The following is a 144,179-nucleotide window of genomic DNA, read 5'->3' as shown; positions in this document are numbered from 1 at the left end:
TGATTGATTGATTGATTGATTGATAATATTAATCAGTCCATTAATTTGTAAGCAGAAAAGTTCCTAATAGAAGTAAATATCACTAGAAATGTTCATGGTAAATTCACAGCAACTTACTGGTTATTAATTGCATTCATTTGACTGTACCATTTACAGCAATGTACTGTAAGTACAATAAAGTTGCAACTAATTGCTGTAACGCTACAAGTGTATTAAAGTACTCTCGTTATAACCACATATTTGGTCACTGATTATACAACGGGGGTTTTCTACTGAACCCCTTTCAGACAAATTAGTTAGAATTTACTGTCATTTGTTGTGATTATAATTACAGTATTTTACTGTGAAATAAGTCAATTGCTGGGAAATTCATGTAGATGATAATTGTAATGTTACAGTACTTTTTGGTCATCATTTTTTACGGCTTTATCGTATTGTTCACACAAGTTTCTTGAGCCTTTTCAGTCCCTTAACATTAGTTGCTCTTGCACGGTTGAAGATAACATCAAACTGAAGGCTGGGGGTGATATGGTAATGTTTGGGCCAGTGGAGAAGCTAACAGGCTGGGTTGTCCCTGCAGAGAGAGAAAGAACAAGAGCATTGTTGTGATGCATGAGGTCCATCCTCTATAGGAGCCAATAGGAGGAAGGGAAGCATCCTTCCAAGTGAGGATGCCCTCAGTTGACCACAGCACTCATTCAGTCTGAGGCTGGCCAAGATCCTGACGACAGCGTGTTGCTGAAGATGTGACTGCCAACTTCACCCTCAAACATCTCCCCTTCGCACAAGGTAAACATAATTTTGTTTTTGACTTTCCAAAAGTTTCAGAGTTCATTTGAAGGTCTTTGTGTGTGTAAATGAAGAAGTTGACCCCTGCTCTCAGTCAGTGTCATGACCCTGGTTTGTATTTCTTTGTGCTGCTGACAGCTAATTGCTTCCTAAAACACACACATTGATTCATGAGTCTTTATTATGGCTAAAATCATGCCCCAAAAAAAATGTTTTCAAAAAAAAAAAGTTTTAATGTGCATTTTTAGTCAACACTTTCATACTTTTCATCCCGTCCATGTTCCATCCTCACTATTGTTTGCCACAAGTTGTTTACTAAAACAAAGAAAATGCAATTGTTCTTATTTAAAGCATGTGTTTTGCGTGTTTTTTTAATTTTTCATAAAATCTCATGTTGCTGACCTTTTTTGCCCCAAAAATGTACATTTCATTGTGCATTTTAAAAAATATATATTTTCTCTAATTTCATTACATATTTTGGCTCTTTTTTTTTTTTACCAATATTACGGTAATTTAGTTAAATCTCATCTAGAGTACTCCATCTCTGCCATGTTGCTAACCTATTTTTTCCCCAAAAAACTACATTTTGCTATGTATTTTTACTAAACAAATGTCATTTTCTTCATTTCAGTATACATATATATATATATATATATATATATATATATATATATATATATATATATATATGTATATATAAGCACACACATACATATACACATTATATATATATATATATATATATATATATATATATATATATATATACGCACACACATACATACATATACACATTATATATATATATATATATATATATACACACATTATATATATTTATACATTATATATGTATATATCATGTATGTGTGTGTGTTTTAAATGTATAATTACATACTTTAATGATGCTATATATTCAAAAGTATATACATAGAATATCGCTCATAAAGAAATGAAATATACAGTGTATATATGTATATTTGTATATATATATACGTATACACATTATATATATATGTGTATATATAATGTATGCGTAAATGTATTTATTATCACATATTTTAGTGCTGCTGTATATTCAAAAGTCCATACATAGAATATCATTCATGTAAAAATATAATATATAGTGTGTGTATATATGTATATATATATATATATATATATATATATATATATATATATATATATATATATATGAAATTTCATCTATCCATGTTGCCCATCCTCGTTTTTTCTTGATAAAATACTTTTTTTTTTTTTTTAATTATATATATATATATATATATATGTATGTTTGTTTTTTATGGGACTAAATGATGCCTACTTTCGTTTTTTCCCAACATTTTTATTTCGCAATAATTGGTGTCGGTTTTTTTCTTGAATAAATGACTCTTTAGTTAAAAAAAAAATATATATATATTAAAAAGCCTAATTTCCTCCATCCACGTTGACCCTCTCCAGCCTTCCTTCAGCCCCCAAAACAGGAGTCTCCACCCGGACATGTTGAAGACAAGTCCCCCCCGGGGCTTCTACCCTGGTCCTCACCACCACCACCACAATCCTTACATGGAGCTCTTACCTCGGACTCAGAACCTGCTGAAGTCCACCTCCTCTCTGGCTCTCCACCCCTTTCTCAACCACCTCCAGCAACCCCTGCCTCACCACAACCACATGCTGCCGGCTCCGGGGCTCCCCTACCTGGGCCACCTGGTGCAGGGACACCCGCTGCGTTCGTCGCAGCCGGAGGAGCTGGCGGAACACGCCGCGGGTCCTCTGTCCTCGGACTTCAGCAGCCCGGCCAGCGGGAGGTCCTGCTGCGCGTCCACGTCGCCCCCGAAGACGACGCGCGGCCAGGCGTCCCCGCCGGGGAAAGGCCGCTTCAACTTCAGCGAGGATGATTTGTTCACGGTGTTGTATGGATACTCCGCAGGCCGGGAGAGGCACGCCATATCCGGCCTCAAGCTGCCCGATAAATCAGGTACGTAATGGCGTTCATTTACTAGACGTGGGAAAGTATTCATATTTATTTTTATTCGCTTAAAAGTATCCATATCTATTTCATTTCTGCATGCTTTTACTCACCATATTTACTTTTCATTAATGTGTTATTTTACTAAATAAAAATTTAAAAATATCCATATTTACTTCATTTATGTGTGCTTTTATTGAATAGAAATCTAAAGTCCTTTAAATTGGATGCAGTTTCATGGACTAAAAGTTTAAAATTCCCTAAATTGAGTTTATCAGTGAAAAGTAAAATCCTCCAGATTTTTTTGCTTGTTTTTTTACATTTAATAAATTTGTCTCTGCTTTTACTTGTTATAAAAGTTAATAACATCTAATTTGAGGATATTCTACTTGTGTTCATGTAGAAGTCTTCCAACATATTCTAAATTGAGTAAGTTTCTGCAAAAAAAATCCCCCAATCTGAGTATACATTTCTTACATTCTTTTATTTACGAAAAATTGGAAATTTTTCAAACTAAGTAAATTTGTTTTCTTTTAAGTCCCGATGTCGTGCATTTTGCTTTTATTTAGTACAAAGCTATAATTAATTAAATTCTATCTATCGGTTGTCTATCTTTATTACAGACTCCAATGACCAAGTAGACATATAATCACATATAATACATAAAACAATTAAAATACAGTATAAAAGGCATTATCATATAAATATATACATAAATAAATAAAAGCAATTAAATTTTAAAAAAAATAAATAAAAAATAAATAAATAAATAAATATATGTATATCCATCCATCCATCCATTTTCTACCGCTTATTCCCTTTTGGGGTGGCGGGGGGCGCTGGCGCCTATCTCAGCTACAATCGGGCGGAAGGCGGGGTACACCCTGGACAAGTCGCCACCTTATCGCAGGGCCAAACCAGATAGACAGACAACATTCACACTCACATTCACACACTAGGGCCAATTTAGTGTTGCCAATCAACCTATCCCCAGGTGCATGTCTTTGGAACTGGGATATATATATATATATATATATATATATATATATATATATATATATATACTTTAAAAAAAGTAAGTTTTTGCAAAAAACTTTCCAATTCGAGTATACATTTCTTACATGCTTTTATTTACAAAATAATTTGAAATTTTTCTAATTAACTCAATTTTTTTTCTTTTAAGTCCAAATGACGTGTATTTTGCTTTTATTTAGTACAAAACTAAAATTAATTAAATTATATCTATCACTTATGTATCTTTATTACAGACTCCAATGTCCAAGTAGACATACAATAACATATAATACATAAAACAATTAAAATACAGTATAAAAGGCATTATCACATAAATATAAACATAAAAAAATAAAAGCAATTAAATATATATATATATATATATATATATATATATATATATATATATATATACTTTAAAAGTGCTTCTACACATTCTATAAAAGAAAGTGTGTTTCCATATATAGGATTGGTACCTAACAGAACTACACCTATAGTCTGCATAATAAGATCGATTGGAGTACATTTCTGCATTTTCTTACTGAGTAAAATGTAAACTTCTCATAACCTGAGCTCATTTCTGTTTGCCTTTAATAACCAAAACCCCAGAATTCTCTAAATTGAGTTCATTGCTCACTTTAAATCTCCAAATGAAGTTAATTCCTTCATTTTTACTCTAACAGTATTCCCCTTTTCCAGACTCCCACATGCTGCTGCTTGACAAAGGCACTCTAGATCTTCCTCAGGGTAAAAATACCAACACTGAAACTTGATGGGTTTTATGATTGTGAAATTGATTCAACTTCTCTGCCATGCAGGTCTGAGCGTCATGCAGGCGGTGTGGGGGGACGTCTCACACTGTGGCGTCTTCACAGACAAAATCATGGCCAAAGGGACACGTTTTGGTCCTTTTCAAGGCAAGCTGGTGAACACCAGCGAGATGAAAACATACGACGACAACACTCTCATGTGGGAGGTGTGGAGAGGACACCAAAGTTCACCTTGAAGTGATTGAAGGCTGGTTTTTTCATATTAATGTTGTCCTGCAGGTGTTTGAGAATGGACGCTTGAGTCATTTTGTGGACGGAAGAGGAGGGACGGGCAACTGGATGTCCTTAGTGAAGTGTGCCAGGTTCCCAGAGGAGCAGAACCTCATTGCAGTGCAGATCCAGGGTCAGATCTTCTATGAAGCCTGCAAGGAGATTAAAGCCAAGCAAGAGCTTCTGGTTTGGTATGGAGATTCTTACCTGCAGTTTCTGGGCATCCCGCTCACACTCAGGGACTGTGGACAAGACCACAGCTCGCTTCCTTCCACTGAAGGTGAGAGCATCTCCCTTTTCTACGTCATTCTCCTCATTAAAAGTGGATTTGTGTCGTTTCAAAAGATTCTGGCGAAGGCTTCAAGTGTGACAGGTGCGGGAAAGTGTTTGCCTACAAATACTACAGAGACAAACACCTCAAGTACACTCGCTGTGTGGACCAAGGAGACCGGAAGTTCCCTTGTCACCTCTGCAGCAGGTCCTTCGAGAAGCGAGACAGGCTGAGGATTCACATCTTGCACGTCCACGAGAAACACAGACCTCACAAGGTACAGGAAAACAGAGTTAATAAGAGACAGTGTGGTGCTGAAGGAACAGCTCCATTATGAAAACTCTTAATATGAACTAAGAATTTGCTGAATTGTTATGTAAAATATAGTCTTGACCCAAGTACATATGAATAATAAATGAAATATATATAATAAAACAAAATATACATATTATAAATAAGGAATATGCAATAAATAAACAACAATGGTGGAGGGTAAAGATCCTTTTTCGTATCCATCCATCCATTTCCTATCGCTTATTCCCTTTGGAGTTGCGGGGGGCGCTGGTGCCTATCTCAGCTACATTCGGGCGGAAGGCGGGGTACACCCTGGACAAGTCTCGACCTCATCGCAGGGCCAACACAGATAGACAGACAACATTCACACTCACATTCACACACTAGGGCCAATTTGGTGTTGCCAATCAACCTATCCCCAGGTGCATGTCTTTGGAAGTGGGAGGAAGCCGGAGTACCCGGAGGGAACCCACACATTCACGGGGAGAACATGCAAACTCCACACAGAAAGATCCCGAGCCCGGGATTGAAATCGGGACTACTCAGGACCTTCATATTGTGAGGCAGACGCACTAACCCCTCTTCCACCGTGCTTCCCCCTTTTTTCGTATCCATACATTAAAATGTTACACAAATCTACAAAAACAATGTTAACATATTAGATCTAATTGTAGCTTTAAATGGGGTTTGCAGGAGTTATGCAGTTCTATACGTAAATATAATTCTGAACATTAATATAGTTTGTTAAAAATGTATCAAAACATTTGCAATAAAACTCAAATCAAGAAAAATGGTTGGTGGAAGTATGACTTACTATATTGTGAACTTTTGTGCTTTTAAAAATCCTATTTTTCAATGAAAATTGGACCCCTAAAAAAATCACATATATATTTTTTTTAAATATAAAAGTAGTCTTCAGTAAAGCACTGAAAATATTTGCTGAAAAAAAAAAAAAAAGGCCCTCTTTCACAATGTGAATAGTGTCAGTTGCTTCAAAAAGGCCCAAAACATCATAAGGGACCCATTTCACCCTGGAAATAAACATTTTGAACTGCTGCCCTCAGGCAGGAGATACAGGACAATAAAATGCCGGACAAACAGATTTAAGAACACTTTTTACCCGAGAGCAATAGTGTCGCTGAACACAAGACAATAATGACTGTGCATGTGACCTGTGTGCTTGGTATTTTTATCTATTTATCTATGTTTCTATGTGTTATGATGAATTTGCACTAAATTGGTTTGTGCTTACAATTTCGTTGTACCATGTACAATGACAATAAAGATCTATTCAATTATATTCTATTCTAGGAAAGGAGAAATCACTTTCGGCCTTTTCGTCTTTCATATGCCTGAAATATTGTCCTTGAAATGCGCCTTATATTCACTTAGAAATGTGCAAATACTGTACGACAAATTATTATATTTTACTTTTTATTATTCTGTACTATTTTATATTTTAATACCTATATTCAAAATGGTTAATGGGTTTAAAAAAATCAATTTTTACCAAATACTGAGTTGGGTGTGTAATATCCTGCACTCTATATCCAAACATGAGATGTAAAACGTTGCAGATAATTATTAATAATTATTTTGTCAACATTGTGTGTTATTGCAGTGCACGGTTTGTGGAAAGAGTTTTTCTCAGTCTTCCAGCCTCAACAAACACATGCGAGTTCACTCTGGGGAACGTCCATATAAGTGTGTCTACTGCAACAAGGTAAGTAAATATAAATATTAATTTGTTTGTTTTAATTCGAAATGTGTTATATATATATATATATATATATATATATATATATATATATATATATATATATAAATATATATATATATATATATATATATATACATATATATACATATATACATATATATATATATATATATATATATATATATATATATATATATATATATATATATATATATATATATATATATATATATATTAGATTATCCAGAGAATAGTGCTCAATACCGTGGTAGAGCGCAATATATGTACGTGTGGGAAAGATCACAAGACTACTTCATCTCTACAGAACTGGGAACCCCTCATGAAACATTTCTGTAGAGATTAAGTAGTCTTATGATTTTTCCCACACACACACGTATATATATATATATATATATATATATATATATATATATATATATATATGACTAGACGTTAAAATAAATATTCATTTTCTTAACTCAACATTAAAAAAAAAAAAAAGATTTAAAGTGGAGAAGTGAAATGAAAATCCGCCATCTTTGTACGGTATCATTGCTGTCCGCCCTCCTCCGCCCCACTTAGTCACTTCCATGTTTCATGGCGTATTTGTCCCTATTGTGTCCCTCCGCGGACACGCTCCACCTTAGACACTTACATGCTAATTATTGCCAGATGTACACCCACCCTTTTGTCTGACCACGTTATTCTTTTACTTTATGAGCAGGAGCCTTTTTTTCTTCTGTCTTCTTTTCATCCTCCCCTTTTTAAAACACTCTGGGAATGTTTTGTTGAACGTAATCCTTATTCCCCCCCTCCCCCCCACTTGCGCATGAATTAAACCCTTAGATAATTTATCTTCCCATCTTTATTAGCCTACTAATTATTATACCATGGTTTGAAAGTAATTCTAAAATAATTGTAATCATAAATAACACGAATAAATTGTTTATTAATGTATTGCTTGTGTATTTTTAGTAATAGTTTTTTTTTTAAACCATCAAAAAAGACAGATGAGAGATCTGAAAAGTGGAACTATTTTATTGCCTGATTAAAAATCTAATAATTCCTACTAATGAGTCATTTATTGTTGTATTGCCTCATTGCACATGTTAATGACAAAATTCAGGCATATTTGATATATGTTTGATCAAAATGTTTTTATTTGGCAGTTTTCGAAAAAACTGCAGTATTGTATAAAATAGGCTGACCATATTCTGAAATCCCAAAGAGGACACATATATGCTGCCAAGGCGGGCAGCACGCCAAGGCTGGGAGTAGGTGAAAATTTGCCAATGATACTCGAACTTGCTTTATAAATAATATATTTATTTAAATAAAGCATTTTTTCTCCTCTGTTGACTGCTGTGTTGGCGCTAGGGATTTTTAAAATGGGGTCCCAGGGACCCCATCAAGTCATAAAAATGGGGTCCCACAGTAAATTTTTGGGGTCCCACTTTTTTGTAAGCGTTTTGAAAACAATTGATAAAAGTATTCATTATCCTGTTGTATATCTCACATTCTACATCGTGTTTTGAAAAAAGGTTGTCATAAATTGTTCTTTATTCATAAAGGAAAAAAAAAGAAAACAGATGTGTATAAATATGTAAATGTATTCAATTAGAAACATTCATTCACTTTCTTCTTTCCTTCATGGATCTTAACTTTACCGCTGCTGGTAGTTTTTTCTATGTTTTTATTCAATAAGTTGTAGGTGTATTTATTTCAGTATAAGAGTGTAAAAAGTGTTTTGCTTGGGTCATGAAATGATGATGGTGTGCCAGGGCATACATACATTTTATATTTAACGCTTAAATATCTGGAGTCAACTTCACATCCATCCCTCATTTCAAAATGTTTTTGTTTTTTTATGTTGTTTTTTGTTTGTTTGTTTTCTGCCCTTTTTTGTCAAACAAAACTATGTTTTTAATGGCAAACACACAAAATATGCAGAATCTTCCACCAAAAATATTTTTCTTGGTGGAATATTTTATGTGAAGTAATGGGAACCCTGGATAGGTCAATAATTCTTAATAACATTGATTTTGATTCAATATTATGTTTCGAGCAATGACAGTTTGAAAGAAAAAAAACCCATCTTTGTTTTATTAGTCAACATTGCAACTTTTTCTGAATTACATTTCACCTTTAAGCTTTTTTATTTCACTTTTTTTATGTTTTATTTTATTTTAATAGTATTTTTAGAATGTGGCGTGGGCCTTTAAAACATAAGCTGTGGGGCCACAAAAGGCCTCTATGGCACACTTTTGACACCCCTGCTATAGATAATAAAAAATGTAATCTGATAAGTCTATCGCGTTTATCATAACACACAGTCACCATCTCTGCTTCAGTAACTAATAATTAAATTGTTTGCCTCATTTTGTAAATATTACAGTAAAAAATAAAATAAAAATATTATTTTTAATGACATAATTATGTATAGTAGCCACAACTAAATGTTCATATATCCTAACATTGCATGCAAATAAAAAAATAAGATGTCAGTAAAAATAGAATTATGTTGAGGTCTGTGTGGTCATCTTTTTACTTTTCTCTGTGAATAATTGACACATTGTACCATAAAACCCAAGCATTTATAAGATAAAGTTGTTTTTTCATATAACAAGTAAGTATGATTTTTTTAGTTCGTCAAATTTGAGCTAACTTTAATGGTATACTAATTCCTGAATTAATATAGTCGTAAATAACTTAAAGGAAAAAAGTATTTGAAAGAAAAAAAAGTATTTTGAATCATCCAAAAAGAAACCGTTGTGATACGTGGAAATACTTAATTGCCTGATTAAAAGTACAACCAACTTGAAAAACAAACTTATTTTAAAAACAGCAGTCATACTACTATTATATATTATTTAAACCCTACTGTCATTTGTTTTTCCTCAAAGATGAAGTTGTAGAACAAATGTATTTTAAATCATCCAAAAAGGCAAACGAGTTGTAATACATGGAACTATACTTATCACCTGATTTAAAATACAACAAAGCTTAAAAAAAATAATAAATAATAAAAAACACTTTGAAAATCGATCTAAAACATTTTTTTATTATGGTAAATTATTTATATTATATTGTATTTTTTTCATTAAAGACGAACTTGTAGAAAGGACGTATTTTGAATAATCTAGAACAGTGGTTCTCAAATGGGGATACTTGTACCCCTGGGGGTACTTGAAGGTATGCCAAGGGGTACGTGATATATTTTTTTAAATATTCTAAAAATAGCAACAATTCAAAAATCCTTTATAAATATATTTATTGAATAATACTTCAACAAAATATGAATATAAGTTCATAAACTGTGAAAAGAAATGCAACAATGCAATATTCAGTGTTGACAGCTAGATTTTTTGTTGACGTGTTCCATAAATATTGATGTTAAAGATTACTTCTATGTGCAGAAATCTTTATTTATAATTGAATCATCTGTTTATTTTTCAACAAGTTTTTAGTTATTTGTATATCTTTTTTTCCAAATAGTTCAAGAAAGACCACTACAAATGGACAATATTTTGCACTTTTATACAATTTAATAAATCAGAAACTGATGACATAGTGCTGTATTTTACTTCTTTATCTCTTTTTTTTTTTTCAACCAAAAATGCTTTGCTCTGATTAGGGGTACTTGAATTAAGAACAAGTTCTCAGGGGGTACATCACTGAAAAAAGGTTGACAACCACTGATCTAAAAAGACGAATGAGAACTACTTTTTCGCCTGATTAATAAAAACAACGTAGCTGAAAAACAAACATCCTTCAAGTCAACATCGATCACAATAACCATCATACAATATTTCAAGCATCGTGTCATTGTTCTCCTTCCAGGCCTTCACGGCCTCCAGTATTTTGCGCACGCATATCCGACAGCATTCCGGAGAGCGGCCATTCAAGTGCAAGCACTGCGGGAAGGCCTTCGCCTCCCACGCCGCCCACGACAGTCACGTGCGGCGGACCCACGCCAAGGACAAGCCGTTCCTGTGCGACCTGTGCGGGGCTTTCTTCCAGGAGGAGCAGCAGCTCCGGCAGCACGCCCGAACTCACACAAGTCAGTCAACCTTCATATCCAATACAACCAGGGGTCACCAACCTTTTTGAAACCAAGAGCTACGTCTTGGGTTCTGATTAATGCGAAGGGCTACCAGTTTGATACACATACATTGCCAGAAATAGCCAATTTTCTCAATTGATAAAAAAAAAATCACTTAATTGAATGGTTTAAAAGAGGAGAAAACACGAAAAAATGAAAATAAAATTTTGAAACATATTTTATCTTCAATTTCGACTCTTTAAAATTCAAAATTAATCCGAAAAATATGAATAGAAAAACTAGCTCATTTGAATCTTTTTGAAAAAAATAAAATAATTTATGGAACATCATTAGTCATTTTTCCTGATTAAGATTAATTTTAAAATTTTGAGGGAATAAGCGGTAGAAAATGGATGGATGGATGTTTTAAATAGGTTAAATCCAATCTGCACTTTGTTAGAATATATAACAAATTGGACCAAGCCATATTTCTAACAAAGACAAATCATTATTTCTTATACATTTTCCAGAACAAAAAATTTAAAAGAAATTCAAAAGACTTTGAAATAAGATTTAAATTTGATTCTACAGATTTTCTAGATTTGCCAGAATAATTTTTTAAAATTTTAATCATAGTACGTTTGAAGAAATATTTCACAAATATTCTTTGTCGAAAAAACAGAAGCTAAATTGAAGAATTAAATCAAAATATATTTATTATTCTTTACAATAATAATACAAAAACAATACTTGAACATTGATTTTAAATTGTCAGGAAAGAAGAGAAAGGAATTTAAAAGGTAAAAAGGTATATGTGTTTAAAAATCCTAAAATCATTTTTAAAGTTGTATTTTTTCTCCAAAAAATTGTCTTTCTGAAAGTTATAAGAAGCAAAGTAAAAAAATAAATGAATTTATTTAAACAAGTGAAGACCAAGTCTATGAAATATTTTCTTGGATTTTCAAATTCTATTTGAGTGTTGTCTCTCTTAGAATTAAAAATGTCGAGCAAAGCGAGACCAACTTGCTAGTAAATAAATAACATTTAAAAAATAGAGGCAGCTCACTGGTAAGTGCTGCTATTTGAGCTATTTATAGAACAGGCCAGAGGGCTACTCATCTGGTCCTTACGGGCTACCTGGTGCCCGCGGGCACTGCGTTGGTGACCCCTGCTATACGCTATATTATATTGTAATGTAAATGGGATTTTTTTGATAGCACATGTGTTAAATAATGTAAAATTTTTAAAGGTGTTTTTTTTTTTTTTTTTTAAATATACTTGTTGTTTGTCTTCAAAAGAGGGGCAACTGTTGGACTCAACAATTCTTTCTCCAAGAACTGGATCTGTTGAAGAATCCGTTTTGGACAACAATAAGAGTCAAAGAGACTTCCCTTACTCTGGATTGACTGTTTCAAGTGCGGAGTATCGACCCTGGAACTAAAAAAAAAAAATCTAATTAAAATGTTAATTTATGAATATTTTCTTGTACAGGCCTTTTTAGTCAGGCAAAATCATGAGTGTCTATTTATATACATGTGCTATGTGTTGTGCTTGCCTATATATTATTATTATAATTGTCATTATGACTATTTGGGTTTTGCAATAAATAACCAAAGCTATTTTTGTGTCTGAAATGTTTTAATTTACACATTAATCAGCATATGTTTTGTTTTTTTGGACAAAGTGAAATAAAAAATGCAAGCATGAATTGTGTTGTTGTGGTTTTAGTTGCACACATACTTGCCAACTTTGAGACCTCCGATTTCGGGTTGTGGGGGGCGTGGTCGGTGGTGGGGCGGAGGCGTGGTTTGGGGGAGTGGTTGGGGCGGGGGCGTGGTTAAGAGAAGAGTATTTTTACAGCCAATTCCCCAACTTGAGTATTTCATATATATATATATATATATATATATATATATATATATATATATAATGTATATATGTATATATGTGTATGTATGAAATACTTAACTTTCAGTTAATTCTAGCTATATGTATATTTCTTTTATTATATATATAAATGAAAGAAATAGTTGATTTTCAGATGGCCCCTATCAAATACACAGTAATAAAAACACAGTTGTTCTACTAACTGTACTGTGCTTGCTGGTTACTAAAAAAATAACAACAACACTTACCTTTCACTATTTCAGTAACGTCACTTCCGAGTTTTTAGAAGATGGCGCCAGTATGTGCTTTGCCCTGCCGTCTCTCGCTGTCAGCTCTGTTCATTTTTGTGTTGTTTGCGTCTATTTTCGTCTCTGTCAGCTCACTGCTTGCGTATGAGCGCCAAACCCTGTTGGATCTTTGCCCCTCTCCCACTGATATGATCAACTCCGACGTTAGTTTTTCGACGTCCCAGTCAGCTTTTTCACATGGCAGGATTTCTGCCTTCCTTTCCCGCCTCGTGGCTCCTCTCCCCCGCCACCTGCTGGTTGTGTGTCGGGCCCCACCTGGATTAGCTGCGCCCTTGGATGTGCTGGCCCCCGCCAGGTTCGGTCTTGTGAACGCAAGATCTTTGACAAACAAAACGTTTATCCTGAAGGATTTCTTCACTTCCCGCGGACTTGACTTCCTCTGTGTGACGGAAACATGGCTAAGAGCAGGTGAGTCCGCCCCTCTTCATGAACTTCTGCCTCCGGAGTGTTCTTACTTTAATTCTCCGCGGTCGTCGAGTCGAAAAGGAGGAGGATTAGCAGTTGTTTTTAAAAACGACTTTAAAGGCCCACTGAAACCCACTACTACCCACCTGATAGTTTATATAACAATGATGAAATTTTAACATAGTAACACATGCCAATACGGCCTTTTTAGTTTACTAAATTGCAATTTTAAATTTCCCGGGAGTTTTTTCTTGAAAACGTCGCGTAATGATGACGTGTATGCTTGACATCACGGGCTGTTAGGAATATGAGCACTGCGCACACACACAGCTAAAAGTCGTCTGCTTTAACGGCATAATTACACAGTATTTTGGAAATCTGTGTTGCTGAATCTTTTGCAATTTGTTCAATTAATATTGGAGAAGTCAAAGTAGAAAGATGGAGTTGGGAAGCTTTAGCCTTTAGCCACACAAACACACTGTGATTCCTTGTTTAAAATTCACGGAGGTGAAACTTTACTATGGATCAGAGCGGACATGGATCCCAACCGAATGTCAACCAGCAGGTTTCGGTGAGAAAATTGTGGTTAAAAAGTCGCTTCTTACCGGATATCAGCTGAGCTTGTGCCGCCCATAGCTGCCGTTGACATCCCTGAGACACTGCGCATCAACACCCGGCCGTGGACGTACACTTCCGACTATCAGGTACTGTTAAACTCACTAAAACACTCGCAACACAATAGAAAGATAAGGGATTTCCCAGAAATATCCTAGTAAATTTGTCTAAAAACATATGAATCCGTCTCAATGCAATCCTGCTGAATTTCGGGAGATTTTCAGGAGAAAATTTCTTCCGGGAGGTTTTCGGGAGAGGCGCTGAATTTCGGGAGTCTCCTGGAAAATCCGGGAGGGTTGGCAAGTATGCCTCACACACACATTGTCACTCCGTGAGATTTATAAAAGATAGATTAAAAATGGATATAATTATTACACAAAAAAGACGGGTATAGAAAGAGCAATAGATGGGTGGATGGATGGAATGATCATCACATAGTTGGTTGAATGATTGGAAAGATTGTTTGATGAATAAATTAATAATAACACAATGATTGGATGGATGGAAAGATGGATGATATATAGATGATTAATTTTATGGATCAATGGATATATTGATGGATGCTCAATTGATAAATGGAAGGAAAGATTGATGGATAGAAAGATGATTGGACATTAAGATGATAATGAATGGATGATAAATGATTAGATAGTTTTTTAGATGATTGGAAAGAGGATTAGATGGATGGATGACGGAAAGATGATGGATAGAAAGACGATCAGTTGGATGGATGGATAGAGAGATAGATGAATGGATAATAGATGATTGAATTGAGGGATGGGTGGATGGATGGATAGAGAGATGCTTGGACATTAAGATGATAATGGATGGATGATAGAAAGATGATTACATAGTTTGTTATATGATTGGAAAGATGGATGAGGGAAAGAGGATTAGATGGATGGATGACGGAAAGATGATGCGAGAAAGACAAGTAGTTGAATGGATGGATAGATGAATGGATAATAGATGATTGAATAGATGGATGGATAGAAAGATGATTAGATAGTTGGTTGGGTGATTGGAAATATGGATGGTTGGAAGAGGATTAGATAGTTGGATGGATGAAGGAAAATTGATGGATGTAAAGATGTTTAGTTGAATGGATAGAAAAATGGTTGGATGGACGATGGATACAAAAATTATGATTGGATGTAAATATAGATGGATAGAAAGATGATTGAATGTAAAGATGAATGGGTGGATGGATTGAAAGTTGATTCGATGTACAGATGGATAGATGGATAAGAGTATGATTGGATGTAAAGATGATTGGTTGTAAAAATAGATGGATGGATAGAAAGATGATTGAATGTAAAGATGGATGGATGGACAGCAGTCTTGTTAGAGGTCAGAGGTCACCACCTTTCAGCCTGTTTAACAGCCTGACCCGTCCTTCAAATATGGACGCTCAGACAGGAACATCATCATTCTTGCACAAGCTCCTCCCACTTATATGACACCCTATAGGGCTCCTCTGAGAAAAAGAAGCTCCTCCCCTTGGAGGAAAGGACAAAGGAAAGACAGAAGGAGAAGAAGAAAGAATGACTTAACAGGATATCAGGAAGTTTGTTAGGAACCGCTTTTATTCTGCAACTCCGCCCTGATTGGTTACTTTGGACTCTATAGCCCCGCCCCCGATTGGCTGAAAAGTAAACATGGCCTCCTGAGAGCTATATAGTCTTCAGTCTATTCATAAATGATGTTAATCATGATAACATTTCAAAAGTTGATCCATCACAAGTTTGTTACAAGCTGAGTGTAGCTCGCGTGTGTTAGTGCCTATTGATGGACTAAATGCATGTGTGTGTGTGTGTGTGTGTGTGTGTGTGTGTGTGTGTGTGTGTGTGTGTGTGTGTGTGTGTGTGTGCGTGACCCATGTAGCTAGCAGACAGGACTGAAGCTGAGTGGACTCATAAAAGAGTGACCACCTTTTCACCGACTCTCCATCTGTGCCCTTGATTCCCAACAGGAAAAAAAAAAAACACATAAAAAAGTCAGCAAATCATGGTAATAATGAAAAATTCCAATAAGTAACATTTTTGTAATGACTTTACGTTTTTGAGGAATTTTTAAAAGACTTAGGGGTACAACAGCAAGAGAACTTCAAAATGAAATACATTTATTGAATCTCAAAGGCAAAAGCCCTATTTACAGAAATTACTATTGTTTTGTGGAAAAGAAAACCATGTGAGAAATACAGTATATGTATTTTTTGTTTAAATTTTTTCATTGTATGTATTGTAGTGTTATATTCATTTAGTTTGTGTGTATTCTTTCTGGCTCTGGTTCTGTAAAAATATGACACTAACTTTGATAGTGTGAATATAATACTGTCTCACAGTGATGGGTACATCCCACCTCAATGAATGTGTGGCACACTCACTCATGGAGTGACACTGTTGACACGCTGAGTGTCAAGACAAAAAACACATGAAATCATCATCAGAATTCTGAAAAACTATAGTGGTTGCTTTTTAGATTATGGCTTTATGCTTTTAAGGACTTTTTTGACTGTATCTAACTGGTGGACATCAACACGATAAACATGATAAGAGATTCATTTGATTAAAAAAATATATGTGTGTGTATATATATATACATATATATATGTATATATATATATATATATGTGTGTGTATATATATATATATATATATATATATATATATATATAATTATACATGTATATATGTGTGTATATATGTAAATGTCTATATATATATGCATATGTGTGTATATATATATATATATACACACGTATATGCATACTTATAAATGTGACGTATATATACCTACAGTATATATATATATATACATATATATATATATGTCTATGTATATATATATACCAATATATATATATATATATATATATATGTATATACTGTACATGTATATATGTATATGTATATATATACCAATATATATGTATATATACCTATATATGTATATACTGTACATGTATATATGTATATGTATATATATACCAATATATATGTATATATACCTATAGGTATATACATATATATATATATATATACATATATATATATATATACATATATATATATATATATACATATATATATATACACCTATAGGTATATATATACATGTTGTCAGGATGGGGGGGTCGCAGCTTGCTGCGGGGTCGTTCTCCCAGGAAGGCAGACAGACTACTCAAAACATGGCGTTCAGGTAAAAACATGATTTAATTTTAACTAAAAAAAGGTACAAACAAAAAGCACTCGCTGCGGAGGCACAACTTGGGAAAAGAGTCAAAACTAACACTTTAACAAACTATGAACATAATGCAAATAACACTTACTATGGCTGGACAAGAGTAGCAAGGACTTTGGCATGAAAAAACTGGCATGGACAAAGCATGAACAGAAACACAATGACGCCAGGACGACCAACATAAAATGACAAGCTTAAATAGAGATGTGGTGATTGAAAGCAGGTGTGAGACATGACAGGTGAACTGATTGGTCGTCATGGTGACAAAACAGAGTGAGAAAAAAAAAGGAACTTAAAGAGTCCAAAGGTCAAACAGCACCTGGTATTCCTAGGCAGTCTCCCATCCAAGTACTAACCAGGCCAGACACTGCTTAGCTTCAAGAACCAACGAGATCGGGGATGCTCAGGGCAGCACGGTCACACAAAAGCATGATCAGACATGACAGAGCCCCCACATTAAGGACAGATACTAGATGTCCAAAAAACCCCCCAAAAAACAAAACTATGATCGAGAGTCATGGGAGGGCGGGAGGGGGGATGGCGGTGGATCACCAAACCACGTGTCCCCGTATCCAACGGGGCAGAGTCAGGTGGCGGCGACGCGTGGAGGACCGAGGTGGGCGACCCGGGAACGGCCATATCCGTGGCCGACCCCCTTGGCGTGGCGGACGACCATGTAGAGACCACAACTGTGGCCGACGAGGATGTCGGAATCCCTGGCGTGGTGGACGCCCACGTAGCTGCCACATCCGTGGCCGACAAGGAGGCGGACGCGTCGTCATCGTGGCAGGCGATGAAGCTCGGTGTGGCGACAGCGTTGGCGGTCGGCGTGGGCTTGGGCTTGGCGGTCGGTGTGGGCTTGGCGGTCGACTTGGACTTTGGCTTGGCAGTCGACTTGGGCTTGGGCTTGGCGGTCGACTTGGGCTTGGGCTTGGCGGTCGACTTGGGCTTGGGCTTGGCGGTCGACGTGGAGCTGCCACTGGCGGCGCTTGGCGACGTGGAGCAGGGCGTGGACTTGGTCTTGGAGCAGGGCGTGGACTTGGTCTTGGAGCAGGGCGTGGACTTGGTCTTGGAGCATGGCGTGGACTTGGTCTTGGAGCAGGGCGTGGACTTGGTCTTGGAGCAGGGCGTGGACTTGGTCTTGGAGCAGGGCGTGGACTTGGTCTTGGAGCAGGGCGTGCACTAGGTCTTGGAGCTGGGCGTGGACTCGGTCTTGGAGCTGGGCGTGGACTCGGTCTTGGAGCTGGGCGTGGACTCGGTCTTGGAGGTAGGCGTGGACTTGGTCTTGGAGCTGGGCGTGGACTTGGTCTTGGAGCTGGGCGTGGAGTTGGTCTTGGAGCTGAGCGTGGACTTGGTCTTGGAGCTGGGCGTGGACTTGGTCTTGGAGCTGGGCGTGCACTAGGTCTTGGAGCTGGGCGTGGACTTGGTCTTGGAGCTGGGCGCGGACTTGGTCTTGGAGCTGGGCGTGGACTTGGTCTTGGAGCTGGGCGTGGACTTGGTCTTGGAGCTGGGCGTGGACTTGGTCTTGGAGCTGGGCGTGGACCTGGTCTTGGAGCTGGACATGGACTTGGTCTTGGAGCTGGACGAGGTGGCCTCGCTGGAAGCTGCGGCTTAACCGGCCGAAAAACTGGAGGTGGGGGACGTGCTGGTCGCTGTGGCTTACATATGTATATATATATATATATATATATATATATATATATATATATATATATATATATATATATATATATATATATATATATATATATACATATATATATATATATATATATATATATATATATATATATATATGTATGTATGTATGTATAAATCCCTGCAGGAGGAGGAATAGCTAAACATGCTTCTCTACACATCGTAGGAGGATACAATCGCTCAATGTAAACAGAAAGCTAGCGGTCTGCTTGTCCCTCATATTTTACACAAAATACTACGATGGGAAATGACACAAAATGTTGCTGCAGAAATTAGGAGCCTTTGTTTGCTTACTTACTACTAAGAGATAGGGTGTCTAGTTGCTCACTAACTTATTAAAAGTAAACATTCATCTTTGATTGCATTAGGACCCACATGTTTAATGTATCACAAGATTTTCACTCTCTCTGGTTCAATCCCCACCTAGTACCAACCTCGTCACGTCCGTTGTGTCCTGAGCAAGACACTTCACCCTTGCTCCTGATGGGTGCTGGTTGGCGCCTTGCATGGCAGCTCCCTCCATCAGTGTGTGAATGTGTGTGTGAATGGGTAAATGTGGAAGTAGTGTCGAAGCGCTTTGAGTACTTTGAAGGTAGAAAAGCGCTATACAAATAAAACCCATTCATTCATTAATTTTTTTGTTGTTAAAATAAAGCCAACACTGCCTTTTTTTGTGGTCCCCTTTATTTAGAAAAGTATGAAATTACATTTTGCTACCAGTACCAAAACATTAATATGGGGAGTCATTTAAATACAGTGAATGTGTTGGCATCAGGCATCATAAATCACCATATTTTTGTCATTTGGAGGGCCCCAATGACTAGTTTTGGCTTGGGGCTCCCACATGACTAAATGCACCGCTGAACTGAGATTATAGGGATGGAGTTAGGTTCGAATCTGCTGTATCTAATTCTACATCTTCCTCTGTCATTGTGTCATGAACAGGGCATAAAACTCACTCTGATCTTGTCTTGAAGACGCAGCCTTCTTAAGTGTCAATGGATCTGATTTCCAGTGAGACAGTAGAGTGTGCGCGCACACACACACACACACACACACACACACACACACACACACACACACACACACACACACACACACACACACACACACACACACATTGTGGGGCGCAGGCAGATCAAACAGTGAGTGTAAAGCCTCTCCATGTTGCTCATGTGTGCGTCTTCTAGGTGGGATTGATGCTGAAGACGGGGCAGATGGCCTCATCCTGCTCTGTGGGGGCTGCTTTCAGGATCCACTGTGCTCCCGTGGGGCAACATATTTTGGCCTAAACCCCCCCCTTCCCTCACCCCATCTCCCTTTGGTCATCCATCCATCCTTACATCCATCCATACCCCCAGCCAAGCACTCAGCATACTGCAGCATCCGTCATCAGAAGACAACTAGAGTCCGTGAGAGTGTTTCAAGCAACCATCAGTGCTGTGCTGAAAGAGGTGGAGTGTGTCTTGTGTGTCGTCTTTTGTCATTCGCCACCTTGCAAAGTGTGACTGTGCTCCTCTCCCCACGTGCTGACGCCTTACAATTGTCCCCTGCCATGTTTGCACTGTGTCTTCATGCGCAAACGTGCCTGTCGACCTCCTCTCTGCTCCCTACTGGGCCACTACTGCTAGTACAAACCCCGTTTCCATATGAGTTGGGAAATTGTGTTAGATGTAAATATAAACGGAATACAATGATTTGCACATGATTTTCAACCCATATTCAGTTGAATATGCTACAAAGACAACATATTTGATGTTCAAACTGATGAACATTTTTTTTGTGTGCAAATAATCATTAACTTTAGAATTTGATGCCAGCAACACGTGACAAAGAAGTTGGGAAAGGTGGCAATAAATACTGATAAAGTTTAGGAATGCTCATCAAACACTTATTAGGAACATCCCACAGGTGTGCAGACTATTTGGGAACAGGTGGGTGCCATGATTGGGTATAAAAGCAGCTGTACTTGCTAAGTAATTCACAAACAAGGATGGGATGAGGATCACCACGTTGTAAGCAAATTGTCAAACACTTTTGGAACAAAATCTCTCAACGAGCTATTGCAAGGAATTTAGGGATTTTACCATCTTGGGTCCGTAAAATCATAAAAAAGTTTAGAGAATCTGGAGAAATCCCTGCACATAAGCCATGATATTACGGACTTTTGATACCTCAGGCGGTACTGCATCAAAAAAAGACATCAGTGTGTAAAGGATGTCACCCCATGGGCTCAGGAACACTTCATAAAACCACTGTCAGTAACTACAGCTGGTCGCTACATCTGTAAGTGCAAGTTAAAACTCTACTATGCAAAGCCAAACCCATTTATCAACAATATCCTGAAACGCTGCCGGCTTGGCTGGGCCCGAGCTCACCTAAGATGGACTGATGCAAAGTGAAAAAGTGTTCTGTGGTCTGACGAGTCCACATTTCAAATTATATTTGGAAACAGAGGACGTGGTGTCCTCCAGAACAAAGAGGAAAATAACCATTCGGATTGTTATAGGCGCAAAGTTCAAAAGCCAGCATCTGTGATGGTATGGGGATGTATTAGTGCCCAATACATGGGTAACTTGCACATCTGTGAAGGCACCAATAATGCTGAAAGGTCCATACAGCTTTTGGAGCAACATATGTTGTCATCCAAGCGACGTTATCATGGACGCCCCTGCTTATTCCAGCAAGACAAGTGTTACAACAGCGTGGCTTCAGAAAAAAAGAGCGCGGGTACTTTCCTGGCCCGCCTGCAGTCCAGACCGGTCTCCCATCGAAAATGTGTGGCGCATTATGAAGCGTAAAATACGACAGCGGAGACCCCGGACTGTTAAACGACTGAAGCTCTGCATAAAACAAGAATGGGAATTCCACTTTCAAAGCTTCAACAATTAGTTTCCTCAGTTCCCAAACGTTTATTCAGTGTTGTTAAAAGAAAAGGTGATTAAACAGAGTGGTGAACATGCCCTTTCCCAACTACTTTGGCATGTGTTGCAGCCATGAAATTGTAAGTTAATTATTATTTGCAAAAATAGATAAAGTTTATGAGTTTGAACACCAAATATCTTGTCTTTGTAGTGCATTCAATTGAATATGGGTTGAAAAGGATTTGCAAATCATTGTATTCCGTTTATATTTACATCTAACACAATTTCCCAACTCATATGGAAACGGGGTTTGTAAAAGGAGGACATGTTGGATTTCTTCCTTTCCACGGGGCCACAGTTTGACGATGGAGGGAGGCCGTGCACGTGTCGGCCCCGAGGGAAGGACTTCCGACATATGGACACTGTACTCCCAGCACATGCACGCGCTCCCTGTTTGCCGTCAGTTAGTCCCAACTAATCCCGAGTAAGCTGTCCATTTAGACCGCCACTTGACAGGATGGCACGTATGCTGTCCAGTAGACATTCTCCCTATGGCTTGCCAAATAGTGAGCTTGCATTTAAATGGATTGCTACATATACCCGTTTATCCTTTAAAATAATGAATTAAATTTTAGTTTTCTTTTTGTTGACAAAATTATCTTTTAACTTTTGTCCAGAATGTCATTAATCCGTGGTCCGGATCATGTTTCGTTTAGTGTTCAGCACGTTCACCTGCTGTTGAGCTGCTGGGACAGAGGATGCAAAACAATAACAATGCAATACTTTTTCATAACATGGTCACTTCTGCCTAGTTTCTCTTCTTATATTCTTATTTTACTGTTATATTTGTATTCCCATTGTTGCTTTTTATTTTTATTCTTATTGTAATATTTTTCTATTTTTTTACCATTCATACCACCATTATTTACTTTTTACTTTTTAAATTGACCTCAACTCTGTACACTGCTGCTGGAATTTTAATTTTCCTGAAGGAACTCTCCTGAAGGAATCAATAAAGTAATATCTATCTATCTATCTATCTATCTATCTATCTATCTATCTATCCATCTATCCATCTATCTATCTATCTATCTATCTATCTATCTATCTATCTATCTATCTATCTATCTATCTATCTATCTATCTATCTATCTATCTATCTATCTATCCATCCGTCCGTCCGTCCGTCCGTCCGTCCGTCCGTCCGTCCGTCCGTCCGTCCGTCCGTCCGTCCGTCCGTCCGTCCGTCCGTCCGTCCGTCCGTCCGTCCGTCCGTCCGTCCGTCCGTCCGTCCGTCCGTCCGTCCGTCCGTCCGTCCGTCTGTCTGTCTGTCTGTCTGTCTGTCTGTCTATCTACCTATCTACGTTGCTCGCCACACTATATCTGGCTTCATTGTTTGCGGATTGCATCAAGTTAAGTTGGTTTATTCCTGTTCTCGATTCTTGATTCCAGTGTTAAGTTATTGCCTTAGTTTTTTGTGCGATCAGCACACTTTTCTTTTGTTTGTTTCCTGTCTTTTGGTATTGTGTATGATTTATGGATTAAATCATGCTCCTACCTTCACGCATTCGTCCGGAGTCATCCGTTCTTCATTCCTGGGAGAACGACCCAGCAGTAAGCTGCGACCCAAATCGTGACACAGAAAAATTTCTAAAATATCCTCCATAAGTGCATAAATGGTTGAAATGCATGGCCTACATGGTATCCGATGAAAAACAGGTAGCTCCAGTTTTTTGTTGTCATTTTTGTGTCGTGTTTGCAGGGAAAGAAGGCAGGAAAGACAGCAGGGACGTCGTTTAGCTCCTTATTTAGTATTTAGCACTATATATAAACAAGGGAATGGAGTGTGACTAATCCAGAATATGTGTGGTGTGCGACTATGTGTGGAAATTAACTGTAGTGTGTTACCAGTAATGTTGAGCTAGAGGCAGAAGTCCAAGAGGGGCAAGGCTGGCTCGGAGGTCCGTGAGTAGGCAGGGGCAATAAAGAGGCATCCAAGTCTATGTCCTGGCGGGAGATCGAGATCCACAAGGGGCAGCCAGACAACCAGGGGGGAACACAGGGAGACGAGAAACACAGCTCGTAACGCGGGAACGGAGGAATGCTCCTGGAAGACGACAAGAGAGTATTCATATAGCTTGGAGAATTTTGGCTTACTGTACAGGAACAGTTTGTTACGTTCTGGCCCAGGATGGAAGGTTGCGCTGGCTTAGGAAGGCACGGACGCTCTCAGCGACAGGTGTGTAGATTGCTGATTGGCGATTGAAGGTAGCTACTTACTGCAGCAGGAGTTTTGGAGGTGCGCACAGATGAATGCGCACTGGTGTGCGCTCGGGCCGTGACAGTTTTTTGTTGATTAAAATAAGCAACTTTTTTGGGGGGGGGCTAAATATACGTCCACTTGTCTGTTACTTTTTGTGCACACTTCCACTAAATTGTGAAGAATATTTTGCTCAAGTGTAATGATAGCAAAATATTAATTTATGTCCGGTTATCTGCTACTTTTTTGTTAATTATTCAATTAAATTCCCTCCGTAAGTGAAACTATCGGAAAAAGTAAGCATGTATCTCCACTTTTGATGTACAAAGAGACAATTTTTCCCTGTGTTTCCCCAAAATATGTCACTTTTTGTACATTAGTCTACTCAATAATTGTGGAATAGGCTCGTTAAGTGCATTGATAAGAATACATGACATTTCTTCCGTCTAATGAGAAGCAGTTTTGTTAATGCTTTTTATTTAAAAACGTACTTCTCTTTGTTAACCTAAAATATGTTACTTTTTGTTCACTATTCTACTAAATAATGTAGTATATGTTACTTTAAGTACCAGTAGAGTAGAGAAACAAGTCGCCTCTATGTTAATGCTATTATCATACATTTCTGATTTATGACACCTAGTGTGTGAATGTGAGTGTGAAGGTTGTCTGTCTATCTGTGTTGGCCCTGCGATGAGGTGGCGACTTGTCCAGGGTGTAAACCCGCCTCCTGCCCAATTGTAGCTGAGATAGGCTATAGCACTCCACGCCACCCCGAAAGGGATAAGCGGTAGAAAATGGATGGATGGATGGATGGATGGATGGATGGATGGATGGGACACCAAAAGACTTCCAAAGTTTATAATATCCATCCATCCATCCATTTTCTACCGCTTATTCCCTTTCGGGTTCACGGGGGGCGCTGGCGCCTATCTCAGCTACAATCGGGCGGAAGGCGGGGTACACCCTGGACAAGTCGCCACCTTATCGCAGGGCCAACACAGATAGACAGACAACATTCACACTCACATTCACACACTAGGGCCAATTTAGTGTTGCCAATCAACCTATCCCCAGGTGCATGTCTTTGGAAGTGGGAGGAAGCCGGAGTACCCGGAGGGAACCCACGCATTCACGGGGAGAACATGCAAACTCCACACAGAAAGATCCCGAGCCTGGATTTGAACCTTTGAAAGTTTATAATAGATATGATCAAAATAGTATCAATCTGACTGGGTTTCCTGAGCCATTTTGGGAGTTAATTAGCTAGCCAGTCATGTGATCGTGTGACGTAGCGTTAGGAACTACAGATCCCTTCCCCATCGACAACCATGCTAATCAAGCAGAGCCAACAGTGATTACTCTTGGAAAAAATATGATATAGAAGCCTATATTTTTGAGCCTGAACACAGAGAGGATGAGTGTGGAGGGGGGGCCTGGCCTGCGGACATGCAGCGAAGCGGAGTGTGCCAGGACCGGATTCGAGATCAGGCCCCCCTGGGCCTGCTTGTCTAATCACCTGTCGTTCTGTTAGAAGGAACAGCCAAGGAGGAGAGGGAAGTTGGAGTTGGAGTTGGAGCACGAGCGAGACAGATGAACACAAACCAAAATGCCTAAAAGCAAGACAATATATTGAAAAATCAAGCAGTCTCGTTTAGGTTTAAAATACTGCTTTTTTTTTCAATATATTTTCTTACTTTTCAGCGAATTGTTTGTGTTTGTCGCTCATGCTCCAACTCCAACTTCCCTCTCCTCCTCGGCTGCTCCTTCTAACAGAGATGGATGGATGGATGGATGGATGACAGCAAACAATAAAATGAGTGCTGTCCATTAAAAGCATGTCTCTCCAATTCTATGTTTTTATCCCCCCAATTTTTTTTTCTGTAAACCCCAAGATATGTTCCATTGTCTGTTACCTTTTGTTCACAATTCAGCTAAAATTTGTAGAATATGTTACTTTAAGTGTAATGATAGCAATAAATTAAATGACAACTGTCCGAATACAGACAAGTACCTCTAATTGTATATTTATTATAAAAACTACATTCTTTTTGTTAACCCCCATAATATGTCCTGTTGTATGTATGTTACTTTTTGTACATTATTCCACTAAATTATTGTGGATTAGGCTGGTATCTCCAGTTTTGTTATTGCTTTTATTTATTTTCTATGTTAACCTAAACATATGTCACTTTATGTACACAATTGTTGTAAATTGTGTAGAATATGTAGCCTAAGTTGAATGATGTCCAGTTAAAAAACATATCTCCAAATGAATGTTTTTTAATAAAAAAAAAGTTATTTCTTTTTCCAGTATTTGTTACTTTTTGTGCATTATTCAACTAAATTCCATCCATAATTAAAAAATAAAAACTAATAATATATGTAAAATATACAATTTCTATATAACGAAAGCATGTATCTACATTTTAAAATACCTTTCTTTTCGATAAACACATTTTTACGGTTATCTGTGACTTTTTGTACATTATTCCACAGCATTCTTGTGAAATATGCTCTTTAATGGCAATATATGACAAAAAGTCTGTCCAACTTTGTGCAAAACAAACAAAAAAAAACACATTTATTTTTGTATACCAAAAATAATTCCAGTTGTCTATTGCTTTATGTATGTTATTCTACTCAATTGCACCCATGAGATACTTGTACTGTATCTCCACTTTCTTTGGTACAAAAAACAGTAATTTTCTTAATGTTATCCTTTAAATGTGCCCACTCGTCTATCAGTTTTTGCACAGAATTCTTGAATAGGCTCCATCAAGCCTTCAAAGCAGGAAGACAGGAAAAACCCATTGAAAACTGCTGTAGTACTCTGAGTCGCCACACTGTAAGTCATCATGAAAAGGGGGCGTCCAAGAGCGAGCAGGTGCTTGTTACTACCTTGTCCTTTCAGAGAAGAAGTTTATTTTCATTTAACAGCAGTGCTAATGAAAATCTTAGCTAGTCAGAAACATTTTGTGTGCAGAAAATATATTTTAATATTCTTCTAAATGATGGTGGACTATATATCCTCAACAACGTCTTTAAACCAAACAGAGGGTGATCAAGCCTTTAACCTGAAGAAGGAAAGGTGGATGTTCTTCAGATTTAAAAATAAAGGTAAGACCACAACAGTTTTTGATTTGATGAAAGCATGTGCCTCCATTTTTGTTATTTTCATAGCTAAACAACAACCTTTCTTTTTGTTACCCTAAACAGGGGGTCAGCAACCCTAGTGGCTCCCTGGAGAATGGGAGAGAATATTTTTTTTTGTTTTAGTATGTTTTTGTTTGAGGACAAACATGAAAAAACATTCCCAGTTGTTAGGAAGCCCACTGTTTAACATGTTTGTGTGTATGCTTCACTGATGACAATATTCTGTGAACATTGTGTTGTCCTACTAATTTCGGTGGTTCTTGAACTCTCTGTAGTGTGTACTGCGACACAACAGTTTGTTTACATGTAAAATCTTCCATTCCTTCAATGTCTCATTTTGTCCACCAAAATTTGTATACTGTGCGTTAGGGCTGTGAATCTTTGGGTGTCCCACGATTTGATTCAATATAGATTCCTGGGGTCACGATTCGATAATATATCGATTTTTTCAATTCAACGCGATTCACGATTCAAAAACGATATTTTTCAGAATCAAAACGATTCTGTATTCATTCAATACATAGGATTTCAGCAGGATCTACCCCAGTCTGCTGACATGCTAGCAGAGTAGTAGATTTTTTTTTAGAAAAGCTTTTATGATTGTAAAGGACAATGTTTTATCAACTGACTGCAATAATGTAAATTTGTTTGAACTAATAAACGAACCAAAAATATGACTTATTTTATATTTGTGAATACATTGGACACAGTGTGTTGTCAAGCTTATGAGATGCGATGCAAGTGTAAGCCACTGTGACACTGTTGTTCTTTTTTGTTTAGTTTTTTATAAATGTCTAATGATAATGTAAATGAGGGGTTTTTAATCCCTGCTATGCTGAAATTATAACTAATATTGATGCTGTTGTTGATAATATTCATTTTTGTTTCACTACTTTTGGTTTGTTCTGTGTCGTGTTTGTGTCTCCTCAATTGCTCTGTTTATTGCAGTTCTGAGTGTTGCTGGGTCAGGTTTGGTTTTGGAATTGGATTGCATTGTTATGGTATTGTTGTGTAGTAGTTTGTTGGATTGATTAAAAAAAATAAAACATAAAAAAAAACAAAAAAACTCGATTAAAAAAAAAAGAGAATCGATTCTGAATCGCAGAACGTATTCGATTCGATCCGTATTCGAATAGATTTTTTTCCCACGCCCCTGCTGTGGGTGAATGCACAAAGGTGCTCTTTGTTGATGTTGTTGACTTGTTGGAGTGCTAATCAAGCAAATTTGGTCACTGCATGACTGCAAGCTAATCATTGCTAACATCCTATTTAGGCTAGCTTCATGTACATATTGCATCATTATGCCTCATTTGCTGCAACGAGGTGGCGACTTGTCAAGGGTGTACGCCGTCTTCCGCCTGAATGCAGCTGAGATAGGCCCCCGCGACCCCGAATGGGACAAGCGGTAGAAAATAAATGGATGGATGGATATGCCTCATTTGTAGGTATATTTGAGCTCATTTAAAATCCTTTACTTTTATCCTCTTTGTATATAATTTAGTTTTGCATGTCTCATGACACATTATCTGTATGTAACATTGGCTGCATTTCAGATGGTTGTTTGTGTGCCATGTTGTTCCAGTCCACAGCAAACACTACCTAGCATGCCAAAGATTGTAATAAATCTATTATAAGAAGACAGCCCGCCATTTCCTTTAACTTGGACACACACATTTATACCTTGGACAATTAAAAGCCAGTAATTTCCAGGAGTTATCTCACCTTCTGATTAGCCTCTGATTTACTAATGGTTTTTAATGTAAGAATGTGTAGAATAAATATTACATTTCAACATTTCTGACAAGGAAGATTTGTTTCAGCCTGCAACAAATAGTCATTTTGATAGTAGGCTAATATAGACACTTACATCATGTGTTGCCTTCATTTTAAGACTTATATACGGCTTTTCATTTGATGTGGCTACAGACAGATTTGTTTTTTGTTTATTTGGTCCAATATGGCTCTTCCAAAGTTTTGGGTTGTCGACCCCTGCCCTAAACATATGTCTAATTGTCTCATTTTATGTACATAATTAGATTAAATTCTCTCCGAAAATCAGTGTAATTACATGATGAAAAGTTATGGTGAAAAGTGTGTATCTCCAATATTTTCATTTAAATACTTGTTGTACAGTATTATAGTAAATTCTGTACAACATTTCCAAATGACCCTGTATGACCCCTACCCACCTTATTCGAGATGTTGAGTTTATGATGACACGCGAGGTCAAACTTCCACCTATGTGATCCACCTCTGTTGCCGGGCAGATAATTGACCCTGACCTCATTGTGGACCCTCCCAAGGGTTTAAGGCTCAAAGGTGAGGTGCGTCTGTGTTGTGTGTGAATGAAGCATTTGATGCGTGCTGTGTTATTTTCCAATGAAAAATTATTTTGGACATTACAGTTGGAAGGAAGACTTGTGCATGTGACCCCCCCACCCCCTCCCTCCCCATCTCCTGCTGAAACATTGATGAAGTTTGAAGCCCCTCAGGCCCACCTAATGTACCCTAACAGCTTCTTTATGGCTGCTCTCTCACAGCCCAGCACCACCTTGGTTATTAGTGCTGCTTCCACGCGTCTAACTCCTCAACAGCCCTAAAGCTTGGGTAGAAAAGACGCAGGACATTTTTTGGGGGTGATTTTTAGTAAAGAAACCGAGCCAACATTGTTGTACAAACCCCTTTTCCATATGAGTTGGGAAACTGTGTTAGATGTAAATATAAACGGAATACAATGATTTCCAAATCATTTTCAACCCATATTCAGTTGAATATGCTACAAAGACAACATATTTGATGTACAAACTGATGAACATTTTTTTTTTTTTTTTTGCAAATAATCATTAACTTTAGAATTTGATGCCAGCAACACGTGACAAAGAAGTTGGGAAAGGTGGCAATAAATACCGATAAAGTTGAGGAATGCGGGTTGTACATATATATATATATATATATATATATATATATATATATATATATATATATATATATATATATATATATATATATATATATATATATATATATATGCGCGTAAATCCTTTGATGTGGCACAACTTTTTGACATCCCTTATTTATTGCGGCAGACAATTTTTTGACCTCCCGCTATTACTTTTGGGACACTTTTTACTATTTCCTTGTATGGTGTTCGGGTCTGTGGGACTTGTTTGGATTTTTTATTAAAAGAAAAATGATAAAATTAATTAATTTTTCAAACTGAGACTCACTGTCTTTCGCTCATTTTCTGTGAGGAACATATATCAGAATACATATTTATTGACCACACACACCATACACCCCCCTCTACACATTTCTATTACATATATGATGTCCGCCCGATTGTAGCTGAGCTAGGCGCCAGCGCCCCCCGCGACCCCAAAAGGGAATAAGCGGTACAAAATGGATGGATGGATGGATGTCCGGGTCCACTGGACACGGGCTAATAGAAGTGTAGAAATTGATGTTCTGTGTAACACACACACACACACACACACACACACACACACACACACACACACACACACACACACACACAGCAGGCCTAGACAGGAGGAGGACAGAGTGTCGGTACACAGAACATCAGAGGGTCGAATGTGCGAGAAAATGAGAGCAGACAGTGTTGACAAACAATGTTGCAACCTTGTGTGGGAACCGCAGGTGCAGCGACGCAAAAGAAGAATCCCTGTGGGATGCAGAAACTGGCAGAGAAATTTTCCATGCAATGTTCATATTGTTGTTACTCAGCCAGTGTTTGTGGGTCTGATGGACGCGTTGCATTTTGTAGCTTTTAATGCCTCACAATCAAACACTTTTATGTTAAAATACTGTTCATATTTTTATTGGAATAAGGTAAGCATCTGTTCAGTATTTTAACATAAAAGTGTTTGATTGTGAAGCATTAAAAGACACAAAATGCAACGGGTCCATCAGATCCACAAGCGCTGGCTTAGTAACAACAATATCAATCAATCAATCAATGTTTACTTATATAGCCCTAAATCACTAGTGTCTCAAAGGGCTGCACAAACCACTACGACATCCTCGGTAGGCCCACATAAGGGCAAGGAAAACTCACACCCAGTGGGACATCGGTGACAATAATGACCCAGTGGGACGTCGGTGACAATGATGACTATGAGAACCTTGGAGAGGAGGAAAGCAATGGATGTCGAGCGGGTCTAACATGATACTGTGAAAGTTCAATCCATAATGGATCCAACACAGTCGCGAGAGTCCAGTCCAAAGCGGATCCAACACAGCAGCGAGAGTCCCGTTCACAGCGGAGCCAGCAGGAAACCATCCCAAGCGGAGGGGGATCAGCAGCGCAGAGATGTTCCCAGCCGATACACAGGCGAGCAGTACATGGCCACCGGATCGGACCGGACTCCCTCCACAAAGGAGAGTGGGACATAGAAGAAAAAGAAAAGAAACGGCAGATCAACTGGTCTAAAAAGGGAGTCTATTTAAAGGCTAGAGTATACAAATGAGTTTTAAGGTGAGACTTAAATGCTTCTACTGAGGTGGCATCTCGAACTGTTACCGGGAGGGCATTCCAGAGTACTGGAGCCCGAAATGAAAAAGCTCTACAGCCCGCAGACTTTTTTTGGGCTTTGGGAATCACTAATAAGCCGGAGTCCTTTGAACGCAGATTTCTTGCCGGGACATATGGTACAATACATTCGGCAAGATAGGATGGAGCTAGACCGTGTAGTATTTTATACGTAAGTAGTAAAACCTTAAAGTCACATCTTAAGTGCACAGGAAGCCAGTGCAGGTGAGCCAGTACAGGCGTAATGTGATCAAACTTTCTTGTTCTTGTCAAAAGTCTAGCAGCCGCATTTTGTACCAACTGTAATCTTTTAATGCTAGACATGGGGAGACCCGAAAATAATACGTTACAGTAATCGAGACGAGACGTAACAAACGCATGGATAATGATCTCAGCGTCTTTAGTGGACAGAATGGAGCGAATTTTAGCGATATTGCGGAGATGAAAGAAGGCCGTTTTAGTAACGCTTTTAATGTGTGCCTCAAGGGAGAGAGTTGGGTCGAAGATAATACCCAGATTCTTTACCGTGTCGCCTTGTTTAATTGTTTGGTTGTCAAATGTTAGAGTTGTATTATTAAATAGAGTTCGGTGTCTAGCAGGACTGATAATCAGCATTTCCGTTTTTTTGGCGTTGAGTTGCAAAAAGTTAGCGGACATCCATTGTTTAATTTCATTAAGACACGCCTCCAGCTGACTACAATCCGGCATGTTGGTCAGCTTTAGGGGCATGTAGAGTTGGGTGTCATCAGCATAACAGTGAAAGCTTACACCGTATTTGCGTATGATGTCACCTAGCGGCAGCATGTAGATGCTGAAGAGTGCAGGGCCAAGGACCGAACCCTGGGGAACTCCACACGTTACCTTAACGTAGTCCGAGGTCACATTGTTATGGGAGACACACTGCATCCTATCAGTAAGATAAGAGTTAAACCAAGACAGGGCTAAGTCGGACATACCAATTCGTGTTTTGATCCGTTCTAATAAAATATTATGATCGACAGTATCGAAAGCAGCGCTAAGATCGAGGAGCAGCAACATAGATGACGCATCAGAATCCATCGTTAGCAATAGATCATTGGTCATTTTTGCGAGGGCTGTCTCCGTGGAGTGATTTGCCCTGAAACCGGATTGAAAGGTTTCACATAGATTGTTAGACGCTAAGTGTTCATTTAACTGCTCCGCAACAATTTTTTCGAGGATTTTTGAAATAAAGGGAAGGTGAGACACCGGTCGGTAGTTTACCATGAGGTCAGGATCGAGGTTATGTCTTTTAAGAAGAGGATGAATAACCGCTTTTTTGAATGCTAGGGGAACAGTGCCCGAGGAAAGTGATAAGTTTATAATATTTAGCACTGATGGACCTAATAATACAAAGAGCTCCTTGATTAGTTTCCCAGGAAGAGGGTCAAGTAAACATGTTGTTTGTTTTATTCCATTTACACGTTGTAACAATTCCTCTAATGTTATTTCCTCAAAATGAGAGAAACTATTTTGGAGGGCAGTATCCGCCGTATATACAATCGTGTCAGTGTTAATAGAACCCCGTTGTAGCTGGGACGCATTGTCTTTAATCTCCTTTCTAATGACTTAAATTTTCTTACTAAAGAATTGCATAAAGTCATCAGCTGAGTGGGTGGAGCTACTGGAAGGAGTCCCTTGTTGGGTTAGCGATGCTACCGTACTAAACAAAAATTTAAGATCGTTTTTATTACGGTGGATGAGATTTGAGTAATATTTAGCTTTAGCTAAGGTAAGCATGCGTTTATAAGTTATTAAACCATCACTCCATGCTTGATGGTGCACCTCAAGTTTAGTCGTGCGCCATTTGCGTTCCAGCTTTCTGCATAATAATTTCTGAGCTCTAGTTTCTTCTGTAAACCACGGGTTCGCTTTTTTGGAGCCTTTTTTAGCTTTAGCGGTGCTATGTTATCAATGGTTTCGCGCAGGGCGTCGTTAAAGTTGTTAGTGAGGTTATCAATAGAGCCCACATACTTTGGGAATGGTGCCATTACCGAGGGCAGTAGGTCAGCAAGAGTTGTCGTTGTGGCCGTATTAATGTTGCGGCTGCTATAGCAGTTATTATTATTATTAGTTTGACGAACATGCGTCTGAACCTCGAATTTTATAAGGTAATGATCGGACAATACTTTAGTGTACGGGAGTATCGTAACTTTGGAAACGGTGATACCCCTGACAAGCACTAGGTCTATCGTATTACCGTTGCGATGCGTGGGTTCATTTGTTATTTGTGTGAGACCACAGCTATCAATTATAGTCTGGAGCGCAACGCACGGTGGGTCCGATGGGGTATTCATATGGATATTAAAGTCCCCCATTATGATTATATTATCGGCGTGTGTCACTAGATCAGCAACGAACTCTGAGAATTCATTGATAAAGTCCGAATAGGACCCTGGGGGGCGGTAGATAACAGCCAGGTGTAGAGGGAGCGGTGTGACAGACTTCATAGTAAGCACCTCAAACGATTTATATTTATTATTTATGTTAGGACTAAGGTTAAAGTTTTCGTTGTATATTAGTGCGACCCCCCCATCCCTTTTAAGCGGACGGGCAATATGCGCATGTGTAAAGTTAGGAGGACATGCCTCATTTAGCACAAAAAAGTCGTTTGGTTTAAGCCAGGTTTCGCTGAGACCGATGACGTTAAGATTGTTGTCTCTGATAATATAATTAACTAACAACGTTTTGGGAGACAATGATCTTATGTTTAAAAAACCTATATTATAGGTAGTCGGCTGTTTTAGGGAATTTTTGATCAAATTATCCGTAGTAGCAATATTAATAATGTTGTGTTTATTATGCCCAGTGCATTCAGTATAATTACGACCGTATCTAGGAATTGATACGACGGGAATGTTCCGATTGTTTGATTGTTGCTTTGATAAACTGCACGCATCATGGTTAGCCACCTCAGTAACGGAGATTTTCCGATTGTTTGTTTGTTGCTTTGATAAACTGCACGCATCATAGTTAGCCACCTCAAAGCAGAAAAAACTTGTTCTAATTTAACTGACTCCTTACCCAGACCAGTAGTCTCGCATTTTCCATTTAAATCCGTCTTCAGGATTCCTTACCCAGACCAGTAGTCTCGCATTTTCCATTTAAATCCGTCTTCAGGATGGAGGGAAGTGGTGTTCTGTGGGGATTAGCCTTCTGCTTTGTTTTAAGCCCCGCTCGGCATCCGCGTTTCCGATCACACCGCTGGCGTCTGCTCCGTAGACGGCCCCCGCTGCTTCAAGACTCCCCTGCTTCACAGGCCGCTGGATGTAGCCGCCGACGTATTCCCATGCTAGTTAGCACGTCGAACAAGCACGCGTCTATCAGTCCAAAACGGCCCGATATGTCCATATCCAGAAGTGTCTGGCGGTCGTACGTGATCACGGAGTGACCACGATGCGAGCCAGCCATGAAGTCTGCAGAACTGTCCGGCATTTCCGCCAAATGTTCCATCTTTAGCAAGAGCTCCGCAGTGTCGCAGCCCGTCCGGGCGCCGCCATCTTGCTATATCTTGCTATACCTTTGAACAAGGGTTAACCAGGTCCAAAAAACTATTTGAGATTAGAATCTATTTTGCCAGAGTGACCCGGCCAAGAGGGCTGCAATAACAGGTTTTTATAAAAAAAAAAAAAAAAAATAGAACAACAAAAAACACAGTCACAGACAATAGTTAAAAGTACAAATTACAACATAAACATAAAAACATGCAATAGGTAAAAACTAAAATGTTTCAATAAAAACATCTTAAAAACAAGTATAGTATGCAATAGAATAGAAGCTTCTCGATCCTTTAAAATGGTCAGAAATTCAGGTAGCCCCAGTTCCTTTTGTAATTCATTATATGATAATGGAGCAGCAAATCTGAAGGCTTTTTTTTACGGAGACTTGTGTTGGCTCCAGGAACCAACACGCCAAGGATGTCCTGTGACATTAAAACCGGAGCGACTGGAGTCTCTATGCATAAAAGAACATAAATACGGGGTAACCAGACTGCAGGAGCTCAAAGGTTTGCGCTACAGCAGGGGATGAACAATATGTGACCGCATCCTCTGCATAAAAATGGAAGGCAGCATCTGACAAATTACCACAGAGATTATTTACATAGATGGGAAACAACTACGGACCTAATAGGAAACCCTGAGGTACACCCCTTTATTTAATACAGGGACGAAGGACGAGGAAGACTCAGCAACCTAGACGCATTGGGTTCTATTGGACAGGTCATTAGGGAAAAAAATGCAATTTGTCTTTGAAAATACATTTTTGCCTGGCCCACATAGGAAAATGTGCCTATGTATGAGTCTTTCTGTCTTTGCGTGACACAACTTTTGATGTGCCGCCTTCATCGTGGGACCCTTTGTAAAAACGTGAGAATACTGTCTACTTTTACTGATCTGCGCATGTTAGATCTTGTGTTTCTATTGTAATGTGCAGCCGTTTTGACATATCACCTATTTTGGAAAAAAAATCCTGTGTGTCTGTGGACATGCCTTTCTTTTTATTTTTCACCATTGGCCACTGAGTCTTTGTAAGAAAATTTCCCTTTCAAAAATGATCTTGTCATTGTGTGTGTGTGTATGTGTGTGTGTGTATGTGTGTGTGTGTGTGTGTGTGTGTGTGTGTGTGTGTGTGCGTGCGTGCGTGCGTGTGTGTGTGTGTGTGTCCACAGGGAGTCACATAGTAAGGCGTGTGTTTGACTATTCTGTCGGCCTCCCCACTGTGTTTACCTCTCCAATGGTAAAGATGCCATATGTTAAATGAGCTTGTGTTACATCTCTGGTTGCAAGGTGGCCACACACACACACACACACACACACACACACACACACACACACACACACGCACACGCACACGCACACGCACACGCACACACACACACACAGCACGAAGGGTTATGTCAACCAAAAACATTGATCTGTTTATGCTTTTTTTAACACATGAGATTCATCTGTGCCGTACTGTCATTGATTCATGTGCTAACAGCACGCCAATTCATTAGCATTGTTGTGACACTCGCAGATAAAAGTCCATCAGTGCTCTCATTTTTAATTAAAACCAAGTAGAAGACTGCGGACTTAATAGAAACTATACATTCGGGAGTGTTATTGACAGTGTGCTTATTGACTGGTGAGCATATACGGGAAGGGGGCTTCCATATTTCTCATAATGCAGCAGAGAAGAAAAAAAAGAAGAAGAAAAACTGCCGAGCTCGGCATTAATTTTCTGCACTTCAGACAAGTTTCTCTTGTGGGGATTTAATGTAGCCACTAAGTGTGCAGCCTATAGTATATGGCTTTAAAACATCTCTCTAAGTTGCTTTTTTTAATGGATTTTATGACATAAATCCTTTTCATGGCCAAGCTGAAAGCAGACTAATCGCCTTTGCTCAACAGTTTAGTTGTCATAAGTTCAGTCAAGTTCTTTTTTGTTTGCGTATGTTGTAATATAGTGGGTTTTTTTGTAAAATATAGTTCAAATGGTGCTCATATAGTTGGAATTTATACATAGCTTGTCCCTTTTTTTGTACATTTTCCTATTAAATTGGAATTGTTGCTCAAATACAAATATTCCCAATTAGATTGTGTAGAAGAGGTCTTTAAACTGAAAAGCGAGTATGAAAGTAGAGTGAGTGTATGGAATATGATGTATATTTTTGTAATTTTTTTTATTTTATTTTCATTTATCTGTCATTTTTGTATTTTTAAATTGATTATTTAAATTCTTATTTTTTTACTTTTCATTTCACATATTTTAGTTGGTAGAATGTGTGGCAGTTTTTAAATGATAGTTAATGTGGCATTGTTGTGGCATGTTTCATTTGGGAAGCACAACATATCTATTTATTAAATAATAGTATATTATATCTTATTACATGATCCAAAAGTAAATGTGTTTAATTAATGAAATATATATAAAATAAAAGAATCACAGTTGTACTACCATGATTAATAAGATTTTAATATATAAATATTTCATTGGATATTTCTAAACATCTTATTTTGGAATATACTGTACACATTTCAGGGTTTACCCTAAACTGCCAAGATACCAGTGGGGGTGTGGTTTCCATGACGTCATTGAGTAATTTGCATAATTTGCTGTAATGATATGATTTTCTTTAAAATGGTTAAAAAAATGTATACTGCATTTCAAACAAATCTGTTATTATTAATTAGTATTAACATGTATGTATATTTTTAATCGTTTTATTGAACAAGGTAGTGTGTTTAGAATTTTTCAAGTGTTTACAGACTTTTAATTACTTTAAAAAAAATTAAAGACAGAGACTACTTCTGTCCTTAGATGTCCCTGACGAAAGAAAAGAGCCGCAGCGAGCAAGACGTCAATCTTGCTTCGTGCTGTTGCTATAGTTTCTTTTCTTACAAATATACAAATCACGTCCACATTGCAGACATTCTCGCAACGCTCCAGACAATGGTGTGCGTTTTGTTTACATCCAGTTTCGGTAGTGCGGTTTTCGGTGACCAAACTCTTTTTTCGGTTGTCAAGTTTTCGGTACATCACTTTTCAGTAACGCGCAAATACAAACCCCAAAACCAATTAAGTTTGCACGTTGTGTAAATCATAAATAATAAAAAAATACAATGATTTGAATATCCTTTTCAACCTATATTCAATTGAATAGACTGCAAAGACAAGATACTTAACATTTGAACTGAAAAACTTTTTTATATTTTGCAAATATTTGCTCTTTTGCAATTTGATGCCTGGAACACACTTCAAGAAAGCTGGCACAAGTGGCGAGAAAGACTGAGAAACTGAGGAATGCTCATCAAACACTTATTTGGAACATCCCAGTGGTGAACAGGCTAATTGGGAACAGGTGGGTGCCATGATTTGGTATAAAAAGCAGTTTCCGTGAATTGTTCAGTCATTCACAAACAAGGATGGGGCGAGGGTCACCACTTTGTGAACAAATGCGTGAGCAAATTGTCAAACAGTTTAAGTACAACATTTCTCAAAGAGCTATTGCAAAGTATTCAGGGATTTCACCATCTACGGTCCGTAATATCATCAAAAGGTTCAGAGAATCTGAAGAAATCACTGCACGTGAGCGATAATATTACTGACCTTCGATCCCTAAGGCAGTATTGCGTCAAAAAGCGACATATGTGTGTAAAGGATATCACCACATGGGCTCAGGAACACTTCATAAAACCACTGTCAGTAACTACAGTTTGCCGCTACTCTGTAAGTGCAAGTTAAAACTCTACTATGCAAAGCGAAAGCCATTTATCAACAACACCCATGTAAGGTGGACTGATGCAATGTGGAAAAGTGTTCTGTGGTCTGATGAGTCCACATTTCAAATTGTTTTTGGAAACTGTGCACGTTGTGTCCTCCAGACCAACGAGGAAAAAAAACATCCAGCTTGTTCAAGGCGCAAAGTTCAAAAGCCAGCATCTGTGATGGTATGGGCGTGTATTAGTGCCCAAGGCATGAGTAACTTGCACATCTGTGAAGGCAGCATTAATGCTGAAAGGTACATACATCCAACGTTATCATGGACGCCCCTGCTTATTTCAGCAAGACAATGCCAAGGCACGTGTTACAACAGCGTGGCTTCATAGTAAAAGAGTGCGGGTACTAGACTGGCTTTCCTGTCGTCCAGACCTGTCTCCCATTGAAAATGTGTGGCACAATATGAAACCTAAAATACCACAACGGAGACCCCGGACTGTTAAACAAGTTAAGCTGTACGTCAAGCAAGAATGGGAAATAATTCCACCTGAAAAGCTTCAAAAAATGGTCTCCTCAGTTCCCAAACGTTTACTGAGTGCTGTTAAATGGAAAGGCCATGTAACACATTGGTAAAAATGCCCCTGTGCCAACTTTTTTGCAATGTGTTGCTGCCATTAAATTCTAAGTTAATGATTATTTGCAAAAACAATTAAATTCCTCAGTGCGAACATTAAATATTTTGTCTTTCCAGTCCATTCAATTGAATATAAGTTGAAAAGGATTTGCAAATCATTGTATTCCGTTTTTATTTATGAATTACACAACGTGCCAACTTTGCTGGTTTTGCGTTTTGTAATAGGCTATATACATAAATTCATACAGCAACGACCTGCTTATGTTAATGTTTTTTGTTCGTGTGGTTTGGATTCTATGTGAGTTTTTCACATGTCTAAAATGGTTGATTATAAATACACTAAATACATAAAACAAACGCTATAAAGAATAATAATCTTAATACATTTGGATGGATGCACTTTACATTTGTACAACAGATCTCAAAGTGCAAAATGTGTTCACTATATATGTATTGTACACACAGTACATACACTATATATGCGCTATACAAGTATAACCCATATACTGTATGTACGTATTGTACTATGTGTGTGTGTATCAATCATAAAATTTGAAAAATATTTAAATATTGTCAGTTGTTTTTACGACATAAATGATTTATTCAAAATATCACAAAAAAAACTTAATTATTGGTCATTTTTATAATGGTTTACAATTATATTTATTTGGTTTATTTATTCCGAATATGTAGTTTATATCCAATTTGTAAATGTAGATATAAATCACATATATTATTATAAAAATACACCAACACATTTTTTTTTTAAACACAGTTGGTTTGGACTTGCGGAAAATAATGTAATTATGGGAATGCATTATTTAATAAATAATACGTTTTATTTTGTATTTATTTCGGTTTTTATGTATGGATGGATGCATCGGAGATTGAATGTTTTCCTTATCCCAGTGAGATAGGTGGATGTATAAAAACAGTGATTAGTTGTAGCATCCCAGTAAGAACAGTTGTTGTCCTGCAGGTCCAGTAGATCAATGCCTCTGAAATGGAGCCCATGTGCAGTCCGTCACATTAATGGTGCGCAACGTCTTAAAGGGCTCTTTTTCTCCTGGTGTTAAGTGAAGGAGAAATATTACCTGTTGTATTCTTCAGCCTTCTATTAAATAACTCACTGGCACCTCTATGTGCCAAATATTGGTCAAAGGAGAAAAGGTATTTTTTGCTGTAATTTGCAATTGTGTGGTGTAGATGTCACCTTCAAATGCTAGAAAAGACTTCTTGCCACGCTGATCGCTTCCACTGAAGGTGAAATGAGCTTCCATGATGAGCTCTGATTCCTGAGAGGCCCCAATGGAGCGGGGAGGCATCCCCCTGGGGAATAAGGTTTTGTGACCTTTTCTTCTTCATCTGCTGTGTCTCCTGGTGGGCCAAGGAGACTACCCAAGTAAAAGGAGACGATGGATGAAATAGTCATGGTTTTCACTTAAAACAAAGTTGTCATCTTTTTTTGTCCCATTTGAAAGGGGAGGTCACAAATTCTTATATTATGTCCTAACCAATTGTGCCAAAAAGATGATTTAAAAATATATATAACACAAACAAGTTCAAATAAAATGATTACAGTTATATTATAGTGTGATTTTAAAACAATACACAGTATGTGATTTATATATACATTTATTGATCAGAGCGTGTCAAATGATAAATAAATGATAAATGGGTTGTACTTGTATATCGCTTTTCTACCTTCAAGGTACTTAAAGTGCTTTGACACTACTTCCACATTTACCCATTCACACACACATTCACACACTAATGGAGGGAGCTGCCATGCAAGGCGCTAACCAGCACCCATCAGGAGCAAGGGTGAAGTGTCTTGCTCAGGACACAACGGACGTGACGAGGTTGGTACTAGGTAGGGATTGAACCAGGGACCCTCGGGTTGCGCATGGCCACTCTCCCACTGCGACACGCCGTCCGTCAAAGACAAATGTCTGTTTTTCATGTAGAAACAAACAATAAAGCCATATTCTATTCTATTCTATTCTATTCTATTCTATTCTATTATTACAGTTTAGCTATATAATACATAGTTGTAGATAAAATGAATACAATTTTACTACCATATTCAATAAAATTATCATTATTCTATGTAATATTTTTTTCAAAATGATTTTTTTTTAAACTTACAATATTTTGATATTGTAGTAACCTTATGATATATATATATATATATATATATATATATATATATATATATATATATAAATATACACACACACAGTATATATGTATATGTTTGTGTGTGTGTGTATATGTATATATATATATGTGTGTGTGTGTATATATATATATATATATATATATATATATATGCGAGCCCGAGAGGTACAAACAGTAGAAAATAGAGGGATGGATGAAAGAAAACACTTTTCTACAAAGTAATGCATTAAAAACAACCGCTCTATGAAAAGTTCTACCGCAATATTAGTATTATTTTTGTTGCAGTTTTAGCAGTTATTTTTCTACTTTCCAAGCCAAAACCACAAAAGCGAGGAGTGTAACAGTGCTAGGTATCATTGAGCAGGAAAAGGGAAGCTTTTAAGCTGTAACTGAGACTAATCCATAAGAATCAATACACCTGAACTCCTCTTTCCATATTGGCTACACAGGCTAATCATGTGTATTCCCTTCACGAGCATCCAAGATGGCGGCACAGTCATCAGGCCTCTTCTTCGCCTTGCTCCGTCCTTTACCTCTTCGCCATGTTTTTTTTCTAGACCTGGCGCCTTATTGATCGCTGCGAGTAAGTTAATAAGCTTTGGAGTCATTCATCAGCAGGGTAGAGACTGGAACTGCCAGCGACAGCCTTAATCAAGTCATTGGCGGCCATGAAGCATGAAGACGGTAATTAAAAGCAAGAGGGAACATGGCCATCACGAAGATGAGGGAGCCGCCCAGGAAGAGATAGAGAACTTCAATTTATAAAGCCGGGATTGATGACGGAACGCATGTTGCAACGTGAAATACTATTATTCCGGTCATCCCATCAGTGAGCGTTCATCCTTCCTGAACTGTAAAGTTTACATCATCCTTCCTTTTCCTCTCAATGACACACACAAACATCACCAAGCAGACAGTTTTCACACAAGCCAAAAAGGAGGAGCTCATTTGTGGGCCAGAAATGTGAACCACAACAGTACCAGTAGCCAATGTAGCTAAGTACACCGTGCACTTGGTTTCTGTTTGGTTGGGAATGGGGTGTTGAATGTTCTGCTGAATGGAAACTGGTCGCTCAGCAGTTGTATGACAGTCATCTATACAAACCACCAGACAAACAACAGCTAGGTGGACTGTACCCTGTACAGTCTAGAATTCTAAGCTATGTGAACCGCTACACTCGTGATGGCAAAGAAAGACTACCCACCTTCGACTGTTTTGAGGTTGAATTGGAACTGAACCTGCGTTGGCTCTAAAAAGGCAGCTATGTGGACCTCTACCGTACCAATACCCAAGTTCTTCTCAGTCAATCGCAGAGTGTGTCTGAATGGGGTTTTGAATGAGAACTGGTCTTATACAATTTTTGTAAAAGTCAAATATGAGAACCACTACACTACTGGTGGCAAAATCAGTCTACTCCCACCCTGTACTGTTTTTTTTTTTTTTAGGTTTGTTAGGAATAGGGTGTTGAATGGGAACCGGTCTCACAGCAGTCAGCCATGGGAACCACTACACCACCAATGGCCAAACTAAACTATACCCTTCACAGTAAATAATCCTAGTATGATTGTGTATGCGATTTTCAATAGGGAATTAACCTGCGTTAGCTACGCAAAAGTCAGCTTTATGAACCGCTACATTACCAATGTCCAAGACAGACTACACCCACTTGTTTCCACTCATTATTAGGGTTGGGTATCGTTTGAATTCGAACGATTCCGATTCCGATTCTTTGTTTCGATTCCGATTCCTGACGATTCTCGATTCAGATTCTTTCTTTAAAAAAAAAAAAAAGGCAGGGTCAAAAAAAAGTTTTGGATATTTTAATTGAGCTAGCTAACCTACAGTCTTTCTGAATGAAATAGTCAGACATTCCCCATCAATTTTAGTTCTATTAACTTTTTATGAACTTTACTATAAATTCCTCACAGGGCTGTTTTCAACTGGAATATAAATATCAAGTCTATGAACTTGATTATAAATATTATAAATTATGAATACATTTTCACAGGGGTACACTTTCATCAAGAGAGCTTTATTTTTGAATACCTCATGAAAACACATTTACACATAAGTGTATGATGCTGCAGGAAACCTCATGAAAACACATTTACACAAACAAGTGTATAATGCTGCAGGTACTTAAACATGTTACCGTGCTCCCACTGATGGGCTAACCTGGGGCAGAAAACCAAATAAACAATAAGAAACAACTTACAAAACCCAGTCCAGATTAGCAGCAGGTACAGTATAAAATCAGAGACAGTTCTTGTTTAGGAAAATGACCATATCCGCCTTCTCAGGCAGGATGCGTGAGCGTTCTGGACAGATAGTGTCTCCTGTCGAAGACGGGACACGTATGAACTCGGCGGTGCCTCATCATGTTCGACGTGCACCCTCCTAAGCACGAAACAGTCCTGTCGCACGTGTTACATTTCGCCGATATTTAATTTTTTTTTGTAAAATTAAGCCACACTTTCGACTGTCGACGCCCGCTATCCATGCTTGACTGACTCGCTGGGCTACATAGGCTCGACTATGCTAACACTTCCGGTGGTGGGCGCTTCTTCGTTGGTGTTCAGCGGCTTCTTTTTCCGGGTCGGCGGACTTATTATTTTTTTCCGGTCGGCGGACTGGGTATCGAAACTAGGAATCGAAATTTAAACTTTTGAACGATTCCGGGAGAATCGGAAAGTTAATCCTGGTTCCAATCGATACTCGATACCCAACCCTACTCATTATCAGAGTGATTGTAAACAGAACTCTGTGAGTTGCTGCGTTATTGATGGTTTAACCCACAGTGGATTGGCCGTCAATAATCGCAGCGAGATTGTGAATGGGGTTTTGAATGGGTACTGACCCTGTGCCCCATGTATGTGAACTACTACACCAATGACCGAGACAGACATCCCAAGTTAATTGTGAATGGACGTTTTGAATGGGAACTGGTTTGGCTTTGGGAACAAATCACTTTAAATGGCAAAGTTTTACTATACTCTGGACTGTTTCCAGGTTTAGATTGTGAAAGTGATTCCACTCTAACTGTATGAAGGTTAGCCATGGGAACCACTACATTTCCAATAGCTTAAATTTTCCCATAATAGAAACAATAGATTTTGTAAGCATTATTTGAATATCAGACTGATCTATTAAGATAATAAAGAGTATGCTAATGTATCGCCAGCATATTCATTGAATCACACCTCTCCCCCTCCTCCTTCTTGTCTTCCTTGTCTCTGATGAGAAAGGACAGAGGTGGACACCGATCCCCCTCTGGGAAACAAACCAACAACCAGAATCCCAACCTTCTAAACTTCACAGGTCATAATGAGCACTGGCAGGAATAACAAAAAAAAAAAAAAAGACCAACACTGGTGTGTGTGCGTGTGTAATCCTTTACAATTTTGTCACATCTGTGTGTGTGCGAGTGTGTGTATGTGTGTGTCTGTCAACACTAACTCCCAAAGAACAACTCAATTACAGCGCGAAGCCTCCATAGATCCGATCCGTTAGCTGGTGTGTGATCGCCAGATCAGCGGGTCGATGGAGGATAACCGCAGTGGGTTTATTTAAGCCTTACCAATCATTAATGCGTGAACCTGTTGTCATGTCGGCCACAGCTCGGTTGTGAGACCCGGAAAGGAGAGTTTGTTTACACATATAAGGTATTTTACACCCTTGAAAAGTAAATATACACAAGATGTGTGCTTAATAGATCCAGTGAAACACATTCAAGAACACTACTCCACTGATTTCCCAAAACAATAACAATGCGTAAGGAAGAGCATTGAAAGTCTAATAAAGAATGCTAACTTTTAGAATTAGCAAAAAGTAAGTAATCATTTTACACTAAATTTATACACATAAACTTAATATGAATTATTGCGTAACTATGTTGATTTTTACGTAAAAAATTCTCGAGTATACCAAAAACATTAACAGAACTAGAAACGTTCAAGGTTTCACTTTATAAACAAAACGACAGCATTTCGTGGTGGTCGGCCATTTTTGTTGTTTATGTTCAACTGGAGCACTTCAAGGCTGGAATTCATGAACACAAAGTGGGATATTACTACCTCAAAGATCAATATATGGTTGTTAAAGAGATATTTTATTAGACTACGCCTATTGTAAAAATTAACCACCCAAATAAAACAACAGCAAACATGGGGGGTTGAGGCAACACGGCAAAATACAGGGAGAAAAGGTTAAAATGTTTTACTTTAACTAAAAACAATAAAATATTATTTATATAGCCCTTAATCACAAATGTCTCAAAGGGCTGCACAAACCACAGCAACATACTCAGATCTGATCACACATCAGGGCAAGAAAGAACTCAACCCAATGGGAACAATGTGAAACCTTGGAAGGGACCTCATGGTGACCCGCATTTTTTGACTAAAATATAAAAACAGTCCTTGCATCCTTGGATTTTTTTTAGTATAAATATTCAGACACCTGTGTGATAAACATAAAAATGGCAACATTATCAGAGTAGTGCTCCAATTGATTGATTGATTGATTGAGACTTTTATTAGTAGATTTGCACAGTACAGTACATATTCTGTACAATTGACCACTAAATGGTAACACCCGAATAAGTTTTTCAACTTGTTTAAGTCGGGGTCCACGTTAATCAATTCATGGTAAAGTATACTCAAAATAATGCGATGTACATGCTTGTCCAGTGGTGTCACTTTGTAAATAAAACAAAACCTGTAATGTCAGGTATGATGTACATACGTTATTATATGGTTGAAACTTTTTTAAATCGCCTGTAAAATCACAACAGTGAAGTTACAGCATGCACTGTAGTAATAATTATTGATGTACTTAACTGTAGAATCACAGCTCTTAGGTTACAATAAATAGTTGTAAATATATTGCACAATAAATTACTGTAAATTAAAGTAATGCAATTATTAGCCAGTAATTTATTGTGACTTTACAATGAATATTTTTTGCGTAATTTTCACAGAATTTATACTTTTCCGACATGGATTTCAAAGTTTCCTAGCAGTCTTGGAGGCATACCTTCTAGAACACAGATGTCATACTCAAGTCCACGATGTCATTTTAAGTTGCCTCCTACATTTCTTTATGTAGTTTAGCACCTTGTTATTAGTGACCTGCCACATCATTTTATGTGGTCCACCACATGATTTTTATGTTGTCTGCCACTTTACCTTATATGGTTTGGCACATTACTTTACGTTGCCTGACACATCATTTATTGTGGTTCGCCCCATTATTTTATGTTAGTCCCCCCCCCCCCCCCACCCCCCCACACATTATTTTACGTTGTCTGCCACATTATTTTATGTGGTCCTCCATATTATTTATACCTTGACTTATGATTTCAAAGCGAGTTATCTGTAAATGTTAGTAAAAAATATAACAGTATCCTATGCACACTGTGTAATGAGAATATAAAATGTTTATATTCATATATATGTATACACAGTGTACTGTTACAAGCAGCCCTTTAGGACAGCCATATGTGATGTTGCCCTGAATCAAAACAAGTTTGACACCCTAGTTCTAGAGCAACCTTTACAATCAAACCTGCCCTTTTACCCCAAAATAGTGTGACGCTGAACATTATAATAGTTCATAATAAGTTTCCTTTGGTTTTTATTTTACAGGCAAAGGGTTCTGTCCATGCAAAATTAAGCAATTTTTTCCTTTTTGCAATGTTTATTTATTATTTAGCTTACTGCAGGGGTTGCACCCTCAAGAAGCCGACATACAGTATATCTCACAACACACACACTTAGCTCCCCCACTTGCCTTCCTTGCTCTCATCCAAACACCATTCAGGACACATTCACTGCCTCGCATACAGTCAGAAATTATAAAACTATTTATAAAAATGCACTTTTCAAAAATCTCTCTGAAAACAGCAACAACATGAGGCTAAGAGTCACATGTGGTTCCGGAGTAGTGGGTTGCAGAGCTCTGAGTGACCTCCGAGTACGATCCTTGTGCAGAGTCCCACAAGGATCGGTTCTTGGCCCTGTACTCTTCAGCAGCTATGCTGCCGCTAGGTGACATCATACTCAATACAGTGTTAGCTTTCACTGTTATGTTGATGACAGACAACTTTACATGCCCTTAAAGCTGACCAACACGCCATGTTGTGGTCATCTGGAGGCACTTCTTAATGATTGTAAAAAATGGATGTCCAGCAACTTTTTGTGTCTTAACGCTAGGAAAACAAAAAATGTTTATTGGCCCTTCTAGAAACAGGTTCCTGTTTAAGAATACCACTTTAAAAGTCAACAATAAAACATTTGTCGAAAGCAACTGCGTAAAAATAATCTTGGCATTATTCTTGAACCCAACTCTCTCGTTTGAGCTACATTCTAAGAGTGTTACTAAATCGGCCTTTTTTCATCTCTGTAATGTCGCTAAAATCCATCCCATTTCTTCTTTCAATGACGCTGAGGTCATTATACATGCTTTTGTTACGTCTCGTCTTGATAACTGGAACACATTATTTTCGGGTCTCTTTATGTCCAGTATTAAAAGATTGCAATTGGTTTGAGTTATGCTAAACTTTTGACAAGGACAAGAAAGTTTGATCATATTACACCTACTCAGTACACTTCAGGTGGAATTTTAAGGTTTTGGTGCTTACGTAAAAAATACTACACAGTCGAGCACCATCTTATCTTGCTGTATTGTACCGTATGTTCTGTCCTGAAATGTATGTCCTGAAAATGCAGGCTTCTTAGTGACCCCTAGAGCCCTAAAACAGTGTGCAGGCTCTAGAGCATTTTCCACTTGGGCTCCACTACTCTGAAATCAATCAATGTTTATTTATATAGCCCCAAATCACAAATGTCTCAAAGGACTGCACAAATCATTACAACTACAACATCCTCGGAAGAACCCACAAAAGGGCAAGGAAAACTCACACCCAGTGGGCAGGGAGAATTCACATCCAGTGGGACGCCAGTGACAATGCTGACTATGAGAAACCTTCGAGAGGACCTCAGATGTGGGCAATCCCCCCCCTCCTCTAGGGGACCGAAAGCAATGGATGTCGAGCGGGTCTAACATGATACTGTGAAAGTTCAATCCATAGTGGCTCCAACACAGCCGCTACTGGCGATAGTTAGAGACACTATCTCAGTAGAAGCATTCAAGCCCTGCCTTAAAACTCATTCATATACTCTAGCCTTTAAATAGACCCCTTTGTAGAACCAGTTGATCTGATGTTTTTCGGCTTTAGCCCACCTCTCCTGAGGATACCAGTTGGCCGTGGTTCATTTCTGCAGTGGTACCAGTCTGGAGAAAATGTTAGTTGGCCCGAATTGAGACCCGAGGTGGATCACTCGTCTGACCACTCTTTGGACCACTCTTTGGACCACTCTTCCATGCACAGCTGTAGACAACTTCTTTCTCTACTCTAATGACTCTTCATGTACTTCATGTACTTCATGTACCAATTCAATAATTGTACCCGCTCTACAGCCATTGCAGCTAGTCACTCTGGAAGGGGGTCCGTACATCTGCGATCCCTTCTTAAGGTTTTTCTTTTTCCCCATATGGGTTTTTTTGAGTTTTAGATGTTAGATCAGGGGATGTCATTGTGAGTTTGTGAAGCCCTTTGAGGCACTTGTGATCGAATTTGATTGATTGATAGAAGCCTTGCATCCAGAGCAGTGCTCCAATATGTCACATGACAGTCCCCCCCACCCCCACCCCATTGACTGTCATGTAATCATTGACAAGAGATGTGTTTGCATGCGATTCCATTTAAGGTTCAGCCTAATGATGATGTTCTCCCTCTACCGCCCCAATTAATGTTTGACTAATAAATGAAAGGCTTCTTGTAAGTGATGAGCCTATTGGTGGAGGCCCGCCTCTTCCACCCCCCTGGAGCAAATGATGCGCGAGGAGGCACACTTCACTGTTTGCTGTTTGCGTTAAAGTGTCATATAAAAGTTTGGGCCCATTGTGCAGCTTCCTGGCCTACAGCGGGGGCTTATGTCACAGGACTAATTGCACCTCTTTTTAGTGTCTTTTGTGCTGCAGCTCACTTCTCTTTTGTGCTTTTGTGTGTGTGTGTGTGTGTGTGTGTGTGTGTGTGTGTGTGTGTGTGTGTGTGTGTGTGTGTGCGTGGGTATGCGGGGTGTGTGTGTGTGCGTGTAGAGAATGTGTAAAGTTTTGGGGGAGTTTAGCTCATAATGAAGGAGCAGGCACGTATATGGCTGACAATGGATTCCCTGGATTACTGTCCACACAAAGACAGTGTTGCAGTAATTGCATTGAAAACACTGCTGCATTGTGTGCACGTGTGTGTGAGTGTGTGAAGGAAGGGGGGGGGGGGGGGGGGGCACTGGCAAAAGGCATTGCTCTGATAGCCGCTCTACCTCAAGTTACACAAGTGTGTGACTGAGGCAGGAGTTTGTGTACATGAGGACATTTTGGTCCACATTTTTTTCTGCAGATACTATTCATCAAATTATAGTTCCTGCATATAGAAACTACTGTTTATGATATGTGCAGTTTGTTGCTGTCCTAATTTGTTTTATAATAATTAAATTTGAATTCAAAGGCATTATTTAGTTTCACTTGTATGTTTGATTATATTAAAATAAATACATAATTAAATTTAGGTATGATATAATGCAGGGGTTCTTAAACTTTTTGACCTCGGGGCCTAACTTTTCCACTAGAGAGGGGTTCCAGGGCCACTCATCCATCCATCTATCCATTTTCTACCGTTTGTCCCTTTCGGGACGAGCATATGTCAGCTGCATCCTGGACAAGTCGCCACCTCATCACAGGGCCAACACAGATAGACAGACAACATTCACACTCACATTCACACACTAGGGCCAATTTAGTGTTGCCAATAAACCTATCCGCAGGTGCATGGACATGGGCCACTCAATTAAACAATGAATTAGTCATCTTGATTTTGATTTGAATCATATTTGTTAATTAATTCTAACATACTTTTCAACTACCAGGAAAAACCTTGTCAAATGATATGTAATCATGTGTTGATCACAAATTTGACAATTTCCCTTGTGAATCAATAAAGTGTGTTTAAGTCTAAAGTCTAAGTCTAAATATTATTATCAAGGCTTAGGTATGGCTGATTAGAAAAATAAATATTAATTAAATAATCTGCAAAATATGATAAAAAAATTACAAACAATTATGCAGTGTTAAAATAAATCAATTCTATGTAACATAGAAAATAAATAATATTATTATGTTTCTTAAATAATATAAGATTAAAATGCAAAAGAAAATACAACTGAACCTCATTAGTCATAATATTTAACCAACTTCTCTATGACCATAGATAGTTCCAGACTTCTTCTATTTGTTTGATATTGTAATTACTGCATGTCTTTGGAAGTGGGAGGAAGCCGGAGTACCCGGAGGGAACCCACGCATTCACGGGGATAGGTTGATTGGTAACACTAAATTGGCCCTAGTGTGTGAATGTGAGTGTGAATGTTGTCTGTCTATCTGTGTTGGCCCTGCGATAAGGTGGCGACTTGTCCAGGGTGTACCCTGCCTTCCGCCCGATTGTAGCTGAGATAGGCGCCAGCGCCCCCCGCGACCCCGAAAGGGAATAAGCGGTAGAAAATGGATGGATGGATGAAATTACTGCCACAGGTGGTGGAAAAGTGTATTACAACCCTTACAGACTGCAGCTGAGAAACAGATATTTTTGGCGCGTCAAGGTTAAGAATCACTGATATAATGTATAAAATAATATGTGTTATGTTTTATAAAATTCATGCATAATTGAATTTCTAAAATGTACTTTTTATTGAAGGTAAATATCAATAAAGCATAATCCTTCAACAAAGCCGATTAAGTTAAATAAACAAGCTAAAACAAGATAAAGTATTACATATTATTCTGGAAATAATTTTTCTAAATAAACACACTGTAATAATGGGTGCCTGTACATTATATAAAATAACGAAACTGTAAATAAATACGAATGAAATATCTTACACAATATAGAAAATTACAAATACGAAAAATACAAATATTAATTAGTGTATTTTTTTTTGTCACTATATGAAACCATTGGTCATTGGATGCACAATCGTACTAAATGTTTAAATTGGTGTACAACTTATTTGGCTATCTTAAAGCAGGGTAAATATCCAAACATTTTTTTTCAATTATATACCACATCCAAAATTATGTTAACTCATATCTTTTTGACTTTGATAGTATTTTTCAAAGAGGCCATGGCATACACTCGGTGGCCCAATTTTTTAGGTACGTCTGATTCGGCTAATGAATACAATACAAAACCTCATTAAAAAACAAACCTTTTTAAAGTGGACTGAAATTATATTGTTGTTTTCAATGGAACTTGTGCCTTGTTTTATTTGAATCATATTTGATCTGAATAGATTGCACGGGTGTACCTAATGATGTGGCTTCAGCCTGTTGTAAAGATGATGATTGCCTATTCAAGCCTCCTCCTCCGCTGTCCTTTCATCCTCTATCCATCCATGTCTTCCTGTGTCTTCGGCCTCAGGCTGATTATCAGGAGTGGCCAGTTTACAGTACAGCTAGGAGGTCATTAGCGGGATGAGCCAGGCCAGAAGGATCCTCTTCAGGGGTCAAGACGGCACAGGTTCTCAGGGGTCAGCTGATATGTAGCAGGGTGGGGTTGGGCCACCATAAAAGATACAGTGGCCCTATCTTAATGAGCGTTTTAATGCGTTACCTTGTCATTTTCCTGTATATGGCATAAAGGGGGGAGGCCCTGCAAAAAGCGCATGCACTTCCAGCTGCTATAAAGTTTAAGCCTCTGAAGAACAATTAATCCTTTCTTATGGAGGTAAATGGTCAACCATGAATACGAAATGTCTGTTTTTAACACTGTGGATGCTCCTGGAGAGAGAACAAAAGCCCCGAAGGTAGTGACCATTTCCATATGTGTGATAAAGGGAACTGAGGAGTGTGTTTACTGTAAATAGATATAAATGCAAAGTAAACTGTTACACCACCTTTTACACTCATAATAGCTGCTACTGCTGCATCCTGTTTTACTCTATTCTATTCTGAATTTGATTTAATCATTTACCCTGCAACATCATTTACAAACTAATAATACTAATAATTGAATTAATTAAATGATTACTTACTTAATTAATCAGTTATTGAAATAATTAACACAAATAATTAAACTAACTTTTATTTGTATGATAGTATTTTTAAAGCACAATTATTTCTATCTAACTAAGTCCAAAAACACTGTCCTTATCATTTTTATTTTATTTTTATTTGAGTTTATTTAGATTCATTTTTTCACTTGACAAGATTGTTGGCAAAATAGTAATACTAATAATTAAATAATTAATGAGTTAATGAATCAGTTATTGATGATTAATAATAGTTAACAGAGAAAAATTTAACTATAATAAGATATTTTTTAAAGCACAACTCAGTCCAAAAAGGCGGTTATTTAATAATCAATTTATTTTACTTTTATTATATTATTCACCCAAGAATATTGATTACAAAATATTACTACTTATAAGTGCTTTCGCCGCTGCTGCTCCCAAGGTCTGGAACGACCTGCCTCTGAGTGTTAGACAAGCCTCCTCTCTTCCTGTTTTTAAATCTCTCTTAAAAACATACTCTTATTCCATGGCTTTTAACACTGAGTGATATCCATCCTGCAATGGCGCCCCATTATACACCTGCTGTGAACCTGTTTTTATGTTTTATTTATTTTATTTTATTTTATTTTATTTTATTTTATTTTATTTTATTTTATTTTATTTTATTTTATTCATTTTTATCATGTTCTTTTTGTGTTGTGTTGTGTTTGCCCGGTTCACATTTTTAACCTGCCCATTGTACAGCACTTTGGCTACCCCTGTGGTAAATTTTAAATGTGCTGCATAAATAAAGTTGATTTGATTTGATTTATAATTAAATTTTTTGTTAGTTAATCAATTAGTGGTTATCATTATTATTATTATTATTATTATTATTATTATTAGTATTGGTATTATTATTATTATTATTATTATTATTAAGCAACACAAAACATCTGAACTAAGTGATAAATCTGATAAGGTTTTTTTTTTTTTTAATTATAATTTCTACATACCTGAATCTAAAACACGTTTCTGGCCTTAGTATTGGGTCCATCTTCAGACTACTAAAAAAACTGTAAAACTCTAAAATCGTGTCCAGTAAAAGTAAGTAACAATGATTTAACACTATATGGTTAATATGCAGTAGTAGCACTCGTTGTTTTTTTTTTTATAGCTATAAGACAAATGATTAGAAACAGGTTAGAACTACAATAATAAAGAGTTGTTAATAAAACTATATAAGCAGCATCGGTAGTATTTTACATCTTCTCATAATGAGAGGCTTGTCTTTGCTAATCAAAGCTGTGTGTTATCAGTGTTTAACATCAGTGCAGTAAATGGGTCTGCATTTCATCAATGTCCTCATGATTTATCAGGAAAGGGACATTGAGTCCCCCTTTTGTCATGGAGGGGACCTGTGTGAGTCCACTTACTTGGTCACCTGCTGATGGTCGGGTTGGGTTGGATGCAGAAGGGGACGGGGGTGGGGGAGGGGGTAGGGCGGGGGCACTTTAGCATAAGCACTGGGGGCCCAATCTGCTAGGATTGCTCCGCACAGCAAGGGGCCCTCTGCAGGCTTATGCTGGGGGTCTTTATTTTACAGCGGGCCCTTGCACTTTTTAACACAATTACTACACCACCCCTGTGTGCTCATGTGCTTGTCTAATTCACATGCAGCAGCTGCTCACTGGGCTGCAGATGCAAGAACTCATTTGCTGATAGGAATGCAACACAAAAGGCTCATTTCAAAAGAGGCCTCGACTGTAAACACTGATGGGTATACCTACTTCAAGCTAGAGTCCCACGTGTGTGTGCTGTTTGTGTAATTATTTCATGGCTGATCACAAGCTTTGACTTCCAGTTACAGATATCCACCCCTCATTTTCCCGTATCCTGCACGCCACAGCCAAGGCTATGTGCATTGTTTTAATGAACACACATGTCAGCGTGACTTTATGCATCTGCACAATTCCCTTTTAATAGCCCCAGACTGACTTTCATTAGGGATTCCTGCTCATGTCAATAAAGTTGGTATGGTTGACAGGAAGAGTGTCAGATGGATGGAGCAGGAGGAGGGGAGACAGACCACCCACCCCCACCTACTCTGCTTCTTCAAGGCCAGCAGGAATGTAGACTGCTGATGACCTCATGAGGATCACTGATTCCTGTTTGACTATTTTAGATGAATTAGAAAAATGACTATAGAACCCCATGGTTAAATAATATATATTTAATAATTGTATATTTAATCATAGTAAGCTGCATAAAAATGTATACAAATCACATTTCTAAGCATGCATCGCTCTATTGGAATTTGGTAATAAAGCACCATCTAGTGGTCATTTGTTTAAAGTGTAACCTAAAGAAACTTTTCCAACAGCAATTTACCAAATGTCCACAAGAGAGCAGTGTTGCATTACGCGCCCAAAATCTGACGTTTGATTTGTAAAACAAATCCAAAACAATGAGCAATTGTATGCACATTGAAAAATAATATGTACATGTAAACAAACAGTAATTTAAATATGATTGTTTTCATTGTAAGTATAATAGTAACACGCTGTAACGGCACTGTTTATGGGAACTTTTCAGCTATAAATGAGAGCTTTATACCCGCCCCTCAGGTACAAATGCATGCTTGTTCTGTCGGTTTTTGACAAGCTAAAAACTGCATTTGCACATCATTTTTAGTCTTCTGGGAAAGGCTTTGTTCACACTTCTTTGGCCAAAACTGTTGCAGTCCTCTGGGAGATCACGTTCTTGCAAAAGGTCACAAGCATACCCATCTGCGGTGGAAGAATAATCTGTTGTGCTCAGAAGAATGTGTTATATTTCCCATGCACCTTAAAGGCCTACTGAAACCCACTACTACCGACCACGCAGTCTGATAGTTTATATATCAATGATGAAATATTAACCTTGCAACACATGCCAGTACGGCCGGTTTAGTTTACTAAATTGCAATTTTAAATTTGCCGTGGAGTTTCTTGTTGAAAACGTCGCGGAATGATGACGCGTGCACGTGACATCACGGACTGTCAAGAAATATTAGCGCAGCACTATTTGCGGCTAAGAGTCGTCTCTTTTCATCGCGCAATTAAACAGTATTCTGGACATCTGTGTTGCTGAATCTTTTGCAATTTGTTCAATTAATAATGGAGAAGTCAAAGTAGAAATATGGAGTTGGGAGGCTTTTGCCTTTAGCCACACAAACACACGGTGATTCCTTGTTTAAAATTCCCGGAGGTGAAGCTTTTCTATGGATCAGAGCGGTCAAACAAACATGGTTCCCGACCACTTGTCAACCGGCAGGTTTCGGTGAGAAAATTGTGTTAAAAAGTCGCCTCTTACCGGAGATCTGGGGAGTTTGCGCTGTCCTTGTATGTGCCGTGACTTCCCTCAGACACTGGCCTCAGGACACCCGTGGACACACCCCTCCGACCATCAGATACTATTTAATCTCACTAAAACACTAGCAACTCAAAAGAAAGATAAAGGATTTCCCAGAATTATCCTAGTAAATGTCTCTAAAAACATCTGAATCTGTCCCAATGCAATTAATAGCCTTTTTTAAAAAACTTTATTTATTTATTTATTTATTTATTTTTTCTAGTCCTTCGCTATCAATACCATCATCCACGAATCTTTCGTCCTAGCTGAAATTAATGGGGAAATTGTTGTTTTCTCGGTCCAAATAGCTCTTGCTGCTGGAGACTCCCATTATAAACAATGTGAGGATGTGAGGAACCCTCATCCTTTTGACGTCTTCGTCTGTGACTTCCGGTAAAGGCAAGGCTTTTTTATCAGCACCAAAAGTTGCGGCCTTTATCGTCGATGTTCTCTACTAAATCCTTTCAGCAGAAATATGGCAGTATCGCGAAATGATCAAGTATGACACATAGAATGGACCTGCTATCCCCGTTTAATCAAGAAAATCTCATTTCAGTAGGCTTTTAATAACCCACGGAGTGACTTCAGTAACAGGATTAGTGTTAAATGCTTGTGATTAATTGTGATTTAACATGCCTATAAATCTAGCAGTATATAAATACAAATATGTTGTAGTTGCTGAAAATGGGTATGTGTGCTTCCATCTAGTGGTCAAAACAAGTCATTGTAGTTTCACACAACTTTTATCTCTCAAGATAATTGAATTTTTATGAAAAGTTAAGCACAAATTGAGCTCTTACATGTCACTTTAAAGTTAGGAATACATTGTTATACAGTAATGATAACAATACATATGGTACTGTTATAATTAATAATTAATTGGATATAGTCGTTTTTTATACAGTTATGTCAGTTTATTATTGTTTATGTTAGCTGCAATGAGTCAATCAAGGCATGGCTCGCAGCTGTTTTGATGACGTAGTGGGAACTTCTAAACACACCGCCATGATTGTTGAAAGGCATGCCGGTACATGTAGTCGAAAGAGAAAATGTCCCCACGTGCGTCAGTACAGAAATACCTTGCTCGTAAATTTTGCAGGCTTTAAAATATTTAACCTATTATCCTTATAAGTCCGTGTTTCTCACATGGTAATGTTGGGGTTATTTAGGAGTAATGTGTTAGTTCGTTGAAAAGGGGAAATACAATTCCCAAGATAGCTGATTTTGTAAACAATTCGTCGCTTGTGGTGGTACGTTCAGGAAACACCTCTCTTTGGGTATCCTTGTCCTACAAGACTTGTCAATGTTTCTTAGAATTAATGACACAGCATATATATAACACTGTATTAAACCAGTGAGAATAGTCTTACAATTTGAACGAGTGCAAAGTATTAACATCATTTAATGTAGTCGCTTTGTAAGAGCAACCTGAAGATGTTTTCTGATTTCCGACAGTCACTGGATGCGTCAGCAGGAGCAGCAGCCCTCACAGCAGACTGATTTCATTCAGCGAGCAGCCGCTGCGAGGAACACAACAGACTACATAATTCAGTTACTTGTAAGTACCAAGACCTTTCTCCATCTTTAAACATTTCTCCAAAACTTTTTTCCCTACATTTTCGACCAATATATCCCCCCAGTTTATTACCAATGGCACCGTTTTGTGTCTCTGTCGCTGCTTGTGATTCCTTCCAAAGTGACATAGAGTGAGACGTTCAGGGACAGCTTGCTCTTTTGTTCTCCAGCTCTGTTTCTCTCCTGACAAAGGAGAGATGTTTGTGTTTTTGTTCATCTTTTTGGCTTTGAGATAGTTTGAAAACAACACCGCTCAGTTGCACGCATTGTTCATGTTGTATTTGATGATTTTTTTTTTTTTGCGGGGGCCAACATTTGGTGATAAAAAGTGCCCCCATTGACCTACACACTGGAACAGTTTATAGGCATTGACCCAGTAAAAGTATCAGGTTTGTTGTTGTAAGAATATATTTCTGACTGTAGCACTTCTTTTTTTGGGTTATAGGCTGCTGCTCTGCCGTGCAACAAAGGAAACAAGCATCAAACAAAGAGCCATAAAAACAACACCAGGATGGGATCCTATAGATAGAAGAACGCTGCATCAAATTTAAGTTTTTAGGATATTTCTTGTCAAAAATGGCGTTTTTTTTGAGTGGCTTGCAAGGATAATTAAGCCCTTGTGTGTTGTTTCAAAAGCTTCTTACAGATGGAAACATGCACATGACCACAGGGGTCCAGTTCACCATGGTGATGCTGGTAAAGCAGTTTTTAGTCCAATCCCTTCTGCCTCTTCATCGTGTGCTCATGTTACACTAGAATCCGTGACAGCTCTCCAGGGTCCTCCTAAAGCTCTGGCCATGACGTTGTCCGACAGCGACGAGACCGGGAGCGATCTCTCCGAGTCTCTGGAGATCCTCCAGCTTCAGGACCAGTACATGGACTCTGAGAGCTGCTTTAAGTCGAAAAGTTTACCCATCCTGAATGGACCCTGTCCAACGCACTGCAAGGAAGCTGGACTGCTTCACGCTGCCCATGTGGAAGAGAGTTGCGAGCTCCAGCTTCAAACTCCTGATGAGGCGGACTTGCCTTCATCGAGGACGGACATCTCCCCTTCAGTGTCCAGCATGGTGGGACTCAGCAGCTCATTACCCCTGGAACCACACAGGGCAGCAGGGGGTAAAAAGGTGGGCTTCTCTCTCTCCCGCTTTGTTCGTATTCCGGCCAGGAAATATGTGCGCGTTATCCTCCGAGACTCTCGCTGCTTCCTGTTTTGCATGTGCTACCTGACCTTCATCCAGTCCCTGATGGTGTCAGGCTACCTGAGCAGCGTCATCACCACCATAGAGAAGCGTTACAGCCTCCGCAGCTCCGAGTCGGGCCTGCTAGTCAGCTGCTTCGACATCGGCAGCTTGCTTGTGGTTGTCTTCATCTCCTACTTTGGGGGCAGAGGTCAGAGGCCGCGCTGGTTGGCTGTAGGCGGCGTGGTCATCGCCATCGGGGCAGCACTGTTTTCCCTGCCTCATTTCATCTCGCCGCCTTACCAAATACAAGAGATGAACGCGTCGGCGGGTAATGAAGGACTCTGCCTTAGTGGCAACAACAGCGGGCGAGAGATGTTTGACCACGCGGCGTGTCCCCGAAACCAGGAGGGCAATGAACACAACCTCTACGTGGCTCTCTTCATCTGCGCCCAGATACTGGTGGGCATGGGTTCCACGCCAATCTACACCTTGGGACCAACCTACTTGGATGACAATGTGAAAAAAGAGAACGCTTCTCTGTACCTGGGTAAGTCCCTCTACTACATACACAATGCTAACATTGTCAGCGTCCCGCATCTTTATCCTGCAAAAATAAAATGCCAGGTCTTCTGATGGGGCAAGTATTCCAGCATTTCTCTTGGAAAGGTGCTAGCTAGGTGGTAGATGCTAGCATTTTGAAGAAGACAAACTTGTCAGTGGACTTGAAGGCCTACTGAAACCCACTACTACCCACCACGCAGTCTGATAGTTTATATATCAATAATGAAATATTAACATTGCAACACATGCCAATACGGCCTTTTTAGTTTACTAAATTACAATTTTAAATTTCCCGGGAGTTACGTCTTGAAAACGTTGTGTAATGATGACGTGTACACAAAACGTCACGGGTTTTTAGGAAGTATGAGCGCTGCGCACACACACAGCTAAATGTTGTCTGCTTTAACGGCATAATTATACAGTTTTTTGGACAGCTGTGTTGCTGAGTCTTTTGCAATTTGGTCAATTAATATTGGAGAAGTCACAGTAGAAAGATGGAGTTGGGAAGCTTTAGCCTTTAGCCACACAAACACACGGTGATTCCTTGTTTAAAATTCCTGGAGGTGAAACTTTCCTATGGATCAGAGCGCGGTCAAGCGAACATGGATCCTACCACATGTCAACCAGCAGGTTTCAGTGCGAAAATTGTGGTTAAAAAGTTAATTCTTACCGGAGAAAAGCTGAGCTTGTGCCGTCCATAGCTGCCGTCGACTCCCCTGAGACACTGCCCGTCAAGACACCCGTGGAGACACACCTCCAACTATCAGGTAATGTTAAACTCACTAAAACACGCTAGAAAGATAAGGGATTTCCCAGAATTAACATAGTAAATGTGTCCAAAAACATCGGAATCCGTCCCAATGCAATCGTGTTTTTTTTTTTTTTTTCTAGTCCGTCGCTATCAATATCCTCAAACACGAATCTTTCATCCTCGCTCAAATTAATGGGGAAATTGTCGTTTTCTCGGTCCAAATAGCACTTTTTGTTGGAGGCTCCCATTAAAACCAATGTGAATATGTGAGGAGCCATCAAACATGTGACGTCATCGTCTGCGACTTCCGGTAGAGGCAGGGCATTTCTCTTAGCACCGAAAGTTGCGAACTTTATCGTGGATGTTCTCTACTAAATCCTTTCAGCAAAAATATGGCAATATCGCGAAATGATCAAGTATGACACATGGAATAGATCTGCTATCCCCGTTTAAATAAGAAAATCTCATTTCAGTAGGCCTTTAAATTTGTCGCACCTTTTTTCAGAATTGAAGGATGCCATCGGGCTGCATTACAGTCCTCCCTCGCCACATCGCACTTCAAATATTGCGGCATATTCTATACAGTATATCTTTGGCCTAAATTAGGTGTTAGGTCGTGTTTATGTCCCATGTGTATTAAAAGTGCAGTATTTGTCTGAGTTTGTATTATGTTGTGGCGATCGATAAAGATATTCACTGAGCATGACTTCCGTTTCTGGATTAAGGGTGAACAATGCTAACTGTCATACTATATCTGATTGGTCCATGCATGAGCAAAGACTACGTCACTTCCTGTCATCTTATTTTACGGCAGTTATGTTTGTGCATGCCGTCAGTGTGACCAAGGTTTTCCTTTTTGTAATCTTTATTTCAATAACAATATTTTTTATAGAAGGTTACATACAAAAACAACAAATTGAAACAAATGTTTAAGAATAGTTTTATTTTGAAAGCGTACGGATCCATACAGAAACCTGAACAATCGGGTGGCATAGCACAGATTGTAGAGCAGCCGTGCCAGCAACTTGTCAGTTCCAGGTTTGAATTCAGCGTCCGTCATCCTAGTCACGGTCGTTGTGTCCTTGGACAAAATTCTTCACCTTTGCTCTTAATGTGTTGTGGTTAGCGCCTTGCGTGGCATCTTCTGTCATCACTGTGTGAATGTGGCATGTAATGTAAAGCGCTTTGGGTATCATTCCAGGTATAGTAAAGCGCTAAATAAATACAGACCATTTACTCTGGAGCCTTAAAGTACCAGTAGAGTGGAAAAACAAGTCGACTTTATATGCTTAATTTTGTTTCATTGTATCCATTAAATCATATCTAATTGTATTTACAGCCAGCAAAGTTTGTGAAAACACTGTTTTAAACATCACAAAATGCCACAAATTCAGTCAGCCTTTTTGAATATTCCGCTCCGAATACCTTCAGCTGTTGCCAGAGATTAACGTCACAATGGGAACGCTTTAGCACTTTGACGGTAGTATCAAATCAGTTATACTGGAAATAAAAATTAGACAGTTTATCATTCACAATTCCTATATAAGACATAAACACGTTTTTCTTTTTTTATGCATTATGTGTTGTAAATAAATAAAATGCATAAAAAGTCTAACAATTTAGTCAATTGGGGCTCTCTATTTGGCCGTCGAAACCCTCTAAATAACCATCTTAAACCCACCAACAACACTATGTACATATTGTGACCTGAATATTAACCAAATATTAGCAATGTTGTTTTTATAAGCGCTAACACAGACAAACAATTTCTTAGCAGCACAATGATCCAGACAGCTAACTAGCCCTCTGCTTCCTTTACTGCAAGCCGACATCGATGTCATGCTGCTCCTGCGATATCGTGTCTCGGCTCGTTGGTTATTTTAGATTATAAATCATGCCTCTCATCTGGATAATAGGATGATGTAGCCATAATGTAGAAGCTGTTCATCTGTGACATTCAATGTATACTCGGAGATGGAGACGAACACACACAACCGAAGACAGTATCTGCAGGGAAACTTTTCCTTGTTAAACCTTTTTGTGCATCATGATTGATTCTTCAACTAAATTAGAAGATATAGACATCCTATCTGTCATCATCAAAGTAATAGCTTAATGTACAATGTTTGCTATCGTTTCATTATGTTTGTTGTCCGTGTTTCTTGTTTAGCTCTTAGCAATGCTGCCACATGATGCTATAGTGTTTCACTAAAGGGGGATTTGTTTAGTAAAGCTTCTAAAACTTGTGGCTCATTCTCCTTATCAGTTACAACACAAGGTTCTGGATCATAATTTTTCCCAAAGTTCTTGTTGTTGGCTCTCACATAGTCTGCTTGAGTTGCATTGTTTTTGGTGGGGAAGGGATCTTTAGTCACTACCTCTACGTCACACAGTGACGTGTCTGGCTGCCTCATTATCTCTCAAAATGGATAGGCAATCTCCATGAGATTGATACTATTTTGATCACATTTTTTGTTCACAAACTTCGGAAGTGTTAAGGTGTCAAATCAGATATATATGATAATAGCTTCAATATAGAGGCAAATTGTTTTTCCACTCTACTGGTACTTTAAATGGCAACTGCGCTTTTTTTTGGAATTCTGCTTACTGTTCACAATAATTTTGAGAAACAAGAAGACAGATGTATTTTCCAATGCATTCTAACTTGTAAATAAAAGTCTACTTACAATGGAGTCATTGGGAGGTCTGCTATTCTGCCCATAAAGCCCTCTAAATCAATGCTTCTCAATCTTTTTTCAGTGATGTACCCTCTGTGAACATTTTTTAAATTCAAATACCCCCTAATCAGAGCAAAGCATTTTTGGTTGAAAAAAAATGGATAAAGTAGTAAAATACAGCACTATGTCATCAGTTTCTGAATTATTAAATTGTGTAACAGTGCAAAATATTGCTCATTTGTAGTGGTCTTTCTTGAACTATTTGGAAAAAAAGATATAAAAATAACAAAAAAAAACTTGTTGAAAAATAAACAAGTAATTCAATTATAAATAAAGATTTCTACACAGAAGTAATCATCAACTTAAAGTGCCCTCTTTGGGGATTATAATAGAGATCCATCTGGATTCATGAACTTAATTCTAAACATTTCTTCACAAAAATAGAAATCTTTAACATCAATATTTATGGAACATGTCCACAAAAAATCTAGCTGACAACACTGAATATTGCATTGTTGCATTTCTTTTTACAGTTTATGAACTTACATTCATATTTTGTTGAAGTATTATTCAATAAATATATTTATAAAAGATTTTTAAATTATTGATATTTTTAGAATATTTAAAAAAAATCTCACGTACCCCTTGGCATACCTTCAAGTACCCCCAGGGTTACAGGCACCCCCATTTGAAGGCCACTGCTCTAAATAACCATCTGAAAACCGTCTACTCCATTTAAAATTTGTGACCTGAATATTCACCAAGTATTTGTGAAAGTGTTATAAGCGCTTACGCAGACAACCTATTTAAAGCAGCACTGCGATCAGAAGGAGCTAACTAGCTTACACTGCTATATTGACATCATCGGCTGGTGAACTGCTCTCTCGCTTCGGTGCTTGTGAAAAAGTTTATTGTAGATTATAAATAATGCCTCTCACCTTGGTAGTAGATGGATGAGAACATAATCCAATAAATTGGTCAACTTTGGCATCCAATTAAGACACAGGAATGGCGAGAGACACAAAAAGACACTTAGTCCCCCCCTCCTCCCACTTTTATTTTCTCGAGGATTATGATTTATTTATCAATATATTTTAAATATATGAACAACCCATCCGTCGAAATCCCAGTGACAGCAGACATTGTACAGTAAGTGGTGTTTTATTATGTTTGCTGCCTCCCATGAAGTTTACAGTGAGCAATAATCAGTGTTGGGACTAACGCGTTACTGTAACGCTGTTATTTTCGGCGGTAACTAGTAGTCTAACGCATTATTTTTTTTATATTCAGTAACTCAGTTACCGTTACTACATGATGCGTTATTGCGTTATTTTTTTATGTAGTATTGGCTAGAAACAGAAGATTTGAGTGTGTTTTATTGGAGAGTTGCAGTGTCCTTCTGAATCTTCTTGTGTCACAACGGGGAGAAGAGAAGAGGCGCGCTCTGTGTGTGTCTTGTATGGGTGTGGGGAGGGGATGGGGGCGTGTCTGTGTTTACTAACAAGACGTAATTGCGAGCCGCAGTCCAGTTTCTTAACATGGAGATATTCTCACTACTTTTCTTTTGTCGAGCACAAAAAAAAGAACATTTTAGTTAAATGTCAGTTCTGTCTTGGATCACAGGTCCCATCTACTGCCCAACACAGCAATTCAAATCTGCTGAAACAGCTACAAAAGCAACATGCTTCGACAAAGCTAGTAAAGAGAGACACAGACTCCGATGCCACTTCACTTCCACTTAAGGATTTTAACGGAGGCACTGCTTGCCAGGACAACGTTGATAGAGCCATTGCAGCATATGGTAAATGGGTTGTACTTGTATAGCGCTTTTCTACCCCTTTTTAAGGAGCCCAAAGCGCTTTGACAGTATTTCCACATTCGCCCATTCACACACATATGTGCTAGAAGACATGCAGGCTATTTCTACAGTGGCGTCACCCGCTTTCAGGCAGCTAATTAACACAATACCGGCGTCAAACAGCAAATGGCACGAAAAACATTTTCACGTACCTGGACAGTGAGGACATACACATGGAAAGCCAGCTAAAGAAACACTCTGCCTCTGCTCATCATTCAGCACTGAAGGTACACAAACTGTCAATTCTCTTATATACTGTTGCTCTTTCATTCTAGACTTCTAGAGTGTTTGATTATCATGTCACTCTAAATGTGTAGACTATAAAGTTCACTAACATAAAGAGGGATCCCAGTGGGCCAGGCCAATCTTTACTTATTTCTAAACTAAACCGGGGAAATGTGTAGTGTTCTGGGCTTCAGTACAGTGTTGATCTCCTGAAGATTTTATTTCACAATTCCTTGAGAGAAAAAAATGCCTGGTTAGGCTTTGTGTATGTCATGTGTGCCTTCCTTGGGTGAAGCCAGGTTTAGAGCGATGTTGTTATGCGGTTTGTTTCTTATGTATGTTATGTTGCAGCTATTTAAAATAGTTTTGTCAATTTGTAGTGGCCTGAAATAAATTGGCCCTTTGAAACATATCTTTGTGTGTTGTATGTAGACCACATTGCTTACCAGAGTTCAGCGTTGCAAATGGATGTCAAGTTGATCAACAGATTGTATTATTCTCCAGTGCAATAACCTTAATGAAATGAGGGCTAAAAGGGCATTAATGGGAGCTTTAAAAAGAAAAAGAAAAGAAGTAACTAATTACTACTTGATGAAAGTAACTGAGTTAGTAACTGAGTTACTTTTGACATAAAGTAACTTGTAGAATAGATCAACTCTCCTGGACTCCATTGTAAGCGGACTTTTGCTCGCATTTATTTACTAGATCCATCCATCCATTTTCTACCGCTTAAGACGCACTATATCTTTTACAGTGTTTCTTAACAATAAGGACCATTGTTGGGCCGCTAGTGCCCGCTGGTTGGCCGTTAAAAATATTGTTTTTTCATCTGTGGTCGGTATGGGCTGCAAAGGTAATAAGTTGTAATATAGTTCTACCACTTGCGGCAGTAATGAGACTATCAAAAAAACAGATGAAGTCTGGAGCTAAAGTTTATTTAGCGCAAAAATTATGACTAAAGTGGTGAAGCTGTATTTTCATTTGCACTTACATTTTTTGATGGTTTAGTCAAACATGTATAGATTTATTAATAATTTAGTTGGAATTAATTCAATTTAGCAATGTGTAACTTCATCAGTTTCTATGAGTTATCCTTTTTCAGTATATTTGATAAGTATTTATTTTTGCACTTACCCTGACCTAAGCCTTAATGATAATCTTTACGATTAACTTATTGTTTCATTTCGTTTGACAAAGTTTGTTTTGTAAACTGTCAGGTAAGATATATTATCAAAAATGATTAAAACCAAGAGTAAGATTACTAATTCAGTGTTAAAATTTGAGTGGCTTCTCTGGAGGAGATACGTTAGGCCTTGAGGTCAAAGGTTAAAACCCCCTGATCTTTGACATCATCAGCTCCACATGACTTTGGTAGGCAATGGGAAATGACAACACAATGTTAACAACACTGCTAATGGCAGTAGCTGCGACTGTCATGTTGACCACATTTTGACTGAACAACACACGGCTGTGGTTTCGGCCTATGGAAGACCAGTTTTAATTACATAGTATTTCCAAGTATTGTAGTTGCCCGGGCGACAGCCATAGCAATGACACTTAAAGGGTCCTCCAGGCTACCACTACTGTGAGTACTGTATTGTACAGTAAAAAGCACTTAAGGCTACGATATTGGGTGAAACGAGTGTAGCCGTGACTCTAAACTGTAGATGCTATTTAATGTTTAGAGGGCTATAATGTATTTAATTGGTTGTAAACAGTATTTGCTTTATCTATGAAAATATTCGATTTCTTAACAATCATCCTACTTTTTGGCAGTTTGTTTACCTTGGTCAGGCCTAGTACCAATTAGCCACAATAATGGATGACTGTAAAGAAGCTAAAACCAATCCGGTACAGGTCAATATATGCAAAATTCTAGGAGCTCTGTGTTTTAGGTGACAGAGAAAATGTGTGTATCGTAATAGTTAATAATAATCCATCCATCCATTTTCTCCCGCTTGACCCTCTTTGGGTTGCGGGGGGTGCTGTAGCCTATCTCAGCTGCATTCGGGCAGAAGGCGGGGTACACGCTGGACAAGTCGCCAACACAGCTAGACGGACAACATTCACACTCATTCACACAATAGGGCCAATTTAGTGTTGCCAATCAGCCTATCCCCAGGTGCATGTCTTTGGAGGTGGGAGGAAGCCGGAGTACCCGGAGGGAACCCACGCAGTCACGGGGAGAACATACAAACGCCACACAGAAAGATCCCGAGCCCGGGATTGAACCCAGGACTACTCAGGACCTTCGTATTGTATCACCATAATAATTTATTTACAAAGTCACAAAACAAGCTTTGGGCCTAACATGGCCATGAGCCCCATTTTGGACACCCTTGATTTAGGCACTGCTACACTGCCACCGGTTCTCTAACAATACACTACCAAATAGTGGTGGTACAGCTCATGGAAAGATGGCTACTTGTGGTCTCCAACCCATTTATACATACACTTCTATTGTATGGCCACTGTTTAACATCTGCTTGCATGCCCTTGGAACCACGTATACTGCAAACTGTGCAAAGTCAACCTTCAGCACCAGATGAGGGAATGTGCGCTCACAGGCAGAACTGGGTTGCCTATGATTAATGGACCAGTACAATATAGTGTGTGTGTGTGTGTGTGTGTGTGTGTGTGTGTGTGTGTGTGTGTGTGTGTGTGTGTGTGTGTGTGTGTGTGTGTGTGTGTGTGTGTGTGTGTGTGCGTGTGTACGTGTGTATGTGTGTACGTACACAGGGAAGCAAAGTTCCGGTGGTCAGAGAGCGTCCTCTCTACTCTGGTGTCATATTTACCCCGCATGCGTGTTCTTTAATTGTAATGTGCATAACTCCTAAAGTAATCCTCCCATGTGACTGTCAGTGGGCCGTGGGGCACCCCTCAATCTGCTGAGGCTCAGTGGCCCACTGACCTTTGCATCTGATTAGAAGAGCTATTTGTCCACCGGTCATGTGATTAAACCGCTCTACGTTGGGATAGCTCACGTCCTTACACACTGGACCTGTCCTCACATTGCCTCCTCGGCTTCCCTCAAGACCGAGTATTGATTGCATCCTTGCGTCACTGCCAGTCACTGCAGCACCGCTATCGAACTGGCCACAAAAACAGCATTCTTCGTTGACGCCTTACCTCCTTTACGACTGGAAGCATCTTCTAACTGCTCCACCTTGACCTTGGTGACTATGTCCTGCTAGTTGGCCCAGCAGGGAAAGAAAGAGGAGATGTGTTCTGACATGTCTGCGAGGCACAAACACGAAAAGAAACGTCCCTGATTTGCATTCCAGATGCTCAGAAAAATAACCATGGCAACCGTGGGGTCTCTTTTGTGAGGCAGGTGTTGCAAGTGCGTGAAGATCTTTATGGCTGTTGCTGCATTCATCAGTCACAGCTGCTGCAGCAAATGGCATGCGGCTGGATAAGTGTTGCCACTTAATTCACTGACTTAGCGAGAACCACTTATTCCAGCAATCATAACCTAACCCCCGACCCCCTTATTCCTTGATTCTTTGAGATGGTGTCACTGCCATAAACCCATAAACCCCAACTCAAATTGCACCGACTCAGAGGGGAGGAGTTGCCTGCTTTTGTAGGACAATGTCGTTGACACCGTGGGGGTGAGATAGTGTGTCTTTGTGAGGATCTTTGTGGCTGTGCGTTTCCTCTGACCTATCATGCTGTAAAGCTCCGGTTTGGTCTCACGTTGCCATGGCAATACAGTGTCACACAACTATCTGAGCTTAAGCCCCATTCTTGCCCACATCACGGACAAGCTGAGGAATTTTCCATTTTAGGATTTCCCCCTCTTGTCTTGTTTTATCTGTGCTTTGATTTACAACACACCATTATTGCTGTTACTATGGTGAAGCCACTCCAGCTTGCTGTAGAGGACATTAGGTTAGGGACCCAAAATCGATCAAAGGTTAATTCATTAACATTTTTATTGGAAGGGGTTTTATTCTTGGCTACAGACTTGTATAGGGTTTCCCTACACAAGCACTATATTTCAATGACTCCTTAATTGAATTCCTAAAAATTACACAAGAAACTAAGTTGATTTATATTTGGATTATCAACAAAGGAGTCATTGAAGTTTGCTTGCTCGACTTGCCCTCATGTTCCAATGCCTTGAAGACTGGCACCTCTACTTTTGACAACCTTCAGCCCCTGTCGGACACAGGCCTCCAATAATTTGCAGCATTCTCCTCACATCAGGCCATGCAAATTCTTTCCTCAAGCTCTGACAGGTCACCAAGCGTACTGGCATACACCTTGCCGTCAATGTACAAACCCCGTTTCCATATGAGTTGGGAAATTGTGTTAGATGTAAATACAAATGGAATATAATGATTTGCAAATCATTTTCAACCCATGTTCAGTTGAATATGATATAAAGACAACATATTTGATGTTCAAACAGATAAACATTTTTTTGTGTGCAAATAATCATTAACTTTCGAATTTGATGCCAGCAACACGTGACAAAGAAGTTGGGAAAGGTGGCAATAAATACTGATAAAGTTGAGGAATGCTCATCAAACACTTATTTGGAACATCCCACAGGTGTGCAGGCTAATTGGGAACAGATGGATGCCATGATTGGGTATAAAAACAGCTTCCCACAAAATGCTCAGTCTTTCACAAGAAAGGATGGGGCGAGGTACACCCCTTTGTCCACAACTGCGTGAGCAAATAGTCAAACAGTTTAAGAACAATGTTTCTCAAAGTGCAACTGCAAGAAATATCATCAAAAGGTTCAGAGAATCTGGAGAAATCACTCCACGTAAGCGGCACGGCCGGACACCAACATTGAATGACCGTGACCTTCCATCCCTCAGACGGCACTGCATCAAAAACCGACATCAATCTCTAAAGGATATCACCACATGGGCTCAGGAACACTTCAGAAATCCACTGTCACTAAATACAGTTGGTTGCTACATCTGTAAGTGCAAGTTAAAGCTCTACTATGCAAAGCGAAAGCCATTTATCAACAACATCCAGAAACGCCGCCGGCTTCTCTGGACCCGAGATCAACTAAGGTGGACTGATGCAAAGTGGAAAAGTGTTCTGTGGTCTGACGAGTCCACATTTTACACTGTTTTAGGAAATATTCGACATTGTGTCATCCGGACCAAAGGGGAAGCGAACCATCCAGACTGTTATCGACGCAAAGTTCAAAAGCCTGTATCTGTGATGGTATGGGGGTGCATTAGTGCCCAAGGCATGGGTAACCTACACATCTGTGAAGGCACCATTAATGCTGAAAGGTACATACAGGTTTTGGAACAACATATGCAGCCATTTAAGCGCCGTCTTTTTCATTGACGCCCCTGCTTATTTCAGCCAGACAATGCCAAGCCACATTCAGCACGTGTGGCTTCGTAAAAAAAGGTTGCGGGTACTTTACTGGCCCGCCTGCAGTCCAGACCTGTCTCCCATCGAAAATGTGTGGCACATTATGAAGTGTAAAATACGACAGCAGAGATGCTGGACTGTTGAACAACTGAAGCTCTACATAAAACAAGAATGGGCAAGAATTCCACTTTCAAAGCTTCAAAAATTTGTTTCCTCAGTTTCCAAACGTTTATTGAGTGTTTTTTTTTTTTTTAAAGAAAAGTTGATGTAACGCAGTGGTGAACATGCCCTTTCCCAACTACTTTGGCACGTGTTGCAGCCATGAAATGCTAAGTTAATTATTATTTGCAAAAAAAAAATAAAGTTTATGAGTGAACATCAAATATCTTGTGTTTGTAGTACATTCAATTGAATATGGGTTGAAAAGGATTTACAAATAATTGTATTCTGTTTATATTTACATCTATGACAATTTCCCAACTCATATGGAAACGGGGTTTTTAGGCCCACAGAAAAAAAAAATCACAAGGTGTGAGCCCTTCAAACGATCTATCGTCAAGAAACTTGATGATCAGGAGATCTCCCACCATACTGTCAAGGTGAGGAGGAGCTGTGTCTTCTTGAAAGAAAGTGTTAGTGAGGTTACTCCTTGCCTGACATTATTTTAAAAGAAAAAGTCTGCCGCATCTATTGGTAATTTTACCCCTGTAAAGATAGTCATGTTATTGGATGCAACGCGGAAGAAAAATTATCCCTGTGCTAGACATTGCACACCAAACCACCAGCTTCAGAGAGTCTTGTTCTCGTTTCTGTTAGGTTTTATTTACCCCCAAATTTGATAGATGTTGGTCTACCCAACCAGATAGATTAAAAATGTACCAATAGCTGTGGGCTGTTTTGGTAATGGTAGACATAGGGCTGAGTGATGGATGATCATGATAAATTTCAGGGTCAATCACAGTGTCAAGCGATGAGCATCCATTAACTTGATTATAGATGAGGGAATCGTCCGTGACAACAGCCAATCCGTGTCCCTTTTCCTGCTTCACTTCCAGTAGAAGAAAACCGCACCATATATATGAACAGAATGACCAAACTTGGGGTTAGTCGTTGCGACTTGGAATTATCTGTGGTCATATCAATTGTAAAGTCACAAAATTGGCCAATAAAAACAGAGTTTACTATTAAACACGGAAAGTTGCCAAAATGTACGTAATTTTATTGTATAATGCTGTCATTGTGAGGAGAAGGAGCGTTTGTGTAGGGGTATCTAGCCGGCAGCCCGACACCTTTCTCAGGCCAGCTCTCTTGTCAGCCTCTGAACCATTCACTCAGATCTCAAAGCGGCCATTAATAATCTATGAACTAACTCAGGAGCCAAACAGTTTCTAAATTACATTTACATGTCAGGGTTTTGCAAATTTGATGACTTGACGTCCAAAAGCCATGTGAAAAACACTGTCCTGTCCTTTTGTTAATACTAGCCAGCTGATTGTTGCAACATTTATTTATTGTTAAATAATGATCATTTGACATATTGTAATATTACAAGTTTAACAACAATATGAAAATAACTGATGCATTCTTGTTTGTGCTTTCTTTTACTTGCAAGCTGTAAGTTAAAGCACAAATTTAGTATATTAAGTTATTGTGTAACTCTACTCAAACTCTATTCAGTTTTTAATGCGGATGTTTTAAAACTGGCAGATAAGACGATTACAATTTTTTTTATATTAATCAGGAGGATATGAAAAAATTTACTGTGACCATTTATTTTATCACATTGCCCAGCCCTGCGTGGAGAAGTGATCCATACATTTCTACGCGAGCATCATAATCTTTCTCTTAAAGCCTTAAATCAGGGGTCTAAAACATGCGGCCCCCGGGCCAAATGCGGCCCACGAGATGTTATTATGAGGCCCACACTTTGATATGACAATTTAACTATGGTGTGGCCCGCGAGTTTAATATGATTGGCGCTTGACAGCGTCATACTTGCCAACGTCCCCAATTCCCAGGAGACCCCTGAATTTCGGGGCATCAATTCTCTCGAAGCCCCTGTAGATTTTTATCAGATCAACAGTATCCAGGGAGTGCCATAATGGCACTGCCTTTAGCGCCTCCTACATCCTGAACTGACAGCGTGCAAGCCCAGTTGTATGTTGCATCTGGCCATGTAAGACACACGTGTGTTATTGCAAGATATATTTGATCAACAGCCATACAGGTCACACTGAGGGTGGCCGTAAAAAAAACTTTTAACACTGTTACAAATATGTGCCAGACTGTGAACCCACACCAAACAAAAATGACAAACACATTTCGGAAGAACATCCGCACCGTAATTCAACATAAACACAACAGAACAATTACCCAGAATCCCATGCAGCCCAAACTCTTCCGGGGTACAATATACACACCCCTGCTACCACCAACCCCCCACCCTCCCTACTTGCGCCGGTTGAGGTGTTGTATATTGTAGCCCCGGGGAGTTTGGGCTGCAAGGTGTTCTGGGTATTTGTTCTCTTGTGTTTAAGTTGTTTGGCTGCGGAAGTTCTCCCAAAATGGGTTTGACATTCTTGTTTGGTGTCTGTTCACAATGTGGCGCATATTTGTAACAGTGTTAAAGTTGTTTATTCGGCCACCCTCAGAGTGATCTGTATGGCTGTTAAGTGAGTACGTCTTGCAGCCACGTACGTTGTTCAGTACAAGTCTCATACAACATGTTACGGAGCCGGCACGTTGGTTGTGTGATGTATAAGCGTGCGCGATGACATATAGCTGAGCAGTGGTCCTCTTTTAGGGGGTGCGCGAACCCCTGGAGGTACTTGAAAGCATGCCAGGGGAAAAGTGAGATTTATTAAAAATATTCTAAAAAATAGCAGCAAATCTTATATCCTTTAAAAATATGTTTATTGAATAATTCTTCAATGAAATGTGAATGTAGGTTCATAAACTGTGAAAAAATAATACATAATCCAACATTCAGTGTTGAAAGCTAGACTTTTTATGGACATGTTCCATAATAATTGATCTTAAAGTTTTCTTTTTTTCTGAAGAATTAAGTTGACGAATCCAGATGGATCTCTTATAATACCCAAAGAGGGCACTTTAAGTTGATGATTACTTCTATGTGTAGAAATCTTTTTTTTTTACAATTGAATCAGTTGTTTATTTTTCTAACAAGTTTTTAGTTATTTTTATATCTTTTTTTTACAAATAGTTCAAGAAATACCATTACAAATGAGCAATATTTTGCACTGTTATACAATTTAATAAATCAGAAACTGATGACATAGTGCTGTATTTTACTTTTTATCTCTTTTTTTCAACCAAAAATGCTCTGCTCTGATTAGGGGGTACTTGAATTAAAAAAATGTTCAAGGGGTACATCACTGAAAAAAGGTTGACTGTTTTAGAGGACAATAAAGGCAGTGCAGTCACGGCAGCCCTTAATAATGTTGGCCGGGTGAAAATCGGGAAAAATTCGGGAGAATGGTTGCACCGGTAGATTGTCGGGAGGTGCACTGAAATTCAGGAGTCTCCCGGAAAAATCCTGAGGGTTGGCAGGTATGATGCTAGGGTGGGAAAGCCATTCATAGAAGGTGAATCCATTAAAAAGTGCATGTTAGATTTTTTAAGAAATCTTTTCTTGCGGTCTAGCCTCACCCAGTTTCTGCATCCAATGGCCCCCAGGTAAATTGAATTTGAGACCCCTGCCTTAAACCAATATAGTGCAGTCTCGCCCTTTGGCTAGCGGGACTTATGGCTCGACATTGTGCCAACGCGAAATCAGACCTTAATTAAAAATTAAAGTAATTTGTTAACGAACACTTTGCCTTCTTGTTGTAATATGAAACGGACAAAGTAGATACGTGATTATTAACCGTTTTCCTCATTTGCTCATTCAAAAACATTGGAAAATGATGGCAATGACTTCTGCTCTCTTCTTTTAACTGTTCATCTGCCTCTTGTGATTCACAAGGCAATGATGCTGAAAAGGTGCTATTAATGGATGAATGGAAGAGGAGTGGATGGGGGAAGGGGGGTTTCAGGGCTGATTAGATTGTGGTCCCCATGGCCTTTTAAGGGGACACTTGTACAGCTAAGGCTTTCCCATAAGTAGAATAAATTCCTTCTGGTTAGGTCCTCCTTTACATGTTGTTTTACTGTGTATTCCTTATAGACATAACACTTGAGACACCTTGCCTTTACACCTCTAGGCCTTGAAAGTTGAATAAAATATGAGTTTGTTGTGCTTTTGTTCTTATTGTCAAAAGAAGAAAAGGATTAAAGTCTCAGGCTTAGTTTGCTGTCTGAAGGTGCCTATATTGATTTTATTGGCGCCGCACTCGCGCTGCTCTACAGCGTTGAGGCTTCAGCCTGTTTGTGTGGTATTTCTTCTTCACTGCAGCTTTCCTGACTTTGTGGCCTTTTCTGATCATTTTAATTATTCAATTTGTGCAAGGTTGTGGGTATCTCAAATAACAGGCTACAGGAGCAATCACATTAAGTGACTGATTGCCTACCGCGAGTGTGTTATCCCCATATTTCCACATACTTAAACTTTATGGCTCAGTTGGTAGAGTGGCCGTACCAGCAACTTGAAGGTTCGATTCCTGCTTCTGCTGTTCTAAGTGTCCTTGGGCCAGACACTTTACCCTCCTTGCTCCCAGAACCACCCTCACTGGTTTAAATGTAGCTTAAAGATGTAGATAATGGGTTTCACTATGTAATCCATTAAATTACTAGGGAAAAAGAGTGAAATATAATTCACTTCACCTTACTTCACAACCTGTTTTGAAGTAGTTGAAGGGATGGGAACCAAATTCAATACTTTTTTTAGTACTGTCTGAAGTCCGTTTGTTCTACCGGATACTGATTCACATAAAATCAAACAGTTCCGTATTTTGATACCTTTGTTGCATGCTACATCACATCTGATTGCAGCCTCAGCTACGGCTCGAGCACTTAGCCAGGAAAAAAGCTATCAAACACTCAATGCGGACTCAGCCGGACTGCTTTGAGTCAATTTTACATTTGTCCATGCCACCAAAGCAAAAAGGTGCTCAAAAGTAGAGTAAGTCTCAACTTTTTAAGAGGTGCTGGCTCGATGCTAATTTACATCGTAATTGCCAAAGATATGCTACCAATTAGCAGTTTTACGTGGTGATTTTAGCACTTCCAAATCTGGTAATCAAAACCACAACTACGATGCACGTTGAAATCAAACAGCTGGTGTGTATTAAATACTGCATTTACAGTTGAAACACTTGTTGGGCTTAACAAAAAATAAAATATAACATCCTTGCTAAAGAAACACATTAAAGTTTGTACATTACAGCTATCCACAACGTCTTGGAATTGCAACTGCATGCAAAGTCTGCTATATATATATTACAGTGCAATACAGTACTAGCAAATGGACACGGAAGTGTAAGAAAATACATTTAACATTTGACACAATCACACACAATACTACTGAAAATGTATACCATTGAGTACTGGTATTGATTCCCAGATACCAGTAATAGGTACCGTATCATTTTACTTGTGAAAGGTACCCATCCATAATTCCTTGATTGATTGATTAATGGTTAAAGGTGTTCAAATCCTTACTTTTTGACCTTAAAGTGTATTTGCATGCAAGGAGGCAGACAGCTGCCTAGTCCGTCCACATTCATTATGAACATTATGTATTCTTCTTAGTGGACATTTGTGCTCCATGCATTAACTAACAGCAGTCCACATGAGGCCAAGACACATATAGTCTTGGAACACGTCCATTAATATTGTTTTCATCCTGTGTTTTTTTCACTCGGGAGTAGGGCCCGACTGCGGTTTTGTGTACTTGCATAAGCGCAAAGGGTGTTTGCTCCATCCACCCCGTCCCCCCTTGACAAATTTAGAAAGGACAGTTCTGCTCAGTCTCTCCTAAAGTAGATTTCTGTGTATATTTTTCAACAAAACACAGGTTTGTATGTTTTTTTGCTTTTCTGGTTGGTAATTTGTGATATATTGCGAAGGCGGCATGTGACGACCCCGTAGACCCGCTTTTGCTCCTACCTCCAGGCTGACGGATCGTATTTCAGTCTCCACGTTTAGGCTCCGTCAGAGACTGGTACACTTGCTGAAAGAAGGACGCTCTTGTTTCATCAGCGTTCTCAGTGCTTATTCACACGGGGGTTAAATGTTGCGCACCCCCCGTGCCTCATCGGCCCGCAAGGTTACTCAGCAGCAGTTGGTCGACATTTTAACTAAGACTATTCCCTCCTGAACAATGTAACCTTTTTGTTGCAAAGCATGCTACATTAATGATGCTTCGTCTTTTTTTCTTCAGTAACTTCTGGCTATACCCCCAATTCCATAAACACTTCAGGGATGAGTAGGAGGAGTTCCAAAATACAAAATGGAGAAAGTTCAAGCAAATGTGGGAGTTTGTTGCAACAGGCAGAGGGTTTACTCACTGCCATTGTATTGGTGTAGACATCACCGCCGGATGCCTACTGGCCATACTGAGTGCACTGGCTGGATTGTTTTGACAATGTGGGAAGGTTCCTGGGGAAATGCCACGGGTGGGGGGTGTTATGATTGCAGGAAAGCTGAGAAAGCTTTTGTTTTCAGCTATGCCGGTGGGGAAAAATAATTGGACATTTTTTTGTCCTTTTATTCGTACTAGCTTTTGGTCCATGTTGTTCCACATAATCCCCCTTGATCCTTGTCTCTGGTTGGCTCTGGTTGAAATTAAACAGCAGCCAAACATAGGGTTTGGATTGTTTAATTGTCCACATTCATAGATTGCTGGCAACTTTTAGGCAACACAAAACCCTGACGCCTGACGTTACAAGCAACATATCTTTAACATACAGCTTATCTACCCAAAATTTAACAAAATTAAGATATTTATGAAAACATGCGGTCCAGTCGACCCCCTTTCCAAAAGCTCCTATGCCGCCCAGAGGTCACATGAATATAGTTTTAAGTTAGAGTGCAGATACAGAGGAAATAGTGCTTTATGCTTATCGTTCAGCAGTGATATATCCCTGGACATTACAAAGTATCCATATTTATAAATACATTTTAGTACAAAAACAATGTACAGATTTTTGATTGACTCATCACAACTAGAGGTGGGAATGTTTTGGCGCCCTACTATTCAGGAGCTACGATTTCAATAAAAAAATCGATTATTGATGCATCTTTAATTTGTCTATGTTGATGCAGTTATAAATTTTCATTTCACTAAAGTATTAATCACTTGCAACTTTTGATAACAGTGTATTTGTAATAAGAAACAGTTGAATTTATACCCATTACGTGTATTAAATTAATGGAAGTGTGCGCAATACTGTAACACAAGTGCCCTTAAGTAAAGAAGCTGGTTGGATCTCTTGGTGAGGTGGTTCACTGCGTTGAACCAAATTTTATAATGGTTTGCATTACTTTATTTACAATGAATAAATAATCGATTGATATTTACTAATCGATTCCACAATTACCCATGTCTGAAGTGTGATGCATTTAACAATCTATTATTTTTCCCACCTCAATCAATCAATCAAAGTTTACTTATTTAGCCCGAAATCTTTTTCTTTTACTATTTTATTTCTGTCAAATACATAAATACACAATACAGTACTGACAATTTAGAAGTCTACTTTTTGTTAGACTGTGATATAGATTCAATTAATCAATCAAAGTTTAATTATATAGCCCTAAATCACAAGTGTCTCAAAGAGCTGCACAAGCCACAACGACATCCTCGGCTCAGATCCCACATCAGGGCAAGAAAAAAACTCAACCCAATGGGATGACAATGAGAAACCTTGGAGGGGACCGCAGATGTGGGGACCCCCCCTCCAGGCGACCGGTGCAATTGATGTCGAGTGGATCTAGCATAATCGTGTGAGAGTCCAGTCCATAGTGGATCCAACCTAATAGTTTGAGAGTCCAGTCCATAGTGGGTTCAGCAGGAGATCATCTTGAGTGGAGACAGGTCAGCAGCGCAGAGACGTCCTCAATTAATGCACAGATGAATGGTCCACCCTGGGTCCCAACTTTGGACAGCGAGCGCTCATTTGTGGTCACCGAATCTGTGCCCCCCCTCTCTACAAAGGAGAGAGGGGCAGAGCAGAAAAGAAACGGCAGATCAACTGGTCTAAAAGGGGGGTCTATTTAAAGGCTAGAGCAGGGGTGTCAAACATGAGACAAGACGTAATGAACACATGAATAATGATCTAGTGGACAAAATGGAACAAATCTTAGCGATCTTACGGAGATGAAAGGCTGTTTTAGTAACATTCTTAATGTGTGACTCAAACGAGAGAGTTTGGTCGAAGATAATACCCAAATTCTTTACAGAGTCACCTTATGTAATTGTTTGGTTATCAAATGTTAAGGTGGTATTATTAAATAGGTGTCGGTGTTTAGCAGGACCGATAATCAGCCTTTCCATTTTCTTAGAGTTGAGTTGCAAAAAGTTAGCGGACATCCATTGTTTAATTTCTTTAAGACACGCCTCCAGCTGACTACAATCCGGTTAGGTATAGGAGCATGTAGAGTTGGGTGTCATCAGCATAACAGTAAAAGCTAACACCGTATTTGCGTATGATGTCACCTAGCGGCAGCATGTAGATGCTGAAGAGTGCAGGGCCACGAATCGAACCCTGGAGAACTCCACACGTTACCTAAACATACGCCGAGGTCACATTGTTATGGGAGACGCACTGGATCCTGTCAGTAAGATAGGAGTTAAACCAAGACGAGGCAAAGTCTGACATACCAATACATGTTTTGATACGTTCTAATAAAATATTATGATCGAAGGTATCGAAAGCAGTGCTAAGATCAAGAAGCAGCAACATGGATGACGCATCAGCATCCATCGTTAGCAATAGATCATTAGTTATTTTTGCGAGGCCTGTCTCCGTAGAGTGAATACTGCTACACTACAATTAATTGTTTACTGCTTTCTGGGCAGTGTTATTTCAATCAGTAACAAACAGTTTTTGCTAAAACAGGAGTTCAGAACATTTAGTTTTTTTTAAGGTAAAGCAATTGTTATATTACTGCCTTGTTTTTAAGGGAATTTACATATTGTAAATAGACATTAGTAAAGACAACTCATGTTTTAAAAATCAAATAATCAAAAGTGCCATATAAATAATATAGTTAAACATTGCCAAATCATTCATAAACTGTATTTCTAAACTGAAGAATAATTCGTATTATCTGCTTTTACGAGGGATTGTGTGTATGATTATGTTGTTTATGAAACATGCCTTTGCCTAGTTGTGTCCTTCCAGGAAATGACTTAATGACGTTGATTAGCAGATGTTATCTACTACTAGAATGTCCTGTGCAGACTCTGAGCACTCTGAGTACTCTCGCCACCATTCACCGAGCCACCCATTCTGTCTCCTACATAAAAAAATACTTGGCAGATACATCCTGATGAAATACCGTCCCTGAAGCCTCTGGGGTCTTGTTAGGACCACCACAGATGAAGAAACGATGCTTTATTGTAGCCCAGTGCCCTGCGAGCAGCAGTTTGGCCGCCACTCTCCTTGACCTCACCTCTGTGAAGATGGAGAGGAAAGTAGGGCTCTTGAGGCAAGGTTTTTTGTTTGTTAAAAAATATTTTGTCCACTTTATTGACATTTTTAAACATTGTTTACTTTCTTTCTGAACTTGGCCCCTTGTTTACCTATAACTGACTTTTAACAACTTGATGGGATGGATGGGTGTGTCTGACCTCAACCTAGGGGATGGCTGCGCTTGCAGACAGACATGCTAGAAAATACAATGCAGCGAAACAAAAAAGATAGAGCCTTTTAGGCGTGCATGCCGCGTAAAAATTTTTCTGCCACGAGGCGTGGTCGATTAAACCACTAAATTTAGCATTAATCTCCTTGCCCATCATGTAACGCAGGCTAATTGGGTGTATTGCTATTGGAACAGAGCTCACTGGAGCCTCAGTAATGTGAAATGACAGATGTTTGAAAAAACAAGTTTAATCAAAGGTAATGGGACTTGTAAAAGTCTACTTCAAGTTAGGAGAGATTTGTGCAATAGTTTTCCATCCAGCAATCTGTGGTATTTACACATCTGTGGTAGTGTCAATAGACAAATAAGTGTGAAAGAAGACTCTGTGGGGAATGTCTTTCAAGCTCTGAACAACCCCAGCAACCACAACTATAGGCATCCTCCATTCCAAAATGTCGTTTTTGATTTACATTTGAATTTGAATACACAGAAAATCTGTACTTTCTTAGTCAGTAATATGTAGTTACAATAACTCAGGTAGATAACAAAGTATGTGAGGAAAAACCTCCACTGCAAACATCCTTTACTTTGCAACTCTTTCAGAGATGTAATACTGTAATGCCCATATACACAAAAATTGAGTTCATTAACATGTAATTCAGCAATTCAAAATAATTAATTTCCAAAGTAAAATACAGCTCATTCGCATTAAAACTACAGACTCACAAAACTGTTCTCAATCTGCTTTACTTTAGAATTCCAAAAACCAGGATGGATCTAGGCCAACAGATCATAAATTATCTACTGTTTAAAATTACAAAAAAAAATACTATAATGCGATCTTTAGATTAATACTTTGTTGTATTTGGTCATAGAGGGCATATGTTTGCAGCCTTTTGCTGTCAAAGGCAGTAGAGATCATGCAGCTGCAAGCAAAAAAGCAAGAGTTGTCAATAAGATTATAAACAAGCCCAGATATTTCTGCTTTATCTCAGACATGTTGTTATGGTTACACAGCAAGATTGACCTCTCATGGGGTGTACTGGTTCAGTACCATGGACCAGATTGTGGTGCTATGGCTGCCAATAGTTAAGTGCAAGCTTTTTCCCAACTAAAAATATTCATCTGTAATTAGGATTGGGAAGGTCTTTCTTTCTTAACATTGCTCTCTTTTGGGTGATATTCCATCGTTTATGATGTTTATGATAGAGAAATGTGCTTTGAATAGCTTTTGGCCGCGAGAACTCCCTGTTGATTTTTGTACCAACGCCAACTTTGCTCTTCCACCCTCTGAAGTGAATACAGCAGATCCTTGTGTTATGAAGCGGTTTTCACCCGCTGCGTTACAAATCTAGCCAAATGTATTTAATGTTGACCCTCTTTCCCCCGCTATTGTCTTTCTGAGCTAGCATCATTATGTTGCGTCAGATTGCTGGTATCATGAAAGGATTTAAAAGAGATTTAAAGTCTTATCTGTAATAATGCGACATGGCACAATTTTTTAGAGAACTGACGTCCCACTTACTGGCTCCTATCTTTTCTTTCTTCCTTATCTTTTTGCGAAAAACCTCTATCCCTGTAATTTTCTGATAAAGCAGAGAGGGAGCTTAAAGAAACTTTTGCAAAAGTCTTTGGGCTGCATCCAAAATGAGATTCCATTCATAATCCTAATCGTAAAGCTGTATATACCCCATCATTAGTCTTCAACAGAAATAAGAAGACATTTAGAATAGGGCTCTGGAGCTGATTATGGTCAGTGAGGTTTTGGGCCCCCCTTGTGACCAGTCATGGGAGCTTGTAGCGATAAGGCCTGTAAGGTGGTACCGTCGCCTAATGGGTGGTCTCAGTCTGGATGTACTAAGTTTTTTGGGCTGTCTGATCATTTAGCTTTTTTTAAGCCTGAGCTTTCGCGCTGTACTAGTCAGTACCACTTGGATCAAACTTCTTTAACATGCTTAAAACATTCCGCGCGCCTTGATTTCTAATTCCCTTTACGTTGCATTGACAAAAGCAAGACCTGAATAAAACGTTTAAAACGTTTGAAGATGGAAATGACATCACATGCTGCCTGCACTGAAAAGCTGTAGTTTGAGCGGAAAACATGAATTCCAACATGTACTGTAACATTCGGAAATAGAGCATGAAAGTTTTCCAACAATACGGTAACTCAAACACACCTTTTAATATGACAAGTGCCTTGCTGAAAATGCTGAATGTGATGGAGTGATTAAGTTTGTCTCCTGAACAATTAAGCACTTTTGTTTGGACATGTTGACCTTGAGGTGTCCTCACTTTGTTTTAGCAGGTTTCCAGACAATAACTGTTAAGCCATTTTTAGAAGACAGTAACTATATACTTCTATACAAGTTGTGCACTGACTACTCTGTGTCAAACCCAAGTTAAATTTCAATAGTATTGTCCCTTTAGAAAGCTGTTAGTGCTTTCTTTGGCTCTAGTTTATTTGGTTTGTTTTGGATTTATTTTGTTTATATTTGGCGAGACTAGGAATGGTAAACCTTCCGTGCCAGCAACTTGGGAGAGTTCCAAGTTGGACCCCAGCTTCCGCCATCCTAGCCACGTTCGTTGTGTAGTTGGAAAAAGACACTTCACCCTTGGTCCTGATGGGCCATGGTTAGCTCCTTGCATGGCAGCTCCCGCCATCAATGTCTGTATGAATGGGTGAATGCAGAAATAATGTCAAAGCGCTTTGAATACCTAGAAGGTGGAAAAGCACTATACTAGTATAATTTCATTTACGTTTTATGACCGGAGTGGCAAGGCATGTGGAGTTTGGGTGACGGTAGGTCATACGACTCCTCGGTCGTCCACTCTAACTTTGGTTAGCTCAATACAAGGTCTGTAACGATAAACAGTATTAATAGTAAACCGCGGCAGAGTTCCTGACAGTATTGCCGTTTTGAATTAAAACTATCAAAAAATCATGACTGACGCCTGCACTTTGATTAATACATCGCAAGCGTTAGCTCGCTGACTAACTTAAATACTAAAATGGATACAAGAGACATTAAAGTCACTAACGCTCATTAAAGAACCACATACCCTAATGTAATCTTGCATAAACACTAGGGGTGTAACGGTACGTGTATTTGTATTGAACCGTTTCGGTACGGGGATTTCGGTTCGGTTCGCAGGTGAACCGAACGACACGGACATAAAAGTAGCGCACCGCACGTTGTGTAAACAATGCACACCAAGGCACCATGAATTAATTTACGTTGACCCCGACTTAAACAAGTTGAAAAACTTATTCGGGTGTTACCATTTAGTGGTCAATTGTACGGAATATGTCCTGAACTGTGCAATCTACTAATAAAAGTTTCAATCAATCAAAAACACAACAACACACGGCATGCTAGCAACAACTGGGCTATGATAGACTGACCACACCTCCTCTTTTCACGGGATATGTCCTCTTTGCGGAGTTGTCCAGGTGGAGTTTCTTAAATGCCTCAAATGTCCGGCATTTTAAGTTATGGTTGAGTGTATTTTCAATGTACGTTTAGGGTTAAGAAGGGGTTTAAAAAAAAAAAAAGAGTGGTGCACACAGCGTTAACATTTGTGAGGGCGGGACAGAGAGAGCGAGAGAGTTATGATAAATGCGCATGCATCGCTAGGCTCTGCTTTTTATCCTTTGATTAATCAGGTTTAATTTTTTATTATCTATAGCAGGGGTTTCAAAAGTGTGCCCCGGAGGCCATTTGCGGCACACAGCTAATGTTTTAAAGGCCCACGGCACATTCTAAAAATACTATTAAAATAAACAAAAACATAAACAAAAGTGAAATAAAAAATCTTAAAGGCTAAATGTAATTTAGGAAAAACTTGAAACGTTTACTAATAAAACAAAGCTGTTTTTTTTTTCTTTCAAACTGTCATTGTTTAAAACATAATATTGAATCAAAATCAATGTTATTAGGAATTATTGACCTACCCAAGTTTCCGATCACTCCACATCAAATATTCCAATAAGAAAATTATTTTTTGTGGAAAATTTAGCATATTTGTTAAATAAGTAATCAAAAAATTTATATTTTGTTTTTTTCTTACTGTACCGAAAATGAACCGAACCGTGACCTCTGAACCGAGGTACGTACCGAACCGAAATTTTTGTGTACCGTTACACCCCTAATAAACACATTACTGTCTAAGCAACTAAGATATTCAATCGTGCACTTTAAACAGAGTGCTCAATTGATACTCTAAGGCAGTGGTTCTCAAATGGGGGTAAGCGTACCCCTGGGGGTACTTGAACGTATGCCAAGGGGTACCTGAGATTTTTTTAAATATTGTAAAAATAGCAGCAATTCTAAAATTATTTATAAATATATTTATTGAATAATACTTCAACAAAATATGAATGTAAGTTCATAAACTGTGAAAAGAAATGCAACAATGCAATATTCAGTGTTGACAGCTAGATTTTTTGTGGACATGTTCCATGAATATTGATGTTAAATATTTCTTTTTTTTTGTGAAGAAATGTTTAGCATTAAATTCATGAATCCAGATGGATCTCTGTTACAATCCCCAAAGAGGGCACTTTAAGTTGATTACTTCTATGTGTAGAAATCTTTATTTATAATTGAATCACTTGTTTATTTTTCAACAAGTTTTTAGTTATTTTTATATCTTTTTTCCAAAGAGTTCAAGAAAGAACACTACAAATGAGCAATATTTTGCACTGTTATACAATTTAATAAATCAGAAACTGATGACATAGTGCTGTATTTGACTTCATCTCTTTTTTTCAACCAAAAATGCTTTGCTCTGATTAGGGGGTACTTGAATAAAAAAAATGTTCACTGGGAGTACATCACTGAAAAAAGGTTGAGAACCACTTCTCTAAGGAGTATGACATGGAGGAAGGTGTCTACAGTCTAAAACGGAAGAAAGTAAACATGTATAAACACTCAAAAAAAACCAACAATATTTAATGATCCTTCTAACAAGAAAGTATTTTGTCTATTTATTTTTTTTAAATAAATCTTGGCTAAAAAATTCATTGTGTAGGTACTTTTTTGCACATTTGATGATACCGCGATAACATGATCCTTTTGTTTACTGTAACCGTGATATGAAATTTTCATATTGTTAAATCCCTACTCTATATTAGGGATTCCAGACGCCCGCGATTTAGCGGAATTCTGCTATTCTTCTTTCTTAGTGATTCTCAAACGGTAGTGGTATGTGGGCTCCATCTAATGATACGCCAAAGAATCACTTGATTAAATAAAGGTACGTTCCGATGCCGATTCAACACTTTTTGGAAGTATTTTTTGTACTTGTAACTCAATCTCCGATATCATATTAATGTGTATTTTGCAAGAAACGTCGGGTCTATGACCTAAATAGGACGCACACAAGCCAATAAGTCCATTGGCAGGCTATTGTTGGTAATGACTTCTTTTTTGTTTTGTTTTTCCCGGAAATGGAAAACCATTGTACCGATGGAAGACTGCGCTACCAAAGCCAACATAACAGTGGTGTGGCAATATTACAAACTCAAACAGCCGACAAGTCGCACAGCAACATGCAAACTTTGCAGTAGCTCTTTTTTTAAGGGGTGGGACACATGTAGGACGCCCTCCATGCAAATGCACGCAATGAAGTTACCACGGCTAATGCTGACGAAGCGGGAGAAAAACAACAAACCCCAACAGATTAATTCCAGCGGTACGCATCGTTTTCACGAGAATCCCAACGCGGAATCTGCATTTGCTGTAAACTAATGGAATTAATAGTATTAGATGATTAACCACTCTCAGTGGTAAAGAATATGCCTGGTCGCTTGCCTGGTTGTAAATACAAGACTGAAAATGCCCTTCCTGGCCTGGTTGTAAATACATGCCTGAAAATGCCCTCCCTGGCCTGGTTGTAAATACATGCCTGAAACAGCCCTTCCCTGATCTGTATAAGACTTTGGCAAACTTATCTCCCAAAAAATTAAAAGGCGCGGACTCTTGTCAGCTTCGCAACAAGATATTTGGAGCAGTGATGTCACTTCCTCATCAGTGAATGTCTTAACAGCACATTGGGTGGGCCAGGGGGCCATAGCATAATAGATAGTAACCATCAGTAAGTTTCCTTGTATTATTACAGAATTTCTATCCAGAAAATACCTTCCAAAGTATCTTAAAAATTGTTAAATATCTTCAACTTCAGGGGGCGATGCTCCCTGAACTTCTGATAGGGCCCCGTTGACTCCCAGTTGGTATTTTTCAATTCCTCTTTTTTATTTTACCTCGCTGGGATCTTTGCATTTTCAACATTCTTACAAATCATACAATTATACAATCCGTACATTTTTTAAGCGTCCATTATACTTCTGTCCTTGTGTGTGTACTCTAGCTAATACTGTAATGTTAAAAGGTGGAAGCGCCGCCATTTCGGCAAGTTGCAATGGCGATGCTATTTTATTACTTGTCGTCCTTGCACTATCCCTGTGAAATCAGGAATGCAAGATGAGTAAGACCGCGTTATAAATTACCACTATTCTCAGATAACACTGAGATGACCGTGGCATCACATCTTTCGGCGATTAGACCAGGTCTAAGGTTGGGAACACAAATCCAAGGTTCCTGCGTGCCAGCCTGACATCATCTGGAGATTGTTTGGATGCTCAGCCAGGCCACGTCATTTTTTAAAGTTGAGTGTTGTGCCACAGAGCAGAAGTAGTAGTTTTTTATTGCCACTACAAGCACAATGAGATGCAAACAATCAGAGGATTCTTGTGTTTGGTCCATTGTATCCCTTCAACCTTATATTGCTCTGACTAGACCCTATAAGTCCTAGCCTTTATTGTCTTCATGTAATTAAATCAAATCATTAGCCTGTGATGAATACTTTCCCCCCTGGGGCGATGATTCATTGGCTTTCTCATCAGGTGTTAGTGTGCTGCGTTTGCCTACATACTCAAAAGGTATAGCGGGTGGGATTTAGTGGACACAAGGTCAGGGGAGCTCAATAGGGAGTGGGAGGCGAAATGGGGGTTATGCTCTGCAGTCGCCATTTTATTGTTATGACAAAAAATTCCATTTACAGCCAAGACAACGATACGACACGGCCGGGTGCCGTAACTGCTATAATTCTTAAAATTCCCTGCTGTTAAAATAATCTCTCCGGGTGCTGGGGGCTACAAATCAAGCCGAAAAACATATCACATTTTCCCTACTGGGTACCCCATGGTGGATCCTCACGGAATTTGTGGTGCCCCCCCCCCCCCCCCCACCCCCCCCCCCCCCCCGCTCCCCCGGGTTGAACTCAAAATGCTTTGGAGGACACTTTAAGGATAACTGTTATATCATCAGTTTTATAATAGTTAGTCAAATGGTTTTTCAATTAGTGAGTTGTCCCTGCAAAGACGGACTTGTTCTTGTCCCAAAGGTGTACAGTAAACCACATTTTGTGGCGGTTCGTCTCACATAAAACTGCAAAAAATGTTGTCTGTATGCAATTTATGGGGTCAAAATGTGGGAAGTTAATCATGTGTATAGTTTTTGTAGCCAATAGTGTCCAGACAGTGTATGCCCACTTGGCTTGGCGTTCCTCAGGCAAAACACACCAAACACTAAAGTGGTACAAATCCCAACAAGAGGAATGTGGAGGAGGCGAAGTGGAGACAAGAAAGTGCTTGGTCCCTGAAGATCTCTTCTGCGGGATGTTGCTGAGAAAGCATGATCACCCGGTTACACAGCAGCATCCGTCACATGCTGCATTTCTGCTTTGCTTGTCTTGATGTTCATGGCTAAGATGTTTTTCTACCGCTTCCCGAGCCATCTTGTTTGTTTTGTCTCCTCATGCCTGCCCATGGGACCTTTTTTCCTGTTTTTTTCTGGCTGTGTTACAGTTTTTCAGGTTACTGTTGAGTAAATCTGACAAGGTATGGGTAGGTTTAGATTCTGAGAATATGATGACCTGTTGAAAATAATCACCATTTAGGCCGCAATGATGAATCAATTACATTGAATAATTTGATTACAAAAAAGCTTTGATTTGTATTCTGTCGCTGTTATTAAGCGTAAATAATGAAAATACATACAAATCCGGAGTGCATGGACCTTTTTAAATATGTGAACGTAGTTTCCGCTCAACACTGCAATAGAGTGGTGGTGGGTGGGTGCTGTGGTTTGAGTCATACTTGCCAACCTTGAGACTTCCAAATTCAGGAGACGGAGGTGGGCGGGGTTTGGTGGTAGCGGGGGTGTATATTGTAGCTTTCCGGAAGAGTTAGTGCTGCAAGGGGTTCTGGGTATTTGTTCTGTTGTGTTACGGTGCGGATGTTCTCCCGAAATGTGTTTGTCATTCTTGATTGGTGTGGGTTCACAGTGTTGCGCATATTTGTAACAGTGTTAAAGTTGTTTAAATGGCCACTTTCAGTGTGACCTGTATGGCTGTTGATCAAATATGCGTTGCATTCACTTATGTGTGTGTAAAAGCCACACATATTATGTGACTGTGCCGGCACGCTGTTTGTATGGTGGAAAAGCGGACGGGACGACAGGTTATAGAGAACCCTAAAGGCAGTGCCCTTAAGGCACGCCCCCAAAAATGTTGTCCGAGTGGAAATCGGTAGAAATTCCAGAGAATGGTTGCCCCGGGAGATTTTCGGGAGGGCCACTGAAATTCGGGAGTCTGCGGAAAAATCGGGAGGTTTGGCAAGTATGGTCAGAGTGGCGGAAAACGGCGACATGTTTTTAAATGTTATGTATTAATGCACACATGTTTAAGTGCAGTTTCAATGTGAATGTTGTCAATTTATTTGAAAAAAATTTAAGTAATGGCAAACAGATCCTATTAAGTGTTTTATCCGATTACACCATTATTCAGATAAACTGATCATAGATTATTAAAATAATTGATAGCAGCAGCACTAATCCTGATTATGATAGTTAAAGCACTAAAATGTGTGATTTTGAAATGTATTTATTAAAAAGAAAATATAAATAACTTTTCAGCTAAACAGTAATTTTTGTAAACGATATAATGGTACACGGTGAAAGCAGAGCATATCTATTTCAAATAAATGACAATGAATAACTGAATTACTGTATTTGTAAATAAACGGTAAAGTGAAGTTATTAATAGTGTACTGTTGCTAAATCTTTACCTCAGGTAATGTATATATTTTCCTGGGGTCCTGATATAGCCGCTGCATGCACACGCACCCCAGAGGATTTCTAACTTTAATTTACACCGTACAGATGGTATGAAGGAATGTTTCAGTGGTTTTGAAACTCAATTTTTAAAAAAAAATAATTTATTCATTCTTTTCATGGGGAAATCATATTACAGGTACTGAGAAAACCAACAATTTTTCCCCTCAACCCCCCCAAAAAATAAAAAATTCAAAAAACATTAAAATAAAATAACCCCCCCCCCCGTCCTATATTTCAGTCACAGTGGGTAGCAACGTACTGCCATCCTCTTCACCGCAAGCAGATAGAAAATCAAACGAACTGACTAAAACAAAAAAATGACAAGCATACAGAAGTGTCACTGAATTAAAACAACAAAAAAATAATTGAGGGAAGCGGAAAGGTTCATTGTCAACAGTGAGTGTCACATTTATCCTATAGAGTCTTTAATTTAGCTATGTAACTAATCATACAGCCCTAGGTCAAGTCCAATTGTTTTGATGTACCCCTCAAATTATATTTAATTTTTTCTAAATCTAAAAATAAAACATGAGGTCCTTAAGCCATAGGGAGGATGTGGGGGCAAACTGTGATTTCCACTCCAATAAAATCCTTCTACGAGCTAGTAAGGTTGCAAAGGCGATACTATCCCTAAGAGTCTGCTTAATGTTTTGATAGTCTGATGTAATTCCAAAAATAGCCAATTCTGCACAAGACATCAACTTAAAAGTTTGTGCATCTGCAAGATGTTTCAAAATATTAATCCAGTACTCTTTCAGATTGGGACAGGACCAGAACAACTTTGTCACGTTTGCAGGAGTCAATTGACATCGATTACATGTTTCTGCATTATTGGCATACATTTTGGAAAGTTTAGAGTTGGTAGAAGAGATGGATGGACAACCTTAAACTGTGTTAGATTAAGCTTTGAACAAGATGTGCGATCATTTATTTGTATCAATGCAGATTTCCATTCATTGTCATACAAAACTTTTCCAAATTCTGCTTCCCAGTCTTTTCACATTTTGTCAAGAGTTGTCTCTTTAAGATGGGAAATTAGGATATACATTTTAAAAATGATGCCCTTCTGATTTATGGGGATTTCCAAAAATTGAGTCTATTACAGATCAAGACGGCCTCCAGGGAAAAGAGCTGTTATTTGTTTTAGCAAAGTTACGGATTTGAAAATAACGGAATAGGTGAGAGAAAATGTCACTTTTTATTACCGGGTTGTATATTAAAACCGGTTACCGGTCCGTGCCTAATGACTATGTAAGTTTACTATATCTATGCTAGCCATTTGGTGAAGAGTAGGAAGATCCTTAGCTTTCTGATAATGTGGCCCCAGAACAGTTTAGTTGAATAGCCTTGCACTTCCTGCTGTAAACAAATTCTTCTTACTCTCTGCACTCAGTCTGCATCTGTTCATGTGAGTCCAATGCGGAGAACAGCACAAAATGACCGTGTTGAAAGTCAGCCTCCAATTGCCGTGCATTTGCTGACTGGGTATAACATAAGCAGCAAAAACATAATAGGACATAGTAAAGAGCTCCTCATCCTTTACCTCCACTCGTGCACCAGCCACACCTTGCCGCCTATAATGTGTTGTCCTTCACGAGCTGCCGCTGAAGGTCTGTTGTGTAATTGAGTAAAGTGAGCCTGTGGCAAGGCGGGCTTCCTTCATTGACATGCACCACCCGTGCTCCTCCGTGACGCCACCGCCACCACTGCACCGTGTGTGTGTGCTCGAGTGCTTCCGTTGCTGTGCCAGCACATCTGTCAATTTGACATCGATGCCCCAGTCGCCCTTCAGCTTGGCCTCAGGTCTTTTCATTCACAAGGCAACGCTTCTAAACAGCATCGGTCCGGGTGCCGGGCGGACAGGATGGGGCAAAGACGGCAGTCGCTGGAAGATGGGGGACACGCCGTTAAGACGATTGATGGGGTATTAGGACAGTTTTTATCCAATTGCAAAAGGTGCACAAAATGTCAACGTCCGTACCGCTTAGGTGTTTTGCACCTTAAAAAACATAACATTTTTAAATATGCAGTAGAGTAGATGCATTACTTTTTCGTAAGACAGTTCCACTTCCTGTCATGCCTCTACAGCAGGGGTGCCCATTAAGTTGATCGCGAGCTACCGGTCGATCGTGGAGGATGTCAGTCGATCGCAAACCAAGCATTGAAAAAATAAACCTAAAAATTTGTGATCATCAATTTTTTACTATGACGTCACTTTCATCACTTGATTGACATTCACGGCACCCAAGGGTCTTCTGAGATGTAGCTGGCTGCTGTCAGATTATTAAAAAAACATGACCGAGAGGAAGGCGAGAAACACTTTTTTTTTCAACACTCTCCAGCCGTACCTGCTGTCAAAACCCTAAAGACAGACAGACTGCACAGTTGCTGTTTTCACAATAAAAGCCCTTCTTCATCCTGCCTGCGCTAACAAAATAAGAGTCTCAGAAAGCTAGCGTGCACAAGTTAGCAACCTACAGAGTTTGCCGCCAATGTATTTCTTGCAAAATGTATAAACATGAGTATGGAAGCTGGACAAATCAGATGCCAAAAACGAACCACTTTCATGTGGTATTGGACAAAAGGATGACTTCTTTTTCTCCTTCATTCGAAAATGTGGACGTTATCAGCACTACAGTCTGATTCCAAATTAATGTAAGTCATCAGAATCAGGTAATACACCAAGTTATATTCTTGTCCTCATGAAACAAAGTAATCTATATGTGTTAAACATGCTTGTGTTATCACACCTTAATCGTGTTAACAAAAACGTCACTTTCATAAAGGTATTATTGCACTTTTGTACATGATGTCACTAAGATGACAGATCAAAACATCACTAAATTTAAGCGCACTTTTTGTACAGAACGCCACTACAATAGTTTTAAAACAAATAAAGTGCACTTTTGTGGATGATTTCACACAAGATATTTCAATACTTGTCAAATACAAATGAGCTGCATATTAGGAAATCAAATAGTGTTTGTCATTCGCTATGTGTTAGGTTCCTGCGGACATTATTTCCTTCTGTTGTTGTCTATTTTTTTGATACGTTGTTGATGTGGAAATGGTTGCCTCTGCATTTTGTTGGTGTGGCACCGAACGGAGATGTTGACATGCAGAGTTTCAAGCACTGTTCATTCTCTAGCGGGTGACTTTTCAAATGGTGCTACATATTAGCAGTAATGCTACTTTTTGTAACAACGCTTTTGCCCCACACTTGACAAATTACGGTTGTCTGTTCGACAAATTCCCGCTTGAAGCCAAACCACTGCCAGATGATAGACTCCCCGCTGTTTTTCTTGGGAATTAATTCTTCCTTCATTTGTTACCAGATTTGCACCTTCTTTCTCTCGTACTACCACTCACACCACAGCTAACATTACCCATGCCGCTACCTCTCTTTTCTCGAGGGTGTATACACATGTGACGTATGTAAGAAGATGCGCTTGTTTTATGTGTCTGTGAGAAGCAGATACAAGAGAGTGGAAAACGCATGCAGTGTAATGCCCGAAGCGAAAAGCAACTGCATGAGAATGTATACTCTAATATCACAATATAGTCATTTTTCTATATTGCACGGACAAACCCACGGTATATCGAGTGTATTCAATATATCGCCCAGCCCTATTTCGAATTATACACTTCTTTCTATGATAAATGGAAACCAGGGAGGATGCATTTGCATGTACGAGCCAGTCTGCCCTACAACAAGAGAATAGCCAAAACGAAAAAGCTTATTGACTACAGCTTCGGACTACAATGGCGGATTCCCGCAAAGCACTTTGGGTACATTTCTACAATATGGACATATCCGCTGACGTCACAAATTGGGCAAATTTCAAACAGCTCGTATAAAAGTATGAAAGAAGGCAATATTTTTTTATAAAACTCTTTGCAATGCCTCCATTGTTTGATTTCACATTTTTGGGGCTTTCCAAATCCACAAAAATAGGTACCAATAAGTAAGAAAATTTGGTTTTGCGCAAGAGAGTCCTGACTGTTACCCATTAACCAAGGGTTGTACCAGAATATAGATGTTCTTCAAAATGATCAAATGGATGAGTGAACATAAATTACCACATATAAAGGATTCCCAAACTAGGGCTGGGCGATATATCGATATATACGATAAATTGCGGGTTTGCCTCTGTGCGATATAGAAAATGACTATATCGTGATATTCGAGTATACATTCTCACACAGTTGGTTTTAGCTGCGGGCATTACACTACAGGCTCTTCCCACTCTTTTCTGTGTCTCCTTCTCACAGACAAGCAGGCGCACCTTCTTACACACGTCACATACTGTCACATTATACATCACATACGTATACGCCCTCGCGAAGCAGGGAGGTAGCAGACTGGGTAACGTTAGTTGTGATGCTAGCAGAGCCGTGCGAGTGGTAATACGAGAGAAAGAAGGTGCGGATGAAGGAAGAATTAATTCCCAAGAAAAACAGCAAGGGGTCCATCGTCTGGCAGTGGTTTGGCTTCAAGTGGGAATATGTCGAATAGACAACCGTAATAAGTCAAGCATGCGGCTCAAGCGTTGCTATAAAAAGTAGCATCACTGCTAATATGGGGCATCATTGGAAAAGTCACCTGCTAGAGAATGAAGAGAATTTCATAACGTCCGTAGTAACCTACCACATAGCGAAGGACGAATATTATTTGATTTCCTATTATGCAGCTTAGTTTTATTTGACACTTAAAATGTCTGACAATCTTGCACTTTCTGTTTTGGAAATGACATGAATGTTTGTGCCACTGCTTAACTGTTTAATAAATACAGTTTTGGGAGAGTGGCCGTGCGCAACCCAAGGGTCCCTGGTTCAATCCCCACCAAGTACCAACCTCGTCACGTCCGTTGTGTCTTGAGCAAGACACTTCACCCTTGCTCCTGATAGGTGCTAGTTAGCGCCTTGCATGGCAGCTCTCTCCATCAGTGTGTGAATGTGTGTGTGAATGGTTAAATGTGGAAGTAGTGTCAAAGCGCTTTGAGTACCTTGAAGGTAGAAAAGCGCTATACAAGTACAACCCAATTATCATTTATCATTTATCCTTCTCTGCATGAAAGTTTAAAAGTAGCATTAATTAATGCAGTATGAACAAGAATGTTTTAATGTAAACACATACAATCATCATACGGGTGTGATTATATGCATCAAGTGGTCATTGAAGGCCAAAGCAAAATATCGAGATATATATTGTATATCGCAATTTGGCCTAAAAATATCGAGATATTAAAAAAAGGCCATATCGCCCAACCCTATCCAAAACTATATTTTCCTTTTACTTCATGTAGGCATGTCCGAATACATTTAGTCCATATCTTGCATTTGAATCCAATTTTAGCTGAGTCTACTCGGTCTTCATCTCCACCCAATTTTATTTCGGACTGTCATCAATTCTTTTATGTGCCCGTAGGTCATTTTTCTACTCCCAAAGATAAAAAGATACAGGACCCCTTTGCCACGCGTGCCCACAAAATTTTATTAATAGTTTGTCCCCGCTAATATCCTGCCACATTGTGTAAGCATTCTGACTGCGGCCACGCTTTGACTCGGGATATGAGAGACGGCAGTTAAGGAGGAGTTTTAAAGATGATTTACTGTATATGAGATGTGAAGGAACCAGGAGGGGGGAGAGACACCTGCTGTCTCTGCCCGTGTGGATTTATGGCAATAAAACGTGTGCACATGCATACATAAACTTCCATTGTGTTTTCCAAACCAATGCTTGACATTTATTTAGCACATACCTTTCCTTGTGCACTGCATCATACTCAGACAAATGATATATTTGTTTTATAACTGTCTTGAGCTTGATTAAACACTTAATTGCAATGTCCAACGACCATTTAATCTAATAAAAAGTGATCACGCTTATCTTAACAAAGAACTGGTGAGTGTAATGGTGACATATGTAAATTCTATCAGGAAACATACATAACATACACAACTTCCTCTGTGACAAAAATAAACATTGTAATTGCAGGGAAGTGTTTAATTATATGCATGGACTGGTTATGTAATGTGGCTTTATCAAGGAGATGTTCCGCTGGCATCTGGGGAAAGTTTAAGTGTTCGTTTATGCAACGCGTGCATTTTGAGACATGACAAAAGGTTGTTCGTTGTTCTACCTGGTAAAAAAATGGAGTCTGTAAATGGCTGAGGGGTTTTCATTTCTAAAAATGTGCACCCACCCCAAAAAGAGCTAATCCTTACACCGTGACAACTTGCAGTAATTTTCCAGGTGTAATTATGGAAAGTTAACCTCCCCCCCAGCTACTAGCTACTAAATGGCTTTGACTTGTGCCTTTGCTGAATATCCCCAGGGGTCTTTTTTTTCCCCCACTTGTCCGACCTAGGGTTTCTAACTTTAATGAGTTTTTGCCTTCCTGTGGCGATGTGTTATTGGCTAACCTGGGGTGTTTAATGTTGCATGCGCTCCTTGTGTTTGGCATAGAAAAGCTACCGAGGCGCCCTAAGGTGGACGCAAGACCTTTTTCAGGTCAGCGCTCGGATGTTACAAGAGTTATGAAAAATTGCCTCTGGGCTGCTTAGAAAGCAGCCAGGGATGACATTGCCGATGTTTTCTGCATAGGGGTAATTTAAAAGACTAGTTAATTGAGAGAATAACTCATAAGCAAATCCACTTGTTGGTCTCTAACAAAGTCTACGCTGTGGTTTTGGTCATGTTGATTCACGTAGCCTTCATGCACATATAACTTTTTCAGTGGAATTTCTATTTATAGTGTAAGGGGATCTTTTTTTTTTTATTTCAGAGGCAGAAGGTTTCAGTAGGTTTTGGGCTTAAAAAGCACACAGATGCTTGATAATAATTTTAATTTATACATTGGTTATGTATATATACTTACAATAATACAATTCTATTAGTTTTATTGCACTGATTAACAATGTTATCAATAATTGTTTATTTGTTGTAATATATTCTGTTTTTTGGGCTTCATGGTGGCAGAGGGGTTAGTGCGTCTGCCTCACAATACGAAGCTCCTGCAGTCCTGGGTTCAAATCCAGGCTCGGGATCTTTCTGGTCTATATGTGTTGGCCCTGCGATGAGGTGGCGACTTGTCCAGGGTGTACCCCGCCTTCCGCCCAGTTGTAGCTGAGATAGGCGCCAGCGCCCCCCGCGACCCCAAAAGGGAATAAGCGGTAGAAAATGGATGGATGGATATTCTGTTTTATTATTTGGCAGTTGTGTGGCACTGGTTCACCAACAGTTGGACGTGAGAAAAACGTTTGGTTTTTAGGTTTCCGCTAAAAAGACAAACATAATCTTACTTTTTTTGCAGGCTCATCCATTGTATGTTAACATTAAGATATTGACATTAAAGCCAACCTTTAATCTATATGATGCATCACTTTTTTCAGTTTACCAAACTATCATTTGTACATTTGTGTACAAATGATGTATATATTTGTGTATATACTTTGTGTAGTTTTACAGTAACGTCGTTATGTAGAATATCAGACAACCTCAAGTTGAACGTTTTTTCATCTCTAATATGAAGGACTGTTTCCGCATCTGCCAAACTATATTCAAACCTAGATACGAATAATAATTTATGTAGATTAGGGCTGTCTTTGATGAAGGATTTTTACAGTCGAATCTGATTTGTTAGATTTTGTTAATCAAAATTATGGCATGTTTTTTTTTAAGATAAATAAATCTGTAGTGTATACTGACTAGCTACTCGGTGTCAGTAACATCACATGGGTGTGTTGTTCTCTAGCACATATACCGTATTTTCCGGACGATTAAGCACACTTAAATGCCTTTTTTCCCCTTCAAAACTCAACAGTGCGCCCAATATAAGGAATAATTCTGGTTGGGCTTACATACCTCAAATCTATTTTATTTGGTACATGGTATAATAAGTAAGGGTTGGGTATCGTTTGAATTCGAACGATTCCGATTCTTTGTTTCGATTCTGATTCCTGACAATTCTCGATTCCGATTCTTTCTTTTAAAAAAAGAAAGAAAAGTTTTGGATATTTTAAATGAGCTAGCTAACCTACAGTCTTTCTGAATTAAATAGTCTGACATTCTCCATCAATTTTAATTCTATTAACTTTTTATGAACTTTACTATAAATTCCTCACAGGGCTGTTTTCAACTAGAATATAAATATCAAATCTATTAACTTGAATATAAATATTATAAATTATGAATACATTTTCACAGGGGTACACTTTCATCAAGAGAGCTTTATTTTTGAAAACCTCATGAAAACACATTTACACAATTGTATGATGCTGCAGGAAACTTCATGAAAACACATTTACACACACAAGTGTATGATGCTGCAGGTACTTAAACATGTTACTGTGCTCCCACTGATGGGCTAACCTGGCACAGAAAAGCAAATAAACAATAAGAAACAACTTGCAAAACCCAGTCCAGATTAGCAGCAGGTACAGTATAAAATCAAAGACAGTTCTTGTTTAGGAAAATGACCATATCCACCTTCTCAGGCAGGATGCGTGAGCGTTCTGGACAGAGAGTGTCTCCTGTCGAATACGGGACACGCATTTATTTGTACTAAATGAACTCGGAGGCGCTTCATCATGTTCGACGTGCACCCTCCTAAGCACAAAACAGTCCTGCGCACGTGTTACATTTTGCCGATATTTCATTTTTTTTTTAGTAATATAAAGCCACACTTTCGACCGACGCCCGCTATACATGTTTGACTGACTCGCTCGGCTACATAGGCTTGGCTATGCTAACACTTCCGGCGGTGGGCGCTTCTTCGTTGGTGTTCAGCGGCTTCTTCTTCCGGGTCGGCGGACTCGTTATTTTTTTCCGGTCGTCACTAGGAATCGAAATTTAAACTTTTGAACGATTCCGGGAGAATCGGAAAGTTAGTCCCGGTTCCAATCGATATTCGGTACTCGATACCCAACCCTAGTAGATGGCAGTCAAACCAGGGGCGTCACTAGACCTAATACTGTACTGGGGCACAAATAATTCATGTGAGCGTGCAAAGCGCGCAGGCAAAAACATTTTTAGCACTTATTTATCATAAAAAATACATAAATAGTGCTTTAAACTATGGAATCATATCAGATTATGTTGTATGGATCTTTGATTAACCACCTGAAATTAACTAATGCATTTGACCTACTTGTGCACTTTTTTTACTCCAGACTTCTAAACTGCTACTGGTAGAAGCAAAAAGGAAGAGCAATGAATCTTTTTGAAATATATATTGCAGTAATCATCTGCAAATTTAACATCTACAAAAGTAAAACAAAAAATAAAGTACCCCTACATCTCTGGGTTCTTTTATATTATTTAATTTCCATTTATGGCAATGTGACTAATCCTATTTCAGATACACAAAACTATAAAATATACACAAAACAATAAAGCCACAGTAATAGAATAAATGAACAACTATTGTGTGTCTGTTCAGGGAATCATTTTCTGAGAAGTAAACTGTAACGTCTCGTTTTCATTTTTGCAAAGTGGTCAATCACTCTGGACAGACATGGAAATATTACAGTAACTGTTATACAGTTGACCAGTGGTTCCCAACTGCTGGGTCGTGACATAAAAGTGGATTGTGTGTCATTTTCAGTGAGTCGCAGTCAGATGTGTGCATGAAAAAAAAAAAGTTTAGGGAGAAAAAAATAAAATTGTGGCAACAAAACTATATATTTTTAGCCTTTTTTCTAGTGACTATTAGTGAGTATTTTGGCAAAAGGCAAACCGACTAACATGTTGGAGGAGGACTCAGGACAGACATGGAAATATATTTAAAAAAAATCTAAATGGGGCAACAAAACCCGATATTTTCAGCCATCTTTCTGAAAAAAAATACAGAAATGTTACTATTTTTTCTGGAAATAATACCAGATGCTTTAGCTGTAGCCATTTTTCTGGTGACAAAACAAGATTATTTTAGTCAAAGTCGCACCGATTAACAAGACAAGTCTACTGTGCTGTTTTTCTGTGAAATAAACTTGAATGATTTAAAAATTGGCTCACGACTTGATGATATGGAAAAATGTTATTCTTCCTGAAGATAAACCATTTGAGAAGCACTCAACTCACACATGCTTACTCCAAATCATCATTGATGCAGAACCAGCAGACAATAACCAACATTATGTTTCATGTTCATTGGAAATTCCCCCGACAGCTCGTACAGCAAATGAATATGTTTGTCTTGATACAAGGAATAACGTTAGCTAACTTAGCATCAACTTAAGACAATGATATTGCCTAGCTAGCTAGGACTTCACTTACATCTCTCATTCCTCGCTTCTTCTCTGCTGCGGGCGAATAACTTTCTTAAATCCATCTAAGAGTTACAGTTTGAGTCAAATCAAAATCAAAATATTGTAATTAACAAATTGTTGTTGGCTAACGTCACCTACCCCACGTAGTGATTTGAATCCCCTCTCTCTCTCTCTCTCTCTCGCTCTCGCTCTCTCTCTCTCTCTCTCTCAACCGAAGTCTCGATCCACACGTGAATAAATTACCATATTAAGTAGCCATGTGCTCACTGTTTCGTGGAGTGAATACAGTAGCAATCAATTACCATACTAAGTAGTATATGCGCTGTTGTCTATGTTATGTAGACTTAAAACTCTGAAGCGTTTTTTTTATATTGGTGAAATTTTTAGTGGGGCACTGCAGATCAACAGTGGGGCACGTGCCCCAGTGAAATATGTCTGGCGACGCACCTGAGTCAAACATAGAAGATACGTATAGACTGAAATATAATGGTAGTCAAGAGATAGGTGTAGACTGTAATATGACTAAAGTAAACACCAACATTTTATATGTTCTATTGAAAATATAGAACATTACACACAGCGCTCAATCTATGAACATTTTTTAGTACGACTTTGGTAAGCTATGAAGCTGCACCGCCTGATGGATTGCACTGTGCTTCAACATATATTATTATAGTGTGTGTATAAGGTAAGACATATTGTCTGGCGTTTTGTTTCGCAATATTATGCAAAAAAAACTTTTCTTACCTTCTGGTACCTGTTGATCTGTATTTGGGATGTGTGCAAGTCTTGAAAAATTGTGTGTGTCTGCCTTTGTAGTCCATGGCGATAAGTAATTGAAAAGCTTATTTTTCTTATATATCTTCTCGTTGACATTTCTAATATAAAGTACTGTAAAGTTCTTACTTATATCTGCTATGAAAGCGCTAAAACATACCGGTGCAGTGAGTTTACATTATTCACCCAAGGAACTTTAGTTATTAGAGAGTTCCTATCGGATGTTTTTTCACGGGACACATTTCCGACGGATGAGGAGATGCTGCTCAATTATTAAATTAAATTAAGTTTGAATGTCATTAAAACAGTTAATGACATGATCTGTAAAACGTAATCCATGCAACATTTTGACCAAATAACCACCACTACGTGATGTTGTAGACCACAAGGAAGTGTTTTCAATTTAGAAAAAAAATATATATGAGTCCTTTAATGCGCCCGGTGCGCCTTTATATATGAATATGATTGAAAATAGACCATTCATTGGCAGTGCGCCTTTATAATCCGGTGCACGTTCCAAATTAAATAAATTCAAAAAAGGAATATTTTCGTTCAATAAAGAACAAATATCTAATTTGCTACTTTTTCCACTTAAAAAAAAGGCTATACCCCAGTTTGTAAGGTCTCCTCTGGCGCATAGTGCCAAGAGGACATCAAACTTGACTAAATAGAGGAAATAATTATTGTTTGCGGACAAATGGATTTTTTATATCAAGAAACGTGGGTGATCAAAACACGCCAAATGATTTTAGAGATGGGATGTCACACCAGGAATTACCAAGTGCTCAAAGGAAGTCTGAAGTATAAGTAAACATTGATTGATTGATTGAAGTGACATCTAAAACTGCAATGTATCTGTTACTCTCTAAAAACTATTTGTCTGCATAGAAAAATATTTCACAAAAATTTAAAGAAGACACGAAAAATGCAATCAATTTATTTTCCCAACACACATTTTAAGACAGCCCGAATGTAAATGTTGTGTACAAAGTGCAGCCTGTTAAATTGTAGTAATAAAAATAAGCCTCTTTAAAAATTACATGCATCATAGCTAGTTATGCAAATATATTGTATCATATTGACACCGCCAATGCCACGCCGCTGCCGTCACAAATAGATCACCAATCTGTGGGAAACGAAGCATTTTTTTCTATTAAAGATTGTTTTTATTGGGACGGCGTGGCGCAGTGGAAGAGTGGCCGTGCGCAACCCGAGGGTCCCTGGTTCAATCCCCACCTAGTACCAACCTCGTCACGTCTGGTGTGTCCTGAGCAAGACACTTCACCCTTGCTCCTGATGGGTGCTGGTTAGCGCCTTGCATGGCAGCTCCTTCCATCAGTGTGTGAATGTGTGTTTGAATGGGTAAATGTGGAAGTAGTGTCAAAGTGCTTTGAGTACCTTGAAGGTAGAAAAGCGCTATACAAGTACCACCCATTTATCATTTATAAATATTTTAATTAAGATTTTATTTTTATGGTTAATATGGCCAATAAATATGGTTAGCTTAAAAGCGAAATGGTGTCACACATTTTCCACTAAGTAAATCAGTAACCAACGTATTTGTTTTTTTTAAAAAAAACAAAAACATTTTCAATAGGCATACTTGCCAACCTTGAGACCTCCGATTTCGGGGGGTGGGGGGGAGGCGGGGTGGTGCGGGGGCGTGGTTAAGACGTTAGGGGTATATATATATATATAAATAAGAGAAATACTTGAATTTAAGTGTTCATTTATTTACACATATACACACACACATAACACTCCTACTCATTGTTGAGTTAAGGGTTGAATTGTCCATCCTTGTTCTATTCTCTGTCACTATTTTTGGAACCATAATGAACACCCTCTCTGATGATGCATTGCTGCTTGGCACGCACAAAAGTGCTTTCATCAAATGCACTAGAGTCTGGAATCTTCCATCTGTCCCTAGCATGGCCCAAAACCGGTCAATCTTTGCTTCCTGAGGAAGATCTTCACTGTCAAGCAATTGGTAGTCCACTACTTCTTCCCGGAGGCTATCCAGGTCCAATTGCAGCTGCGGCTTGGAACTTACAAACGTATTTCTTCCTCTTACTCGTCGTCGGCGTCGCCATGGCTGTATTTTCCTCGTTCTTTTGCAATCTCTAAGAGCCGTAGATGTTATTGTCACATATGCATGATGGCAGTATTGTCCTATTTAAGAGTTTCACAACATTGCTGTTTACGGTAGACAAACTGCTTTACTGTAGACGAAAACGTGACTGCTGCTGTTGTGTGTTGTTTCCGCGCTGGGAGGACGTTAATGAAACTGCCTAACAATAAACCCATATAAGAAACCAAGAACTTGCCCTCGAGAATTCTACAGTTATAACGTCAATGGGCCGGCTCGCTGTTTATATTGTGGGAAAGCAGACGTGTAAAAAAGGCTGTCGACACGTCACTCAGGTCCGCATGGAGCTGGAGGGGGCGTGGCCTCCAACTCTGCCTGAATTTCGGGAGATTTTCAGTAGAAAATTTGTCCCGGGAGGTTTTCGGGAGAGGCGCTGAATTTCGGGAGTCTCCCGGAAAATCCGGGAGGGTTGGCAAGTATGTCAATAGGAAGCTGATAAATAGGAGTACTGGTAAATAAGCAACAAGGTGCTTATTAACATTTTTAGGTAATTTTTTTTTTTACATGTTTCTTGTCCCTTAGCTATCATGTATGTGATGGGAGCTTTGGGTCCTGCCGCCGGTTACCTGCTCGGAGGTGTCCTCATCGGCTTCTATGTGGACCCCAAAACGGTGGTCAACATCGACCAGAGTGACCCTCGCTTTGTTGGCAACTGGTAAATATGACACACATACTCAAGCCGCCTTTTTTTAATCGTTAACTCTTATCGGCCTCTTTCAGGTGGAGTGGCTTTCTCCTGTGCGCCGCCGCCATGCTCCTGGTAATCTTTCCAATGTTCGCCTTCCCCAAAAAGCTACCACCGCGCCACAAAAAGAGAAAGAAAAAGACGAGTTCCCCTTGCGACATGTCCAGCGACGACGATGTGATGAAGGAAAAGTCTGGCAGCTATGGCCAGAACGTCTCCTCCTCGATGGGCTTCGGTAAGGACATCAAAGGTAAGGAAGTGACACTTTTTTACCTTTCTTACCATTTAGTTTGTCCCCTTATATTGCTTGGAATAACTGTGATCTACTGACGTACAAATTGCCCATAATCCAATCAATCTCCAACTGTGCATTCAGATCTCCTGTAAGGAAGTTATTGATTTAAGGCAGTTGTGTAATGAAGCAGGTAATTCACCCTAAGCACTGTCAATAGATAATTGCTTCTATGCTTTAGTGCACATTTTACTATTTCCTTTCTGAGCCAAATATCCGAGGGATCCCCTTTGTTTTCTCTGGAAGACCTTCGTGGAGAAGCTAAATTCTGCTGCGGGGTTTCCCTGATTCTTCACAACTGTTCAGACATACTCTTCTTCCTTCTTTTTTAAATGAGCTCCCAGGGGAACACAGTCAAGTTGGAATAGACCAACGCTGCCTGCAGAGGCACACAGCAGTAATGCTTGTTTGGCCTCTGTCATGGATGCTTTTAAAAACACAGGTGTCAAACTTAAGGCCCGAGGGCCAGTTCTGGCCTGCCACATCGTTTTATGTGGTCCACAAAAGCCTGGACATAATATGCATCAAAGTACCTTTTTGACTGAAAAAAAAACATTCTGTATGCAATGGTATTACATTTTCATGAAATATTATCTAATAATATAACAAATATATTATCATACATGACATTTTCCATCAATCCATCCATTTTTCTACCGCTTGTCCATCTCAGGGTGGCCAGGGGGTGCTGGAGCCTATCCCAGCTGCACTCGGGCAGATGATGGGGTACACTCTGGACAAGCAGCCAGCTCATCACAGGTCCAACACAGACAGAAAACATTCATACCATGAATTAACGTGGACCTCGACTTAAACAAGTTGAAAAACTTATTCGGGTGTTACCATTTAGTGGTCAATTATACGGAATATGTACTGAACTGTGCAATCTTCTAATAAAAGTTTCAATCAATCAATCACACTCACATTCACACACTAATTTTTTCCTAAAATAAAAACACAATATCTGCTTGACTTATGTATGAATCTGTAACAATAATGTTGTTCATATTAATAACGTAATTTTAGTTACATTTGTATAAATTAAGGTTGGAAAGCACCGGTAGTTATAATAATGAATTTAGTTTTGTGTTTCCTTTAAAATGTAACAAATGTTATCCATCCATCCATCCATCCATTTTGTACCGCTTGTCCCTTTCGGGGTCGCGGGGGTGCTGGGGCCTATCTCAGCTGCATTCGGCACCCTGAACAAGTCGCCACCTCATCAAAGGGCCATCACATATAGACAACATTCACACTCACATTCACACACTGGGGTCGATTTAGTGTTGCCAATTAACTTATTCCCAGGTGCATGTCTTTGGAGGTGGGAGGAAGCCGGAGTAACCGGAAGGAACCCACACAGTCACGGGGAGAAGATGCAAACTGGGTGGTATAGCTCGGTTGGTAGAGTGGCTGTGCCAGCAACTTGAGGGTTGCAGGTCCGATCCCCGCTTCCGCTATCCTAGTTACTGCCGTTGGGTCCTTGGGCAAGACACTTTACCCACCTGCTCCCAGTGCCACCCACACTGGTTTAAATGTAACTTAGATATTGGGTTTCACTATGTAAAGCGCTTTGAGTCACTAGAGAAAAAGCGCTATATAAATATAATTCACTTCACTTCAAACTCCACACAGAAAGACTCCGAGACCCGGGATCGAACCCAGGACCTTTGTATTGTGAGGCACATGCACAAACCCTTAATCGACCGTACTGCTCTGTAACAAATGTTACATTATAAATAAAATATTTTTTTTAAAAATACAAATACATATCTGATCGACTTTTTATTTCACTGTTGTCCTATTGTACAAAAATCCCAATAGACTTTACGGTAAAAACAACAACTGGCTGCTCAGTTGCCATAATTTCACCGTTAAAAAACACGTTATCGTTTTTTCTTTTCATTACCAGTAATGCACTACAAAAACAACCATAGATTTTACTGTAAAAAACTGGTCACTCTGTGACACTAATTTTACTATAAAAACACTGGTACCATTTTTCCATTTACAGTAATATACTGTAAAAAAACATGCACCATAAATTCTAGGAGAAAATTCTGGCGTCTGAGCTTCCAGTCTATAGATTTTTTTTATGGAGTACATAAGAAAATATACATACCGGGCTATAAGGCTCACTTAAAATCCTTTCATTTTCTCAAAACTCGACAGTGCGCCTTCTAACAGCCTTCTAACCGACACCTATTGTACAGAATAATTTTGGTTGTGCTTAATGACCTCCAAACTATTTTTTTTGGTACATGGTGAAATGATAAGTGCGACTAGTAGATGGCAGTCACACATAAGAAATATGTGTAGACTGTAATATGATGGCTGTCACACATAAGAGATACGTGTACACTGCAATATGACTCAAGTAAACAACACCAAAATGTTATGTTCCATTGAAAATATAGAACATTACACGCAGCGCTCAAAAATATATCAAAATGTTTTAGTACGACGTTGGTAAGCTATGAAGCCGCACCGCTTGATGGATTGTACTGTGTTTCAACATGCGAGTATTATTATGGTGTATATAAGGTAAGACATATCTGGTGTTTTGTTTCACAATATTATGCAAAAGCAACTTTGCTTACCTTCTAGTACCTGCTCATCTGTATTTGGGATCTGCATAAGTCCTGAAACTTTGCGTGCTTTGTAGTCCGTGCCGGCGCCGTAGTCTATAAGATGCTTCTTTTTCCCTATCTTCTTGTTATGGGATATTCATCCTCCGCTGTTACCATTTCTAATATAAAGTAGTGTAAAGTTCTTACTTATTTGTCAGTAAACTCGCCATGAAAGCGCTAAAACATACCTGTGTTGAGTTTACATTATTCACCCAACGAACTTTAGTTATTAGCGTTCCGGTCGGACGGTTTTTCACGAGACACATATCCGGTGTTGTTATTGCACTGGTGAGCCACGGATGAGGAGTTGCTCCATTATTGATTTAAGTAAAGTCTGAATGTCATTTGAACAGTTAGCTCCATCTTTTGACACTTCTTCCACTCCCGTTCTTGCACGCTACACCGCTACAACAAAGATGACAGAGAAAAGACGCTGCCGAAGGTGAGCCACGTAAATAAGACCACTAACAAAACAGCGCAATCCGGATGGTTCTTTTCCTCTTTGATCCAGAGGACACAACGATCACATTTTCCAAAAACAATTTGAAATGTGCCCTCGTCAGACCACAGAACACTTTTACACTTTGCATCAGTCCACTTTGGATGAGCTCGGGCCCAGCAAAGCTGGTGGCGTTTCTGGGTGTTGTTGATAAATGGCTTTCGCTTTGCATAGTAGAGTTTTAACTTGCACTTACAGATGTAGCAATGAACTGTAGTTACTGATAGTGGTTTTCTGAAGTGTTCCTGAGCCCGTGTGGTAATATCCTTTACACAGTGATGCCGGTTTTTGATGCAGTACCGCCTGAGGGATCGATGGTCACGGGCATTCAATGCTGGTTTTCAGCCTTGCTGCTTGCGTGCAGTGATTTCTCCAGATTCTCTGAACCTTTTGATGATGTTACGGACTGTAGATTGTGGGAGCTCTAAATTCCTTGCATTAGCTCGTTGAGAAATGTTGTTCTTAAACTGATTAACAATTTTCTAATGGAGAAAATACGCTGCCGAAGGTGAGCCACGTAAATAAGACCGCCCACAAAACAGCGCATCCTGAAGCGACTGTCAGAAAGTGGCCTGAAGATGATCTGTAAAACATAATCCATGCAACATTTTGACCAAAGAACCACCATTACATGTTATGTAGACCACAAGGAAGTATTTTCAATTTAGAAAAAAAAAAGAAATATGACCCCTTTAATCGCTATAATCCAGGGTGTGCCCCGCCTTCCGCCCGATTGTAGCTGAGATAGGCGCCAGCGCCCCCCGCAACCCCAAAAGGGAATAAGCGGTAGAAAATGGATGGATGGATGGAATGCTCCCTATAATCCGGTGCGCCTTTTGTATTTAAAAAGACCTGACTAGACCCGATCGTCGGCAGCGCGCCTTATAATCCGGTGCACTCTATGATCCAGAAAATACGGTAATACTAAATGCATATGCAATTGTGTAATAATATCATGAGATGAATCCTTATACATATATATTCATTTGTTACTCACTGATACAAGCTGCCCTCTAAGGGCAGCCATTACGGTGATGTGCCCCTCAATGAAAATATGTATAAGGCAGGGATGTTGTACAAACACTTGAAAATTGTTCAGTATGGGAGTGTGTGTCCTTCCACTGAAGATTTGCCTGCAGCACTTGAAGCTATACGCTGCACTCAAGAGGCTTTGAGCAAGCTTGATTTTGTCCTTCAGATGATTGCAAACAGTGACTATTTCACACCGGAGGGTAGGAGCTATTGTTATGGAATGTTTCAGCTGCCTTCAATTGTAATTTGAAAGACATTTTAAAGAGGATCCATGTTGATTTTGTTCTCTACTGTGACTTATAGATTTTGGTATAATGTTGGGTACTCGTGATAGACAATGCCAAAGTGTCAAATAGTAAGGTTTATGCATTTGCACGCAGTATTGGATGCCTGTGAACACTGTTTTCCCGTCTTTTTTTAATAGTGGCTCATAAGTGTTGTCGCACATTAATGGACTTACGTAGGTATTCGAGGACATGCTCTCTGCCTGCATCACCCTCCCTATTGCGCAAAACAGTGCCAAAATCTTTGCTTGGATTCATTTTACGTGAACCACTTATACGTCTTTTTGCACATGCATGGTCTCTCTTAATGTTCACATTGTCTTTTCTTTGAATGCGACGGCACAGGGGCATTTTTATCAATAGGTTACATGGCTTTTCCTTTTAACAACACTCAGTAAACGTTTAGGAACTGAGGAGACCAATTTTTGAAGCTTTTCAAGTGGAATTCTTTCCCATTCTTGCTTGATGTACATCTTAAGTTGTTCAACAGTCCAGGGTCTCCTTTGTGGTATTTTAGGCTTCATAATGCGCCACACATTTTCAATAGGAGACAGGTCTGGACTACAGACATGCCAGTCTAGTACCCGCACTCTTTTACTATGAAGCCACACTGTTGTAACACGTAGCTTGGCATTGTCTTGCTGAAATAAGATGGGGCGGCCATATTACGTTGCTTGGATGTCAACTTATGTTGCTCCAAAACCTGTATGTACCTTTCAGCATTAATGGTGCCTTCACAGATGTGTAAGTTACCCATGCCTTGGGCACTAATACATCGCCGTACCATCACAGAAGCTGGCTCTTTAACTTTGCGCCTATAACAATCCGGATGGTTCTTTTCCTCTTTGATCCAGAGGACACAACGATCACATTTTCCAAAAACAATTTGAAATGTGGCCTCGTCAGACCACAGAACACTTTTACACTTTGCATCAGTCCACTTTGGATGAGCTCGGGCCCAGCAAAGCTGGTGGCGTTTCTGGGTGTTGTTGATAAATGGCTTTCGCTTTGCATAGTAGAGTTTTAACTTGCACTTACAGATGTAGCAATGAACTGTAGTTACTGATAGTGGTTTTCTGAAGTGTTCCTGAGCCCGTGTGGTAATATCCTTTACACAGTGATGCCGGTTTTTGATGCAGTACCGCCTGAGGGATCGATGGTCACGGGCATTCAATGCTGGTTTTCAGCCTTGCTGCTTGCGTGCAGTGATTTCTCCAGATTCTCTGAACCTTTTGATGATGTTACAGACTGTAGATTGTGGGAGCTCTAAATTCCTTGCATTAGCTCGTTGAGAAATGTTGTTCTTAAACTGATTAACAATTTTCTAATGGAGAAAATACGCTGCCGAAGGTGAGCCACGTAAATAAGACCGCCCACAAAACAGCGCATCCTGAAGCGACTGTCAGAAAGTGGCTTGAAGATTATATGTAAAACATAATCTATGCAAGATGTTGACCCAAAGAACCACCATTACACGTTATGTAGACCACAAGGAAGTGTTTTCAATTTAGAAAAATAAATAAAAAATATGACCCCTTTAATGCGCCCTATAATCCGGTGCGCCTTTTGTATTTAAATAGACCTGACTGGACCCGCTCATTGGCAGTGCGCCTTATAATCTGGTGCGCCCTGTGGTCCGGAAAATACGGTAATGCTAAATGAATTTGCAATTGTGTAATAATATCATGAGATAAATCCTTGTTGTTCTTAAACAGCTGGATAATTTGCTCACGCATTTGTTCACAAAGTGTTGGCGCTCGCCCCATCCGTGTTTGTGAATGACTGAGCATTTCATGGAAGCTGCTTTTATACCCAATCATGGCACCCACCTGTTCTCAATTCGCCTGTTCTACTGTGGGACGTTCCAAATAAGTGTTTGATGAACATTCCTCAACTTTATCATTCTTTTTTGCCACTTGTGCCAACTTTTTGAAACGTGTTGCGGGTATTAAAATTCCAAATGAGCTAATACTTGCAAAAAATAACCATGTTTTCCAGTTGGAATGTTCGTTATTTTGTCTTTGCAGTGTATTCAATTGAATGTAGGTTGAAAAATATTTACAAATCATTGTATTCTTTTTTTATCTATGATTTACACAACGGGCCAACTTCCCTGGTTTTGGGTTTGGTAGTGTCTTTATATTGATGTTAATCGTGTTCAATGATTATATCTAACCAACTTACATTTAATTGGATAAAATTTGTCAAATGACAAACCTTATGTTAATCACAAAGACTGTTATCAAGACTTAGGTTTAGGCTGAATACAAAAATAAATACTAATCAAATATACAGCAAAAGAAGGGCCTGAAAAATTTGATGAAAAACAAATTTACACACATGTGCTAAAATAAACACATTTGAAGTAAATTAATAATATGTTTCTTAAACTGTCAATAAAATTTAAGTGCAAATGGAAATACAGCTCAACAACTTTAGTCATAATTTTTGCACTTAAGATACTCCTAGGACTTTAACTCCAGACTTTTTCAGTTTGTGTAACATAATCATTACAGCCACAAGTGGTGGAAAAATGTGTTACAACTGAGTACTGCTGCGGCCCATACAGACAAACCACAGTTGAGAAACAGATTTTTTTTTTTAAGGGCACTGTCTGCCCAAAAATGGGCCTCGGCCCTATGGTTAAGAAACACTCTTGTAAACCATTTTGACCACAGCCTGTAGGAGGCGACACACATTCCATACTGCATATCATATAGTTTTTTAAACTAAAAAGGCTACAACAATGTTTACTCTTAAACTTGCAGTATTGACTTTTCCAGTAAGAAACGAACACATTTTTGCCACAAAGAAACTACACAGCTGCCGAAAACTAACACTGCTTTGTCTGCCTTCTTGTGGCGTTGTTTTGATGCAAGTGAAACCCCCTCACAAAAGACCAAGTGTGAAAAGTGGTAGAAACCAGTGGTGTGTCTGCATGAGAGAACAGCTGCAGGAGGCCTCAACAGGAGCTCGCCATCTGTCCACGCTTCCCATCGCTGCCCAGATCCCCCGGAAAGGGAAATAATTGAGCGTCTAATATTTGGTGGCTGATACACAATAATGGGGCATGGTGACCACACAAGGATTGGTACTTCATTGTAAGGCAGGAGGAGCCTTTTAAAGTCGATCAAATGATGTCTGCAAATCTGCCCAGCAACAGCAGCGTATTTATTTACGCTGATCACATAATTGTGGCGATGGAGGTAGGTCATGTGCGGCGAGTTGTTGTGACTGCAGCGGCCTCGGGGCGAAACGTAAAGGACATGTTTGCCCTTGATAGTGTTGAAGCGGTAATGACGGCTGGATTTGCCGAGCTCTGCACATGATGGACATAATGTACCGCATGTGTGCACTTGATGCAATGTCGCAGTGGTGGTATTAGTTTTTGAGGATAATGAGTAATTAAAGAAGCCTTGTCTCTCTGGATTCTTCTCCCAGACCTAATTAGAAACACTTGACTGCATGTGTGTCAATATAATGTTGTTATTGCACTCAGCCCTTCCTTAATTACGGCTTTCCAGTAATGATTCTTCCAAGGAGTGCGGCACGTTAATTAGTGCGCGGCTGTAATGAAGCGCTCTGTCTTGTGTTGTCCGTCCGCAGACATCCCCAGGGCAGCGCTGAGGATCCTCAGCAACATGACCTTCCTGTTTGTCAGCCTGTCCTACACGGCTGAGTGCGCCATCGTCACCGCCTTTATCACCTTTATACCCAAGTTTATCGAGTCGCAGTTTGGCATCCCCGCCTCCAGCGCCAGCATATACACAGGTAAGATGATACTTTTGGTGCTCTTTGGGGTCGTTATTGATTTTCTTATCAGTCCCCCCTCATGAACCACAGCTTACCCAGTGTGGACAGCACTCATGGAGACCACGGCTCTACCACCGCTATACACACAGCAAAAAAGAGCTGGCAAAATCTAAGATAAAAAGATCATATTTTAGGAAAAAAAGTACTAGTGAAATTATCTGTCCATGCAGCTACTTAATTTTACTTGATAAGACAAATTAGGATTTCTATATCTAGAAATTAACTGGACGTTTAAGCTCGAAATAATAATTTTTTTATGAATAACTAAACTAAGTAAATAGCTCTTAAAACTAGGGACATTTCTAGAAATAACATTTTTATTCATGGCAAGGGGCAAATAATTTGCATTGCACGCAGTTATCTTGCTATTCACAAGTGTTGCCAGCTAACAGTAAATATATACTGCTATACAAACTGTACACTGACTACTCTGAAGTATACCCAAGGTTAATGTCTATAGTATTTAGGACCGCTACAACTATTTAATTAATTTTTATCAGGAAACGTTTTGATTCATACTCTGTTGCTTCAATTGATTAATTGGAAGTATCTGAATAGTTTGGAGTATCCAAAACATTAAATACAGAAGAGCCGCAATAGAGCGCACATGAACGATGTAGTGTGTGGGTGCGGTGATCTGTTTTGTTGTTGTTGTTTTTTTAGTTAATGCACACATGTTAAAAGTGCCATTTAAATTAAGTTTGTTGCAAGCAGAAAAATATGCCTGCTCTGTTTATTTCAAATTTTTTTTCTTAAATTGCGCATTAAAGATACTATTTTTTTTATACAATTTTATCAATTCATAAAACAAACTCAATAAATAAAATAATCGATAGCTGCAGCCCGATAGTATTCTCCCATGAAAATATGGACAGTCGTAAAGTGTGGGATTCTGCTCATATACACAATCATAGCTAACTGGAGGATGCCCAGTGGGTTACCTTGTGATCATCTACAACCATGCATTTCTAGTTTTGAACAACATAGACACAAAAATTATTGAAATGATATTACAAGACGTGACTCTGCAGCATGCAGCACAGAGTAGTTGAGTGGCTATGACTCCTGCAGTCCTGCTGACTTTCATTCAGCAATAAAAACTGTTCCATCCCCCCGGAGTGTAGCACACATTTATTTCTTTGTTGGAATCAGGAGTCACATTCATCATAAACTTGTTTCTCGCGCACACATCTAAGCATTACTTTGGCCTGGCTTCTCTTTCTGCGACTAATCTAATCCTTCAGTGGTGCTGATGCACAGCTATCAGGATTACTGCAGCAACAACATGCCCCACTGTGCTGTGTTGGTGCGTCCCCCTGCCTACACAATTAATCGGCAAGTTGTATTTTTCCTTAAACAGAGCTGTCAGTCAATATAAAATGGTAGTGAACTTAAAGCTGAATGTTCAAGAAAGTCTGAACAATAAAAAAAAAATCAAACATATGAAACACATGTTATTGTAAATGCTCCAATTAACGTCACTAATTAATTAACCACTGGGTTTCACTCACTGTAATTTCCAGGCTACAAAGTGCACCTAAATAAATGCTGTACCCACTTAATTTTTCAACAAATTTAACTATGTACATAGATTCGCTGCACAAGTCTATAAGCCACTAGTGTACACATTGAGACATTAAATATCTACACAGGTGTTTGTGTTCATTCACAAATTTAGTAAAAGACAATGCCTGTAACAACACATTAAAAGTAGTTTACCGAATAAGTCACCCAGCTCGGTCTTTGTCTTTTTTGCTACTCCTGTGGCTTTTCGAGGCTTGTTATTGGTGGCGGATTTCTGTCCCACGCAGCAGCTTTTTTCTTTTTCAATGACCAGGTCGGCAGTCTTTGGCTATGAAGCTGCTTTGCGTACATTTTGTCCTTTCTTCTCCATGATGAGGGTGAGTCCATAATGAGCTAAATGGCTGAATGACTGTGTGAGTGCAATGATTTAATGTGAACAATTTCATTGGTTTGATAGAACCTGGCTAAATTTATTGGCGGTTGGTTAACTCTAAAAAATCCACAAATTACCCACAGCATTGTCTAAAGTACAGGGTTTGAAGCATGGGAAAAAAGTAGAGGCTTGTAGTGCGGAAATTATAGTAATTGTCAGGTGAATTGGTCTACGGCAGCAAATAACCAAACGTGTCAAACATCAGTAGCTTAAACAATTCTGACTGTAGAAAACCACCTGTAGTTTGACATTCTCCACAAAATGTCCGTAGAGACAGTTAAAGTACCATGAGTGGTCTGCATCCAGCAATTTTATCTACCTTTGCATGCGCTTTAAAATAATATTGCTCAGATGTTCCGCCCGAATGCAGCTGAGATGGGCTCCAGCACCCCCCGTGACTTCAAAAAAGGAACAAGCGGTAGAAAATCGATGGCTGGATGTTATTGCATTAAAGTTAGTATTGTTGTTTTTTGTAATGAACATAACAGTGCTATTACCGTATTTTCCAGTAATACCGTATTTTCACCCACTAAATTGTAGGGAAAATAAGACTTTTCCACATATTAGCCGTACCAGACTATATATAAACCCCAGGTATATACGTTGCAAAATGAGTTATTTACTTAACTTGTTTCAAAACGGTGTCTGTAATACTGCAGTAAAACTTCAGAAATCATCGTCATGAACCCACGAGTTGCAAAACTTTCTCTTCAATCTGCCAAAAAGACTCAATAACTTCACTGTGACATTTTGGTAAATTTAATAAAGAATTTTGTAAAACTGAAACAATACAAAAAGAATACCATTGTAAGTTAATAATACTAACACAGACACTTAAAAACGTATTAGCTAATACATACAAACTGAATACAATGATTTGCAAATATTTTTCAACCTATATTCAATTGAATACACTGCAAAGAAAAGATGCTTTACTTTTGAACTGGTAAACTTTATTTTTTGCAAATATTAACTCATTTGGAATTTGATGCCCGCAACATGTTTAAAAAAAGTTGGCAATAGTGGCAAAAAAGACTCAGAAAGTTGAGGAATGCTTATCAAACACTTATTTGGACCATCCGACTAGTCCATCCATCCATTTCTACCGCATATTCCCCCAGGGGTCGCAGGGGGGGGCTGGTGCCTATCTCAGCCACAATTGGGCGGAAGGTGGACCACACCCCGGACAAGTCGGGTATAAAAAGTATAAAATCAGCTTCCATAAAATGCTCAGTCATTCACAAACAAGGACGGAGTGAGGGTCACCACTTTGTGAACAAATGCGTGAGCAAATTTATGACCAGTTTAAGAACAACATTTCTTAATGAGCTATTGCAAGGAATTTAGGGATTTCACCATCCACTGTCCAGAGAATCTGGAGAAATCACTGCATGTAAGCAGCAAGGACGAAAACCAAGACCAAGACCTTTGATTCCTTAGGCAGTACTGCATCAAAACCGACATCAGTGTATAAAGGATATCACTACATGGGCTCAGGAACACTTCAGAAAACCACTGTCAGTAACTACAGTTTTTCGCTATATCTGTAAGTGCAAGTTAAAACTCTACTATGCAAAGCGAAAGCCGTTTATCAACAACACCCAGAAATGCTGCGGGCTTTGCTAGGCCCGAGCTCATCTAAGATGGACTGATGCAAAGTGTAAAAGTGTTCTGTGGTCTGACGAGTCCAAATTTCAAATTGTTTTTGGAAACTCTGGACGCTGTGTGCTCCGGATCAAAGAGGAAAAGAACCATTCGGAATGTTATAGGTGCAAAGTTTAAAAGCCAGCATCTGTGATGGAATGGGGATGTATTAGTGCCCAAGGCATGGGTAACTTACACATCTATGAAGGCAACATTAATGCTGAAGGGTACATACAGATTTTGGTGCAACATATGTTGCCATACAAGCAAGGTCTTTCATGGCCGCCCCAGCTTATTTCAGCAAGACAATGCCAAGCCACATTCTGCAGGTGTTACAACAGCGTGGCTTCGTAGTAAAAGAGTGTGTGTACTAGTCTGGCCTGCCTGTAGTCCAGACCAGTCTCCCATTAAAAATGTGTGGCGAATTATGAAGTGTAAAATACGAAGACAGAGACCCCGGACTGTTGAACAACTTAAGCTGTATATCAAGCAACAAGGGGAAATCATTTAATCTGAAATGCTTATGGAGTGTTGTTAAAAGGAAAGGCCATGTAACACATATGTAAAAATGTCCCTGTGCCAACTTTTTTGCAATGTGTTGCTGCCATTAAATTCTAAGTTTCTGATTAATTGCAAAAAAAAAAAAAGTTTCTCAGTTCAAACATTAAGTAGCGTGTCTTTGCAGTTTATTCAATTGTGTAAAACTTGAAAAGGATTTGCAAATCATTCTATTGTTATTTATTTATGATTTACACGTGTCAACAAAACAGCACGGTGTAACAGGGGTTGGTGCACGTGCCTAACAATAAGAACGTCCTGAGTAGTCCTGAGTTCAATACCGGGCTCGGGATCTTTCTGTGTGGAGTTTGCATGTTCTTACTGTGCCTACGTGGGTTGTGAATTGTGAATTATATTTATATAGCGCTTTTTCTCAAGTGACTCAAAGCGCTTTTACATAGTGACACCCAATATCTAAGTTACATTTAAACCAGTGTGGGTGGCACTGGGAGCAGGTGGGTAAAGTGTCTTGCCCAAGGACACAACGGCAGTAACTAGGATGGCACAAGCGGGAATCGAACCTGCAACCCTCAAGTTGCTGGCACGGCCACTCTACCAACCGAGCTATGCCGCCCCTACTCCGGCTTTCTCCCACCGCCAAAAACATGCACCATGGGATAGGTTGATTGGCAACACTAAATTGGCCCTAGTGTGTGAATGTGAGTGTGAATGTTGTCTGTATCTGTTTTGGCCCTGCGATTAGGTGGCGACTTGTCCGGGGTGTACCCCACCTTCCGCCCGAATGCAGCTGAGATAGGGTCCAGCACCCTGTGCGACCCCAAAAGGGACAAGCAGTAGTAAATGGATGGATGGACAACGTGTCAACTTCATTGGTTTTACGATGCACAAAAAAACATGCATGAAAACACTCCTACTGACATCACACATGGGACCGTTTAGTAAATACAAACCGTTTTAGTTATATTGTAAAACTTACAATCGTTGCTTGTAGTAATAAAGATAGAATTTATACAAGTAGAAACGCTATGGACTGTTAGAAAATGAAACTGCACTTCTACTTCTGTTTGAAAGCACTAAAAAAACAGCTCTGCAGTGAATGAACCCATCTAAAAGAGTACCACAGCACAAACAATAACACACCTTTTCAGTGTCTTTGCTTGTTTTTTTTATTTTATGAAAACTTTTTGCATAATGGCCTTCAGCAAAGAATATTTAGTAAATTATAGTCTCACTGTTTTATAAGCAGCAGGATTTAAAGCGTTGGAAAAAAGTAACGGCTTATAGTTTGGAATTTATGGTACCGTATTTTTCGGACTATACGTCGCAGTCTACTCCACAGTCCCCCCCCAAAAAAATTGTTTTATTTTTTATAGTTTGGCCAAGTCTCACTCCACTCACACCAAACTACAAAAAAAAAAACACGACTTATAGTCCGAAAAATACGGTAATTCTGACTGAGCAGTTTGATTTTTGCCCCGATTACAGCGTTGGTTCTGTTGATGTTGCTTTGTGCAGTAGGCTTGTGAACAAAGGACAGAGAGCTGTTTAGGTAAATCTTTACGGTACACACTTACACAAATATAGCTACATCTGCCTGTTGCCAGGATACAAATGGTCAGGGTAGTGTGCAGATGCCATGGCCACCATGCCAAGCTGCTTGGATGCAATTACTAGTTTTTTTTTTTTGTCCATTGGTAAGGTCAAAGGTCAGTAATATTGCACTTTCGGGCAAAGATGCCCTCCTGTTGGAACCCCCATTAGTGCTCATGCTGCCAGCCAGCAGCCATCTTTGCCTCTTCTCTAGTCTCCGCTGTCAATTAGCCTCAACTGCAATGGACTGAGATCATGTGCTCGGTAGTGCTGCAGCCTGACATGAGTCACTAGTGGAGCCTAATGACATTGATTTATTGAAGCCTATTTTGGTCCTTTTCGCCAATGATTTATTCACGGGAGCCACGAAAAGATGTGATATTTACTGCATTCGTTAAGCGCTTGTATTCCTCCAGGTCTGATCATCGTGCCCAGCGCCGGGGTGGGCATCGTTCTGGGCGGCTACATCATCAAGAAGCTGAAGTTGGGGGCCCGGGAGTCGGCCAAGCTGGCTATGATTTGCAGTGGCGTCTCTCTGCTCTGCTTCTCCACGCTCTTCATCGTGGGCTGCGAGAGCATCAACCTGGGCGGCATCAACATACCTTACACCACAGGGTGAGGGGATGAACATCCAAAGCAGAAACTTGCATTAGTCCTGCATGTCGTCACGCCGCTAGCAAGCTGCAATCATGTGTGCTCTTTTGGCGGCGATGACTCACTCTGTCACCTCGACTAGTGATGATGCGCTCGCATCGCACAAACATGGAAGAGCTGCTATACATTGTGTGCACATCCACATTATGTACACCTATTTGGCACCGCAGAAGACTACTTACTAGTCCATTTCAATGAGGAAAAGTGTGATGATAACCCTAGAACGTAGAAAAGGTCTGCTGTGGCTGCTCAGTACAATCTGTTTTTTTTACTAATGGCTACTTTGGCATTAACAAATTAATTTTATTGAGCAGACGCTCTTGTAAATAGCATGCGGCTAAAAAGCTTAATAGATGACTGGCATGACAAATATACATTTTCGCTATTTAATAATATGCTGAGTTTTGGCTCAATCCCATTACACCCCCCTCCTTACTTTTAAGCCCTATCCCTACATTGACTCTTTGTATGTAGGAGTAGTGACCATAACGAGGAGTATGGGGTATGAATCTAGCCCTTCAGAGTGAGGCATGTCAGTTTGGATCGTTAGTTTGTAATGTTAGCCAGCTCGCCACGCTGGCTAGCGTTAGGCTAAAATACTAAAGTACTAAAACCTTAAAGCTTGCGAATGTGAAAACATTAACGTTACATATCTTCAAAAAATTCACAAGAAAACAGTTGTAGATGGCGACTTCTTCTCCGTGTAGTTATTTGGTTATTCATCAACCAAAGCATGATGAATGTAACAAAACAACTATCTAAGCCGTTAACTCTGTTGCTGCCAGGGTTGTTGTGTAATGGTGGCACTGGAGAGTTGTACAGTACACTGCTACTAATAAATTAAAAATAGTACGACTACCTATGAAAAAAACCCCTGTAGTTATTTTTCATCTAGAGGTGCTGCCGTGCGGCGGTGACATTGCTGAGCCGAGGCGCGGCGCATTCATGTGTCAAAACGCACACACTGTGTGCATACAATCATAATAATTGTTCAAAGTAATGATGACAAAATAACAGTAACACTACTGGTTAATAAAAAGGGTGCATAAAAGGCTTTAAACTATCAATAAAGATGACTATAAAAACGGAATTGCTGCTTTAAAACATGCCTTGCCAAATGTGTCAATACAGCATTACCAATGTTGCTTCATATTTTGGTAAACGTTTGAATAAACATTCAGACCTGCACAAGGCGTTTAAAGCATGGCAGGTAATATAGTTAACAGCTCCCCATGTGCACATATGCAGTAGATACAAGACACTCATACAGTTGGTTGGCTTGTTGAAAATTATTACAGCAGTCCAAACCACCCACGTAATGTAAAATAATGCAAGTGAATTGACTGAATTTCATAACAAATTCCCACTTTTTAATCTGAGTTTTATCTTTAATGTGTGTTTTTCATGCTACTTGTCTTATCTGTTTATTTTTAGCCTTGTTTTCAGTGTTTAGTAATTAATGTATTTGTCTTAAAGCACAGCTGAGATAGGCTCCAACATCCCCCGCAACCCCAAAGGGGACAAGCGGTAGAAAATAGATGGATGGGTCTTAAAGCACAGGTCAAAATTGGCAACCATAAATCATGAAGCATTTAATACAATGTCAATAAAGATTTCTATTCTAACCTTAAACTTGATTATGGAAGGCTTGATCTAATACTGTGTGTAAAATCATTGTAAACTGTTATTTGAGTGCAATAAGAAAAGACAATGTGTTTAAAGGCCTACTGAAATGAGATTTTCTTATTTAAACGGGGATGGCAGGTCCATTCTATGTGTCATACTTGATCATTTCGCAATATTGCCATATTTTTGCTGAAACGATTTAGTAGAGAACATCGACGATAAAGTTTGCAACTTTTGGTCGCTAATAAAAAAAACCTTGCCTTTAGCGGAAGTAGCAGACAATGTTCGCGTTACGTCACTGGTTGTAGAGCTCCTCACATCCTCACATTGTTTACAATCATAGCCACCAGCAGCTAGAGCCATTCGGACCGAGAAAGCGACAATTTCCCCATTAATTTGAGCGAGGATGAAAGATTTGTAGATGAGGATATTGAGAGTGAAGGACTAGGAAAAAAAAAAGGCGAGGGCAGTGATAGCGATTCAGATGTTATTAGACACATTTACTAGGATCATTATGAAAAATCCCTAATCTGCCTATGTTGTTACTAGTGTTTTAGTGAGATTATATAGTACCTGAAAGTCGGAGGGGTGTGGCCACGGGTGTGGTGACCGCCAGTGTCTTTGGTGGGAGGAGGTAATAGTCCCCAGCTGCTGCAGGAGGACGCAAGCTCTGCTCATAACTACGGTAAGAGCCAAGTTATTACCACAATTTTCTCACCAAAACCTGCCGGTTGACATGTGGTCGGCATCCATGTTCGCTTGACCGCTCTGTTCCATAGTAAAGCTTCACCTTCGGGAATTTCAAACAAGGAAACACTGGCTGTGTTTGTGTGGCTAAAGGCTAAAAGCTTCCCATCTCCATCTTTCTCCTTTGACTTCTCCATTATTAATTGAACAAATTACAAAAGAGTCAGCAACACAGATGTCCAGAATACTGTGTAATTATGCGATTAAAGCAGACTACTTATAGCTTGGATCGGGCTGGAAAATAATGTCCGCTACAACCCGAGACGTCAGTTGCACGCGTCATCATACCGCGACGTTTTCAACAGGACACTTCGTGGGAAATTTAAAATTGCAATTTAGTAAACTAAAAAGGCCGTATTGGCATGTGTTGCAATGTTAAGATTTCATCATTGATGTATAAACTATCAGACCGCGTGGTCAGTAGTAGTGGGTTTCAGTAGGCCTTGGATGCACATTTTAATTTTTATTAGAATATTGTTCTTTGGGTGCAATAAGAAACATATGTTTAATCATAAGTTTTATCATAAATGTTCTGTTAAAATTAAGCCAATGACACTTTTTTTGTTCTCCTTTATTTTGAAAAGTATCAAAAACTATTGAAATAACGATAAACATTTTGGTACCAAAATATTGCTGTCGGTACAACTCTTATGTGCAAACGTAACTATGTAGTCGCTTACGTGCCCAAACGTAAACTATGCACTGACATAGCAAGTGGTGTCCCAATTCTTTGGGAAGATTACAAAACTTTACCTCTTTTTGCTTTATTTCTAGGGTGGAGTGGTAGTGGGTGAGTGTATGTGTTGGGATTGGGCCACTATCTTCACCTTTGATAACTATGTGGAGTCCTTTGGCAATGGGCCAAGGACCCTATTATTATTAATAATAATAATATACTTGATTAGTGCTTTTCAGACAGGATTTATTAATCAATAAGAAACATGTATTAATGATTCTAACAACTGTTCATTAATCCATTTTATTTCTATTAAATCATTAAATCATTTTCTTACTTCCAAAATTGTTTATTTAAAGTTTCAACAATAACAATGCCAATATTGCTCTATTCATCAAGAAATATATTGCACATTAATGTATATTTTTTTACATTTTTACCCAGTATGCACTGAAATATGTTCAATCTGTGAGGTTTCACAGTTAAAATACTGGTTATTTAATATCCAGCTGTAATCAAAATTATATTTAAATGAACAAAAAAATAAAACGTTAACGCTGATATAATTCTACCAAAATCATTCAAAATTATTGTAGACTTTTCTCTAATTTTGTGACTGTTTTAGAAATTTTGGGGAGAAATTTGTATTTGCTCTGCATGTTTAAAAATGTTCTGTTATGTAATATGTATTATATATTATTGTATTAAGTAATATTTCAGCACTGATGGGTTGATCCACTGCCGCTCCCATTTTGTGGTTACCTCATTTAGCTGCATGGGATGGTGAACATTTTTTGCAACAGCTGTCAGTAAGATGCAGGGCAGGCCTACACCAGCAATAGTTAACATAGTATTGTATGATATTCATGTATAAAGCATTAGCTGGCAATATTAACACAGTCAAGGTTGATGAATGAGGGGCAGTCAGCCTTTCTAGTACTCAAGTAGACCGGTATTACAAAAAAATAAAACATGGCGTGTTTGAATGCTCGCACTCATGTGAGGAATGTGGAGCCTGACTTTTTTCGGGATGCTCGTCTCCGCTGTCCTCACACAGTCTAGACGCCATCGTCCCCCACCACCAACACGCGAGCAGTAATCCAGCCAGCAAACACAGCAAAAGGTCGTCAACCTGCCAAGAGGTGCAAGTTATGTAATATTCTTACAGTGCGTATTCGCTATAGCGCCATTTTGCAACATTACGATTGCAGCCCTAGTACTATTGTGTTTGTGTATTTTGTAACGATTCAACATGCATCACATAGCATAGTGTGCCATTCTACAGACACCAGGCAACTGTGGCTCCTAGTGGCCGGGAGAAGCAGTACGTGATTTCAGAATCATTGAAATAAAAAAGATTTCAATCCTAAAAAATGTTTTTTTTTTTTTAAGAACAGCCTGTACAAAAATTTACAGATACATAAAATAATCAATTTGAAATACTATGGTTAATAAATATACAAATTACATTTAAACAAATGTATCTAAGTTCTGATAAGGAGACTTAATTTTTTTAATAAAATAGTTTTCATTATTTTTACAACTTTTTGTATTTGCATTAATTTGAATGATGAACAAGACTAAGTAAATTGCATCTGTATTGAAATTATTCATTTGTTTCACTCGTTTAATTTATGACATATTCTTGTGTGACATAAAATTTCTGTATTTATTATTACTATTATTTTAATCAATCAACTCATATATAGTAATTATTTTTTATTTTTCTAAGTGTATTATTACACTTAAATATATATGAAATAATAATGTAGTGACTTTTGCCAAACTTGCATTAAATTTCAAATGTATCCATGTATTCATCGTTATGATTGAAATTAATATTATTTTTTTTGTTATTTAATGGCACTTGAATATTATATCCATGTATTTCTTCCCTGATGGGCTGAGGGACATCATGTGGTTTTGCTGCTGTTTTCCACAACAGAATTGATTGATTTTATTGATAGTAAAGAAAATACTTTGTTGACTTGACATTGCATCTTCTGACTTGATGTTGTCGCTGCAGGCCGACCTTAACGCTGACCCACAGGAATCTGACAGGAAGTTGCAACGTCAACTGCGGCTGTAGGATTCACGAGTACGCGCCCGTGTGCGGCTCGGACGGCATCACCTACTTCAACCCCTGCCTGGCGGGCTGCAGCGCGGTGGGCAATGACAGCAGCGGGGTGAGCGACCACACATGCTGTCTTTTGGGGCCTTAAAGATTCTTTGTGAATGCAAAATCGCATACATGTTAGAAATAAACTTCAACCAACAATATTAAGTCACGTCAAAAAAAAATGTGCAAAAGATTTAAATAAATTCAAACTCATTTGTTGAGTCTAGAAAAGTGCAACCTTTTAATGCACATTTTATTCAACTTTTTGTTCAAATTGCAAAGATTTTTGGACATTTTTATGTGCATGACAAAACTATAGGAATTTTAATGATCTTTAATTTGAATGTATTTGAATGGGACTCTGCATGTTATTGAAAATACATATTTTAACATGAATGTAAACATCTGTAGTTCCAGAGGCTGGAGTCACAAGAATCTGAAAACATTTACATCAAATGAACCGTATCCTATTCGGCATCCATTGCACCGGTCACCATGCAGTCCCTTCAAAGGTTTCTCGTTGTCCCCATTGAGTTGAATTTTTTCTTGCCCTTATTTGCAATTTGAGCCAAGGATGTCGTTATGCCTTCTACAACCCTTTGAGACACTTGTGATTAAGGGTAAATTATTAAACTTTGATTGATTGATTGAAATAAAATATATTACAATAACATCATCCACATCGAATGTGTAAAAAGATAACTTAATTGATAAATAATCCCCATTTTATTGGAATGTTAAAATGTATTAAGTTGGATTTTAATTTTTTTATGATTTTTACAATAACATTGTTTTATTTGCATGTGCACAAAAGACCAAAATACATAGAATAATATTTATAATCCCCCCACTCCCTAAAAACCCGCAAAGAATATTAAGTTTAAAAAGGGCATTTTGTGGTGAACACACCATTTAACCATGGACCGCATGATGTAATCTCTGCGCAGTTGAAGAACTACACGGAGTGTGGCTGCGTTCAGAGCCGGCAGGTGATCACGCCGTCGTCAGGCGGCCAGGTGAACCAGCTGCAGCTGGTCATCGTCAAGACGTACCTCAATGAGAACGGCTACGCGCTGTCAGGCAAGTGCGACCGCACATGCAACACGCTCATCCCCTTCCTTGTTTTCCTCTTCATCGTCACTCTCATCACGGCGTGCGCGCAGCCGTCCGCCATCATCGTCACACTCAGGTGAGAAAAACGACACACATTTATTCACTTGCAGCTTTTCCTTGTGTGTGATTGTGTTGTTGATGTTGTTGTTGTAGGTCTGTGGATGAACAAGAGAGGCCTTTTGCTCTCGGCATGCAGTTTGTCCTCCTCAGAACTCTTGGTGAGTTTCAACCACTTTCTTTAACATCCACATATTTGTCAGCCTCAAAGAAGAACTGCACCTTCTTTGGAATGTAGTTTATTCTATTCATATTCGTTCAAAATCCTTGTGTAAGAAAAGAACACGTTTTTAAAAAATGTTCATTACATTCTAATTCGTAAATAAGCAAATTCAGCTAACAATGGAGCAATTTTTTGCTCTCACTAAACCCACTTAAAAACATCCAAAAAGCACCAATAGTACTCTATTCACATTTTGTGACCTGAATTTTAGGGAAGTACTTGTAGTGGCGCATTTATCACAGCGAGCTAACTAGCTTATACTGCTATATTGACAACATGAGCCGGTGAGCTGCTGCATCGCTTCTGAGTGTGTGAAAGTAGGGCTGGGCGATATATCGAGTTTGTAATATATATCGATATATTTTTAAATAAGATATGAAGTAAGAAAATATCGTAATATCTATATATTTTATTTCACGTTAAAATGACCAAACACCTCTTATGTGTTCCTTGATTCTACCCCGCTCCCCACTCCCTCTCATGGGCTACTAAACCCCTCCCCTTCTCCTTCCAAGACATGCTTGCACATACAAGAACATTCATGTTTAGTTTGTTGTTTACTATGATGAGTCACGATTGGTTAAGCTCAAGGCAAAACATTAGGGACAGGCCAATCGGAGGCAAGATAGTGCGAGTCATGGAACTAGGAAGGGAAATCACAACAGACATCCCAAATGACGAGAGAGTCGTAGAAGAGAAAAGGAAATAGCAAGCGGGCAATTTATATCATAAAAAAACTAGTTAAAAAAATAAATAAAAAAACTAGTGTAAGATGTTGGATGGATTCTCTTCCTTAGATTTTTCTTTTAGCAATGTAGACGACGTCCAGGAAACCCACCATGTGTCTATTTGGCCACATTTGGACAAATGTATGAGTCTGAATAAAACATTCCTTTGAGTTGTTTAGCATGTAAGCCCAAATCAAAACTGTTCTCAAGTTGCCAAGCCAGGCATATTTCGCGCGACAAATGCTGCCAAAAATGCATGCCGAAGTGAGGAAGATCATAGCCGCACAATTAAGTAAAGTCACTTACTTGGCGCTGACCAGAACAGTTTATGTGTGACAGTCCATTACATCGTCGACTGGGAATAAAAAGTGCCTGTCTGCAAATTTATTGATACATTTTGTATTATTTGCACAGTTGTTATTTATTTTACGCAGAAAGAATATTTTTATATTTTATTTATGCTGGGTGATTCTGTGCTACTTAAACAGTTTATTTTCTGTGCTGTTAATATCCATCTTGACTAATTGGGTTAATAAAAGTCATTCAGTTCAATTTCAGTGAATTTCGCTCAAAAATGTATACCTTAATGTATACTTTCACCCAAAAAATATATTTGAGATATATATCGAATATCTAGTTTTAAGTAAAAATATATCGAGATATATTTTTTCGTCCATATCGCCCAGCCCTATGTGAAAGGTAATGATAGATTATAAATTATGCTACTCACCTGGATAGTGGAAGGATGTGGACATAAACCGAGAAATTGGTCAACTTTGACATTTAACTCGGACTGGAAGATGTCAAGAAAGACAGGAAAAAAACGCCTGATTGCACCCACCTTTTATTTTACCTTTCATGAGGATTATGATTATTTGTAATACAAACGGAAGGATATAAATGGGTTGTACTTGTATAGCGCTTTTCTACCTTTCAAGGTACTCAAAGCGCTTTGACACTACTTCCACATTTACCCATTCACACACACATTCACACACTGATGGAGGGAGCTGCCATGCAAGGCGCCAACCAGGACCCATCAGGAGCAAGGGTGAAGTGTCTTGCTCAGGACACAACGGACGTGACGAAGTTGGTACTAGGTGGGATTTGAACCAGGGACCCTCGGGTTGCACACGGCCACTCTCCCACTGCGCCACGCCGTCCCATCACCGTCCCATAAACATCCCATCAGTCGTCATGTTGTCTCTGACAAAGTCTGCCATGATGAGTAGTAATCAGTGTTGTTGTTGTTGTTGTTGAAAGAAACACAAACGTTGTGATGCGTCTGTGTCATTAATATGTTGCTGTATGCTTAAAATGATCAACACACGAAAATATTACATGTTTTTATAACTGCGCCTGTTACTACATTAGATATATACTTACACTTTTTATATATAAAGTATTGATGGAAGTTTTTGGATCTATTTAGAAAGCTTTTTAGGCAAAATAGAGCAAATAGCATTAGCTCCATTGATAGTTGACTTTTGCTTACGCTTAATTAGGAATTAGAATGCAAAAAAAACGAAACGTGTTTGTGTCTTTCAAGGGGATTGCGGATGATGGCAAAATTCCAAAGAAAGTGATGTTCCTCTACAACAGATGTTTCATACAAAACTATTGACAACACTTGGCAAAATTGTGTGACTATCAACATCTTTTGTGTACTTAACTGTGTGTTTAGGCGTATATACATACATTGTACAAAAGATGGAGAATTGACTTCCATAGATTCAAAATACCAGTAGAGTGGAAAAAAAGTGGACTTTATATGCTTAATTGTTTTTCATTGTATAACTTATCGTATTTACAATCCGCAAAGTATGTGAAAATATAGTTTAAACGTCACAAAATGCCACAAATTCAGTCAGCCATTTTCAATATTCCGATCTGAATACTTTCGGCATTTTCTGTAGATTCTAAGTCACTGCAGTAGCACTTCTGCACTCTGACCATATTATCGGATTAGTCATACTGTAAATACACAAAAAATGGCAAGAGATGTGCTGTTTATCATTCACAATCCTTAAGTAAGACAACACATATGCTTGGCTTTTTTATGCTTTCAAAATCGTAAATAAATAGCCAATAATTGAGTCAACATAGAGAGGGTCCTCGATTGCGCCCATTATATTCTCTCTAAAAAAAAAAAAAAAATCCAGAAAGTGCCAACAATACTCTATTAAGATGTTGTGACCTGAAAATTAACCAAATATAAGCGATATTGTTATTATAAGCGCCAAAGCAGACAGATTATTTTAGCGGGGCATTGATAGCACCAGAGGTGGGTAGTAACGCGCTACATTTACTCCGTTACATTTACTTGAGTAACTTTTGGGATAAATTGTACTTCTACGAGTAGTTTTTATGCAACATACTTTTACTTTTACTTGAGTATATTTATAGAGATGAAACGCTACTTTTACTCCGTTCTATTTATCTACATTCAGCTCGCTACTCGCTACTTTTTTTTATCGATCTATTAATGTTTGTTTTGGTTAATGACAGAGCTTCAAAGTAGAATCTACGCATGCCTGCGTTTCACCAATCACATGCAGTCACTGGTGACGTTGGACCAATCAAACAGAGCCAGGCGGTCACATGACCCGACTTAAACAAGTTAAAAAACTTATTCGGGTGTTACCATTTAGTGGTCAATTGTACGGAATATATACTGTACTGTGCAATCTACTAATAAAAGTTTCAATCAATCAATCAAAAGTGTAAAGGAAAAAAGACACTTTTTATTTCAACCGTACTTCCCGTCATAAGCCTAAAGACTGATCGCACAGTTCCTGTCTTCACAATAATAGCGCTGCTCTTCACAATAAAAACGCTGCTCTATCGCGCCTGCGCTAACAAAATAAGAGTCTCCGAAAGCCAGCGCAAACAAGCTAGCAAGCTACGGAGTTTGCCGCCAATGTATTTCTTGTAAAGTGTGTAAAAACGAATATGGAAGCTGGACAGATAAGATGCCAAAAACCCAACGACTTTCATGTGGTATTAGACAGAAAAGAGGAACTTTTTTTCTCCTCCATTTGAAAACTTGAACGTCTGATTCCAATCATTGCAAGTCATCAGAATCAGGTAAAACACCAACTTATATTCTTGTCTTCATGAAAGATAGGAATCTATATGTTAAACATGCATGTATATTCATTAAAACACCTTCAACATGTCAACAAAAACGGCAAAATAAATAAATATAAATTATATACTATATATATAAATGTATGTATGTATGTATATATATATATATATATATATATGTCTTGATTGGATTATCCGGAGATTAGTGCTCGATACCGTGGTAGAGCGCAATGTTTATTATATATCATCCAGATCTATCATCCCTCAACAAGCGCAGTGAAATCATTTCAACATGCCGCCATAGACGGAAACACCTCCTAGTAACACATGAGCCAATCACCACACCCTACGCCTGCTTGTACCCACCCACTCCGCCCTCTATATAAACCATTGTATGTGAATGCTTCCATTAAAATCTCCTGATGATTGAGGGAACCCCTCATGAAACAGATCTGTAGAGATGAAGTAGTCTTGTGATTTTTCCCACACCTACATATATATATATATATATATATATATATACATATATATATATATATATATATGTCTTGATTGGATTATCCAGAGAATAGTGCTCGATACCGTGGTAGAGCGCAATATGTAGGTGTGGGAAAAATCACAAGACTACTTCATCTCTACAGAACTGTTTCATGAGGGGTTCCTTCAATCATCAGGAGATTTTAATGGAAGCATTCACATACAATGGTTTATATAGGGCACAGAGTGGGTGGGTACAGGCAGGCGTAGGGGCGTGGTGATTGGCTCATGTGTTACCTAGGAGGTGATTCCGTCTGTGGCGGCATGTTGAAATGATTTCACTGCGCTTGTTGAGGGATGATAGATCTGGATGATGTATAATAAACAGTTTCTCTTTTAAGCATAGGTTGTATCTTTTATTACCACTGTTGTAAGGTGTGCTGGATGCAAGAATTTGCCATGTTATTGAATATTCAACATTATTGTCTTTGAGGTTCCAAATGTGTTTGCTGAGTTCTGTAGAATTCCGCAAAGTCTGGTTTCTAAAGGAGGCGTTGTGATTATTCCATCTTGTTTTGAACGCTCCCTCGGTTAGGGTTAGGGTTAATGTTAGGGTTAATGTCCTTGCGTATATACGCAAGGACATTAACACATCCGACACGTACGTAGGACAGTGGTAATAAAAGATGCAACCTATGCTTAAAAGAGAAACTGTTTATTATATATCATCCAGATCTATCATCCCTCAACAAGCGCAGTGAAATCATTTCAACATGCCGCCACAGACGAAAACACCTCCTAGGTAACACATGAGCCAATCACCACGCCCCTACGCCTGCCTGTACCCACCCACTCTGTGCCCTATACAAACCATTGTATGTGAATGCTTCCATTAAAATCTCCTGATGATTGAGGGAACCCCTCATGAAACAGTTCTGTAGAGATGAAGTAGTCTTGTGATTTTTCCCACACCTACATATATATATATATATATATATATATATATATATATATATATATATATATATATATATATATATATATATATATATATATAATATGATATGTGTGTATAAATGATATGTGTGTGTATGTATATATGAGGTAGATCACCTCGACTTGGTCATTTACTAAGTAATTGATAAACGTTGAAAACTTATTGGGGTGTTACCATTTAGTGGTCAATTGTACGGAATATGTACTGTACTGTGCAATCTACTAATACAAGTTTTAATCAATCAATCAAATCAATGAATGCCTACTGAGGCATGGTGCTGTTAAGTTATTGTGGCTCAATGTGCCATTTTTTCAATTTTATTTTAATGTACTATTATTTAATATATAATATTGTTTTTGTTGCTTAAGAGATATTCCTGGCTCTGAATTTGCTCATTGCTATTTTTATGTTTTTGTGCATTATTTTTTGCCGTAATCAGGTTACTCATCAGTTACTCAGTACTTAAGTAGTTTTTTCACAACATACTTTTTACTTTTACTCAAGTAAATATTTGGGTGACTACTCCTTACTTTTACTTGAGTAATAAATCTCTAAAGTAACTGTACTCTTACTTGAGTACAATTTCTGACTACTCTACCCACCTCTGGATAGCACTGACCTAATGCTAGCTTACGCTGCTATTGTTGACACACTATAGCCGACGGCTGCTTCTGCTTCATCTCAAATTTGCTAAAGTAAATTCTAGATTATAATTCTTGCAGCTCTCACCTGCGAGTAGACAAATGTGGCCATGGACCGACAGGCTGGTCCACTTTGTCATCACCCAAGACGGTCAAAAAGACGCTCGTTGTGGCAAAAAAGATTTAACCCTTCTTGAGGATTGCGATTGAATCTTTACCTAAACAGAATTATGTGAGCGTCCCGTCGGTCAGTATACCAGCGAGAGTGGTAATATAACAGTAAGTGTTTGTTTTATTCTAGTTTGTTATGGTTAGTTTGTCTATGTAGCACCTAGCAATGCTCCTAATGCTATAGTGTCACTATAAAACTGCATCTGTTTCTAAAACTTGCTCGTCCTCTTTGTGTTCAGGCTCAAAAATATAAGGTACATCATTTTTTCCCAAAGTAATAGTTGTTTCTCACAAAGTCTGCTTTGATTAGCATTGTTGTTGATGGGGAAGAGATTGATTGAGACTTTTATTAGTAGATTGCACAGTACAGTACATATTCCGTACAATTGACCACTAAATGGTAACACCCAAATAAGTTTTTCAACTTGTTTAAGTCGGGGTCCACATTAATCAATTCATGGTACACATATATACTATCAGCATAATACAGTCATCACATCACACAAGTTAATCATCAGAGTATATACATTGAATTACTTACATTATTTACAATCCTGGGGGTGGGATGTGGTGGGGATGGGGTGGGGGGATTAGGTTTGGTTGATATTAGCACTTCAGTCATCAACAATTACATAATGTGAGAAATGGACATTGAAACAGTGTAGGTCTGACTTCCTAGGAAATGTACCACGAGCAGTGGACATAGTGAGCTCAGAAAGCATAAGACAAGTACATACATTTGATTATTCAAATCCGGGGAGGTGGGATGTGGTGGGGGGAGCGTGTTAGTCTAGGGTTGAAGTTGCCTGGAGGTGTTCTTTTAGTGCGGTTTTGAAGGATGATAGAGAAGCACTTACTTTTACATCTGTTGGGAGTGCATTCCACATTGATGTGGCATAGAAGGAGAATGAGTTAAGACCTTTGTTAGATCTGAATCTGGGTTTAACGTGGTTTGTGGAGCTCCTCCTGGTGTTGTGGTTATGGCGGTTATTTACGTTATGGAAGTAGTTCGACGTGTACTTCAGGTATCAGGGAGATGTAGCGGATTTTATAGACTAGGCTCAGTGCAAGTTGTTTTACTCTGTCCTCCACCCTGAGCCAGCTTTGGAGAAGTGGGTAGGAGTGAGGTGTGATGTGCGGTGGAGCTCTATAAGTAACCTGACTAGCTTGTTGTGGGAAGTTTGTAGTCTAGATTTGAGGGTTTTGGAGGTGCTGGGGTACCAGGAGGTGCAAGCGTAATCGAAAAAGGGTTGAATGAGAGTTCCCGCTAGAATCTTCATGATGCTTTTGATGACCAAAGAGGAGATTCTGTCGAGAGATCTTGTTCGTTGGTTGACCTTTTTGTTTACCTTGGCTGCCATTTTATCAAAAGAAAGATTAGCCTCTATAATGGAACCTAAGTAGGTGACCTCATCTTTTCCTAAGGAAACCAATGTCAACCACTCAAAATGACTCAGGGAATCTTTGAGATTGGTACTATTTTGATCATATGTATTTACGTGCAACCTTTAAGTCTTTTGGTGTCATAAATCAGATATCTATAATAATAGCTTCGATATAGAGGAGATTGTTTTTTTCACTCTACTGGTACCTTAAAATGCATGCAGTCTTTATTTGTGCAATGCTGCCATCAAGTGGCCAGAAAGAGGTATAACATTTTTACAGTGCACTCCTGGTTATATTTAAAGTTTCTGCCTCGTTCAGACAGCATTTTATTCATATTCATGCATTCTTTGAGCAACAATTTCAACAATTGTAATGAATAGTTGTTGTACTTTGGCCCCTCCCTCCATGGCAGCCTACATCCCAACACCCATCTACTTCGGTGCTGTGATCGACACCACGTGCATGCTGTGGCAGCAGGACTGTGGCGTGCACGGCTCGTGCTGGGAGTACGACGTCACCTCCTTCCGCTTCGTCTACTTTGGCCTGGCCGCTAGCCTCAAGTTTGTGGGCTTTGTCTTCATCTTCCTCACGTGGTACTCCATCAAGCACAAGGAGGAGCGCGTAGAGCGCTGGCGCCGGCACCTGTCGCCGCCCCTGGGCACCGTCAGCGAGCTCATCTGCCACGTCGGTGGCCACAAGAGCCACGCCCGCACGCGCTCTTGCCCCGTGTTCATCCCGCCGCGGGGCGAGGTGCCCGCCGCCCTGCTGCTGGGCCGCGGACACAGCAGTCTCAGTTGCCCCGGCAACGCCCTCAAAGCAATAACCTCCCACAGAGGCTCTGCCCACGTCTGACGGCGGGCCCCCGGCAGCGACACGTGCCTTCCTCGGGGCTCCCGCACATGTGCCCGCCCACTTTTAAGGGCTGACTGTGAGCATCTCGCCACGGTGCTACTGACAACACTAAAGCACAAACGTGTCCTATGCAAGATACACCTCAGCAGTGCTGTGCAGCGCCCCCTGCTGTCACGCAACTCTGCTCCTTTTTGTTCTTGTGTGCCTCGCCGCGCCTTTTAAACAACACTAGTGACCAGAGGGCGCCCACTTTCCAAACCATTGTATCTCCCAGCATGCAAGCCGTGCCCATGAAACACACACACACGCAACAACCAAAGTACGACATCGCTATAGTCAGAAATAAAAAGTTAACACTGTCAGTAGAAACTATTTACTAGCCAGTGTTAGCGAAACTGGGATAAGCTAACATATTTCTAAGGAGGTTGTTACAGACATAACAGACACATAAGCAGGGCTACTCCCCCTTTTAGCGCCCCGGGATCATAGGGGGGCCTATTTTGCATGAAGCGCGGATAAAATGTCCATTAAGTGCATGAAAGGGCTTAGCCCCTTCCTGCTCCGTCACTGGTTAGAATATAATGGCACATTTGCCACAATTTTCTTACGGTTATCCTGACCTGGTTTTGCAAGGGTTGCAAACCTTTTTAAATGTTAGTTTTTTCACCCCCAAAATAATTATTGTACAATTTATTTACCATTAACTTGTTTTAGTGCAAAACATGCATTAAATCCAAGTCAAGTTTGAATAGAAATGTATGTCTGTGACATAAATGAAACTTGTAATATGGGGGCGGGGGTCAGTTGCACATGAAAACATGACTAGAATTAGTAACAAATCGCAGATGAAGCTAAAATGTTTAGCTAACGATAGCAAATTGTAGCTGCTAACAGTATTGAATGTATTCTAGCGTATCACAACAACACATTATTTTGCGGACTCCACGACAGGATTGTTTAGAGATAATATAGAGCAGTAATGTTGGGAAAGCCTATGATTTTACTCACGTCTTCAACAGGAATTTAGCAACTTTATCATCCATTCTCAACTCCTGTTCTTTACAAAATACCCTCCAATATTTACTCTCGTCTTTCTCATCGCTTTATAGTGGCTACTTTCTCGAGAGCCGTTTCTTTCGGGGCCTTTCAGTGTGTGCAGGAAGGATTGTGGGAAGTTGTATGTCAGCCAACAAAGTGTTTGTCGCTTCTCTGAGACTTTGTGTCCGTCAACCCCAGACCGTTTGTATTCCGTATGAATAGTATTTGTGAAAAATAATAGATATTTAAATTTTTTAAACCACTAATGGTAACGTAAGCTAGCCGGTGGTGTTCGTGTTATGTTTTGCTTAAAACAAGTAACTCTGAGCAAGTTGCAAAGAGTCAGGTGAAAATGCAAGACAAGTATTGTGCTGAGGCTACTGTACGTCCCAAAGATGTGACCAAGACTGCTTGTGTTCATGTCACATGTATGCAAAAAAGTGAATCAATGATTGTGTTCATGTCACGTGTACACAAGACAGTGAATCAGGTTCCAACAATACAGTCCTTTCAACTTCAAGTGTGTATGTGTCGCCTTCTTTACCTGCACTCCAACATCTTCCAGTTTTGACGTCATAAACATTCATTTACTAATGTTTGTGTCTTCAATATTCTCCAACTATGAGTGCCGGAAGCTGCTGAATGACATCTTTGGCTGTGTGGGGAAGTTCAGCTACAAGAACCCAAAGGAGGCCGAGGAGCAGCATTTTAGGGACCATCAGGTTGGTCTGATCAGGAATCGATCAATGTCATGAAGTGTCTTTCTGTCTTTCTGACGTACTTTTGAAAGTTAGCGATCGGGAGCCCACCATCGAGCGATCCTGGTTGGAGTTGAGAAGATTCCGCTCCATACCCAAATGTCCTGGACGACCACTGTCTTGGCAAACTACTTTGGAGGTGAAATAAGATTGAAACACGTTTAACTACAGGGGCACATTTAAACATAAAGTCATGGTCAAAAGTTTACATACACTTGTAAAGAACGTAATGTCATGATTGTCTTGACTTTCCAATAATTTCTACAACTTATCTTTTTGTGACAGTGATTGGAGCACATACTTGTTGGTCACAAAAACATTCATGAATTTTGGTTCTTTTATTAATTTATTATGGGTCTACTGAAAATGTGACCATATCTGCTGAGTCAAAAGTATATATACAGCAATGTTAATATTTGGTTACATGTCCATTGACAAGTTTCACTGCAATAAGGCACTTTTGGTAGCCATTTTCAAGCTTCTGGCAAGCTGATATCACATGGACAAAGATTAGACCTTCTGAAGAAAGGTTCTGTGGTCAGATGAAACATAAATTGAACTGTTTGGCCACATTACCCAACAAAATGTTTGTAGGAGAAAAGTTGAGGCCTTTAATCCCAGGAACACCATCACTACCGTCAAGCATGGTGGTGGTAGTATTATCCTCTGGGCTTGTTTTGCTGCCAATGGAACTGGTGCTTTACAGAGAGAAAATGGGACAATGAAAAAGGAGGATTTCCTCCAAATTCTTCAAGACAACCTAAAATCATCAGCCCGGAGGTTGGGTCTTGGACACAGTTGGGTGTTCCAACAGGACAATGACCCCAAACACATGTCAAAAGTGGTAAAGGAATGGCTAAATCAAGCTAAAATTAAGGTTTTCAGAATGTGTTGACTTAAATGTGTGGACAATGCTAAAGAAACAAGTCCATGTCAGAAAACCATCAAATCTAGCTGAACTGCACCAATTTTGTCAAGAGGAGTGGTCAAAAATTCAACCAGACGCTTGTAGATGGCTGCCAAAAATCGCTTTATTGCAGTGAAACTTGCCAAGGGACATGTAATCAAATATTAACATTGCTGAATGTATACTTTTGACCCAGCAGATTTGTTTACATTTTCAGTAGACCCATGATAATTTCATAAAAGAACCAAACTTCATGAAAGTTTTTGTGACCAACAAGCATGTTCTATCACAAAAAAATAAGAGTTGTAGAAATTACTGGAAACTCACACAGCCATGACATTATGTTCTTTACAAGTGTATGTAAACGTTTGACCACGAGTGATATTTCGGGTATAGAAATGATTAAATAGTCTTATTAGTTGTCACGTTCAACACAAACGTCCAGCAAGTTCATTTTTTTTTAATGCCTTGATCTTTGAAAATGAGTGGCGGTATGTCCAACAGTTCCTGAAGGCAGCACCTCTTGCCTACTGCGCATGTCATAATACTGTCGTGCCCGCGCTTACTATGCTCATCAGACATGATATCATATGAACAGGAGGTGATACAGCTATGACGTTTTACCAAGGAGCAGAAACCGTTAGGTCACAAGTTCTATTGGCGCGCCCTCCAGTGGACACAGAGAGGATTGCTGTTGTCGTGTGCGGAATGTTTCATTTTTCATGTCGCAAATGATGATCGAACTGAAAACGTTTATTCTAAGAGCAGCAGGTGTTTAGGGGGGTAAGGCAATTATTATATTGAGGATGTTTTTCAATGCAGCTTTATAACATTTTATTTATTTTACGTCAATTGCACGGGGTTTTTTGTAAAATTAAAAAATAAATAAAAGATTTAGTGAAATACAGCATTTTCGGCAATCCGTATTAATAATATTTCTAATATTTAAAACAAAAACTTACATGTTACATGAAATAGAAATGTTTTACATTAAAGGACTGTGGGAGGAATATATATTGTACAAATGTTTTTCTAAATATTTATATTTTTATACACTTTTGTCAATTTTAGCAACAAAAAAAACCCTCCTGCAGGCATTCTTGTAGTAAGTGTCAGACGAACCGCCGGCTAACATGTTTAATCTGCTCTGCAACCTGCAAGAAGAGTTTGCCAAGTATAAAAATGACCTGCGATTATTTTAATGAAAAAAAACTGTTCTAAAAGTGTCCACTGGATGACGCAACAGCAATTGAGGTGTAACTGGCGTCACACACCACTGTTTAAAGATGACGTGTAAGCTGACATTAAGCGCCCTTTAGTATGGCTGCCTCTACTCCAATCAATAGGTGCAAGCAATCAGCCGGCCTGTTGGAGCTGGCAGCAGATGGCGGCAGACTGATGCAGTTGTGACACACAATACCGTCTTTAGCTGTAAATTATCCTCTCAATGGATAAAATAAAACGGTAAGATTCATCGTTTTTGTATCAGAGTTCTGTGCAGTGCTTGCAATTGTTGGCAGCACAATGTGCACGCTGAACTCCATTGTACAAATGTGTTTTTACATTTGTTCCATCCATCCATCCATTTTCTTCAGCTTATCCGAGGTCGGATCACGGGGGCAGCAGCCTAAGCAGGGAAGCCTAGACTTTCCTCTCCCCAGACACTTCGTCCAGCTCCTCCCTGGGGATCCCGAAGCGTTCCCAGGCCAGCCGGGAGACATAGTCTTCCCAACGTGTCCTGGTTCTTCCCTGTTGCGTCCTGCTGATCGGACGTGCCCCAAACACCTCCCTAGGGAGGCAGTCAGGTGGCATTCTGATCAGATGCCCGAACCACCTCAACTGGCTCCTCTCGATGTGGAGGAGCAGCGGCTTTACTTTGAGTTCCCCCCGGATGGCAGAGCTTCTCACCCTATCTCTAAGGGAGAGCCCCGCCACCCAGCGGAGGAAAGTCATTTCGGCCGCTTGTACCCGTGATCTTGTCCTTTCGGTCATAGCCCAAAGCACATGACCATAGGTGACAATGGGAACGTAGCTCGACCGGTAAATTGATAGCTTTGTCTTATGGCTCAGCTCCTTCTTCACCACAACGTATCGATACAGCGTCCGCACTACTGGAGGCAACACACCGATCCACTCTTCTCCCACTCGTGAGCAAGACTCCTAGGTACTTGAACTCCCCCATTTGGGGCGAGGTCTCCTCCCCAACCCGCAGATGGCACATTTACATTTGTTGTCTTGTTTTCTTTTATGCTTCAATCTACTATGTTCACATTGGTTAAGTTTTTCATGTTACCTTGATTTCGGCTATGGTGTCATTTTGATTGTTTTGATTATATTAGGGCTGTCAATGTTAACGCATGTGATTAATGACCAAAAAAAATCACGTTATAAATGAAAGATGATTAATCAAAGTATATGTTGGCCCGTATTTAGAAACAGAAGTACGCGTTCCGTATTGAGCTATCAAGGGACGCACTTTGTCCTGTATTTTTATTAAGTGGCCAATAGAGCTGATTATTTTGTTTTTATGTTCCCAGGTTGGTGCGCCCTGCAAAATAAAAATGTAAATAATGACGTCACACGCCAGTTTTGCCAGTCGCCAACACGCACTGAGCAGCCATCTTGTTAGTGCAGCAAATAACTAAAGTAAGTGTACAAAAGGTAAAATAAGTGTTCTGCTGTCTATGGTTGCAATAAGCACAATATGTGTAGTGGTTAGAGTGTCCGCCCTGAGATCGGTAGGTCGTGATTTCAAACCGAGTCATACCAAAGACTATAAAAATGGGATCCATTATCTCCCTGCTTGGCACTCAGCATTAAGGGTTGGAATTGGGGGTTAAATCACCAAAAATGATTCCCGGGCGCGGCACCGCTGCTGCCCACTGCTCCCCTCACTTCCCAGGGGGTGATCAAGGGTGATGGGTCAAATGCAGAGAATAATTTCGCCACTTCTAGTGTGTGTGTGACAATCATTGGTACTTTAACTTTGACTTTTTTTTAACTTTAACTTTAATATTTATGTGAGCGTGTTTGTTTGGTCACTGAATGCAGTTGGTCTGCACACGACATTCAATGAGAATATTACACATCCAGTTTCCACCCTTCGCTAGGAGAAGAGAGGTATGTGGCTTTAAACTATTAGTGGTGTAATTTATTCCACTTTAATGAGCTGTGAGGCTTTTATTTAATGTTAAATTACACAACACAGCATCGAGACAATAATCTCACTGAGATGTCCTTCATAAATAAAGCACATTTAAAATGTTGCCAGTCAAATTAATGAATTAAATATCTCACCTCTCCTTTGGTCACAATAGTTTATATTTTGATGAACATTGAAGACCTGCTTTATCATAAAACTGAATGTATTCTGTTTTAAGTTAAGCAAGGCAATATCCTGTTAAACAACCATGTTTATTTTTATTCCGTCAAGTTAAGCAGGAAATATTTATATTCAAGACAATAAAAATGCACTTAATTCTTACTGGACTTACTGTCATTAAGTTTTGAGCGAATCAATGATTTGCAGTTCTATAAAACATTTAGAAAATGTTCCTGTGTGTCATTCTGACTACAAAAATTACATTTGTAGCCGCATATTGGGTTTTTAAAAAAAAAAAAAAAAGAAAAAAGTATATAATTAATTTAAAACCTCTTCTCACTCCTGCGCTTACCAAAGGCATGCGGTAAAAGTAAGCATGCGCTAATTATTTTAAAAGTTCTTCTGACTCCGGCACTTACCAAAGGTATGCAGTAAAAATTTGAGTGTGATGTAAGCTTGGACCTTAAATCCTACTGAATAGCTCTTAATCTTCTTCCCTTTATGCAATTTCAAATTACCGGTATTGAAATCAGCCTTCTCCATTTTGAAAATGGTGACAGGGGAAGTGTCACTCGTGACGTCACGAGTTTGACGGTATATATATATATATATATATATATATATATATATATATATATATATATATATATATATATATATATATATATATATATATATATATATATATATATATATATATATATATATGTGTGTGTGTGTGTGTATATGTATATATGTATATGTATGTATATGTGTATATATGTATATGTGTGAATATATATATATATATGTATGTATATGTGTATATATGTATATGTATATGTGTGAATATATATATATATATATATATATATATATATATATATATATATATATATATATATATATATATATATATATATATATATATGTATATATATATATATTTACAGGACTGTCTCAGAAAATTAGAATATTGTGATTAAGTTCTTTATTTTCTGTAATGCAACTAAAAACATGAACATACATTCTGGATTCATTACACATCAACTGAAAATTGCAAGCCTTTTATTATTTTAATATTGATGATTATGTATATGTGTGTATATATATGTGTGTGTATATATCTATATATATATATATATATTTATATATGTGTGTGTGTATATATATACACATACTGTATATATGTATATGTGTATGAAAATGTGTGCGTATATATGTATATATACATACATATATACGTACATATATACGTGTGTGTGTGTGTATATATATGTTTGTATATATAAAATGTGTATATATATACATATGCATGTATATGTATGTATGTGTATTTATATGTATGTATATATATGTATGTATGTGTATGTTTATATGTATATACGTATATGTATGTATATGTATATGCATATATATTTATATATATATGTATATATATGTATATATCAATGTGTATGTATATATGTGTATATATGTATATATATACACACACATATATATGTATATATACACATATAGGTATTTATATGTGCACATATATATACATAAATGTATATATGTATATATAACTGTATATATGTATATATAAACGTATGTATATATATATATATATATATATATATATATATATATATATATATATATATATATATGTATGAAAATGATGACAGGGGAAGTGTCACTCCTGACGTCACAAGTTTGACGGTATATATATATATTTATATATATATATATTTATGTGTGTATGTATATTTGTGTGTGTATGTATGTATATGTGTGTGTGTATGTATGTATATATGTGTTTGTGTGTATGTATGTATGTATGTATGTATGTATGTATGTATGTATGTATATGTGTGTATGTATGTATGTATGTATGTATGTATGTATGTATATGTGTATGTATGTATATGTGTATATATGTATATGTGTATACATGTCCACAGTGTATATGTGTGTATATATGTGTAAATATATGTTTATATATGTGTGTATATATATGTTTATATATGTGTATGTATATATTTATATATATGTGTATACGTATATGTGTGTATATATGTATATATGTGTGTATATATACATATGTATATATGTGTGTATATATATGTGTGTATATATGTATATATATGTGTGTATATATGTGTGTGTATATATATATGTGTATATATATGTATATATGTGTGTGTATATATATATATATACGTGTATAGATGTGTGTGTGTATATATACATATATGTGTATATAAATGTGTGTGTATATATATATACTTGTGTGTATAAATGTATGTATATATATATATATATATATGTGTGTGTGTGTATAAATGTATGTATGTGTATATATATATATATGTATGTATATATGTATGAATTATAAATATGTATGTATATATGTATTATATATATGTATGTATGTGTATGTGTGTGTATATGTATGTACGAATGTATATATATATATATATATATATATATATATATATATATATATATATATATATGTGTGTGTGTGTGTGTAAATAAATGTATGTGTTTATGTATGTATGTATATATATATGTATGTATATATATGTTTGTATATATATGTATGTATGTATGTATGTATGTATGTAAATGTGTATGTGGGTATGTATGTATATTTATATACATGTGTGTGTGTCTGTGTATAAATGTATGTATGTAAATATGTATGTATATATATATATGTATGTATATATGTATGTAAATGTAGGTATATATGTATATATTTATGTAAATGTATGTATATATATGCATGTATGTATATATATACATATATATATGTGTATATATATATGTATATATGTATGTATGTATCTATATGTATGTATGTATCTATATGTATGTATGTATCTATATATATTTGTGTATATATATAATGTATGTATATATATACATATGTGTGTATGTATGTATATTTATGTATATATGTGTGTATGTATGTATATATGTATATATGTGTGTATGTATGTATATATATGTGTGTATGTAAGTATATGTGTGTGTATATATGTATATATATGTGTGTATGTATGTATATATAAATATGTGTGTGTATATATATTTATGTGTGTATATATGTATTTACATATATATGTATATATATGTGTGTATATATGTATATATATGTATATATGTGTATATATATATATGTATATATGTGTATATATATATATGTATATATATGTATGTGTATATGTTTGTATGTTTAAATTTGTATATGTATGTATGCGTGTATATGTATGTATGTATAAATACATATATGTATGTATGTATATACATGTATATATGTATATATGTATGTATGTATATATGGATGTATAAATGTATTTATGTATGAATGTATAAATGTGTATGTATGTATATATATGTGTATGTATATAAGTGTATATATGTATATGTATGTATGTATTTGTGTATATATGGAAATATGTATATATTTATATATAAATATTTGCATATGTATGTATATATATGTATATTAATGTACATATGTATGTATATATATGTACATGGGTGTATATGTATATATATGTATGTGTATATATGTGTATGTACGTATATATGTGTGTATATATGTATGTTAATATGTATGTATATATATATCTATATGTATGTATGGATATGTATATATGTACACATATATATGTATGTATGTATATGTATAAATATGTATGTATATCTATATATGTATATGTATGTATGAATATCCATGAATATATATGTATGTATATATATATCTATATGTATGTATGGATATGTATATATGTACACATATATATGTATGTATATATATCTATATTTGTATATATGTATGTATATATATATTTGTATATATATCTATATATGTATGTATATATGTATGCATATGTATGTATAGAAATGTGTGTATATATAAGTATATATGTATATATATGTATGTATATTTATGTATGTATAAGTACATCCGTATATGTATATATATGTATATACATATATATGTAGATAAATGTGTGTATTTCTATATGTGTATATATGTATAAATACACATATATGTATATGTATACATACACACACATATATATATATATGTATATATGTGTATATATACTGTATGTATGAATATATATATATATGTATATCTCTGTATATATGTTCATTTATATATACAGTATGTATATATATACTGTATGTATGTATGTATATGTATATATACTGTATGTATGTATATATACTGTATGTATGTATATATATGTATATATGTGTATATATTTATGTATGTATAGATTTATCTATACATGTATATACATGTATATATGTGTATATTTAAATATACACATATGTATATATATTTGTGTGTGTGTATAAATGTGTATATATATATATATTTGTGTGTATATATATATGTGCGTATATATGTGTATTGATAGTTTGTGTATATATATACATAAGTGTTTATATATATCCATATGTGTGATTATATATAGAAGTGTGTTTATATATATATATATATATATATATATATGTATATGTTTGTATATATATATATATATATATATATATATATATATATATGTTTGTATATATGTGTGTATATATATATGTATATGTGTATATACGTGTATACATATATATACACACAATATATATATGTATATATATAATGTGTGTGTATATATATGTATGTGTATATGTATA

At 38.5% G+C, this 144,179-nt stretch overlaps 2 protein-coding genes across 4 annotated transcripts; both read left to right on the top strand.

Moving 5' to 3' along the window:
* The first annotated feature begins 2,265 nt into the window (after positions 1-2,265).
* Positions 2,266-12,744, top strand: prdm14 (PR domain containing 14). The gene is made up of 8 exons (XM_061922462.1): positions 2,266-2,767; positions 4,472-4,519; positions 4,591-4,748; positions 4,822-5,092; positions 5,158-5,360; positions 6,999-7,100; positions 10,938-11,157; positions 12,438-12,744. The coding sequence occupies exons 1-8, from the start codon at positions 2,290-2,292 to the stop codon at positions 12,578-12,580; spliced, it is 1,623 nt and encodes a 540-aa protein (XP_061778446.1). The 5' UTR covers positions 2,266-2,289; the 3' UTR covers positions 12,581-12,744.
* A 14,642-nt stretch (positions 12,745-27,386) lies between these two features.
* LOC133569486 (solute carrier organic anion transporter family member 5A1) lies at positions 27,387-135,035 on the top strand. Of its 3 annotated transcripts, none has more exons than XM_061921863.1 (11): positions 27,387-27,536; positions 58,108-58,210; positions 58,673-59,955; positions 103,498-103,630; positions 103,696-103,910; positions 112,004-112,168; positions 118,337-118,535; positions 123,650-123,809; positions 124,690-124,931; positions 125,009-125,073; positions 133,038-135,035. In XM_061921863.1, exons 3-11 carry the CDS (start codon positions 59,025-59,027, stop codon positions 133,475-133,477), a joined length of 2,550 nt encoding a protein of 849 aa, XP_061777847.1. In that variant the 5' UTR covers positions 27,387-27,536; positions 58,108-58,210; positions 58,673-59,024; the 3' UTR covers positions 133,478-135,035. The 3 variants fall into 3 exon arrangements, with proteins under 3 accessions (XP_061777847.1, XP_061777848.1, XP_061777849.1); XM_061921864.1 differs by lacking the exon at positions 27,387-27,536 and adding an exon at positions 57,715-57,902; XM_061921865.1 differs by lacking the exon at positions 27,387-27,536 and having other exon boundaries at positions 57,947-58,210; positions 103,696-103,895.
* The last annotated feature ends 9,144 nt before the right edge of the window (positions 135,036-144,179 follow it).

The sequence above is a fragment of the Nerophis ophidion genome, linkage group LG15 (assembly GCF_033978795.1).
Source record: "Nerophis ophidion isolate RoL-2023_Sa linkage group LG15, RoL_Noph_v1.0, whole genome shotgun sequence".
In the NCBI taxonomy this organism is placed as follows: Eukaryota; Metazoa; Chordata; class Actinopteri; order Syngnathiformes; family Syngnathidae; genus Nerophis; species Nerophis ophidion.
The sequence above is the reverse complement of the archived record's forward strand: the minus strand, read 5'-3'. Positions and strand labels throughout refer to the sequence as shown.

Coding starts and splice junctions, on each gene's coding strand:
- LOC133569486 (XM_061921863.1), top strand. CDS start 59,025: ATGACGTTGTCCGACAGCGACGAGACCGGGAGCGATCTCTCCGAGTCT. Junction 118,536..123,649: donor AACATACCTTACACCACAGG/GTGAGGGGATGA, acceptor TTGTCGCTGCAG/GCCGACCTTAACGCTGACCC. Junction 123,810..124,689: donor TGGGCAATGACAGCAGCGGG/GTGAGCGACCAC, acceptor ATCTCTGCGCAG/TTGAAGAACTACACGGAGTG.
- prdm14 (XM_061922462.1), top strand. CDS start 2,290: ATGTTGAAGACAAGTCCCCCCCGGGGCTTCTACCCTGGTCCTCACCAC. Junction 4,520..4,590: donor CACTCTAGATCTTCCTCAGG/GTAAAAATACCA, acceptor TCTGCCATGCAG/GTCTGAGCGTCATGCAGGCG. Junction 11,158..12,437: donor GCACGCCCGAACTCACACAA/GTCAGTCAACCT, acceptor TGTCTTCAAAAG/AGGGGCAACTGTTGGACTCA.